Source organism: Peromyscus eremicus, chromosome 6, assembly GCF_949786415.1.
Source record: "Peromyscus eremicus chromosome 6, PerEre_H2_v1, whole genome shotgun sequence".
NCBI classification, from domain to species: Eukaryota; Metazoa; Chordata; class Mammalia; order Rodentia; family Cricetidae; genus Peromyscus; species Peromyscus eremicus.
In genome coordinates this window covers 61173754-61301004 of record NC_081421.1, presented here as the reverse complement: position 1 = coordinate 61301004, position 127251 = coordinate 61173754, and the positions used below count along the sequence as shown (strand labels likewise).

General features: G+C 41.8%; 1 protein-coding gene and 1 pseudogene across 1 annotated transcript; one reads left to right on the top strand and one right to left on the bottom strand.

Annotated features, from left to right (window-relative positions):
* Positions 1–16510: 16510 nt before the first annotated feature.
* LOC131913737 (C-terminal-binding protein 2-like) lies at positions 16511–102310 on the bottom strand (annotated as a pseudogene).
* Positions 102197–105479, top strand: Cd1d (CD1d molecule). The gene is made up of 6 exons (XM_059264768.1): positions 102197–102369; positions 102660–102929; positions 103214–103492; positions 103904–104182; positions 104822–104933; positions 105022–105479. Exons 1-6 carry the CDS (start codon positions 102309–102311, stop codon positions 105041–105043), a joined length of 1023 nt encoding a protein of 340 aa, XP_059120751.1. The 5' UTR covers positions 102197–102308; the 3' UTR covers positions 105044–105479.
* The last annotated feature ends 21772 nt before the right edge of the window (positions 105480–127251 follow it).

The following is a 127251-nucleotide window of genomic DNA, read 5'->3' as shown; positions in this document are numbered from 1 at the left end:
TGCCAATACACCAGTTAAAGACATGGGTAATGATAAAGAAGAGAGAAGAGATCTATTCAATTAGGAAGGACAAATAGAGGGGTCCAGGGACTCCCAAGTTTACAAAGTAGTAACATGCGGTTTAGGTTACATAGAGGAAGAATTGGGGTAGATGGGCAAGTGTGGCTAATTAAGCAATCCTGGTCGAAGTATGGTCTGGTTGATAATTTTCTCAGTTCTGGTTCTGCAGGGTGGTCTGAAGAAGTTCTGGTCATTGCCACCACTTGAAAGGATCAGATATATTCCCCGAAGATGACCACTTCCGCTCCAGTGTGCTTCTTTGCCATTTGTGGACAGTTACCCTCATCTGATGGGGGCTAGGGAATCTCTGGCCTGCGAATTTCTGCTGTGAATTCAGGGTGACTGGAGGTTTAAGACAATGATTTGTCTCTGTGCCTTCAACCTTAAAGGGGATAAGATAGATTTGATAGACAGACACTCTTTGGATGATTAACGTGCCTGTGTGTAAACAGGTGATCCAAAGTAGAGGGGAACAGCAGACAAATGAAGGCCGAAATGCCAGCTCTTGTCCTGTGCTTAATGATCTTGTGGGCCTAAATCAGGAATTGATGTCTGTTAAGAAAAAGAGCGTCCAAGTACCTAGTTTCAGTTCCAGGCTGTGAGCTTCGCAGTGGTTTCTGCCTGGGCTCCTGAGTGATTGTGTAAAACAGAGTAGTCCCTTTGTCAATTCATGATAAAACATGGGAGTTGAGGGAGACATTCATCTTCATTTTGCTAAGATATTGAATTGGGGGTTGTCTGGAGATCAAACCAAAGGCGTTGTGTGTGCCGAACAGAGCTCTACCCCCGAATAGTCCTAGCTTCCAAGACGCTGATGTTTTGTGGTTATTCCTCCCTGTGAGCCCAGCATAGCCTGTCCTCACTAACATGGCGTTAAAATCCTGCTTTCCGCCCTTTGTTTCTGAGGAAAATTACATCTCTGCATCTCCCTCCTCCTCTGGGAAATAGATTGCTTATGGTCTCCATTCTCCTGAAACTGCTTAGTTTTAGACTTTGAAGCCCTAGTTCATGCTAAATCTTTTCAGAGTATAGGGAGGTGTAACAGGCACCTGCCCGCCACCCTTTGCTCTTATCTCAGAGACATCGGGAAAAGCATCAGCCATTACCCAAGGGTTCAAAGAGAGGCATGAACTCCAGGATGAGGGCTAGGGCAAAAGCTAAGCAGGGCTGTGAGTAACTAGGTGATACATGACAGGTCACAGCTTCCTGAGCTACCTTGCCTTTATCCAGAAAATGCTGTGAGCAGTCAGTGGGATGAGAGCTACAAAAGCCTTTTGTAAATTGCAGGATGCTATCCAAATGTGAGTTGTCTGGGGCCGGTAATGCCAGGGCATTAGAGCATTCCATCCTGGTAGCATCATCCTCTACCACACACCCCACTGCCTGGTGCAAACGCTCTTCTAGCCATGACCTGATAGTAGAATGTGCTTGTTCAGCTGGCCTTAATCGGTTCTATCTTGCCAGGCCCCAGGGTTCTAAATTCAAAGGATCAGTTCTCTGCAAAGAAAGCACCTGGGGGAAGGGGGGAAAAATCAGTTCATTAGCACTCAGTTTCCCATTTCCTTTACTGACTGTAATTAGCTACAGAGGCAGCCTCCTGGGGAGAACAGAACTTGCAGAAGCCAGAACCAGGCTGGGAGCTTTGTCTTGTCCTCCTCTTTCCTGGTGTTCTCTGTGCAGGCTCAGCCTGGGGCACAGTTCATATTTTGAGACTCGGATTAATGTCCCCTTTTCCCAAAAGGCACACTAGTTAAGGCTCCTTTTCAAACAGCATCCTGTCACTGTTCCTAGCAGAGGCTGGCTTCTCAGAATTATGCTAGAGGAGAGGCTGAGGGGTTCCCCAAATCTGGCGTTTCTCAGAGCCCCCATGATCCCCTCATCAAAATAGATACTTAGCAATGTAACATAGAACCTCAAAACTAGAGGCACCTCTGGGGCCATCTGACCCAATTAAGCAAAAGCCCCTGAGCCTCAGAGAAGACACACGGGCTCAGCATCAGGACCGTCAGGGGACATGGCGTGGCTTTGTATAAAGTATGGATTCTTCTCATTTTCCCCAGTCCCTGTGCCTTTGGGGAAATCCTTTGGCCTTTCTAAGTCTTGGTTTCCTATTTAATAAAACCATTCATTCATGCTGCAAATATTTATTGCCTGTTTGCCATATGCTAGTCCCAATTTCAGACCCTTGGGATAATACCAGGAAGAAAGCACAAACCCTGCTCTCGTAGAACGGTACTGAAACAGCAGAGGAATAGACAAGGGATAAACGGCTGCTAGAGAAGGAAGTGCTAAGGACAGATAAAATGTTGCAAGCACAGAGAGTCGATGGGACAGTGGGCTGGCTGCTTTATGGTGCTTGGTCAGGAAAGGCCTGCACGGTCTTTTACAAGCAAAAGAAGCTGGGCGTTTGTCTAGAGGACAGATGAGTCTAGATAAAGGGACCAGCAGTGGCAAAGAGCCTGAGGATCGAGTATAGAAGACTCAGAGAGAAGCCGTAAGAAAGGGGAAAGTGGTAAGACAGCCTGGTAGACCAGTGAGGCAGAGAAGATCGAGTGGGGATTTTGAAAATTATTCTGAGATAGAAAGATATAATAAGCCGGGCGGTGGTGGCGCACGCCTTTAATCCCAGCACTCGGGAGGCAGAGCCAGGCGGATCTCTGTGAGTTCGAGGCCAGCCTGGACTACCAAGTGAGTCCCAGGAAAGGCGCAAAGCTACACAGAGAAACCCTGTCTCGAAAAACCAAAAAAAAAAAAAAAAAAAAAAAAAGAAAGATATAATAAATTGTTACAGTGATCAAAGTCTAGGTTGGACGTTTCCAGACTCTCAGTATCTTACTAAAAATGAAATAAAGGTACACATAGATCGCAAAATAATAGGAAACTCTCTTCAAAATGAAGCAATAGTAACGGTTAGAAAAGAATGAACTGTCAAGACTAACAGGGCCATTGGATGGCTATGTAGGCGTAATGCCGAGATCTGAATATCACTAATGCTGAAACATTCTCAGTTCAGGGGAACATCACTGTGTCTGGAGTCTGTAATCCTGGTGTCTTTTAGGAATGTCTGAATGGTGGCAAACAAACCAGATTTTCAGAAGACTACAAGTTCAAATGTTATGAACCATTTATTTTTATTTAGGACACATGACTTTGGGGTGATGGTGCTGCAGGATTGAACTCAGAGCCTCACATATGCGAAGCACATGCTCTTCCACTGAGCTACATCCAGCACTGACCACACGGCTGCTGTAGCTACAATATCCGCTGCAAATCAGTTCAAGAGCAAGCATGCAGGTCTTCGACTGGAAGGCCTTCCCTCCTCTACTGTGAGATGTGACACCAGGCACACACTCTGCTTCTTAGTCTTCAGGATCGTCACAGAAAAGGGGGACACAGGCAGATGGCTCTCATGTAAAGATGAGTCTCAATGCTTGGGAAGCAGGGGCAAGTGGAACTCTGTGAGTTCCAGGCCGGCCTGATCTATATAGTGAGTCCCATGCCAGCCAGGGCTACATAGTAAGATCCTGTCTCAAAAGAAAGCAAAACAAAACAAAACAAAACTCAAATTTAGGAGCAATTAGGAGCTCTTTGTTCACAGAAGGCCGCCATACCAAAAGAAGTACTCCGCCTCTACCTCCTCAGCAGCCGCCTCCCTCCCTCCGTGAGTGCCGCTATCATGGTTTCAGTACAAAAACACGGCTCTCATCATAAAGAGAACAAGAGGTAATTGATTGTAGAGCCAAATCTGAGTGATCACATCCTGGGAAACTCCAGGGTCCGTGATGCCGCGCGGAAGCAGTTTTTACGGGGTTTTGCAGTAACAGAGGAAAAAAAAAAAAAAAACAAAAAAACCATAAATCAAGGTAAGAGATGTAGTTACAGCAAAAAGATCATCTTTCATGCTATCTGATGACAGTCTTAGCTCTGAGGTTGGTGGAAGCTAATGGCCTGCTAAATCAATAGATCCCAAAAGGTTCTTATCCATTAGTCACGGGATATTAGATTCTACACGGAGGTGGGCAAGGAACGGATATTCAGAGGGCTAAAACTAGTCCAAGACAAAGTAACTAGGCTCTGGATCTGCACCATTCCAACCTTTCCACATCACTGCAGTTCTATCAGCCAATCAGTCCTTGTAGACACGGATTCTTTCTAGGAATTCTTCACAAGGTTTTTTTTATACCCTGTGTAGTTTATTGAAGTACTGACAGTTTGAGGGACTGTAATGTACAAAATAGAAACATTCCCCTAAAAGAAAAAAAAATCCTTCCTTCCTCCCACAACTTGATGCCATCTAGAAAATACTTCCTCTCTACCCTTCTCAGCCCAGTTTTTTAAAGCCATTGTTTTTATTTACTCATTCACCTGACACTGTACTCTGTCTTCTGTTCCTGTGAGCCTACCAAAGAGATTCTGTGGTAGTTATAGAACTTGATAGTGACTTTTCAGTTATTTTCCTCTGTTGTGGGCAAATTTTTCTAATTTAAGTAACTTTTATATAAACATAAAATGAATTCATGTCAAATTATATTTAATCACCAACAACTGAGGGCTATTTACAGTAAGGTATTTCAACTGATTCAAAGGAAAATTCAAAGTGCCACATTTATATAGGAATTCTGAAGTTAATAAATTTACAAATATAAAAAAATGAGTTTATTAGTAGGGCATGATAACACACACCTTTAAACCCAATACTCGGAAAGCAGAGGCAGGCAGACCTCTGAGTTTGAGGCCAACCAGGTCTACAAAGTAAATTCCAGGACAACCTGAGCTACTCAGAGAAACCTTTTCTCGAAAATCAAACAAACAAACAAACAAACAATAAATAAATAAATAAATAAATAAATAAATAAACACCTAGTTTATCCACCAGCTACTTCCCATTGCATCCTGTTAGATATGATTAATGATTAATTCACATTCCAGTGAGCAAGAATCACCACACCAGTTTTTTTGTTTTATGATTTCCAGAGTTGTGTATCAGTGTAAGACAACTCTGAAGGCAAGGTAGGACACTCAATGTTATTCCTGTCGCTCTTTAAAATCTTTTCTGACCATTTTTCTTGCCTTGTCTGCAGCTTCCAACACTTGAGACCGCCCTTCTTTGGCTCTGTTGACCACTCAGAGTGTTGCCCACCTCTCCGACCAGTTCTTCTTGGCAGGAATGGACTTTTTTGCCCTTATCTGTCCTTTAATGTAGATGCTCTGCAGTTTGATGCTGGGCTCTCTCTCCCTGTCCCCACACTTTTGAGGGTTGTCTCATCTATTATTTTATTGTCATGCCTGTGGAGTCCACAGAGGTTTCCTAGTGAGATCTGAGCTTGCTTTACCCAGCAGGGCTGCATAAAGGATGGACTGACCACACGCATGGTTACCAGGTGACTGAAAGTGTCTACACTTGGCTGTGCTGGGGAAGGCCTTTTGCTCCACCCTTTGGCATTCCTATAAAAGGCCCTTTAGAAGAGACAGAGGGGCTGGTGGATATTGATCCAGGCCCTCCCGAGGCTATCCTGTGTTTCTGTCTCTCTCCCTCTATATTTCTATCTAAATCTCTTATTCCTCACTCCTGGAGAGTATCCTGGGGGAAAAGGTGGGGGCGGGTCCCACACACATGCCCTCAAGTTTGCAAGAATGATTCCAAAACCTCTAGCATGGCTTCTTTATAGGCCAAATATCCAAATTTACTTCCTTTGTATAGAACCTCAGAAACGACAGGCTCTAATCAAAAACCCTTTAACTCTGGTCTTTACTGTAAACCCCTGGCAGCCAGGCCCCCCTTGTTCCTTCCTTTGCCCTTGCATACCCTACATGCCTCCTTCCTCAGCTCCACCTGGCTCTTCCTCTCTTTGCCTTCTTTCTGCCTGACCCAGGCTTTCTTTTTTTCTCCTCTACATTAATGACAGAACATCTTATCTAATTTTCTCTGCCTCCAGCTTGTCACTGTCCATTCCATACCCGACAGTGCTGCTGGAAGAATCCTCCAAAATCAAGTGTGTGACGTCACTCCTGGACTCCCTGTGCTTCCTGTTGGGTTAAATTAACCACAGAAATGAGCTGATTGAGTGCCTCCGTGAATGAAATTCCTTTTCTGCCGCCTCATCCTTGGTTGAGCCTCTTCCTAGGTCTTAGAACAACTCGGATCTTCTTGCCATGTGAAGCGTGCTAACTTTCACTTTTCCGAGGAGCTATATGGAATGCATGGGTGTTGTCTCCTTGAAATCTACACCTGCCCAGGATGGCTCAGCCCTGTGTACCTCTTGCTTTCTATTTAAACCTATATGTCATGTCAGGCCCCTTCATGGACTTAGGGGGAATTGTTGCCTAAGATCCCTTGCTCTTCCTTCTGTTTCTAACTTGGGGGTTAGGTGCCAAGTTAGGTCCAGCCACCCGTCTTCAATAAGCCAACTAAAAGAGCCAAGTGAGAAGTGAAAAAGGGGGGGATGCTTAATGTGGCCTTTCAGGGGGTAGGATGAAGAGATCCAGGGAACCCCAAACTCCATCTTCAGGGTCCTGAAGTGAGATATAAGCTTAATTAGAGGGTCAGCATGCACATCTAAAGAGTCCCTCCCACCCTTGACCCCTCATTGTCTGGGCTTCTGTCTATTCCATCCTCTAAGATGGTCTGGCAGGTTGTTAGCACTGTGTGAAATCTCTTTCTAGTTCTCCCTCTGGCTGGTGTTTTTTTCCTTCTCCCAGTGTGAGATGCCTGGAAAAATTACCATTTCTCTGAGGTTCGTTGTTTCAAGTCTGCTAGTCAGCTGTTTACATTTCCATGTGGTCACCTTGCCCAGTGTTTCTCAGGGCATGGTGGCACACTCTGTAGAGATAGAGGCAGGAGGGTCAAAGTTCAAGGTCGTCTTTGGCTACATAGAAACTTAGAAGCCAGCCTGGCTCAAAAACAATAGCAACACACACCTTTAATCCCAGCACTCGGGAGGCAGAGCCAGGCGGATCTCTGTGAGTTTGAGGCCAGCCTGGCCTACAGAGTGAGAGTCAGGACAGGTACCAAAACTACACAGAGAAACCTTGTCTCAAAAACAAAAAACAAAAACCAAAAAACCAACCAACCAACCAACCAACCAAACAAACAAACAAAAAACAGCAACAAAACAAATAGATGGAAACATCAGACAGGTGAGTTACAGCAAGGCAGGAAACTCTCTGCTATAGGCCTCAGACACCGCCTGATAACGTTCTCAGCCTTTGGATTGGTGAAAGCCGATGGTCTGTTAAGTTCAGAAAGGATTTACCTCATAGTCACCAGACAGTAAGTCAAACACAGAGATGGGCAATAAGTAGCTGAAGGGGGCTAAAAATAGCCCAAGATAATTCAGCTCTTGACCTATAACATTCCAGCTCTCCACAATCACAGACATTCTAATCATTAAGTCACCCTTGGAGAATCTTTAAAAATTTTTTAAATTAGATTTATTCATTTTATTTTATGTGTAAGTGTTTTGTCTGCCATGCATCTGAGCATCACATACATGTTTGGTACCCATAGAAGTCAGATGAAGGCTTCAGATACCCCCTAGAACTGGAGTTAGGGATGGTTGTGAACAACTGTGTGGCTACTGGGAATCAAACCCGGGGCCTCTGCCAGAGCAACCAGTGTTCTTACCTGCTGAGCCATCTCTCCAGCCCTGGAGAGGCCTCCCCACTTCTCAGAACTTCAGTTCGTGTAGCACACTGCAGATGACAGCACACTTGTGGGTTTCCCCATCTATGCAGACAGAGGCTGGGTCTCCATATGCACACCTCTTTGTGTTATGAGCTGCAGGATTGTGGTAAGAATTCAGCTGAATATGGTAAAAGCTATACCTGGAAAAATCAAGGCATTCTTCCAGAGGAATCCAAATCTCAAGGAGTATTTGGTGTTATTTGGCTTTTAATTTATCAGCTGTTCCCCGCTATGAATTTCATGTGCACTCATAACTTGTCCAAGAACTTTAAATAGTGTATTTTACCTGAAATTCTTCTCAAGTATCCTAAGCCTAGGAGACAGGTAAACTTAGGTGCATAGCTTTGCTTCTTGTGCAAATGAAGCTCAGACTCTCTCTCCTTTCTCTCACAGCCCAAATGGCATTCCAGAGCGATTGACTCAGAACAAAAGGGTTTTTTGCAAACCAGGTGTAATGTAGCTGTGAGGCAGGTTTCCTAGCTCCTAGCAGAGTTACCCTGCCCTGCCAGTATGTAGTGGCATAGGAAAATAGAGGCAGTTTTATTTTAGTGACTTATAGACTCTTTTAGCTAACCACCTGTAAGACTGGAGTTTGAGCACATTTATGATAGACTCATAACGTTTCACCTAACCATTTATAAGAATATATTTTGAGCACATAAATTTCCTTTCTGACTTACTCCAGGCCTTATCTGACCCCACCTCCTCTATTCACTCCCCTTTTGGGTTGCAAACGAAGCTGGCTATCAAGGCTCTTGTAGGGACCTTGGAAGTTTTGCATTACGTTGTAAGAGTCAGGCTGTGGGTAAGGGAGAGACCAGTTCTGGGAGAGGAAGGGGAAGGAACCAAGATGGAGAAGAACAAGGATGAAGATGAGGATGGAGACGGAAAAGAGTTAGAGTTATGAGCGGACAGGAGGAGAGAGAACTGACTCAGAAGAATAGAGTGTATAGACTAAAGAGTCTCATGTAGGGCTGGAGAGATGGCTCAGAGGTTAAGAACACTGGCTGTTCTTCCAGAGGTCATGAGTTCAATTCCCAGCATCCACATGGTGGCTCACAACCATCTATAATGAGATCTGGTGCCCTCTTCTGGCCTGCAGGGATACATGCAGACAGAACACTGTATACATAATAAATAAATCTTAAAAAAAAATAAAAAAAAATAATTAAAAAAATTTAAAAAAAAAAAAAAAGAGTCTCATGTATATAGATTTATTAGTGAACCCCTCAGATTAATCCACCGACGGTAGCATCTCTTATGGAACTCTGGGTGAAGGCTATGGAGGGGCAGGACCCCAATAGCCTGCAATACCTTTGCCCTCTCCAATGTCCTCTTTGTACAAAGGTGCTTAATTTCTTCTTCTCACTCCTATAAAATAACCCAGGAAAGAATGGGAATTTCAAGGAGGGAGTATTGTTAGACACTGTGCTGGAGTTTAAGGGATATGGATAGCAGAAAACTGTGGTTTCTCTTCTTGAGGAATGTGTGGCTCAAAAACTAGAGCACTATTCCTGCATGAAGATAACAATATAAGATGTAAGCACTGAGTACGAGGAGTCAGAATGGAGTGTGGGCTTGGCTGGAAGCAAGAGCTGTAACTGCTACTAAGATTGGGGGTAGGAGATTCGAAGGGAGGAGATTGCCTCCTTCTGGACAGAGACCCAGAAAGTGAAGAGGGTAGCAGCTTTTTCACATGGAAAAGGACAGGGGCAGGGAGACCGTGTAGAGGCAGCCAAGGCAACATGTGCCCTGTGTGGTTTTCCTGGGACAGAAAGAAGCTCACACATTTGGAATGGACTGGGTGCAGAGACTAGAGACAGCAGAAATTAAAGTGCTACTCAAGTCCCCTGGGCATGATGCAATGCTCTGCTTTGGTTGGGTGGAAGAGCACAGAGCTCCATGCATGCCTGGTGTGTTACGCAAGAAGCAGGCAATTTGCCCTCTGCCTAGAGAACCCATCTTGGAAACAGCCAAGTAGTTTACTTTCTGTGGTGACTTCCGCTGGGGTGCAGCATGGTAGGCTGGAGCCCAGCTAGTGGTAGGACCTGGAGGAATGCTGTCTGCCTCTTGCTTGGCCTCACGCCTGTGTGTGAACCCCTCACCCTCTGCTTCTCAGTATTCCTAGCCTCGCCCCTACCTCTCTGCCATCTCCATGTCCCCACCCCCGTCCTACCCTCTCATAAGTTCTGTTTCCCAACTTTGCTTCTTGTGTTTTTATGTTTTCGTTGCCCCCATCCCATTCTGCCTCTGAACTGTTGAATCTTTGTCTTTTCTTCTCGCTCATCCACACACCTTTCCTTCCCTTCACACATCTTTGTTCTGGGGCGTTAGTGTTCAAGGAGGAGTCAGGAGACACACGAGGATGACCAAAATGAACCAGAATACCGGGAAACGTGGCTGACTCCTGCCCAGAATGGATCCTCTCTCTTTCCCCCTTTGTCCCCTCATTGTTTCCTAGCTGATCTATTTGTCCCCATGCTCACAGAAGAATACCTCTAGCACATATTCCATAGTTTTTAGGTGATGAGAATTCTCTTAAACAGATCCCAAGCATAAGTAATCTTCTCTTGAGGGTGCTCTCTCTGTACTGTCTCATCCACCAGAGGTCTATTCTTTACTAAAGCCCAAAGGTCTTCTGGGAGGGAGATGGAATGAGGGAGAGAGGAACCCAGACTGACATGCCAGGCTGATACCTCCTATGACGGTCTCTTCTGTGTGAGAGATGACAGAATTGCCCACTTCCACTTTTGCAAAGTATCCAGGATAGCTCTTGAAGAAACTGTGGGAGGCTGAGGCCATCAGGTCCAGCAGCCTCATACTGAATCATTCCTAGCTCTCGTCTTCCCGGCCCCCACGCCTCTCACCAGGCAGCGGAGGGAAACATGTATCCGTCTCCATGCAAAGGCCTGTATAACTGGCAATGCCTGCCTGCTATTTATGTGTCCGTTGCTGGAGTTGTTAATGTCACCCTGGAAGTCTTCACAAGTCAAGCTCAGCTATCTGCCCTCGATAGGCCAAATAAACAACAGTGAGAAGTAGTAAAAGATTTGCTCAAGTGATCGTGTTAGGAAGAGGAACAAAGGAAACCTGTGATGCCCTAAAGTCCATGTTCTGGGTCCTGACCTGAGGTTTAGTTTTAAGTAAATGGCAAGAGTATGCATAACTAAACTGTCCTGGCCAAGGCGTAGCTCCACCCATCATTGTCTCAGCCCTGATCTCCCCTGCAACGTGTCTGATAGGTTGTTAGAACTAAGTGGAATCTCTCTCTAGCAAACAAGTCCCCCTCTGGCTACAGCTGGCCCCAGCATTTTCCTTCTTCTGGTGTAAGACTCTGCTGGAAACTCCAGTTTCTTAGTATCCAGTGTTTCATTACTCTGACGGATAAAGGGAGGGGCATAGATTTCTGTTCAGAATATCTTTATTCTTGACCAGGATGGTTAACATACAGATGCCTGTGATGTGTGCCCTGATGAGTAACCTAAGTGTTCACTGTTGTCAAAACAAAGGCAAAAAGACCAAACCACAACCCCTACTTCAAGAGGCTGAGAAATGTTCATTCCGGAGCCACATATGAGTGACTGGTAGCCTTAGAACCATGAAGGAGTGCTCTTGGAAAGAATATGTATGTGTCTGCAAAGAATGATTGGCTGATTAGAACAGCAATGATGTGGAGAGGCTGGAATATTGCTGGTCCAGAGGCTAATTACCTTGGCTTGGAATACTGCTAGCTCCTGGAATAGCCATAGCTTGCCTACCTCTGTGTCAGAATTAACATCCTGTGACTAATAGATAAAAACCTTTGATGTCTATTAACTTAGCAGATCACTAGCCTCCAGCCATCCAAAAGCTAAGAATGTCCTCAGAGAGCATCTGAGGCGTACCAGCAAGCTCCCCGCATCTCGCTGTAACCCTCTTTGATCTACCCACCAATGTATTTTAAACTTGCCTTTGTGACTTTCTTTGTTCTGCGAGCCATAAAACTTCAAGAAACCACTTCCATATTGGAACGTGGAATCTGGGTAACCCCAAGCTGTATTCCTGGGCCATGGTCACTCCAAATGGCTCCAGAATAAACTACCTCTTATTCCCTTTAAGCCTGAAAGCTGTGGTTTTTTTGTATCCACAGAACACAGATTTAGATTACCCCCAAATTCCATGTTCCAACAGTTTAATGGAGTTTCTTTTTTATAATAACAGAACAAAGCAAATCATAACTCGAGGCACTTAAAGCTATATTGATGGAAACACTAAGAGGGTGGGTTACAGCAAAGTGGAGAAGCCTCTCTTACAGGCCTCAGATGACAAAAGCTAGGGTTTATTGTTAATACATTCCAAAAAAGCTTTTTAAAACAATTGCTAGATGTTAGGTCCAGCATAGAGGTAGGCCAAAAAAAAAAAAAAAAAAAAAAAAAAGACTATTTAGAGAGCTAAAAATAGCCAAAGATAAGTTGTAATTACACTCTGGACCTGTAACTTTTTAATGTCTCCACAGTCATTGAGGTTCTAACCACTTAATTGCCTGGTAGAAAGTTCAGCTGAAGAAGCAAATTTTTTTCTGGAACTTTCTTTTACTCCGTCAGTTCTCTTATGAGGAAAGCAAGGAACTGGATGTTCTATAAAGTGTTAAGCTATGACTCTGTGTTAGGAGAATTTCCCAGAGAACTGAGATTATCTCATGTGTTCAAGAATGCTCTCTGAGGTGGGGATACCATGAACAGTCTGAGGGGAGCCACTGAGGAGATGGGACTGGGTAGACTAGTAAGAAGGAAAACAGGCAGGGCTTTGGGGCAGGAATACGTCTGAAAGAAGGTGGGTGCCTAGTGCTGTGGCCCACACCCCCTCTTCTTCGATATTCCCTGAGCTTTAGATGGAAGAGTTGCAGTGTAGATTTATCAATCAGGTCTGGGCACTCCATGCTCGCCGAGTCTCTGCATCTTTCCAGTTGTTGACCTCTGTAATAATCTCCATCTGCTGTCAAGAGAAGCTCCTTTGATGAGGAGTGAGAGCCACACTTATCAGTGGGTAGAAGGACACACATTTAGAATGCAGTTAGAAATGAATTGGTTTAGGATGATGACATCGGTAGGTTTTCCTCGGGGATCAATGACCTCTCCAGCCACAGGTAGTGGACTAGGTTTGCAGTACCATACTTGAATTCCCTCCTATTGAGTGGGCCTTAAGTCCAGTTGGAAAGCTGTTAGTTACTCCAGTACCTCTATGGCACCATTGTCGATAACTTGCCAGGCTGGTCATTGATGTGGTTCATAGCTTTCACAGCTAGTTAGAGCGGTTGGTTGCTTTTTTTGTTCCCTCTTGGCAGCTTGTATACACCTTCTGATACTACAAGAGCCGGTCGGTCTTCGGGGAGAAGGATTGCAGGTCAATTCCAACTTAATTCCTTCAATCCCTGAGTCTGAAATATGAGTCTTCAGGAATAGGGGCTTTTTAGTATGTTTTGAAATCAGTTAAGGTGATGTCTCCAGCATTATTCTTGTTTCTATCAGGATAACTTTGGCTATCTGAGAGGTCTTTTGTGCTTTCATATGAATTTTAAGTTTTTTCTACTCATGGAAAGAATAGTTTTGGAATACTAATGGGGATTGCATTGGATTTGTAGGTTGCTTTTTGAAAAATAGCCATTTTCACAACATTGTTTTTTTTTTTTACAGGTTGTGAGTATATGAACACGTCTTTCCATCTTCTAATGCCTTCTTCAGTTTCTTTTAAAGTTCTCATTGTAGTGGTCTTTTATTTCCTTGGTTAGGATATTTCCGAAGATTTTTAAAAATTATGAATGGAATCATTTCCCTGGTTTCTTTTTTAGTGTACCTCTTATTGGTAGACATGAAAATTTTGATTTTTGTATGTTGGTTTTGTGTCCTGCCACTTTGCTGAATGTGTTTATCAAATCTAAGAGTTGTCTGGTGAGGTCTTTAAGGTTTCTTTTCTTTTCTTTTTTAATTTTAAAAGTCAGATATGGCTTAAAAAGATCATGCCTACAAGAAGTAAATTATGTAGTGAAGAAACATCAAAATGAAGTTGATGAATAAAAAGGTACATTTGAAAAGTTTAAGGGTAGAAAGAGTCCCTTGTTTGTCCTACTAACATAGGAGGAAAGGGAAATCAGTTTGAAAGTTCTTCAAAACACTGAAAATAGATCTACCACAAGATCCAGCCATAATATTCACAAGGACTCTATATCTTACTATAGAGATGCTTGCTTATCCTTGTTCATTGCTGCCCTAGTCACAGTAGTCAAGGAGTGGAAACAGCCGAGATAAACTGATAAACAGAGAGTGAAAATGCCATAAATTCATACAACGGAATATTCAGCTATCAAAGAAACTGAAATTATGAAGTTTGCAGATCACCTCCACCTTCATCAGAGACTCTTCTTCCAGTGCATGGCAATTAATACAGCAACCCGCAACTGGTCAACATGCAGAGAAAAAGAGAATTCAGAGTTCTCAACCCTGAATGGGGTGTCTATATCATATCCCTCCACTCAAGGCTCAAAGATATTTGAGGAAGAGGGGTGGAAAAATTATAAGAGCCAGAGGTGGTAGATGACTTCAAGGAAACAGTGTTTTCTAGTCCCAACAAGGCAGATGTACATATAAACTCCTAAGAGACTGTGACAGCGTGCACAACGCCTGAATCAGAAGGGGTGGTGGGCTTAAAGTTCCACCCCCATCGGAGGCGCTATTGGCATTTGATGGCTTCTGAGGGAGGGAGTCAGTTTTCTTCACTGGTGTGAAAATCAGCGTATTGACCACACTCCAGGGCAAGTCCCATGCCCAGGAGTAGTTGACTAACACGAACTGGACCCAGTGATTTGCAGAGAGGGAGCGAGAGAGAGAACATGAATTTGGTTGGGTAGGGAGTAAGGAGGTGGGGAAGGATCTAGGAAGAGTTGGAAGGATGAATATACTCCAAATGCAGGGCAAAAAATTATCAAAAGAATTAGTAAAAACGTTATTTAAAAAAGAAAAGAAGGAAGAAAGAAAGAAAGAAAGAAAGAAAGAAAGAAAGAAAGAAAGAAAGAAAGAAAGAAAGCTGAACAAGCCGTGCAGGACAAGCAGGAAGTAGTATTCTCCGTGGTCTGTACTTCAGTTCCTGCCTCCAGTTTCCTGTCTTGGCTTCCCTCAATGGTGGACTATCACCAAATAACCCTTTCCTCTCCAAGGTGCCCATTGGTTATGGTGCTTATCACAGTCTCTTTACTGATGAGACTGCATTTTTGAAGTCACCCACTGTTGTTCTGTTGGATTAATCTACGGTTTTACATCTGGTATTTGTTTCATGAAACAGTGCTCCCATGTTAGTATATAGACGTTTAAAGTATTTATTTAGTTTTATTTATTTGTCAGTGTGTGCCTCAGCCTGTGTGGAGATCAGGAGACAGCTCTTAGGAGTTTGATTTTTTCCTGTCATTCTATGGGATCAAATGATGGAACTCAGGTCATGAGACCTGCAGTCATGCTTTTCTACCCCTGAGCCATCTAACAGGTTCTATGTGTTTAAAACTGTGATATTTTCTTGATGTATTTTTTCCTTAATCAGTTTGAAGTGACTTTACCTTTTCTGATTAGTCTTGGTTTGAAGTCTGTTTTGTCAAGTACTGGAACAATGAGAACTTCTTGCTCCCTGGCTCCACTTACTTGGAATATCTTTCTGTCTTCCCGCTAAAGTGGTGTCTGCCTTAGATGGTGAGATGCATTTCTGAGAGACAACTAATAGACATGTCTTGTTTTTTTATTCCACTCAACCAGCCTGTGGATTCTTTTTTTTTAAACAGTAATGTCAGTTACTCTTTATTTAAAACTGCATTGAATGTGAAATGTCCACCTTTACAGTAAACAAATGCAGTGATGATGATAACTCACACTAAAACAAAACATACTTCTGATAGCCATCGCCTTTCTGTTTGGGACAATTTGAAGTTTTTCTTCTGTCACAGAAACAAGAATGTACCTTTACAAAGGCTCAAAGTAGGCCATCTTTTGATCGAAAAGAAACTATTCTTTTTTAAAAATATTTTTAAAATTTATTTTATGTCTGAGTGCTGTAGCTACATGTACACCTGCTGCCAGAAGAGGGCATCAGATCCCACTACAGACTATTGTGAGCCACCGTGTGGTTGCTGGGAATTGAACTCAGGACCTCTGGAGGTGCAGAGACTCTCTTAACTGCTGAGCCATCTCTCCAGCCCCCAAAATAGGCCATCTTTTTAAACAAAGGCAATGACTCACAAAAGACTGTGAATAGAGCACGTAACTAGCTGATAATAATCCAATAAGATTTATTAAAATCAGTCACATCAATAATACCTCTGAAATGCTCTTGTATGAAATACCAAATGAAGAAAAGAATTCATCAACGTCTAAAAAAGTGAGTTTGTTCGTAGACAATCTGGCAAGTTACCATAAAAAGAGTTTTCCGTGACATAAGGAAAAATGTAACATTATTCTTCTTGAACTCTTCTTGTTCAAGCCTGACCACTCAATAAAATAACCAAGGATCTGAAACTAAATATATATATTTGAGTACAGTGTATGAAACTTCATACTTTTTTTCTATTTCCTTCTTCCCCTCCCCATCATCAGGAGGTTTTCCTGAACTCACAGCCAGCTACCTCCTTAGTGTGCTGCTCAGATGTGAGAGACACCTCTCTGTGTAGGAGCTCTTAGTTCATCTGTTTTCCACTGTCTCTTGATCCCAAGCTTATATGAATTCTTGCATACATTCTTCCGGAATTCTCTGCTATTGTTCATTGGGGTGTTCTCAGTTGTGTTTTGTGGGCTGTTTGGGAGAGGGAGCTTGGGAAGGGTATGTTACTGAGTCACTGGAACCCATGGCTGCGGGAAGTGAGGTGTGTGTGGCACTGGATGAGCTGGGTATGAACTGCTTGCTGGTCTATGACTGGCCAAGGAGCTGAAGTAACCAAGAGTTCTTTGTCAACACAGTTTGGTAAGCTTTCTGGGATGTGACCTGTAATTGCTCCGTGGATCTCAGTGGCAGCTGCCTCTTTCATCCCTAGAGACGCTTGTTCACTGTACCAGGACATTTGTGGCATCAGATGAGGTTTGGTGCATCTTTCAACTGACCCTGAGTGAAGCTATTCATGCACATGGAGAGCTGCCCCTGGTAATTTTCCCTCTTTGAAGGCCTGAGCTAAGGCCACCTGTTCACGAGGAATACTTTACCTTGTCTGCTTGATAGTGAAGTCACTGCTGTGGTTATGCTTCTTCAGAGTGCAGTGCAAGGAGATCCAGTCACTCTGACACATACAGCAGGTCCTGTGAGTTGTAGACCTTGCACACACTCAGGGACCACCCTATCCTATCCTGCAAGTAGGAGTCAAAAATATGGCTCAGAATCCAAAGGCCTTGGCTCGAACAGCAAGTTCCAGCCTGGTGTGACCAGAGCTAGTGAGGTCCAGTGTCTCACCATGGATGGAGCCACTACTGGGGCCACCTCACTTCCTTTTCCTCCAGCCTATGTCTTTTGATTGGGAACCGATGATTGAGAATATTAGTGTTTAGAAGTTATTGAAAAGTGTAATTCCTGACTTTTAAAACATTTCGTAGTGTTTGTGTTTTTGTATTCCTCATTTGTTCACTATTATTTTGTTTTTTAAATGTTTCATGACTGCATATTAATTATACATATTGATGGGTTTCATTATGACATTTTCACACTTGTGCAGAGTGTATTTAGTTCCTTTGCAGACCTTGTTAATGCTCTTTTCCCATTACACGTCTGCTCCTGCACTAGTCCCTATTCTACTTTCATGTCTTTTATTTTTATTTTCATTTGTATAAAATACAAATCAGTGAATTGCATTGGGGTCACATAAAGGAGGATGAGGTGGGGTTTGTTTTTAGAAGCAAGTGCCTTACCACCATTAATTAAAAGATGTCTCTCTTCTTATCAACCCTTGATGGCATCTAGATCCTCTGGAGGGCTAAGACCCAGTTGGCACTCACACTCCATGACAGGTTGTTGACTGCTATGAGTTCTAGAGTTCAATAGCCATATCGTACCTGAAAGTCAGCATTCCAGAGTATTCTTCCTCTTCTTATGAGCTTAAATTCTTTCTGATCCTTAAGATCTTCCTGATTGTTAGTGATAGTCCTGAGCCTTGGAGGTGGTGACACAGATGTCCCATTTCTTTCTGAGCTTGCAACAATCCCTTATTCTGAGTACTTTGACCAGTTCTGAGTCTCTGAAATTGCCACTGCATAATGAAGCTTCTCTGATGAAAGTTAACATTAGCAGGAATCCGTGGGCACAAATACAGTTACTGAGAAGGTAACTTGATAGCACCTCATGTCCACTTAGCAAAACAACCACAGTAGCTTCCCCTCAAAGTCTGATGACCTCTGCAGCCATTGGATTCACATAAAACATTGGTTACCTCCATTAACAGACTTGCCACTATGGCTCCAGAGGGAATACCTTGTCTAGCTGGTCCGTATTATAGCACACAGGGTCCACAGCTGACTTGATGATGATTCTTCCCCCGCAGCCTGCGTGGAACCAGCTGGCACTGTGAAGGGCTGGCAAGCAGAGTGGAGGTTTCCAGCTCAGTTCCAGCTTGAGCTCTCCGTGTCTTACAACCAAGGCATGTGACGCCATCAGCAGTAGGATGCCATCACCAGAATTATCTAGTTCTGGTGGGCCACCCACAGTGGTGGCAATTTGCCTGTATTATTTGGGGGAAGGTTTAGGAGCCTCCTGACCTATAACTCATTGAAGAATAACCCACCTCTGGCACTGGAATTTTTGTTTACAGTTTTTGGCTATTGAGAGCAGCTTTATTCACTTATGTGAAGTACCTCTGTTTGAACTTAATTTTTTTATTACTTATTATGTATCATTTCTTTACAGCTTTTTCATACAACACTAGTTTTGATTGCCATTCCCCCCAATCTCCCCACCCCAATAATCACATGCATTCTTCTACTTTCTCCAACTGAAGACACTGTTTTCCTTCTCACGGTCCCCTTTCTACTTCCCAGGATGTACACTCACTCTTATTTTTTAAAAAATGCACACATATGAAAGCTAGAAGCTAAAATCTACACATGCAAGCGAACATGTGGTCTTTTTCTAAGTCTGAGTTACCTTACCCGATGTACTATACACTTCTAGTCCTTTTTCTGAAAATTTCATGTTTTCATTTTTTCTGTTTGGCTGAATAAAATGTCACTGTATTTTTTGCTACATTTTCATTATTCATTCATCGGTTGATGGACTTCTAAGCTAATTTAATTTTCTTGATATTGTGAATAGGGCAACATTCATTATGAATGTGCCAGTATCTCTGGGATAAGGTAAGAAATCCTTTGAGCGAGTACCCAGGAGTGATAAAACTGGGTGATAAATTAGTTCAGCTCTTAGATTTCTGAGAAAGCTCCATACTAATTTCCTTAATGTCTCTACTGGATTACTTTCCCACCAACAGAGTATAATAGCTCTCCTTGCTGGGTGTGGTGGTGCACACATTTAATCTTAGCACTCAGGAGGCAGAGGCAGGTGGATCTCCAAGTTCTAGGACAGCCAGGGCCACACACACACACACACACACACACACACACACACACACACAACCCACTGTCTCCAAAAAAAACCAAAACAAACAAACAAAAAAATGAGTTCTCTTCTCTTCACATACTTGTTTGCTTGATGACTCCAGCCATTCTGACTGGGGTAAGATGGAGGCAGTGTCATTTCAAATAGCATTTTAATGATGGCTAAAGATTATAGTAGAATATTATTTTAAGATGTGCTACTTTTTATTTATGTTGCATTTGTTTAACTGTGTGAAGCTGCATTACTGTGCCTGTCTAAAACACTTAATGGTCTAATAAAGAACTGAATGAACAATAGCAAGGCAGGAGAAAGGATAGGCAGGGATGGCAGGTAGAGAGAATATATAGGAGGAGAAATCTGGGAGGAAAAGGAAGAGGCAGCCAAGGAAGGAGAAGGACATCAGGGGCCAGCCACCCAGCTACACAACTAGCAAGCCGCGGAGTAAGAAACCAAGAAAGGTATACAGGAATAGAAAAGGAAAAGCCCAGAGGCAAAAGATGGACAGGGTAATTTAAAGTTAAGTAAAGCTGGCAAGAAATAAGCCAAGCTAAGGCTGGGCACTCATAATTAAGAATAAGCCTCCGTGTGTTATTTATTTGGGAGCTGGGTGGTGGACCCCCCAAAAGAGTAAAATATCAACAACAACAAAAGATGTTTACATTTTAAAACACCTTTATAAGTCATTTGTGTTCTTCCTTTGAGCACTCTTGGGAACTGTCTCTCTAGCTCCATGTCCCGGTTTTAGTTGGTTGGTTGCTTTCTCGATGTTAGGGTTTGTTATTGCTATTTTTGTTTTTTGTATGTTCTAGATACTTACCATGTTACATTTGTTTCCATTCTGTAAGATTCCTCTCCAACCAAATGATGGTGTCCTTTGTTGTACAGAAATCCTTTATTTCATTCAGTGTCATTTATTCTTGGGACTGAATTTTAAAATCACTTTTAAAGGTTTATTTATTTTTATTTTCTGTGTATCAGCCATGTGTATACCTTGGGCCCACCAGCAGAGAATATCAGATCCCCTGGAACTGGAATTGCCATGTTCTGAGAGCACCACGTGGGTGCTGGGAATCAAATACAGGTCCTCCGGAAAAGCAGCCAGAGCTCTTAGGTGCTGATTCATTACTCCAGCCTCCTAAGTTGTTAGTCTTACTACTGTGCTATCAAGTTCCCATCCAGAGAGTCATTTCTTGAGCTAATGAATTCAAGTGTATTCCCCCCTTTCTCCTCCATTAGACTCAGGGTATAGAACTTGTATTGGGGTCCTTGATCCATTAAAGTTGAGTTTTGTGTAGGGTGAGAGATAAGAACTGAGTTTCATTCTAATTGTAGATATCCAGTTTGACCAGGACCACTTGTTGAAGATGCTGTCTTTTCTCCAATGTGTATTGCTGGCTACTTTTTAAAAAATCAGGTGGCAATAGGAATGTGGGCTTACACGTGAGTTCTCAATCATATTCCATCAATCAATGAGTCTGTTTTCATACCAATGCTACGCTATTTATTGCTATAACTCTGCAGCATAACTTGATATCTGAGATTGTAATGACTACAAATTTGTTGTTGTTCAGAATTGTTTTGGCTATCCTGGGGATGTCATGTTTCCATATGGAATTTAGGATAATTCTTTTTCAATTTCTATGAAGAATTGCATTGGAATATTGGTGAGGATTGTGTTGACTCAGTAGCTTGTCTTTAGTGGGCTGGTCATTTTTACAATTCATGATCATACCAATCCATGAATGGGGGAGGTCTTTCCATATTCTTATATCTTCCTCTGTTTCTTTCTTCAATGTCCTAAAGTTTTTATTTCACAAGTCTTTTACTTCCTTGGTTAGATTTAGAGAAGATTTTTTGAGACTATTATGAATGGTATTGTTTCTCTGATTTCTTTCTCAGTATGTTTTTCTTTTGTATATGAGAAGGCTACTAATTCTTATGTTAGTTTTGAATCTTGCTACCTTGCTAAATGTGTTTATTAGCTGTAGGAGTTTTCTAGTTGACGTCTTTAAGATCTTTTAAGGATAGAATGGAATCACCTTCAAATAAGGATATTTTAATTCTTCCTTTCCTATTTGTATCTTCTTTGCTAAACTTCTCTTATTGTTGTAGATAAAATGTCAGCACTCCAGGCCCAGAAAACACTGTAGAAAAGGGGACAGGAAGAGTGTAAAAGCCAGAGGATAAGAAGTCTACAGTGATGCCATGTCTCCCAGAAATGACAGGGAACCTAAATTTTAACAATATGGCTGCCAAAACAATACCTAAAGAGTAATAACATCAGTAGAAATGCTGTGTGGAAAGGGGAAATCATATGGAACCCAGCCCTACAAGAGCTGCTGGCAATTAACAACCACTGAGAGAGGGAGAACTACCAAGTGGTCAACCTTGAAAACAAGCATAAACATCAAGCAACACTAAGCAGACTTGGCTTGTTTTTGTTTCGGGGTGGGGGTTTGGGGGGGTGGGGTTGTTTTTTGTTTGGTGTGTGTGTGTGTGTGTGTGTGTGTGTGTGTGTGTGTGTGTGTGTAAAATACTGAAAGCACAAGAACAAACCACACCCAAAAAGTATAGACAGAGAAAGTTTATCAAAATGTGGGCTATGTGAAGTCTCAAACCCTGGGACAAGTGGCTGAAATGCCTACTGAACACATCAAAGCAGACCTGGCTACCAGGTTTCCCCAGCAACCTCAGTCCCTACCTGTTACCTCTACCCTGAACTCTCCAGTCCAGGGGCTGGGCTGCCCTTCCCTATATAATCTAGCTATTTTGCCCCCTCCCCCCTTTTTTTTAACCTTTGGCCCCCTTGGCTACCTCACCTGGTTCCCCTCTCTCCTCTCCCCACTCTCCTCCCCTCCTCTCCTCACATGACTGAGGCAAGTCACAGGGCTGCTGTTTAAAACAAGGTTTTCCTAGTAGATCTAGGTTTTATATTTTTGGTTGTGAGCCTAGCTTTTAACGGCTGAGCCATCTCCCCAGCCCGAGATCTAGATTTTAAACAAAAGTTGAATCCAAGTTACATACACAAAATATTCTAAACAAGTGTTGAATCCAAGTTGCATATACAATATATTCTCAACAAGAGTTGAATCCAAGTTGAATATACAATGTATTCTAAACAAGAGTTGAATCCAAGTTACATACACAATATATTCTAAACAAGTGTTGAATCCAAGTTGCATATACAATATATTCTCAATAAGAGTTGAACTGCATATATAGTATGTTGTAGCAGGCTAAAACTAATGCAATAGAAATGAAGAAACAATACTTGTTTGTTTTCCTTCTGATTTTTTTTTTCACATAGGCTATAAATGTCCCTCATAGAATTGCTTTTAATGTGTCTCAGAGGTTCTGTGTGTTGTGTTTTCATTTTCATTTAGTTTCAGAAACTTATTTATATCTTGATTTCTTTTTCATTCATTCATTAGCTAATTCTTTAATCTCAATGAGTTTGTAAAAAGAGATTTATTTGGTGTTGATTTTGAGTTTTAATGCATTATGATCAGATAGGATCTATAGAGTTATTTCAGTTTTTCTAAATTGGTTAAGATTTGTTTTGTGTCATATAATGTGGTCTGTTTTAGAAATGCTTCCATGAGCTGCTGAGTAGAATGTCTATTCTTTGGTATTTAGATGGAAATCCATTTGATGTGTGATGTATTTAGTTCTGATGTTTCTATCAATATTCTTTGTCCAGATGACCTATCTTTTGGAGACAGTGGGATGTTGAAATAGCCTAGTATTAATGGGTTGAATGTTAATCTGAATATTTAATTCTAGTGGTCTGCTTCTAGGTACACCAGTGTTTGGCCCATATGTGTTTAGGTTTGCAATGTCCCCTTGGTCAATTATTTCCTTAATTAGAATGAATTGTCTTTTTTTTTAAAAATCTCTCTTGATTTATTTTAGTTTGAATTCTATTTTGTCAGAAATCACAATAGCAGTGTCTGTTTGCTCGCTTGTCTCCTTTGTTTGGAACTTTTTTTTCCATTCCTTTATTTAAGATTATGCCTCTCTTTAAAGCCAAGATAAGGTTTTTTATTATACAACAGAAAGATGGATTCTGTGTCTTAAACCATTCAGCTAGCCTATGTCTTTTGATTGAAGAGGTGAGGCTATTAACATTTAATGTTTTTGTTGAAAGATGTGTTGATTGCAGTCCTTTTCTTTTTTTCTGTTTGTGTTCTGAGTCATATTCTGTGTACAGTTCCGTTTGTTTTCTGCAGTCTCGTGAGTATGTTTTCGCCCTCATTCAGTTAGAAGTATTTCTTCCAGTATTATCTGTAGGGCTGATTTGGTGGACTTGAATTCTCTTAGAATTAAAAAAAAAAAAGATTTATTTATTTTTATTTTATGTGTGTAGGTATTTTGCCTGCATATGTCTCTGTACCACATGCATGCAGTACTCAGAGACAAGAAGAGGGAGGGCCTCAGATTGCCCTGGAAGTAGAGTTACAGATGGTTGTGAGCAGCCATGCAGGTGCTGAGAATTGAAACTTCTCTCCAGTCCTTCTTTTAGGATTTTTATATCACGGAACATTTTCCTTTCTCCTTCAACTTTGGCACATAGTTTTGTTGAGTATAGTAGTCTAGGTTGGCATCCCTGGTCTTGCAGAACTTGGAGTACATTGCCCCTGGCTCTTCTGTCTTTCAAAGTTTTCACTGAGCAATCTGCTGTTATTTGATGAGTTTCCCTTTACATGTGACTTATGTTTTTTCTCTTATTCTGTATATTTATTGTTTTAACTTATAGACTGTGGTGATCTTGTCTGTTTGATATTCTGTATGCTTCTTATATCTGTAAGAGTGTGTCTTTCCTTAGTTTGGGGGACTTTTCTTCTATAATCTTGCTGAAGATCTGGTCTGTGCCATTGGCCTAGGTTTCTTCTTCATCTGTTCATATAATTCAAAGATTTGGTTATTTCATGGTGTCCTACAGTTCCTGCATGTTTCTTTCTGTTTTTTATTAAAGTTTTTTTTTCATTCTTTGCTTGTGAGGCCTAGCTCCTCTTCTTTATCTTTGAGTCTTGATAGTATATCTTCTACTTAATTCATTCTGCATTCAAGACTTCCTTCTGAGTTTTCTAAGCAAGTTATTGAGTTTTTCAATTCCAACTTCATTTCAGTTTGAGTTCTCATTAATATTTCTATATCATTATTAAGCTTGGTTTCCAGATCCTAGATTATCTTCATCATTTCATTCTGCCTACATTTACATTTCTGTTTTCTCATAGATATCTGCCTGCCTCTGCCTGCTGAGTACTAGGATTAAAGACATATCTACCATGCTTGACCTTAACAGAATTAAAAAATAAACTAAATTTACTAAATTTGTTCTTTGAAACTTTCATACCTGTTGTGGAATAATCCTTTTGTACACTGTGAAGATTTGTCACTCGGATTTGTTTAATAAAGAGCTGAATGGCCAATAGCTAGGCAGGTAGAGGTTAGAGGGGACTTGCAAACAAAAAGAGAGCACAGGGAAGAAGCAAGGCAGAGTCACTAGCCAGACTCAGAGGAAGCAAGAGATGAACTTGCCATGCTGAAAAAAGATACTGCCGTGTGATAGAGTATACATAAGAAATATAGGTTAATTCAAGTTGTAAGAGCTAGTTAGTAACAAGCCAAAGCTATTGGCCGAGCATTTATAATTAATAATTAGTCTTTGTGAGGTTATTTGAGAGCTGACTGGTGGGACAGAAACTCCTGCCTACATATACCTGCGTATAATGCACACTGACTTCTCTTACTTGTCCTCTTTTATCTCTATCCCACTCCCAGCCAACTTTCCTCCTCCCTACAAAGTCCCTTTCCTGCGTTCATATCAGAAATTTATGATCTCAAAATTTTTTGAGCTCTCTTTTGTGTCTTCTTTACTCCTTGAGTTCTTTGACAGAGTTTGATTGTTCTTTTAAGTTCTATGTTCTGGGTTCATCTGGGTAATTCTCATTGGAGGACAGTTCTAGAGGACTGGCAGATTTGGGGAGGGGGGTCATGTTTTCTTGATCCTTTATACTGTTTTTATTTTTGTGATGAGATTTGAGCATGTGGACTTCTTGTTTTGGTTGTGTGTCTGGTGTGGACACAGCATGTTGGGTTGGAGCATAGGGTGTGAGTCTTGGCTCAAGATGTACAGGCAGCTGGGCTTGGAGTTTGGCTATGTAAGGATGTGTTGGGTCTATTTGATGTATGGTGTCTTTTAACGGAGTGTGCAGTAATTTTTCTGGATTACCTGCCAATTGTTGAGGGTGTGACATTAAAATCACTCACTTTAACTGTGTTGGGGTCACTCTGTTGTTTTAGATCTAATAATGTTTCTTTTACAAATTTGGGTGTCCCTGTGCTTGGTGCATATATGCTTAGGATTGTAATATCTTATAGGTGGATTTTTCCTTTAATGAGTATGAAATTTCCCTACTTATCTCTTCTGAGTAGTTTTATTTTGACTTTTATTTTGTTGGAAATTAAAATACCTACTCCTGCTTCTTAGTTCCTTTTGCTTAGAATTCCACTTTCCATCTTTTTACCCTAATGCAATGCTTGCCATTGATTCTTGGAGCCAACAACAACAATAACACATCTTTTTTGGGGGGATTGAGACCACTAATACTCGGTTATTATTGAAAGACATGTATGAGTTCTATCATTTTGCTGATTTTATAGTGTTTCATCAGACATCTTTTGAATACTTTGAACTCAGCTATTTTTATTTCATTTTATAACTGGGGAGGTGTGTGTCACCTTTTTTCTTTTAACTACCCAGAGGAACCTGGTGGACTCATCAGTGGATGTACCACTGATGACAATGACTACTGTGTTCCCCTGAATCTATTAGTCGCTAATAGTTCACAAAATGGGTTCCCCTTGAGATACTCCTCCAATAGATGGTTGACCACTGACAGCTCCGATCTTGTGCAGGTTGCCCCAGATGCTGTGAGATCATGATCTCAGTGAGGTATATCATGTCCTTCTCCCTGTCTCCCAGCTCTTCCATCTTTCCACTCCTTCCTCTGAGATGTTTGCTGAGGCTTACAGGAGTGGTATAATGTCCTGTTTAGGACTGAGTATTCGATTGTTATTTATTCTTAGCACTTTGAGCAACAGTGAGTCTCCGCACTCACTGCCATTCATTTCAAAGAGAAGCTTCTCAGACTAGGACTGAGAGTAGCATCTGTCTGTGATTAAAAACGTAAACAGTTGGGTGCCATTTCAGTTTAGTGAAACAACAGTAGCAAGTTACCCTCTAGAATCCAAGCCCTCCTTGTCTTTATTAGTCAGGGCTCTCTAAAGGAACAGAACTGATAGTATATATGTAGCAATAGATAGATAGATAGATAGATAGATAGATAGATAGATAGATAGATAGAAAGAAAGATAGATAGATAGATAGATAGATAGATAGATAGATAGATAGATAGATAGATGATATATTAGTAGACTGGCTTATAGGATGCAATCTAGGTAGCCCAATAATGTTCCTCTCACATTGAAAGACCCAGAATCCAGTGGTAGCTCAGTCCACAAGGCTGGGTGTCTCGGCAGTCCCAGTCTAGCACCGGTGTCCTGGAGCATTGCTCAAGCCTCAGCCTATGCTGTAACTCCAAAGAAGCTGGCTCTAATGCTGGTGAAAGAATGTCTCAGGACTAGGATGGCTGACTGTGCCAGTGAGAGTGTTGTCTCCTTCTGTGTCCTCCTGTGGACTGACACCAGCTAGTTGGCAGAGAGGATGCTTCCAGCCCAGTCCAGCTTGATTTCTATCTTCCTACCCAAGTGTGTGGTGTTTTCTCAGCTAGAACTCCACTCTTCCTTCCTTCCTTCCTTCCTTCCTTCCTTCCTTCCTTCCTCCCTCCCTCTTTCTCTCTCTCTCTCTCTCTCTCTCTCTCTCTCTCTCTCTCTCTCTCTCTCTTTTTGAGACAGGGTTTCTCTGTGTAGCTTTGGTGCCTTTCCTGGAACTCGCTCTGTACAGACCAGGCTGGCTTTGAACTCACAGAGATCTGCCTGACTCTGCCTCCCAAGTGCTAGCACTAAAGGAGTTTGCCACCACCACCTGGCTATTTTTTTTCCTATTTTATTAAGTTCTGCTCTGTTGTTAGTTACTTATTGTGAGTTCTGCTTTTGGGCTTCCTTTGGGTGTTCAAGACTGTAAGATACATCACTGAGTCATTATTTCGGGTGTTCAAGACTGTAAGATACATCACTGAGTCATTATTTAGGGTCTTTCTAATTTTTAAACTTCCCTCTCAGGGCTGTTTGATTGAATCCCATAAGTTTTGGCATGCTGTACCTTCATTTTAATCCAATTTTAAGAGTTTTAAAGATTTCTTTCTTAATTTCTTTTGTGGCCCATCCAGTAGCATATTGTTTAACTTCCACTAATTTGTGAATTTTCTGTAGGTTTTCCTGATGATTTCTAGCTTTATGCCATTATATTATGACAAAATAAAAGAAATTATTTCAATTTTTCTATTTTTTTTAAACTAGCCTTGTGTCATCGTGTATGACCTATCTTTGATGAAATTCCATGGGCCGCTGGGGGGAAAAAGGTGTTCTGCAGTAGTTAGAAGAAACTTTCTGTAGATATTTGTTATGTCTATTTGATATATGATGTCATTTAACTCAGATAGGTTTAATCAGTGACTTGACATTCAGGAGTATTTGTTTTATAAAATTGGTTTCATTTGTGTTTCGTATGTATATGTTTAAAATTGGATTGTCTTCTTGAAGGGTTGTTCCTTTAATCAGAATGCAGTGACATCATTTATCTCTTCTGATTAGTTTTGATTTGAAGTCCATCTTGTCAGCCATTGAGACGATGAGGCCTCATTTTTTTCTCTAGTCCCTTTGTCTGGAACATCTTTCACTTTCTCAGTCTTCACCACAGCGATGCCTGGCTTGGACGATGAGCTGTGTTTCTAGAGGGCAGCAAATAAATGAATCCCAGGCTTTGATCCAGTGTACTAGTCTATGTCTTTAAGGAATTCTGTTAAAATTTATTTATTATTATTAGTGTGTGTGTGTGTGTGTGTGTGTGTGTGTGTGTGTGTGCATGCTTGTGTGTACATCAAGGCTTTATGTGTGGCGGCTGGAGGATAATTTTGTAGAATTGGTTCTCCTTTCCCACATTTATATGGATTCCAGGGATCAAACTCAGATCAGGCTTATGTAGTAAGCATTTTACTTACTGATCCATGTCATTGGATCCCTGTATCTTTTTATTGGGGTATTGGGGTTATTAATGGTCAGAATTATTGACAAAAGGTAAGTGTTAATTTCTGTCATTTGCTGATTCTGTATACTTATTTTACTATTCCTCAGTTAGCTACTTTTCTAGCATTATTTATGTTTTTCCCTGTAGCCTCTTGAATGTAGCCTCTTCATTATTCTTTTTAAGCTAAAAAAATTATTTTCTTAGGCAAAGGCAAGTAGATCTCTATGAGTTCAAGGCCAGCCTGGTCTGCATAGTGAGTTCAAAGCCAGCCAGAGCTACATAGTCAGACTTTGTCTCAAAAACGCACAAACAACAACAGCAAAAGCGAATTCCTCCCTGTAGCCTCTGTAGCGCTCCACTGATGATGATCTTGAATGACTTTAGCCAATTTGTATCATGGAATTAATTGTTGCAGATAATTTTTCTGGGCTGGAAGATGCGTTTTTTCAGAACTTGAAATACTTCCATCTGAGCTTTTTTCACTTTTAGAGTTTCTATTTATAGCTTAGCTATTATTCTTACAGCCTGCCTCTCTTTGTGACTTGGCATGTATCTCTTGCAGCTCTCAATGCATTCCTTTTGTTCTGTATATTTCGTATTTTGACCATAATATGATGCAGAGAGTTTCTTTTCTGCTTCTGTTTGCCTCTAGTATTTGAATGAACTTTTCTTTTCCTGGATGTGGGAAAATTTCTGCTTTGATTGTACTAAAGTCTTTCCTATGCCTGTATCAGTTACTTTTCTGTAGATGTGATAAAACGCCACGACCAAAAGCAACCGAGGGGAGAAGAAAGTATTTAGCTTGGCTTATGGTTCCAGAGTGAGAACCCATAATGGCAGGAAGACATGGTAGCAGGTGGCATCTAAGACCTCGGAAATCAGGGAAGGAGGAAGTGGAGTGAAGAGCCCATCCCCAGTGATCTGCTTTCTCCAGCGAAGCTTCACCTTCTAAAAGCCCCCTAAGTTCCCAAATAGCATCACTGACTGGGGACTAGTAGTTTAAAAACATAAGCCTGTGGGCGACATTCTCCATCCACACTGCACAGTGCCTTTGCAGAGCATTGTTCTTCTTCTATGCATGTGACTCCTAAATTTGGCTTTTACCTGGTGTCTCGAGTAACTTCCATATTCCATTCATACTTTAAAATTTTTATTTTCCTTGGCTGAATGTACCAATTCTTCTATTTTTGTCTTCCATTCCTAATACTCTGTCTTCTTTGGGATGTACTCCTCTGTTGATCATTTCCACTCAGGAGTTTTTCATCTCTAAATTTTCAGTTTGGATCTGTTTGTGTTCTTTAAAAATTCATTTATGAGCTGCTGGTGGTGGTACATGCCTTTAATCTCAGCACTTGGGAGGCAGAGGCAGATGAGTCTCTGAGTTCGAGGCCAGCCTGATCTACAAAACAAGTTCCAGGACAGCCAGGAAGAACTGTTACACAGAGAAACTCTGTCTCAAAAAACCAAAAAAAAAAAATTATTTATGAGTTTGTGTCTGTCTTCAGCAATATTCTGTTGCTGTGAAGAGACACCATGATCACAAAACTCTTATAAAAGAAGGTATTTAATTGGGGCTTGCTTACAGTTTCAAAGGTTTAGTCCATTTTCATCATGGTTGGGAACATGGTGGCATGCAGGCAGACATGGTGCTGAAGAAGTAATTGAGAGTTCTATGTTTGAACCCACAGGCAACAGGAAGAGAGCAAAAAAGCCATTGGTCCTGGCTTGAGTTTCTGAAATCTCAAAGCCTACCCCCAGTGACATACTTCCGCCAACAAGGCCATACCTCCGAATCTTTCTAAGTAGTGACACTCCTTGATAACTAAGCATTCAAATATATGAGCCTCTGGGACCACTCTTATTCACCACAGTGTCCTCTTTGTTTGAAACTTTTTATAAATGTTCTTTTCATTTTTTTGTTTGTAATTTGTCTCTGTCATTCTCATTGTTAAACATTACATGGGGATTAGTAGTTTTGGGGAGTGACATGCTGTCTTGATTTCTCATGTTTCTTATATTTTTTGCATTGGTACTTGTACATTAGAAGTTAGATCATTGGTTAATTTATTATTATTATTATTTGGATCATCTTTCTTCTTTCCATGAAAGTAGACTAAGTTATAAAGGGGCCTGTCCTGCCGATCCAAAGATGCAGGATATCCATGACACAGGGCAACAACAGGATATTCAAGAGGAGTCCCAGTGAGGGCCCAGCATTGATAGTGTAGCAGAAACCAGAGGCCTCAAATCAGACCAATAATTCATTGGAATGAACACTAGTGAGTAAAGATGTATGGACTAAACGGTATACTGTGTGACTCACTGTGACAACTACAGCTTCCACAATGATATCCCCCCCCTTTTTAAATTTTATTTTATTTTGGGGGGGTTGCAAGGGCAGCAGAGTGGATATGAAAGAATAGGGAGATAAATGGGTTTGGGGTGCATGATGTGAAATCCACAAAGAAAAGCAATCACTATTAGAGATTAGGCCCATTATAAAATACAATAATAGTTAAGAAACCAAACACCTCTTAAGTACCAAGCACTTTAGAAAACAAATGGGCACTGATGATAATGTGTACTAATATATTAACTACTGTGTGTATGTGTGAAAAGGGAAAATTCCGAGTAAGACCAGTAATTAATATTGGGTTGGTGGAAAAAGAAGAGGAGGGATATGAATAGATGCGGTAATGATAGATATGGGGGTGAGAGGTGGCAGTTTGGGCCAAAAATAAGATGAAAAGAGAGGGGTGAAGAAATGCAATTAGGCCATTCAAAACAGTTCTGGTTCTTAGGGAGCCGAGACACGGAGACCTCACAAACTAGACCAGCCTACGCTGTTCGAGGAAGTTTATGAAAAGGAAGATTAAAAACAAAACAGCAAAAATGGGGGAGGATAGGGGAAAAAAAAGGGAAGAAATGGAGTAATAGACCAAAATAGAACTAGCCTGCTCAACTGATCATGTGTACTAAATGATGGAGGGGTAGAAAGGTGAGGGAAAGGTAGGTATACAGGTGGGAGTGTGGTCTGCCCCTCCGGCTCTCGCCTACACTGAGCCTCTCAGCATTCCTTTCTGGGACCTAGACCCCATCTCTTCCTTCCTAGTTCCCTCAGCAGTCTTTATAAGGGTGGGTCTCTATTGCTGAGCACACCTCTGAGAAGTCATTCCAGGTTTAATTTCAAATGCTGCTCACTGTCTTTGGGGAGATCTTGTATGAGATGATGCTCTCGGTATTGGGTAGCCTTTCACAGCTGCAGTCACAGAAGCTGGCCGTACTTCTGGTGGGTCCTCCAGGAGTCTGGCTGTGACTCTGGCCCTGCCTCTGGGCAGCCCTTTGTGAAGCTGGGTCAGGTTGCTCCACCTCTGTGCCATTGGTCTTGATGTTCTGACTGCTGCTTAGACTCTGAGTCTCTGTCCTCTGTAGATCTGATTTTGAGCATGTTTTCACACCACCAAATACTGTGTTCTTCTGACTCAGTTTCTTCTCCACGGTCTAGAGGTATTCAACTGGTCAAGTTTCAGTATATAGTTCCATGACACTCACTCTGCATTTCAAACATGTTGTAAGATTTATTTTACTTAAGTGTATGCATATAGCTTTGTGTGAGTGTATGTAGATACTCACAGAGGCCAGAAGATGGCATTCAGTCCCCCAGAGTCAGAGTTCAGATGGCTGTTCAGCAGGGGTGCTGAGAACTGGACTCGGGTTCTTTAAAAGAGCAGGAAGCTCTTTCTCTCAATGGCTGAGCCATCTCTGCAGTCCCTACGCTGACTTTCCTGAAGTGGGGTTCAGGGAGAGTCTCAGCCCACCAAACTGCTGACTCAGCAGCTGTCTTTTAAAAATGACGTTCTGCAGCCGCTTTGGTCAAGGGCTGAGAACACAGGGGTTTCCTGACGTCTCTTCTCCCTGTGCCAGTATCAGTGCCACAAACCTGTTGTCCGCTTTTTGCTACCCTTTTGCAAGTCCCTTCCTGAAAGGGTAACGCAGGTTTGCTGACCCTCTCAGTCTTAAGCCATGGCTCCCCACTCTGTGGCTGATGCTTCCTGTGAGACAGGGATCAATGGGGGCGACACGGAAATAAAAAAGAAACATCCCCGGAAGCAGACTTTTTCTTTAATCTCAACAACCGAAGGGCCACAGTCTCTCCGTGGAAGTGAGACTGCACACATGTGGTCTTGGGACTTTATAGGGTGGGAAGGGAGAGTTGGGGGATGGGGGAGTCCATCTGCAGCTCAGCTCCCCTGCAGTCTGGAAGCGACAGATAGCAGCAGGTTTGGTGCGTGGATCACCTTATCAGAAGCTTCCACAAGTGTCATCAGTCAAGTTAACTTCCCTTGGGAGCTTCTCAGTCTCCCTGAGGCTTTGGGTCCTTAACCCTTCACTTCCTCTGCTGGGAGTGAGAAGCTCGCCAGATGGCTGGATGAAGCCCTTCAGGACCGACTCTAGACTTCCTCTCTTGCGTTTTGTAAAGTTTCTTGTTTTGCCTTGATCTTTTTGCAAGGTAGCGACATTTGATATTTGTTGGAGGTTCAACAAATACCAAGGGAGCCTCCTCTGAGGTCACTTGATATAAAGAGAAGATTAATGCTGGGGACTTGGTTAGAAGAACATTCTAGATCAGAAGTCCTGGGCTGTTTTGTGTCTAGGCTCTGGTTAGTAGTGTGTTGAATCCCATAGTTTGTTTTCCCCAATATTCTCAAACACATGGCCTGAAACACAGGCTTACATAGGAACCAGTTTTACCAAAATGCCATTCTTGAAAGAATCAGAATACAAGTCTGTGTTATAGTTGATAAGTTTTTTTGCACCCTGATAAACCTCTCCGCCAACACAGCAATCCAAATCAGACCAAATCAGACCGAATTAGAAAAAGCCCCAGTTTAATGGGTAAAGCATTCCCAGATGATTCTCCGGCAGGACAAGCGACTGGAAAATCATGTGTCTGTTTTCTGGGATGCAGCTTAAATACCCTGTGGGAGTGGTCTTGAGCCTCTCCTGGGGAGGAGCTGTATTGGCCGGCTTTGAAGGGGCGTGTTTGGGGAAAGAGATGGGGAGGGGAGTCGAAGTGGATGATCCACCAGAACAACAGTCATCCACCACATCCTTTAATCATGCATCACAGCAAGCAAGCAGATCTAGTAACCACCATGGTTTCCAAGTTGTCTCGAGTGTGAAGTTTTCAGGAGACCTATGCTGACAGATGAAAACAGCTTGGTTCTATTAGTAGCAAAGGTACTGCTCATACTGTTGAGTCTCGTGACAAAGAAATGCTAAATTTGCTTAGAAGCTAGTGATGAGTATGTAGTCACTCCCCATCCAAGTTCTCAGACCCACAAACCGTAACTATGGATCCCAGGCCAACAGCAGAAGCTGTTGGCTGAAATACGCTTTCATTTGAATTTACAAAGTGCGATTTAGGGGTGGACAGTTGGAGAGACCAAACAAACCTTTCCTCAGACACAAGGGTTGACAGTACACATGTGCCTGATTTTCTTGAGTCTGCCTCGGAGTTCTTCTGACATGGACAAGAAGACGCTTGACAGAACTGGGATAGGGGTTTTGAACCAGAAGCAGCTGCAGCCTGGCAAGGGCTCTGCTCGGCTGAGAAGCCATGTCTTGTCTGAGCAGGTACCCCAGTCTGTCTTTCTCCAGCACTTCCTGGGCAGTCCCCGGTTCCTCTACAGCCACCCAAACACAGTCTGCCGAAACTTAGGAGGGTTTCCCTGTGGGCAGGAGGGAGGCTGAGGTCAGTAGTGGCCACGTTTGTAATTGGAAGGGACAGGCTGGTTACCCTCCAGTAAGGACAGGATAAACCTGTTGGTATTTACTGGGAGTGAGGGAGTACGACCCTTCTTCAGCAGGCTTGACGAATTGGAATGCACAGAGCTGTTGTCAGAGTGCGTCTGGACTCTGAGACTTGACGAGGGGTCTTCTGGATCTCCCTGGAGAAAGAATTCAGGTCTCAGACACAGACCTGGCTGTACCTATGAGGCCTTGCAAAGGTTCTCTGAGCCCATTGGTAGAAAAGAGTCAGCTAGATTTCCGTTCTCCGGGGGAGTCAGGGTGATGCAGATGAAGTCGCTTTGCAATCTCCATGTGTTATATGACTTTAATTAATACGGACAAGAAAGCACAGTTTTCTCAGGTGATATTTGCACATTTGTCTTTCAGAGCCACCTTGTTTAGACTAGGCATTTACTAAATCAGAGACCCTTATCACTCCAGAGAGCTTGCTCCTGCTCTAACAATGTCCTGTTTGTAGTACAGGCCAGACATTGATTTTTTTTTTTCTTACATTAACCAGAATTTTCCTATTAGGTATTAAGAACAAGAATTAAAAGAGGGCTCTATCACAGGAAAAATGTATAACTCTCAATACTGTGAGGTGGGCATATATTTTTCTCCTCCACTTTACACACGAGGAAGCCACAGCTCAGTAATTCAGGGAACTAATGGCCAACAAGTGAATCTTCAGCCCTCCCAGTGCCTTAGAGTTAAAATGGATTCATTCAGGGAAGGCAGCAGCCGTGACCAAGGATAGGGGGAGTCCAGGCCATCCTGAAGTCCTTCCTGTTTAAAGTGATTGTGGGGCATCTTCAGGGAGATTTCCCCTCTTGAACAGGGAGTCACCACTTTGTTGTCAAGTCAGCTACCCTTTCTCATGGTTGGGAAACGTGATGGCTTAGGGGTGGAATTTCCTCAAGAGATTTTTCCAGCTCTAGAAGCATCAAGAGGTATTGTCCCACTACTGCGCTACTATTGGGATATTTCTGCCCTCTGGTGGTTGGAGAAGTGAACTACAGCAGTGCGGACATTCCTTGGATCTCGGCTGTTAATAGACACCTTACTATGACAGGGCTAGGAGTCTCACTCACAGTCCAGGGTCCTTAGCACATGGGCGGCGTCATCCCTGAGCACAGGCAGTTCTACAGTGTAGCTAGCGCGTGTCCTCCAGCAGGAAGGCTTCTCTGTACTCTTAACCCTTGGCTCCCTAGGCCCCAGACACTGTTCTCTGTACCCTAGGAAAAGCTGTCAGCTGTTGATGTTTCAAGAAACAGGAATCCTGTTTTGGGTATTTGGTCTTTGGGAGGCAGAGGTAGGAGAATCACCCCAAGTTTGAGACCAGCTTGATTTACACAGTGTGTTCCAGGCCAGCCAAGCCAGTCAACACTACATTGTAATACCCTACCTAAAAACAAAACAGAACAGAAATTCCAAATACCTAAAGTCAGAGGCCAGAAACAAGATGCCCAGTTCTAGCCTGGCACTGGCTTGCTGTGAAACCTTGAGCAAACATTTAATGTGAGGTATCTTCTTTAACCATACACTGTCCTCTGAAAAAGCGTGGGCTTATTTACTGCTGAGGGAACGAGGCTTGAGGAGTCTGAATCAGGGCTTCACAAAGTTTTCACTTTCAGGATCCCTTTGCAATCTTAAAATGGAAGAAGATCTTACGAAGCTTGTATTAATGTGTGTTGTTTTTTATCCATAGTTAACAAATGAAAAAAAAACCCACTAAACTTTTAAAAGTGCTCATTAATTTATGTAAAAGTAACAATGAGAACTTGTATGTTAAAAATGACACATTTAGAGAGAATGTCACTATTTATGTCTCTTTAAGACACATTATATAGTAGCTTATAAACTCCCCAGTACCCATGAAAGCATGAGCATGTAAATAGGAAATAGAATCTTAATATTTTTATGGACACATTTTCAAGCTTGTGGATGGATCCCATGTAAGGGTCCTGGAGGATGCCTGAGAACCAGCAGCTGATGTAATATTCTTATGGGCACAGCTTGGGGCAGAATAGCCAGGATGCTGCTTCAGGCTTGTCTGGCCTTGGTACCACTGAGCCACCCCATTGCCAGTCCTGCTCTCACTGTGCTCTCTTGTATTTATTATGGGAGTCCTCCAGTAAAATGAGAATGGAATTAGGGGGGCCTTAAACCTTCTGGCTCCAACACACCTTGAGTTGTCTGTATGATGTAAACTGTAGACAGTGATGCTTCTTGGACTCCTGCTCACCATAGAAACTCGTGTGTGTGTGTGTGTGTGTGTGTGTGTGTGTGTGTGTGTGTGTACACATGTTTACAGTTACATGTTATGAGTGTATTAACACTGTTCTCTTCAATCTTTCCACTTTAATTTTGAGACAAAGCCTCTTAGTGAACATGGAGCTCTTTGATTTAGCTAGGCTAGTTGGCCAGTGAACATCAGGGATTTGCTTATTTTCTTCCTTCCCAGTGCTGGGATTATAGGGAGTTACCTGGCTTTTGACATGAGTGCTGAGATCCTATTTCAAGTCCTTGTGCTTAAGTGGCAAGCATTTTACTACTGGCCCATCTTTCTAGCCTGAGATCCACAGCTTTTGAGCATCAGTGTTTTGGAACATTGAGAAAACATGCCCCTCCTCCCCAAATGGAGAAAGGCCAAAGCACACTCTCTGCTCTCCATCCTTTTGAGAAGACAACTCTGCCAATCCCACCTTGCTCCCAGTTTGTGTCATTGTTTAGCATCGATTCCTTCTCCCCAGGGAAGCCAGCCAGTGGCAGCTGGAAGTGAACCAAGGCCCTTTTCCCGTTACATGCTCTCTGACTGAGTTCCAAGGATGGACCTCTATAAAGTTCACATCCCTTAAACTCTTACCTCCTGCACACACATGTACGGCACTACTGAGCAGAAAGAAAAACTTACAAAAATGCACTTCGAGTGGCCAGCCTGGAATGGGAATGGGAAGAATTGGAAATTTTGGAAAGCGTTAAATTAAAAGAAAAAATTGCTTGCCTAGCAGTGGTGGTGCACACCTTTAATTCCAGCACTCAGGAGGCAGAGGTAGGTGGGTCTCTGTTCCAGGACAGCCTGGTCTACACAGAGAAACCCTGTCTCTAAAAATTTTTTTTTTAATTTTAGATTTATTTAATTTTATGTGTATGAGTGTGTGTGTGTGTGTGTGTGTGTGTGTGTATGTGTGCATGTGTGCATATGTGTGTATAGAGCAGAGGAAAGGTTGGGTGTCATCTTAGGAATTCCTCCCACCTTCTTAGACACAGTGTCTCTCATCTATTTGGAGCTCACTAACTAGGCTCTACCGGCTGTCCAGTACCCCAGGAATTCTGCTGTCCCACCTTCCCAGCCCTGGGGTCACAATCACATGTCACCATATCCAGCAGTTTTATACACACACACACACACACACACACACGCACACGCACACGCACACGCACACGCACACGCACACGCACACGCACACGCACACGCACATGCACACACATTTTGACAATACCAGGTTTGTGTACAATGCACTGTGATAACACCCACCCTCCATTACCCCCTTTTATGCCCCTCCCACTCCTTCTGACCCCTTTATTCCCAGCTGGCCCTTCCCTCCTCCTTCCCCAGCTCTGTCTCCATATTCTCAGGCTCCAAGCAGGCGGTCACAGAAGACAGTACCCCACCACACTTCTCCATCCTTTGGCTCTTCAGTCCTTCCACTCTCCTCTTCTATAATGATCTCTGGCCTCGGAGATGGTGACGTAGGTGCTCTGCCGGAGCCAAACAATCAATAGAATCAATGGTCATTATTCAGTATTTTGACCAGCTGTGAGTTCCTGCTGTGAGCACTGCACGCTGACAAATGGGCTTCTCTGACGAAGGCTGGGAGCTGCACTAGTATATGGGCATATACATCTATTTAAAAGACAATTTAATTTGTATCTATTTGGGAAACTATTACTAGTAGATCCCCACATAGGGCAGGCATATGACTTCTCTAGCCATAGATTTTTGTTTGGCTTTGTTTTGTTTTGGTTTTTTTTGGCAGGGTATGTAGACCTGATATGTAGACCTGACTTTGAAGTCACAGAAATCCCGACTGCCTGTGTCTCCTCTGTGGGGATTAAAGGCATGTGCCACCATGCCCAGCTAAGCCATAGCTTTTTGACCACTGACAGGTATGTGTTCCTTCCCATGTAGTGGGACTCAGATCCAATCAGGAAACAACTGATTACCCTCACAACGCTCATGCCTCTGTCATACCAGTGGGAGTGTCTTTCCAGACACGTCACCGTTGTAGCATGGGAGCTGGTGTGATCGCTGATGACTTCAAATCTTTATTCCTCTAGTGTTCCCCTCTTGTTCTTCTTAAAATTTTTAAATTATATTTATTATTATTAGTATGTGTGTGTGTGTGTGTTCATATGCACCTCCCACACGGCATGTGCCAGAGGACAACTGTCAAGACTTGGTTCTGTCCTCCTGTCCTGTGGGTCCTGGGGATTGAACTCAGGTCGTCAGGCTTCATGGCCAGTTCCTTCATCAAGTAGCCATCTTGCCGGCCTCCTGCTTTCACATTCCCTGAGTTTTACTAGCCCTCTCTTTAGGACCCACAGTCTCACGGACCTTTTCTCCTACCTGGCGTCTACCGACACTTATTCCAACTTAACTTACTTATCTAAGAATTCCAGTCTAAATCTTTCTGAGCCTGGCTTCCCATCTTTTGGGTATTGTCCCGTGGGTCATATGACAGATCTACTTTTTAGATTTTTGAGACATTACGCTGTGTCCACAGTGACTACACCAGTTTCTACTCCCACCAGTGTGTGGAGACCCCTGTCTCATGTTCTCCACCATTGCGGCCATTTGTTTTCCTGAGAAACGCCATGCTTGCTGCAGCGAGACAAATCTTTTTCTTTCCCTTGGTTTTTCAAGACAGGGTTTCTCTGTGTAGCCCTGGCTGCCCTGGAATCATACTGTAGATCAGGTTGGCCTCAAACTCCAGAGATCCTCCTGTCTCTGCCTCCTGAGTGCTAGGATTAAAGGCGTGCACCACCACTGCCCAGCTTAAGACAAAATCTTAAATTAGCTTTGCTCTACATTTCTTTCATGGCTTAAAGATGTAGAACTTGTAAAAAAAAATGTTTATTAGCCATTTATATTTCTCCTTTTGAGAGGTCTCTGTTCAATTCCATAACTCATTTTTTGATTGGGTTGCTTGTTTGTTTTTTTTTAAAGATTTATTTATTATGTATACAGCCATTTATATTTCTCCTTTTGAGAAGTCTCTGTTCAATTCCATAACTCATTTTTTGATTGGGTTGCTTGTTTTTTTTTTTTTTAAAGATTTATTTATTATGTATACAGTGTTCTGTCTGCATGTATCCCTGCAGGCCAGAAGAGGGCGCCAGATCTCATTACAGATGGTTGTGAGCCACCATGTGGTTGCTGGGAATTGAACTCAGGTCCTCTGGAAGAGCAGCCAGTGCTCTTAACCTCTGAGCCATCTCTCCAGCCCCAGGTTTTTTTTTTTGTTTTTTTTTAATATATTCTAGATATTAATACTCTCTCAGACATACAGCCAGCAACATTTTTCTCCCATCCTGTAGTCTGCCTCTTCACTCATCTCACCATTTTCTTTGTTGTAAAAAACCTTTTTAATTTTATAAGGACCACTTTTTAATTGTGGGCTTTATTTCCCGAGCAACCATCACCAAGCACTTTGTGTGGGTTTGGGGGATCTCATGCTTACAAGGCAAACATTTTTACCAACCGAGTCATCTCTCTGGTCCCCTGGAAAGTACTTTTAGCTAACATTTTAACTTCTTGTCTCAGTTTGACCTCTAGATATTTCCTGAAATATGTTTAGCACTCATTAGTATTCTCTTCTAAATCCAACGTCCCCTGTGTAGGACGCTGTCACCCCTTGTCACACCTCTGGTGCTCTTCCACTCCTCAGTGTAGCCCTCAGTTTTCAGAACATTGCATCTGCTTTGAGAAGCCTCGACCACTCTAGCCACAGAGCCTCTTTAGTTTCAGATCCTACGGGGTTCTCTGAGGTCATCGTCTTTGGCTTTTTGGAGAAACCCAAGGGAGTTTCTTATCCACATCTGTCCTGAAGCTCCTGGAAGGAAGCAACAACATCACAATTTTCTTCTTCTTTTTAACTTTCTTTTTATTTATTCTTTGTGTCTTTCACATCATGCATCTCAATCCCATTCATTTTTTGTCCCTGTATATCTGCCCTCTGTCCTTGCATCCCCTCACCCAGATAAAATTTAAGAGAAGAAAGAAAAGAAAAATAAAAGGGGGAGGGGGAATCTCGTCATGGAAGCTGTACTGTGACACAGTGAGTCACGCAGTAAAGCCTTTTGTCCGTGTATCTTTACTGCAAGTGTTCATTGCAAGGAGTTATTGGTCTGGTTTGAGGCCTCTGGCTTCTGCTACCCTATTGATGCTGGGCGCTCACTGGGACTCCCCTTGGTTATCCTGCTGTTGCCCTGTGTTGTGGAGATCCTGCAGCTTTGGGTCTGCAGGACCGGTACCTTCACATGCTCCAGCAGATCACAGATGGGGTAGATATCGGGATGGGCCAACCCATAACCCTGGTTCTGGGCCTGGGTAGTCCCAGGGTTGGTCAGTCAGCCTACCCTGTCCTCACCACCGGCGTGAGCTCTCCTGCATTGCCTTGGCGAGTTCAGTTCACCCTTTGCAGGGATGAGCAAGAGGCGTTCATGTCCTCAAGTCAGATCTCCCACATCTACACCTTCGGGGCCAGCCCTGCAATGTTGCCCAGGCGTTCCAGAGTGCTGCAGCAGATGAGAGGCAGGGGTAGCTCTCCTGCTCCTATGACCTCAGGGCCAGCTCTCCCACCTGCCTCAGGCATTTATGCATGGAGAGGGGGCGCATCTCTCTCCTGCCCATGCTGCCACATGACTGGTAAGTAACGGAAACAGCTCTTCCATGCTAACAACTTCTGGGCTGGCTCACCCATACCTCCACCAACAGGATTGGCTCTATTGTGCTGCCCAGGTGAGGTACAGGGCCTGCTCTCCTGAGTGTTGCAGCTGGTGGCAGGCAGGGGCAGCTCTCCCACCTGCCTATGGAGTTGATGAGTAGTGGAGGTAGGGGTGGGACTGGGGGTATAGGACATCTCTCTTCCACCTATGCCACCACAAGACAGATGAATAATGGGAACAGCTCTCCCATGCTCACAACTTTGGGGCTGGCTCACTTATACCTCCACCAATGGGGTTAACTTTATTGTGCTGCCCATGTGAGGTGCAGGGCCTGCTTTCCCAAGTGTTTCGTGTGGGGGTGGGTGGGAAGCAGCTCTCCTGCCCTTTTGACATCAGGACCAGCTTTCCCATCTGCCTCAGGCATTGATGGCAGGGAGCACATTCTTGTTCTTATGCCCACAATCCACTGGATGGAGCTGTTACCTGGTGGCTCATCCTTATAGGTACTGGAGCTAGGACTGCACTTAGAGCTGAGGATGGTGTCTTAGTTAGGGTTTCTATTGCTGTGATGAAACACCATGATCAAAAGAGAAGTAGGGGAGGAAAGGCTTTATTAGGCTTACACTTCAACATCGTTGTTCATCACTGAAGTCAGGTCAGGCACTCAAACAGGGCAGGATTCTGGAGGCAGGAGCTGATGCAGAGGCCATGGAGGGTGTTGCTTACTGGCTTGCTTCTCATGGCTTGCTCAGCCCACCTTCTTATAGAACTCAGGACCAACAGCCCAGGTACAGTACCACCCACCATGGGCTGGGCCCTCCCTCATTGATCACTAAATGAGAAAACACCTTACAGCTGGATCTCAAGGAGGCATTTCTTGAGGGCTGGAGAGAGGGCTCAGCGGTTAAGAGCAGTAGCTGTTCTTCCAGAGGTCCTGAGTTCAATTCCCAGCAACCACATGGTGGCTCACAGCCATCTGTAATGAGATCTGGCGCCCTCTTCTGGCATGCAGGCAGAACACTGTATACATAATAAATAAATAAAACAGAAGCTCTTTCTTTAAAAAAAAAAAAAAAAAAAAGGAGGCATTTCCTCAGCTGAAACTCCTTCCTCTGATGACACTAGCTTGTGTCAAGTTGACACACAAAACCAGCCAGTTTAGATGGCAAGGAGAGGCCAGAAGAGAAAGCAACAGGGACAGATGCAGGACACTGAGTCAGGAAGTCCCTGCTCATTTCGTAAAAGAGAACACTGCATATGATTTTTAGAGTAAAAAGAACTTGATAAAGTGCTCCCTTCAAGCCAGGGGTATCTTATTCTATGAAGAATGCAGACGGCATCATGGGAGAGAGGAGCATGCTAGGCTGTGCTATGTTTGGGCCTGTGACTGGCCTCTCTGGCGCTCTCAGCCTCAGTTTTATCTCTATGGTGGCAATAATGCTTTGTTGTTAGACGGGAAAGACCACACCCCAGAGCCAGCATAGAATTCAGGCTTTACGTTTCAAAAATCCCAAATTTTATCTGCCGGATGGGTATAGGAAACCGTCTTTGCTATGGATATCTTGATGGTAGTCCTTCATGGAGTCAGAAGTTATTAGTGTTGGAAGGCAGCATTTGGGTACTGGCTGCTTCAAGGACCAGACTAATTGACCTTTTGCTGCCCTCTGGTGTCCATAAGTTTACAGTGCAGCCTGGCCGGCTTGCCGTTAAGCTCCAAGTGATGGAAGCTGAGGGGAATGTGGTGTGCAAAAGGAATTGGGGTGGGGGTGGGGCTGTGAAAGCCCTGGAGGATAGGAGTAAGTGGCTGAATTATATTGGGGGATGGTGACTTGTTGACCCTAGGAATTACGGAACAGCTGGGTCTGGAGCCTTCATAGATTCGCATAGTTAATAAATGAAGGGAAGTACATCCTGAAGCACTCAGGAGATCCGCCTTTCCCCACCGCCGCTCTCCCTCTGACTGTTCGTGCCCATGGGGTTCGCGATGTCCGCTCCCACCTCTGTTCCCAGCCCTTGCCGCTGCCGTGCTCACTCTCTGAGCTTCTCCTTCCGTCTACGATGCTTTCTGCTTCCTCTCCCACACCTCATCTGCTTCACACTCACTTACCCTGCGCCTATCAGCACAAGCATTACTTCCTCCTGTGGTCCTTCTACATCGTGGGCGGAGTCCTTTTATACACACTCTTATATACAGTGCACAAAGGAGAGTATGTGTAGGTCAGAAAGAAAGATTGAGAGAGTGGGATGTGTCAGGGCCTGCACAGACTGATGGGGAGCTCCTTCCTCCCCACACAGAGATGTATGGAAACCACACCCATGAGCGTACATGGTTCTTATCCCCACTCCTTCAGAGAGGTAGGAAAGCTAGATTGAGAAGTGATGAGGGAGCCTACTCTAGAAGAATGCTAACTGGATCCTAATGAGAGAGCTCAAGTTGCCAGCGGTGAGAAGAGTATCTTCCCCCTGGGCCGCAAGACTTTTCAATCCCATCTGTTCGTCCACCTACAAAACCACCACTGCCACCAGGACTGGAGGAAGTTGGCAGGAGCCCTGACTGAAGTGATCTGCCCTTGGAGGAGCAACATCGGCCTCCCGGCATCAAGGGGCCAAGGCTTAAGTCTCTGTAGGTTAAGATGGAAGTGAAAGAAAGACTTCCCATCTGAGATGCAGAGTGCATGAGCTGGAACCCACAAAGCACCTAGATTCCCAGTGGGCTGAATCCAGAGTGTAAGCAAACGTAGAAAGCTTTTGAGGGAAGAACTCTTGGTTTGAAATGTCTGGGACAACGTGCATGTGAATGTGGAGGTAAAGAGACATGCTATGCGTCTAGAAGGATGGGTTGGTGTGCTGGTTAGATTGTCAGTTTGACTCAAACCTAGGCATCCCTAAGAGGAGAGAATCTCAGTCAGGGGTTGCCTTCCTCAGACTGGCCTGGGGGCACATCTACAGGATTTTCTTGGTTGTTAATTGTTGTAGGTGAGTCTAGACAACTGAGGGCTACGCCATGGACATTAGCAAGTGGAGCTGGGCCTTAAGAAAGGGAGCAGAGTGAACCAGTGAGTGGCATTTCTCTGTAGTTTCTCTTTCAAGGACCTGCCTTGACTTCCCGCCTTAGCTTCTAGAAATGGTGAACTCTAAGTCATTAGCCAATAAATCCCTCCTTCCTTCCTTCCCAAGTTGCTTTTGGACACAGTGTTTATCACAGCAACAGAAAACAAACTGGGACCATTAACAGTGAGGCTGTGATGGAGTTGAACTACAGTGAGGCTGTGATGGGGTTGATCTACAGTGAGGCTGTAATGGGGTTGATCTACAGCGAGGCTGTGATGGGGTTGATCTACAGTAAGGATGGGGTTGATCTACAGTGAGGCTGTGATGGGGTTGATCTACAGTGAGGCTGGGGTTGAACTACAGTGAGGCTGTGATGGAGTTGATCTACAGTGAGGCTGTGATGGGGTTGATCTACAGTGAGGCTGTGATGGGGTTGAACTACAGTGAGGCTGTGATGGAGTTGAACTACAGTGAGGCTGTGATGGAGTTGATCTACAGTGAGGCTGTGATGGGGTTGAACTACAGTGAGGCTGTGATGGGGTTGAACTACAGTGAGGCTGTGATGGAGTTGAACTACAGTGAGGCTGTGATGGGGATGAACTACAGTGAGGCTGTGATGGGGTTGAACTACAATGAGGCTGTGATGGGGTTGATCTACAGTGAGGTTGTGATGGGGTTGATCTACAGTGAGGCTGTGATGGGGTTGATCTACAGTGAGGCTGTGATGGGGTTGAACTACAGTGAGGCTGTGATGGGGTTGAACTACAGTGAGGCTGTTGGAGTTGATCTACAGTGAGGCTGTGATGGGGTTGAACTACAGTGAGGCTGTGATGGAGTTGAACTACAGTGAGGCTGTGATGGGGATGAACTACAGTGAGGCTGTGATGGGGTTGAACTACAGTGAGGCTGGGGTTGATCTACAGTGAGGCTGTGATGGGGTTGAACTACAGTGAGGCTGTGATGGAGTTGAACTACAGTGAGGCTGTGATGGGGTTGATCTACAGTGAGGCTGTGATGGAGTTGAACTACAGTGAGGCTGTGATGGGGTTGATCTACAGTGAGGCTGTGATGGGGTTGATCTACAGTGAGGATGAGATGGGGTTGAACTACAGTGAGGCTGTTGGAGTTGATCTACAGTGAGGCTGGGGTTGAACTACAATGAGGCTGTGATGGGGTTGATCTACAGTGAGGCTGTGATGGAGTTGAACTACAGTGAGGCTGTGATGGGGTTGATCTACAGTGAGGCTGTGATGGGGTTGATCTACAGTGAGGCTGGGGTTGATCTACAGTGAGGCTGTGATGGGGTTGATCTACAGTGAGGCTGTGATGGGGTTGATCTACAGTAAGGATGGGGTTGAACTACAGTGACGTTGTGATGGGGTTGATCTACAGTGAGGCTGTGATGGGGTTGAATTACAGTGAGGCTGTGATGGGGTTGAATTACAGTGAGGCTGTGATGGGGTTGAATTACAGTGAGGCTGTGATGGGGTTGATCTACAGTGAGGCTGTGATGGAGTTGAACTACAGTGAGGCTGTGATGGGGTTGATCTACAGTGAGGCTGTGATGGGGTTGATCTACAGTGAGGATGAGATGGGGTTGAACTACAGTGAGGCTGTTGGAGTTGATCTACAGTGAGGCTGGGGTTGAACTACAGTGAGGCTGTGATGGGGTTGATCTACAGTGAGGCTGTGATGGAGTTGAACTACAGTGAGGCTGTGATGGGGTTGATCTACAGTGAGGCTGTGATGGGGTTGAACTACAGTGAGGCTGTGATGGGGTTGATCTACAGTGAGGCTGTGATGGGGTTGAATTACAGTGAGGCTGTGATGGGGTTGAACTACAGTGAGGCTGTGATGGGGTTGATCTACAGTGAGGCTGTGATGGAGTTGAACTACAGTGAGGCTGTGATGGGGTTGATCTACAGTGAGGCTGTGATGGGGTTGAACTACAGTGAGGCTGTGATGGGGTTGATCTACAGTGAGGCTGTGATGGGGTTGAATTACAGTGAGGCTGTGATGGGGTTGAACTACAGTGAGGCTGTGATGGGGTTGATCTACAGTGAGGCTGTGATGGAGTTGAACTACAGTGAGGCTGTGATGGGGTTGATCTACAGTGAGGCTGTGATGGGGTTGAACTACAGTGAGGCTGTGATGGGGTTGATCTACAGTGAGGCTGTTGGAGTTGATCTACAGTGAGGCTGGGGTTGAACTACAGTGAGGCTGTGATGGGGTTGATCTACAGTGAGGCTGTGATGGGGTTGATCTACAGTGAGGCTGTGATGGGGTTGAACTACAGTGAGGCTGTGATGGGGTTGATCTACAGTGAGGCTGTGATGGGGTTGAATTACAGTGAGGCTGTGATGGGGTTGAACTACAGTGAGGCTGTGATGGGGTTGATCTACAGTGAGGCTGTGATGGAGTTGAACTACAGTGAGGCTGTGATGGGGTTGATCTACAATGAGGCTGTGATGGGGTTGATCTACAGTGAGGATGAGATGGGGTTGAACTACAGTGAGGCTGTTGGAGTTGATCTACAGTGAGGCTGGGGTTGAACTACAGTGAGGCTGTGATGGGGTTGATCTACAGTGAGGCTGTGATGGAGTTGAACTACAGTGAGGCTGTGATGGGGTTGATCTACAGTGAGGCTGTGATGGGGTTGATCTACAGTGAGGCTGTGATGGGGTTGATCTACAGTGAGGCTGTGATGGAGTTGAACTACAGTGAGGCTGTGATGGGGTTGATCTACAGTGAGGTTGTGATGGGGTTGATGTACAGTGAGGCTGTGATGGGGTTGATCTACAGTAAGGATGGGGTTGAACTACAGTGAGGCTACATCAAGCTTGAACTTAGAAGTTTTCCTCCCAGAGAAGTACTCACTTTTTAAAAAAGGGAAATGGCCACTTTTTTTCTTAAGGCAAAGAAAATAGTATCAATTTAAAACTTCCTCTTTAATTTGGATTTCATTTGAAAAGAGAATTAACTTATGCCAAGTTCAGAAAAGATAAAATAAATTACCAGCTTAAATGTATTTTTTTTATTTTGTCAAACTATTAAGTCAGAAAGTGAGATGGAAAGGTAGTACTTACTGCTTTAATAAAAAATTTTACTTATTTAGTATTTGATAATTTCAGATATGACTACTGTATTTAAATCATCCCCTTCTCCAACTACTCCCACATCCCCTCTACTCCTTCTCAAATTCATGGCCTCTTACTCTTTAATTATTATTTATTTATTATTTTGTACTCTTTGTGAAGAATTTCATAAAATGCACACACTTCCTCCAACTTTGCTACCCTTCCAACCCTAACCACCTACTTTGAGATGCTTTCATTTTCTTTTCCTACTGAGCTGTTTGTTTTGCCAAGCTAGGCTTGAGATCAAGGCCTGCCCTGCTGTGTACTCGACCTACCAGGGGTCGTATGACTGAAAAATTCTGACTCTCCCAGTAGCCAACAAATTCTCCTCGTCTCTCAGCTAGGGGTGGGATGCCATATCCAGAGTCCCACCCTCTGTGGGGGATTTTGTCTGGCTGGAGTTTGCAACAGGTCTATGCATGCTGTCCCAACAGCTGCGAGTTTATATGTGCCTCTGCCTCGTTGTCTGGGAAACTCCGTTTCCTTGAAGTTATCCACCACTGCTGGCTCTTATCGTCTTTCTGCTCCCTTTTCTCCCCAAGCCTTGGGGTGAGATATGAATGTCTAATTTGGGGCTGAGAATTCTACAGTCTTTTGTTCTCCACATGTTGATCAATTAGCAGTGGTAATAGCCATCTGCTGCAAGGAGGAACTTCTCTGAGGGTTGTGAAATGCTCTGATCTAGGGGTATATTAGCAAGTCTTTTTTTTTTTTTTTTTTTTTTTTCCGAAATAGGGTTTCTCTGTGTAGTTTTGGAGCCTGTCCTGGAACTCACTCTGTAGACCAGGCTGGCTTCAAACTCACAGAGCGCCTGGTTCTGCCTCCTGAGTGCTGGGATTAAAGGCATGTGCCACCATCGCCTGGCACCAGCAAATCTTTAGGAGTCATTTTAATACTGTGACTAGCAGAGTAATGGTATTGGGTTCTTTGTGTCTTGTTACATTGCTGAAACTGTTGGTCATTCCTAGAAGTTTTCTGGTGGAGTTTGGGGAACTTCTTATGCATAATATTGTGCAAATATTATAATTTGACCTCTTTTGCTCTTTATATCTCTTTACTATCCTTCCTTGTCTTATTGCTCTAGCTAGCACTTTAGGTACCATGTTGAAAAAGGAGTGAGGATAGTGGACATGTCTGTTTTTCTTAGTATTGATGGGATTGCTTAGGATGATGTTGGCTGTGGGTTTATCATATAAACACTTTATTATGTTGACATACATTCTCTTCAGTCCTACTTTCTCTAGGACTTTTATCATGAAGGCATGGTGAATTTTGTCAAGGGCTTTTTTTTTTTTGTTTTTCAACTACTGAGATGATCACATGACTTTTATCTCTGAATACATTTATAGGATTTATTATATTTATTGACTTAGATATATTGAAACATCCCTGGGTCTCCAGGACAGAGTTCAGTTGATTGTGCTGGATGATAGGGTTGAAATGTGCCTGTGTTCAGCTTGCAAGTATTTTGGTGGAGATTTTTAATTAAAAAATGATTTATTTCTTTACTATTTTATATGCAGAATGTTTTGCTTGCGTGTATGTGGACATTCCACATACATTCCTAGTGCCTGTGGAGGTCAGAAGAGGTCACCAAATTCCCCAGGAATGGAATTTCTGCTCATGTGGTTCCTTCTTGCACCTTTTTTTTTTTCCTTTTACATTTTTTCGTATTCTTGCTTGAGTGGTCTATCTCTTCTACTTCTTCAAGTCCTGATATTAGATCTTTGACTTGACCATTATAATTAAAAGGTGTCCCCTGTGTTTTCTAACTGGGGTACTGGGCTTTTCAATTCCATCTTAGTTTCGGCTTGAGTTCTCTTCAACATTTCTATCTGTTTTATGAATTCAGTTTTCATATTCTGACTTGTCTCTGTCCTTTCAGTCACCCAGATGTTTGTGTTTTCTGGGACACCACTCAAGCAGTTATTTCTATCTTTTTTAAGTTCATTGAGCTATTTGTTCATGTCTTCTTTAAACCCCTTGAATTTAAAGTGAGTTCTTTCGTGAAGTTATAATTGTTCTTTTAAATTCTGTGTTGTGGAGTTCATCTGGGTTATTCTCATTGGAGAAAACTTTCTACCTGGGACACACAGTGGCCCCACTGAGATAGGACACAGGTAGGTGATGATAACGTCCTTCTTGTCTGCCATGACTATCTCTCCGGTCCTACCCCCAGCCCTGTAGGTGTTGCTCCCCCCACCTCAACTCCATTCACTGGAGATACCAACTCTTGGTACAAAACCAGGGTCCCCCTAGTCTTTTTATTCCCATCCTTCCAGATTATTCTTTGTCTTGCTGCAGCCTGTTACAGGACCCCCCTTCTCCAACACACCTCTAACTCCCCAGGGACCCTCGCTCTTGGTGCGGATAGAATCCTCTTAGCTCTTTCTCACAGCTCCTCTTAGCCTTTTCTGCTGGCCCATCCCTCTTCTTCACTGCCACCCACCAACATGCAGAAGCACACTCTACCAGGCAACCCACAGCCACCACACTTGCCTAAGATCCAGAGAGGGCAAAGGAAGCCAAGGAACTGAACACCTACCCAGCAAAGACAAGACCAGATGTGAACATCTAGAATCACCTCTATTATCCATATGCCTAGTAACTGGCACAAAAAATGCAATCATTAACAGCCAAGACAATGTCTCTACCAGAACCCAGTAACCCTACTACAGTAGAATCTGAGAAATGCAATAGAACTGGAGGAGAAGACAAGGACGTCAAGAGAGCAATTACGAAAATGTTCAAGGACCTTAGTGAAGTCTGTGGAAACAGTGGGATGCCTCAGGTGTTGAAGACAAGTTATAAGAAATGGATGCCTCAGTCAAAGAAAATGTTAAATCTGAAAAAGTCCAGGCACAAAACATCCAGGAAGTCTGGGACACCATGAAAAGGCCAAATATAAGAATAATAGAAACAGAGGAAGGAGAAAAGTACTCATGTCAAAAGTACAGAAAATATTTTTAGCAAAATCATGGAAGAAAATTTCCCCCAAACTGAAGAAGGAGGTTCTTATTAATGTACAAGAAGCATACTGAACACCAAATAGACAGGACCAGAAGAGAAATTTCATATAACACATAATAATCAAAATACTAAATATTCAGAACAATGAAAAATATTAAAAGCTGCAAGGGAAAAAAACCAAGTAACATTTAAAGGCAGACCCATTAGAATGACACCTGACTTCTCAAAGGAGACTCTAAAAGACAGAACAGCCTAGATGGATGTTCCAGCACTCTAAGAGACCACAGATACCAGCCCAGACAACTATACTCAGCAAAACTATCTTTTACAATAGACAAAAAAGAAAAACATTCCGCAATAAAACCAAATTTGAGCAGTATCTACCTATAAATCTACCTCTGTAGAAGGTTCTAGAAGGAAAATTTCAATCAGAAGAGCTCAACCACACCCAGGAAAACACAAGAAATAAATATTCCCACTCTAGTAAATCAAGATAAGAGTAAAAACTACCAACAAAGCAACATAACAATAGAAGTCAATAAACATTGCTCGTTGATTAAAATCAATGGTACCAATTCCCAAGTATAAAGACACAGACTAACTGGTTGGATCAGAAAATAGGATCCATCTTTTTGCTACTTCCAAGAAACACACATTACCATCAAAGGTGGTATTATCCATCACCTCTGGATAAAAGAATGCAATAAGGCAGGGTGGTGGTGGCGCAGGCCTTTAACCCCAGCACTTGGGAAGCAGAGGCAGGAGGATCTCTGTGAGTTTGAGGCCAGCCTGGTCTACAGAATGAGATCCAGGACAGGCACCAAAACTACATAGAGAAACCCTGTCTCAAAAAAACAAAACAAAACAAAAACAAACAAACAAAACAAAAAAGAATGCAAGAACATATTCCAAGCAAATGAACCCAAGAAGCAAACAGGTGTAACCATTTTTTTTTTTTTTTTTTTTTTTTTTTTTTTTTGTTTTGTTTTTCGAGACAGGGTTTCTCTGTGTAGCTTTGCGCCTTTCCTGGAACTCACTTGGTAGTCCAGGCTGGCCTCGAACTCACAGAGATCCGCCTGGCTCTGCCTCCCGAGTGCTGGGATTAAAGGCGTGCGCCACCACCGCCCGGCTAGGTGTAACCATTTTAATAACTGACAAAGTAGACTTCAAACCAAAACTAATCAGAAAAGATAGAGAAATACACCACATACTCATCAAAGGAAAAAAAATCCACCAAGAGTACATTGCAATCCTAACCACTTATGCAACAAGCACAGGGACACTCAAGTTCATAGATAAAATGATCCTACAGCTAAAATCACATGTTGATCCTCACACAGTGATAGTGGGTGACTGCAATACCCTACTCTACCAATAGACAGGTCATTCAGACAAAAGCCCAACAGAAATGCTGGAGTTCGGGGTTGGGGATTTAGCTCAGGGGGTTGAGGATTTAGCTCAGTGGTAGAGCACTTGCCTAGCAAGCGCAAGGCCCTGGGTTTGGTCCTCAGCTCCGGAAAAAAAAAAAAAGAAATGCTGGCGTTCAATGATGTCATAAATCAAATGGATCTAGTAGATATTCAGAGAACATTACATTCAAACACTAAAGAACATACCCTCTTCTCACTAGCTCATGGAACATACTTGGACACAAAGCAAGTCTCAACAGATATAAAAAATCTGAAGTAATATGCTGCATCCTAAATGACCACCATAGATTAAAGCTGGATATTAACAACACAAACATCAGAAAGTTTAAAAACTCATGAAAACTTAACAACTCACTATTTTATAAAAAATGGGTTGTGGGAGCCTGTTCTTGGGTTCCTCGTGGCTTTACCCAGCAGGTCCACATAGAGGATGATTAGGACCACAGGCCTGAGTGCAGGTGTCTGAGATGGTCTGCACTTGGCTGTGCTGGGGGAGGAGGTCTTTTGCTCTACCCCTTAGTGTCTCTATAAAAACCCTGGGGCAGAGACAGTCGGGGCCTGTTGAAAAGGTTCCAGGCCCTCTCAGGAGGCTATCCTTTATTTTCTATCTGTTTATCTCCGCAAGATTCTCTGCAATAAACCCTTCTATCTAATATTTCCTGCTGCTCGCACTCAAGAAAACTCTGGGGAACTGTTGGGGGTGGTGAGTAAATGCCCCACAGAATGGCGCCATGAACAGGGACTAAAGAAAAAAGAAAAAGGGACTAAACAAAAAAAAGGGGGGGGGACTAAAATAGGGGGGACTAAAGATAAATGAACAGGGACTAAAGACAAATGAACAGGGACTAAAGATAAAGGAAAATAATAGTTTTATTACAGAGTTTTTGGCAAAAGTGCTGAGTCAGCCCTGCCAGTGGATAAGGCATGCCAGTGTCATGGAAAATATATATTTTATATATATATTGAGAGGCAGGGGTTTTATTCTCGAGAGAAAAGGAAAGCAGACTGGAAGGATGTCCGATGCTGCAGCGAAATTCTCTTCTGTCAAAATTTTCTATCTTCTATCCCTTTCTCAATTTCTGTGAAAAATAAGTATAAGGTATAGCGTAGTAATATAGTGTAGGAAAAACTTAGAAGTATAAGATCGTGTAGAAAAAAAATAAGGCAACTAGACAGAAAAACTCTACAATTTTCTAACTTTGGGGGCTATGAATGCAAACTGGGAAAAAAATCTTTCTTTTGGGTAGTAAAAAAATCTTTCTTTTGGCTTTTTGGGTAGTAAAAAAGCTCTTCTTTGAGCTTATGGGGAAGAAAAAGTTTCCTATGGAAGCTTTTGGCCTGGGGACAGCTGAAATGCTAAGTCCAAGCGGCAGGAGAAAGTGTTTTCTCCCTGAGGCAAAAATGGGGGTGTAAGAAGTCAAAGTTTAAAGTTCAGAAGTTTTGGGAAAAGTTGGTCTTTCTCCTGGGGGAAAAAATCTTTCTCTTAAACTAAAAAGCTTTTCTTGAAAAATTTGGGGGAAAAAAAACTCTCTAAAAAGCCTTAATCTTTCTCAAACTAAAAGCTCTCTTAAACTTAAAAACTAAAGCCTTTAACTTTCTTTAGAAGGACAAACATTAGAATCACCTGAAGATATTAGTATGGGGACCATCTATGATTAGTTCTAAGGAAAAACAGCAAACCTCTTAAGACAGCAAAACCTCTAAGTTCTCTTTCAAGCTTTAAAAATCCTCCCTGCAATGCAGGAGGCAGGGACAAGTTCCTAAAAACCTTCTAAGTTCTGTCTCTTCAAGCCAGTAAAAGACAGTGGGTCAGAGTACCCTGAGGGAAATGCTTGGGAGAGTATGGGTAAAGAGCTACAGAGAGCCCAAAAGGGTAGGAAACTTTACCTGAGAAAAGCAAAAAAGCCAAGCTTTTCAGTTACAGCTGAGCTGAGGCATCAAGGGTTTTGTTTCTGAGTGAGCATCTTTGAAAAGGTGCTCCTAATCGTCCTAAAATCAAAGATCCCCTGAAGCAATGCAAACTGTTAGCATTGCATCCTCGCTTCTGAGCAAAAACCCAGAGGCGACTAGCCACTGTCTCTGAATTGAAATGCATTTCGGGGATACTAGGGTTCCTGCAGTTGCAAACTTCCTGGAGCACAGAGCTGAGGCAGGAAGGTGCAGAACCCAGGGGAAGATTGCTAATGAACAAACAAAACTAAAGCCAGTGGGAACAGCACAGTTGTCCACTTTCCTACAAGTCCCAGGTTGATAGGTCCACAGCTGCAAAAAGACATCTGAGAAAAGCTTTCCTATCAGAGTAAGGACCTTTCTGGGAAAACAGTAAAGCTGAACTGTGTCTGAAGCAGTTGTGCTGCTGAGTCAGAACACTGTCTGGGGAAAGAGCCCAGCCAGGGCAGAACACAACTATCCAGGAGTAAAGCTTTCTTCATCTGAGAAAGCATCTCTTTGAGAAAAGCTTTGTTTCAACTAACTCCCGGTGAGATGAGGGAGTGTGGCCCTAAGGGGTGATTGCCTCTGGCATAAGCTCTGTCCTTGAGCACCCAGACAAACAAATGCAACCCACTGGGGGACTGGGCCAGGTGAAAGGCCTGAGGGAAAAACACCTGTCCTAATGGGAGTTTAGAGATTTTTTTTTTTTGGTTTTTCGAGACAGGGTTTCTCTGTGTAGCTTTGCGCCTTTCCTGGGACTCACTTGGTAGCCCAGGCTGGCCTCGAACTCACAGAGATCCGCCTGGCTCTGCCTCCCAAGTGCTGGGATTAAAGGTGTGCACCACCACCGCCTGGCCCCCTGTTAGATTTTCAGTCTGTACGCAAACCACACAGATCCCGAAAACAGAAACGGACAAAAAAAAAAAAACAACCCTACCTTCAGTAGCAGGGTAAGCCGCCACTGTAGTGTCGGAAACTGTTTCTGGGGTAGAGGGGATAAACTGAGGCCAAACTGGGAACTGTCTGGGAGAAAGACTCTGAAGAAACAGAAGGGACATAATCCTCCCCAGAAAATGCATGACCTGAAAAAGCTGCTAGAATTTGAGGCAGATTCGGGGGGAGAAAAAAAGCCCCTACTTCCAAAAGCAGCTAGCAGAGGAACAGAGCCGCATACAGATACCTGAAGCTCTGCATCTGGGGAAGGAAGGAACAAGCAAAATGAGATAGATCAGTGGGAGAAAATCTCTCCAAAAGAGCCATGGAAAAGCTCTGTTGTAAAAAGTTTTTGTTTTTCACTGACTGGCTAAGACAAACACAAGCCCCAAGGAAAGTTGCTATCAGAAATGCCAGCCTCAATGCCGGCTAAGGAGGCAGGTGCAGTTCTGATTTGGGAGCCAGTGTCTGATGAAGGAGAAACACCTGTTAAAGCCAGTTGAGAAGAGAATAGGAATCTCCCAACGTGCCGTAGCTGAAAACGTAAAATGCTTGTTCAAATCTCCCGTTGCAAAAGCAAAAAACTTTGTTCAAACCTCCCGGGCAAGAATTTGTAAGCAAGTCTGGTAAAAGAACCAGTTGACTCTCAGATCCAAAAAGAACAATGGGAAATGACTGATATAAGGGACTGATATGGGACTGATCTTATTATGGACTGATATAAGGGAAATACATTCTGGGAAAGGTAGTTTTTCTGCTAAAGATGGCAACATTGCCCTGAAACAATTTTGTCAGCTCAAAAATACGTTCATGAGCGGGCGGTGGTGGCGCACGCCTTTAATCCCAGCACTCGGGAGGCAGAGCCAGGCGGATCTCTGTGAGTTCGAGGCCAGCCTGGGCTACCAAGTGAGTTCCAGGAATGGCGCAAAGCTACACGGAGAAACCCTGTCTTGAAAAACAAAACAAAACAAAAAAATACGTTCATGATAAACTTAAAATACAGCTTTTAAAAGAATAATGAGGAAAATCATCTAAGAGTTTGTTAAATGTCAGTTCCAATGAAATGGAAAGGATACGGAACTAGGAGCTTTGTGATTTGGGGCTCCGTTGGTAAAATGCCTTATTTACCCTAATAGCTGTGCAAATTTTTACGGCAGTTGGATGACAAAAAGCTACCTATAAGAGCAGACAAGCCACTGCACAGTTTATACACTGAACTTTGTCTTAGATATAAAGAAACATGTTGAAATTTAAGAAGTTCTTTGCCTTGAATGAACAGCCTGCAATGAGTGATTCCTTTGTAAATCTAATAAGGAGACAAGGAAACAGGCATTCAAAGAAATGACTGCTTTATAGATGGGAACAAACTTCAGAAAATCTAGCTGTCTTACAAAAGAGTTGCTTCACCTGAAAGTTCCTTATAAGAAATCAATGCTAAATATCACAGCTGCTAATACCATCAGGAGTTAAAGCTAATGAGGCGAAAATACTAAATCCTGAAAATACTTTTTTTTCTCAGAGTAAGCTAATGAAGGATATGTTTCATGAAAGAACATCTATGTTCTTGACTCCTTTGAATAGTAACAGTTTTGGTGAAAATATTGGAACTAACAACAACCAAGTCAAAATGTTTCAATAAATTCAAGATGCTGGTCACAAAAGAAAGCTGCCATGCTTTGTGGGCCATATTAGAGCTCACTCCAATCTTACTGGTCCTTTAGCTGAGGGTAATGCGAAATGGAAAGATCCCTGCTCGGGATTATGAAAGGGTCCCGATCCTGTGTTAATATGGGGTTGAGGACATGTTTGTGTTTTTTCACAAGAGGAGAATGAAGCTCGGTGGTTACCGGAGGGTCTGGTAAGGAGCGTGGAACTAAGAAAGGTCAGCTCCAATGACGTTCCTACAAAGGAACCAGAATAAAAGTGGCTCGATTAGTGTTTCTGAGGTCTTGTCACTGGTTAATGCAAACAGTGAGGAAATAGAGTTCGGAGCTGTGCCGCTTTTGGCTTTACTAGCTCCTTTAGAAAAATACTTTATATCACCTAATAGCTGTGCAGTATTTGCCGAAGAGCTTTACAGCAGCTAAATATGGTAATTTCACCCTCAGCATGAAGTGAAGTTTTTCGGTAGAGCAAACCAAGAGTACTGCTGTAATAAAAATGTTTGTCTGAATTGAAGCACTTAGGGGAGCTATTATGAATTTGGGTGAAGGGACAGCCTCTAGTTAAAAACTGTCTACCGCTGACCGTGCATCTCTGCCAGTCCGGAATGGCTGAGAGAACTGGCAACTTTGGAGTGTGGTGTCATCCCAGGAAGGTTACAGTCCCCTAGCAACAACTATCACAATTCTATAACAACACTCACTAAATCCCAGTGCTTTATAACAAAGCTGACTATAAACTCTAAACTTTAGAAATGTACATACTTCCTGTCTAGTTAAGAGAATCTTTCTAATAGAGATAGTGATAATAATTAAGAGTAAGAAATAGAAAAAGATGAAAATAAGAGATGTGAGTTTGTAAAAATTCTGTCTTGTTAGATCTGTGTTAAGAAATCTTTAGGTGTTTGCTAAGTTAAATATATGCTAATGGTAGCCCTGTATAAGTTTGTAAAACTTATAAATCTATAGAGTTCCTTTAAGAAAATAAGCTTGCAAGAAGTATCTAATGTAGTCTTAAGACATGTAGTAATAAGCTTGTAAGAAGTAAAGATACTAATTGTAAATGTAAGTTTAAATAAGAAATATGATAAGTATATAAGAAGTAATAAGAAATATATTTGCTAAAGTAGTTCTATAGTTTCTTTAAGGAGTATAAATAAGTAGATGTTAATACGTTATATGTGAGTTTGTAAAATGTAGATGTTGAATGTGAGTCTAAATGCTTTGCAAGGCAAAAGGTTATATGTGAGTTTGTAAAGTGTAAATGTTAAGTGTGAGTCTATTCTTAATGTATATGGTGAAAGAACCTGAGACATACAGAAGTTAGTGTCCTAGCAGACTGCAAAGCAGGCAGTCTGAGCGGGTTTTCAAAAGTTCCAGAAGCCACTAAAAAGCTAAGAATGGCGGACGCCAGAACCAGCACAAGGCATCCGCAGCTGAGATCCGTGGGAAATTGATGCAACACAGAAAAACCTGAGCTAACATCAAAAACGGTGTGGTTTAGAATACTACTGTACCTAAAAAGGTCTCTGGCTTGAGAATAAGTTCAGAGACGCTTGTTTAAACAAAAATTGTTAACTGCAAAAAGTTTTGGTTGTAAAACATCTCCTCATATTTGGAAGTGAAAGCCTGATACCAGAATTTATTTCTGTTTTGAACTTTTTGAACTTAAAATAATGAGATAAAACTACAAAAAGATTTTTGTTATGGATTTCTCATATTTGGAAGGCTAGTACCAGAATTTATCATTTGAATTTTAAGATTTAAGAAATGAAATAAACAATAGAGATTTCATTGCAATGGGACAATTTTGAGTTTATTCATACTAATGACCCAGGAACTGTTTTCTGGAATTGGGTTAAAAATGGAACTGTTTAAATGAAGAAATTTATTTCTACCTAGAATCAAGATGCAGTTTTGTGTATGCATATATGCTTTATTAATTGGTGATTCATGAATTGTTTTGTGGAACTGTTTATGTAAAAATGAAATTACTTACAGAACTGGTTTTGTGTTACAAATGGAACTGTTTAAATGGAAAAGTTTGGGTTTTCTAACTAGGCTTGAGATTTTGCTTAAATTATAAAGAAAAGGAGGAGTTTTGAGTGAATTAAGGTTTAACGTATGTTTGCAGAAATTATGTTTAATCTATTGGTATTAATGCACCCTGGTTTTGTGGAGTTAAGGAAATATTTAAGTTTGATGTGAATACATCGAAGTTTTTCTTATGTTCTGTTAGCAAGAAAATTCAAATGATTAAGAGTTAAAGTTGTAAGACAGAGAAAATTGTTAACTATATATAGCACCGTATATGCTAATTCAAATGGTTCTGTTAAGAGTTTGCTTTGTGTTGTAAGATTGAGAGAATTGTGACTATGTATAGCAATATTTATGTTAACCTGTTAATGGTAATGATGAAGCTAAGGGATTCTTTAAGTTTGTAGTCGCCTTAAGAAGTTTTGGTTTAGAAAGGGCTTGAGGCAGCTAAGACTGCTGTAGTCACCTTGGACCTAATTCAAAAGAGAAATGCCATCTATATCATCCTCTACTCCCATACTGGGAGGTGTAACAGCTATGGAGATTGCTGTAAGCCATTAGTAGTTATTTTTTATATATTAAGAAAAGGGGACCTGTGGGAGCCCGTTCTCAGGTTCCTTGTGGCTTTACCCAGCAGGTCCACATAGAGGATGATTAGGACCACAGGCCTGAGTGCAGGTGTCTGAGATGGTCTGCACTTGGCTGTGCTGGGGGAGGAGGTCTTTTGCTCCACCCCTTAGTGTCTCTATAAAAACCCTGGGGCAGAGACAGTCGGGGCCTGTTGGAAAAGGTTCCAGGCCCTCTCGGGAGGCTGTCCTTTATTTTCTATCTTTTTATCTCCGAGATATTCTCCGCAATATAAATCCTTCTATCTAATATTTCCTGCTGCTCGCACTCAACAAAACTCTGGGGAACTGTGGGGGTGGTGGGTAAATGCCCCACAATGGGTCAAGACAAAAATTAAAAAGAAAATTTTAAACTTTTTAGAGTTGAGCCGGGCGGTGGTGGCGCACGCCTTTAATCCCAGCACTCGGGAGGCAGAGCCAGGCAGATCTCTGTGAGTTCGAGGCCAGCCTGGGCTACCAAGTGAGTTCCAGGAAAGGCGCAAAGCTACACAGAGAAACCCTGTCTCGAAAAACCAAAAAAAAAAAAAAAAACTTTTTAGAGTTGAATGAAAATGAAAACACAACATATCCAAACCTATGGGACAAAATGAAGGTGGTTCAAAAAGGTTCATAGCACAAAGTACCTACATGAAAACATTGGAGAGATTCCATATTAGTAGTTTAACGGCACACCTGAAAGCCCTAGGACAAAAAGGAAAAATAACACTTAAAAAGAATAGATAGCAAATATATATATATTCAAACTCAGTGCTGAAATCAAGAAAATACCCCCTTAAATACAAAGAATCAATGAAGTAAAGATTTGGTTCTTTGAGAAAATCAATAAGATTGACAAGCCCTTAGCAAAATTTACTAAAAGATGGAGAGAAAAGATCTAAATTGGATAATAGAAGGGCAATATCACAACAGACACCAAGAAAATCCAGAGAATCATAGTTCAAAAGTCTTTCCTCAAAATAAATGACCCCCCCCAAAAAGGATAAATTTATTGATATTGATTTAACTTTGGTAGGCCATATATATATCAGATAAGCAATTAAACAGACCCATGACCCCTAGTGGAATAGAGGCAATGATTAAAACTCTCCCAAACAAAAGAAGCCCAGATGGATTCAGCACAGAATTCTGCCAGACTTTCACAGAAGATTTAACACCAATATTCATCAAATTATTCCACAAAATAGAAACTGAAGAAGCATTAGCTGATTCTTTTTAGAAGCCCACAGTTACCCTGACACCAAGCTATTGAGAGCCACTGGTACCGAAAGTCCATGAGAGTATACAGCAGTGACAACCAGTGTTCAGAAGGTCAACCTATCAGAACTAAGGGTTCTGTTGGAGGAAACCATCACACAAGGCATTATGGAATTACTGCCTTTTGAATGAACTGGCTGTCTCTTGTTGTAAACTTCTTGTGCAATAACAGCTATGATTCTCCCCATTTACCATGCATCTCCATGTTATGTGTACATGTAATCTCACGACTGCATCTCAATCTTGGACACAACTTTCCCTATACATTTGGGGTAATTGGACAACTGTCCTCAGCTGCGTTTATCTTTCATTAACATAAATGTGGCCAGGGCCATTCTCCAGACAAAAGTATTTCAGCAAAGATACCTTTTTCCAAGGACAAAACTCCACATAGACAAACGTTAGCTCACCTCACTCACAGACAGAGAAAAGAACCACTAACAATTAAATTCTCAACTCCTTACCTTCACCCTGGGTTATTTACACAAGACCCTAATTTAAGAGATTTACTGCTCACATTCCTGGGATGATGTTTTACCCATTTGCTAGATACTGAGTTAAGGCAGTTACTTCCCACTGACCCAAGGAGATTGCCTATAAGGCCAGACAGGTGATAGGTGTCAAGCTTCTTTCTTGTGCAAATTAAGGTTTTATTCCTCCTCAGCCAGGTGCTATTCCTAGATTTTCTCCTCAGCAATTACTCTGAGTGAAAGTGCTTTTACTAACCGAATACTACATGCTCTGACATAGGTTGCTTAGCCACCTAGCATATGTCCCCCTCCCTATCAGAAAGCAGCTGCAGCCGGGACGAGCGGGAAGGCGCCAAAGACAGTTTACTTTCTTGTGACTTATTGACTCCTAATATTTTACCTAGCCATTTCTAGATTATAGTTTGAGCACGTAAAATCCCTAATTGGTCTTAGCCTTTAGTTGACCCTACCAGAGAACTCCCCTTTAGTCACTCCCCTTTTGGGTTGTAATTGGAAGCTGACAATTAATTGCTTTATGAGTGGGTCCTTATCGCCTCTCTCTGAGAGACTTCAAGCCTCACATTGCTTTACCAAAGAATTACTGTGTGGGTATATATACTGCTTCTCTGAGAGCACTAGGATAGGATTGATGGAAAAGAACAAAGATGAGGACGGAGATGGAAAGAACTAGGTAGAATGATGAGAGAACAGCAGAAGGGACTGAGGGCAGGAAGGGGACTGAGGGCAGGAGGGACTGAGGGCAGGAGGGACTGAGGGCAGGAAGGACTGACAGCAGGAAGGACCGAGAGGAGCGAAGTAAGAGAGCAGAAAAGAAACTGTGCAGATAGAATCGCCATAGAAGAATAAAGTGAATGGACTAAGAACTCAGTGTGCTTAGATTCATTGAATATCCCTCAGATTAGAATCCTCAGCTGGTTGGTAGACTCTTCCGCAGACCCTGGGAACAAACAATATAGGCTGGACCTATTATTGTTTTGCATTACCAAGCCACCCAAGGGTCCAACAAAGAAAGTTACAGACCAATTTCCCTTATGAACCTAGATTCAAAAAGCTCAATAAAATACTTGCAAACTGAATCCAAGAACACATCAAAAAGATTACCCATCATGATCAAGTAGGCCTTATCCAGAGATGAAGGGATGGTTCAACATACATAAAACAATAAAAATAATCCACCACATAAACAGACTGAAAGAAAAAAAAATCAGTGTCATTTCATCAGATGCAGAAAAAATCTTTGACGAAATCCAACATCCTTTCATGATAAAAGTCCTGGAGAGGCTAGGGATACAAGGGACATACCTAAACATAATAAAAGCAATATACAGAAAGTCCACAAATATCGACCTACACAAAGAGGAACTCAAAAGTATTATTTATTTATTTGTTTGTTTGTTTGTTTTGGTTTTTTCAAGACAGGGTCTTTCTATGTAAACCTTGCTGTCCTGGAACTCACTATGTAAACCAGGCTGGTCTTAAACTTAGAGATTCGCCTGCCTCAGCCTCCTGAGTGCTGAGATTAAAAGCATGTACCACCATGCCAGCATCAAATTACTTTCAATAAATCAGGAATAAGACAAGGATGTCCATCCTCTCCATACTTGCAGTTTTACCTAGAGAAATCAGACAACTAAAGGTGATCAAGGGGATACAATTAGGAAAGGAAGAAGTCATATAGCTTTATTTGCAGATGATATGATTTTATACATAAAAGATCCTAAATACTCCACCAGGGAACTTCCACAGCTGATAAACACTTTCAGCAAAATAGCACGATGTGAAATTAACGTTAAAAAAGTAGCCTTCCCATATACAAATGACAAACAGAGGGTAAAGAAATTAGGGAAATGACTTTCACAATAGCCTCAGAAAAATGAGCGAGGGATAACTATGACCAGGCAAGTGAAAGACTTGTATAATAAAAACTTAAAGACACCAATGAAAGAAATTGAAGAAACTGGAAGATGGAAAGATCTCCCGTGCCTATGGATGGTAGGATTAATATGGTGAAAATGGCCATCTTACCCAAAGCAACCTACAGATTCAACAAAATCCCAACACAATTCTTCACACAAATTGACAGGACAATTTTTAGCTTCAGTTAGAAACACAAAAAACCCACATGATAGCTAAAACAATTCTAAACAAATAATAGAACCACTGGTGCTATAACCATCACTAATTTTAAGATGTACTACTGAGCTATAATAATAAAAACACCATGGTATTGGCATAAAAACAGACATGTTGATTAATGGCATCAAACTGTCACCCAGACATAAGTCCACACACCTATGAAATCTGATTTTCTGACAAAGAAGCCAGAAATACACACTGGGAAAGAAGACATCATCTTCAACAGACGGTGCTGGTCAAAGTGGATGGCTGCATGAAGAGGAACACAAATAGATCCACATCTATCATGGTGTACAAAACCCAACTCCAAATGGATCAAGAACCTCAACAGGAGGCTAGACACCCAGAATCTGACAGAAGAGAAAGTGGAAAATAGTCTTGAACTCATTGACACAGGAAAAGACTCTCCGAACAGGATTCTGATAGCACAGGCACTAAGACCAACAATTTATAAATGGGACCTCAGGAAGCTGAAAAGCTTCTGTATGGCAAAGGACACAGTCATTCATACAAAGCACTGGAAAACAGAAGGGAAAAGGGGTTAATATCGAAAATATATAAAGAACTAAAAAAAAACTTAGATGTCAAGAAGACAAATAACCCAATTTAAAAATAAGGTACAGAACTAAACAGAGAGTTCTCAAAAGGTGAAACACAAAGGGATGAAAAACACTTAAGAAAAGTTCAACATTCTTAGTCATCAGGAAAATGCAAATCAAAACTACTTTGAGATTTCATCTTAAACCAGTCAGAATGGCCAAGAGCAGTAAAACAAATGATAGCTCTGCTGGTGAGGATGTGGAGAAAGGGAAACACTTACCCAGTGCTAGTGGGAGTGTAAATTGTACAAACACTATGGAAATCAGTGTGACAGACCCTCAGGAGGCTGAGAATACATGAACCTCCATATCCAGCTGTGACACTCTTCAGAATATAAACAAAGGACTCTACATCCTACTACAGAGATACTTGCTCATCCATGTCCATTGTTTCTCTCCTGATAATAGCCAGAAATTGGAAATAGCTTAGATGTATGTTATCTGATGAGTGAATAATGAAAATGTAGTATATTTACAGAATGGAATATTATTCAGCTGTTAAGGAAAATGAAAGGAAATTCACAGGTAAATGGATGAAGCTAGAAAAAAAAATTCATCCTGAGTGAGGTAATCTAGACCTCAGAAGACAAATATTGGATGCTTTCACTTTTGTGTTGGAGGCAGCTTGTACTCCTTCAGTATGTGTGCTACAATCCGAATAACCACAGCCGTTAGTTACCTAATAAGCAACTCAGGAGTGATAAAAGAGTCTCCCTAGAGGGAGAGAACATAAAGTAGGGTTGGTAAGGAGGTCAGGAAGATCTAGGAGGAATTGGGGGAGGGAAAAACATGACCAAAATATATTGCATTAAAATTTTTTGGTAAAAATATTTATAACAACATTATTATAGTAGCCATGCTTAAAAAAAAAGACTTGCATAGCACGACTGAGTCATTTACTATTTGTGATCAACTCTAGCTCTAGCTCCTCTCCCAGGATGAGAGAGCTAAAAATTCCCAAGCTTCTAATCAGGGGTTCATCTTTAGAGTGACTCACTCCTACTCTAAGTCTATCTATGTGTCCACTAAGGGTCATTCATGAAAGTTTTTTACATCATTTTACATCATCTTGTCAGTCAGAAAATCCCAGGTACTTTGTAAACTCTGACAGGACAGGGACAAAGACTTTCTAAGGCCACACTTCATCAGACAAAACCACTTAACATTTATTGGTCTTAGTTTGTACCCAACACCACACTAAGCACTTTATATACATCGTCTCTTAAATCATTTACTGACTCCCTATAAAATAGATACTAATACTTCCAGTTTACAAATGAGGAAATGGACACACGATAAAATTAAACTTTCTGTTTTGTAGTTCATTGTGGTTTTGTCAAAAAATAGTTAATGATCAAATTGAGAATATTGACCTGTTTATATCAAATTTGAAAAAATGTACCCTCATTGAACCTTACACAAAATATACCAAACTGAAAATGATTGCAATAATTCATCTTGGCATTTTTCATGCTGACTAATACCTAGGCCACACTTAGCAGATTCATTATGTTATCAAACATTAACTCTGCCTTGGCACAGCATTGCTATGAACAGATATAATATAGTATGTCATACACATATCATTTAAGTAGCTACATAGTTTCTTAAGGTGAAAAAATTATTTTAAATATTTAATCTCTTTATACTTCTTTAAGAATTAAAACCTCAGATTTTGTCCAATAAATGAATCTGAATGCTAATTACTGATTTCCCAGGAGCTGCTTTGGGATAGTCTAGATGTTGGATGGACATCAGTAACTGCAACAACATCCTTAATCTCAGCCATGATTGTTCCCCATGGGGAATGACAGAGAACAATGGGCATATAATATTAAGTATAATTGGAGGCTATTTCAAATACTATGAAGAAAAGGAGTTTGGGGCATAGTATGAACAAGCAAGAGGTGGTCCAAACAAGGTGGTGTGGGAAAGCTTGCAGAGATGATGCTCAACAAGGGTTCTGAAGGAGATGGGAACATACACAATACTGATAACAGAGACCGCTACTCCAGGTGTAAACAATGGCAATACTAAGATCCTGAGGTGGTAGTCTAGTTGGCAGTTTGAGTAATAGAAAAGGCCCTACGTGGTGGTTACCAGATGAGTGAAGAAGAATGTGTCAGCATACTGGGTTAGGGGGGCATGACCGACCCCACAGCCTCAATAAGAATTGAGTGAGCTATGATAATCGGAAGGTTTTGACCAGGTGAACAATGTGACTTAATGAAATATACACAGCTTTTTTTGGATTTAAAGATTAATTACTGTAGGATGAAAAAATAAGGCAGAGAGACCAGAGAGGCTATTGTGATTTTCTAGATGGGAAAAAAATGGTATGAGCCAAAGTAACAGTGGTGTGTATGTGTGTATATGTCTGTGTGTGTGTGTGTGTGTGTGTGTGTGTGTGTGTGTGTGTGTGTGTGTATAATGTGGGGTGTTGCTTAGAGTCAAAGCAGCTGTGGTGTGTGTGTTGGGGAGTGGATAATGTGGGGTGTTGCTTAGAGTTTAAAGAGAGAGTTGATGAATTTCCTGAGGGCTTGGGGTAGAATGGAGAAAGTAGTAAAGACTAGTACTCTGTGTGTGTGTGTGTGTGTGTGTGTGTGTGTGTGTGTGTGCGCACGCGTGTGCCGTAGTTAAGATGAGAAAACTTACTTAGGGTAGACTAGAGAGTATGTGAGGATTTCAGCTCCTGAGTGGACCTGTTGAGTATATTTATCCATTACATGAAATGGTATCAAATATACATACTACCACAATCAATCCAAACACCAAAATGGTACAAAGAGAAGTTAATTATTTCCACTTTCCTGATGAGAAATTACTGAGGAAACTTCAGAGTCTTGTCCTAGACACATCCAGTCTAAGTTTGCTTTGACGTTGAGACAAGCAATTTCTGGGTGTTCTGCTGAGCTCTACCAGGCCTTTCTCCATTGGCTATCTACAGTTTGGAACATAGTAATAACAAAATGACAGACAAATGGGGACAGACTTCTACTGTGCTTACAACGATCAGAACCTGAATCATTTTCTGTTGACCCCTTCACAACTGTTCCCAGGTTGTTCAAATTCTTATGTTGTTTGTTTTGTTTAAGAATCCAGAAACCTTATTTCCATCATGAAAAAGAAAATTCTGGCATTCTTGTTTACATGAATGTATGAGCTTATTTGAATATTTCCAACCATTCCTAATTCAGAGGAAGATGGGAAAGAGAAGGAACTGAGGTCCCCACTTGCTCTCTCTGAATCTAGTAGTTAAGAACCCAGTCATGTTTCTGGTACCCTCAAATTGTGTAATCTTGTGGACTTTACTTTGTACTTCTAAGACTTGGTTTTCTTATCTGGAAAATGTGGTTAGTAATAGTACTTATTAAATTTTTGAAGAAAAATTAATGCAAAGCACTTAATATAATATGGCTACATAGAAACTCTTCATGAAATATTAGTAATCAAAGAATTGTACTAAGTAGGGGCAAGTTCACTTCCTTAAACTCAAGTTTCACTTCTTTCTCTGAACTTCTCATTTCCTCTGAAATCTACATTATAATTATCATTTCTGTATGAAACAGGAACTAACCAAAGGGCATCAGGATAGGGTTCCTTAAGAGAAGCCGGGTAAAACTGGATTTCTGCACTACTGTACAGTGATCTGGGCTCCTATAACAACACAGGCATCTTTCCATTTGGGATATGGATGATACCATAGTCAGCAGCTAGAAATGAATGAATGAAGGGTAAAAATGAAATGAAGGGTAAAAAAAAACAGGTAAGGAAAAGGAGGAAAGGGGAATGTGGGAAGGGAAAGAACAGTGGAGTGACTTTGTTGGAGGTGGATATAGATATAGGGCAGTTTAAAAGGGAGAAGTAAGTGGTGTGGAGTAGAGTGGGTGGAATGAGGAAGGAGAAGAAAACATGATGGGGATAATGAAACAAGACCAAGAGATAAGATGACCTGTGGGTTAAGAGTCCAGCATATGCAGCTCGTTGACTGTTGTAGAGTGTTTATGTTTTAAAGACATTTGCATTATAAATTGCAGCTGGAAGAGAACGTAACAAACTTGAAGTTGGAGATTCTGATAAAGCAGCCACCTAGACTTCTGGACTCCTTAAACTGTAAAATGTGAAAGGGGAGCCCATGGGGTTAGAATTTTATTACACAATCAAAGTATCTAAGAATTGGAAGCTTCCACTGTGCTTGCTAGTTTTATATCAAGGCATTTGGGAAGGGGGAACCTCAACTGAGAAAATGCCTTTATAAGATTGGGCTTTATGGATCCTGTGAGGCATTTTCTTAATCAGTGATTGATGTGGGAAGGCCTAGTGCATTGCGGGGTGGTTCCACCCCTGGGCTGGCGTTTTTAGGTTCTACAAGAACACAAGATGAGCAAGACATGAGGGGCAAGCCATCAGGCACTCCTCCATTGCTTTCATGGCCCTTGAATTAGCTTCTGCCACCAGATTCCTGTTCAGTTTGTGTTCCTACCATGACTGCCTCCAGTGATGAACTATGATATGAAAATGTAAGCAAAATACACCTTTTTGTCCCCAAGGTGCTTTTGCTCCTGGTATTTCATCACAGCAATAATAACCCCAAGAAAGTAGCTCTATGTGATCATTTCTTCAGCAACACATTTGACATACAGTCATGCAGGCCCAATACAGACATGCAGGCCTGTCTTAGAGAGGGTTTTTAATTGCTGTGAAATGACACCATGACCATGGCAACTCTTATAAGGAAAACATTTAATTGAGGAGACTCACAGTTTTAGAAGTTCAGTTCATTTATCATCATGGTGGGGAGCATGGCACTGTGCAGGCAGAGGTGGTGCTGGAGGAATAGCTGAGAGTCCTACATCTTGCAGGCAACAGGAAGTCAACTGACTGTCACACTGAGGGAAGCTTGAGCAAAAGATACCTCAAAGCCCACCCCCGCAGTGATACACTTCCTCCAACAAGGCCACACCTCCTAATAGTGCCATTTCCTTTGGGGGGCCATTGTAGATGAACAGTCTTATTAAATAAGAAACACAGAGCCAAATTCAGAGTTAAAAGCCCAAGAGATCAGAGCAGTAGTTAAGAGCTAAAAACCCTTTCTTACTCTTCACCATTGCTGCTGTCTTTCCCCTCAGCAAGAGACCTACTTCCTGTGTATCTGTCTTTTTATTGACTTTCTGTTCTGCCTTCTCATTGGTTGTAAACCCAACCACATGACTTTCTCGTCACTGTCTGTCAATACAGACCTCCAGGTCTTCTAAGGTTGGTATTGAGATTAAAGGCGTGTGTCTCCATGCTGGCTGTATCCTTGAACACACAGAGACCTGCCTAGCTCTGCCTCCCAAGTGCTGGGATTAAAGGCATGTGCCACCACCGCCCAGCTTCTGCTATGGCTTCCTATTAGCTCTGACCCCCAGGCAACTTTATTTATTAACATACAAATAAAATCACATTTCAGCAGGCAGTTTGGGATAATTAGGGACAGGGAGGATCATGCTGTGCAGTTCAGACTGGCCTTACCTTCTGAGTTTTGTGACTCATATAGGTGGGCTTTCAGTCACACAACTGTCTTTGAGTCACTTATGCCTCTGCAAGTCAACCCAATAAACTCTCTGGTTCACCAAAAAAAAATAAAATAAAATAAAAATAAATCTCATTGTAATTTATGTGTTTCTCTTATCCATATTTTCTCGAAGCCAGGTAAATATTGAGAGATGTAAAGGAGAATCTTCTCCTTGATCCACTTTTATTACTGATTTACTTAAGGGTCATTTACTCAAAAAATAGCATACCTCATTTTCTGTGATATATTTCAAACATGAAGGCAGGCACGCTTGGGAAGCTCATGAAGCGTAGTAAATAGGCTGACACAAATTGTGCAAATAATAAATAAATGAACAAACCAATAAAAAAATCACATTTCAGAACAAATAAAATATCACCATAGGCCATTTTCTTTCAAACCACCACAAGGCCCAATATAGACATTCCTATTAGCAGGAGTTCATAAAAATCAACTCATCCTTAACTGGACAACTCCAACAGAGATACAAATGTCTTCTGATAACTTTTACACTAATCCTAATGCCATTAGTCAATGCAATGATTTCCTATTCCTTTGTTACAGATCTTCAAACACTGGCTAGACATCTGAAATCCCACAATACTGCAAAGTTTACCTCACTTTGATGACTTGAGACTTTTCTCTATGCTGAATTACAAATATTCCGTGTCAATCAAGCATTACAATACATAATTTTTAATTAAATATTTTCATATGATATATAATATATGATAGAATATAATATCTTGATCATGTTTTTCCCCATCTACCAACTCCTCACAGATGATCCTATTTCCCTACCACCCAAATTTATGTTTTCTCTCTCTCAGAAGAAGACCCCCCCCAAAAAAAGAAACAAATTAAACGAAGAAACGACACCTCCCACAAAACAAAAACAAACAAACAAAAAAAACCAGAAAAGTCAAAACAGGCAAAAGATCAATAAGACAAAAAAAAAATGCCCAAAGAAAAAACAAGTAAAAAAAAATCCACAAAGATACCACTAAGATTGTTTCATGTTGGCCATCTACTCTTGGACATGAGGCCAGCCTTGGACTATGGTTCATATACCCACTGAGACTCCACTGGAGAAAACCAATTTTCCCATTGCCAGTGGGTATCAATTGCAGATGTCTTCTTGGATAGATTGAGAGCCTGTGTCCACTTCCTCTTCCCCATGTTGGGACTCTGTCTGTATTGCACCCGTGTAGAGCTTTTGTGTGCTGCCACAGTCTCTGTGAATTCATATGTGCATCAGTCCTGTTTTGTCTGAAAAAGAACATTACCTTGCAGTCATTCACCACCTCTGGCTCTTACAATCTTTACTCCTCCTCTTCTGCATAGGTTCCTGAGGCCTGAGGGGAAGGGGTTGATGATGACATCACATTTAGGCCTGAATGCTCCAGTATCTCACACTCTCTTCACATTTGTCCACTTGTGAGTTACTGTGGTAATTCTCTTTCTTCTACTGCAAGAAGCTTCTGTGATGACGGCTGAGCAAGACACTGATATATGTCATCAGGAGTCATTTTATTGCTATGTTCTTTTAGCACAATAATAGTAATAGGTTTTTGTAGCTGGAGAATTTTTCTCCAGCTCCCACCACCAAGTCCCGCCAGTCTCGGAGCCCACTTATAAAATAAACACACAGACTCTTACATTATTTAAACTGCTTGGCCATTAGCTCAGGTCTATTATTGTCTAGCTCTCACTCTTATATTCAGCCCATTTCTATTAATCTTTACTTTGCCACGTGGCTTGTGGCTTACCGGTACTTTACATCTTCCTTGTCTTGGCAGTGGCTCCAGCCGGTCTCTCTTTCCTTCCTCCTTCCTCAATTCTCCTCTCTCCTTGTCCCGCCTATACTTCCTGCCTGGTCACTGGCCAATCAGTGCTTTATTTATATAGAGTGATATCCACAGCACTTCCCCCTTTTTTTTTTAAAGGAAGGTTTTTAACTTTAACATAGTAATATTACATATAACAAAATAATTATCGAGTAAGAATTATAGTTACAATATAAAAGAAGATATCTATCTTATATTTGTGAGTTTAAGGTTTTATATCTAACTTATCTTTTATCATAACTAAGGAAAATTGTAAGTATCTAGTCTTTAACCACATCAAAGACCTCAGAAGGATATAATACTACCTGAGAAATGAAAGAAGGATGCAAGCAACTTTCGGGAGTCACGAATGTATAGGTCCAGAAGGACAGAGAGGAAAATTAAAACCATATGTGGCTAACATAGCTATGAACTTGTGGGGGCAGGGTTGAGACTTGTTGCAACAATGGAATACTCAGATTAACATCCCTCCAATCTCAGAAACAAATCATAAACTAGCACATGTTTCTGAGAGAAATATTAAAAGGCATTATTTTGAGTGGTCACCAGCCATCCATATTATACAAGAACAGGGCACAACAACTGATGATCTTCCAAAGACACCAACAGCTCTACCTTTAAAATGGTTAACAGACAAGCCTGTATGGGTCCAGCAATGGCCTTTAACAACAGAGAAACTACAGGCTTTAGAAGAGCTGGTAGAAGAACAGTTAAATGCTCAGCATATTGAGGAATCAACCAGCCCTTGGAATTCTCCTGTATTTGTTATTAAAAATAAATCTGGTAAATGGAGAATGGTAACAGACCTTAGAGCAATTAACAAAGTAATTCAGCCAATGGGCTTTCTACAATCTGGAATTCCTTTGCCTACTCTGTTACCAAAAGGATGGCCTCTCATAGTTATTGATTTAAAAGACTGTTTCTTTTCAATACCCTTACAAGAAAAAGACAGAGAAAGATTTGCTTTCACAGTGCCTACTGTGAAATAGTATATAATAATATATTATAATAATTCTCAACCAGTTAAAAGATTTCAATGGAGGGTCCTCCCACAGGGAACATTGAATAGCCCAACTCTGTGCCAATATTTTGTACAACAGCCATTGAAAGTGATACGTAAAAAATTTCCTAAATCTATAATTTATCATTATATGGATGATATTTTACTAGCCGACTCAAATGCAGATACCTTAGAAAGAATGTTTAAAAAGTAAAGAAAATTTTGCCTTGCTGGGGATTACAAATTGCTCCTGAAAAGATACAAAGAGGAGATTCTATTAATTATTTAGGATATAAAATAGAGCTACAAAAAATTAGACCCCAAAAGGTGCAAATTAGGAGAGATAGGCTACAGACTCTTAATGACTTTCAAAGATTATTTGGAGATATTTCTCATCTAAGAACTATTGTTGGGGTAAAAAATGATGAACTGCATAATTTGTTCAAAACCTTAGAAGGTGACAAGGACTTAAATAGTCCAAGAGAATTATCACCTGAAGCTGAGAAAGAATTGGCCTTGGTAGAAAAGAAAGTACATGAAGGGCACGTGGATCGTATTGATCCAAAGCTGGATTGCATTTTGGTTATTTTACCTTCTAGGCATTCTCCTACAGGAATATTAATACAGAGGGAAGATATTATATTGAATGGATATTTTTACCAAATAAACCAAATAAAAAATTAAAAACTTATGTGGAAAAAAATCTCTGACTTGATTTGGAAAGGAAAATTGAGACTTCGTCAATTATCAGGAATAGACCCAGCAGAAATTGTCATACCTTTAACTAAGGAGGAGAGAGACACTGCCAGCCGCCATGATGAAAAACAGCATGTAAAGATGCCGGTAAGCCATGAGCCACGTGGCAAGGTATAGATTTATAGAAATGGATTAATTTAAGATATAAGAACAGTTAGCAAGAAGCCTGCCACGGCCATACAGTTTGTAAGCAATATAAGTCTCTGTGTTTACTTGTTTGGGTCTGAGCGGCTGTGGGACTGGCAGGTTAGAGAGATTTGTCCTGACTGTGGGCCAGGCAGGAAAACTCTAGCTACAGGTTTCCCCCCAGGTCCATGGCCTATCTAGTTTCAAGTTCTTGGCCATTATAGTAGTGTCAAGTATAAGTTCTAGTTTGTGAAGTGAGCCTTAAATCCAGTCAGAAAATGGTGGTTACTCCCACAACATTTGTGAGACTATTACGCCAATATATCTTACAGGTAGGTAACCATTGTAGCTAGCAGGGTTTGTAGCTGGGTAATATTGATTACCTTCCAGGATCATGAATTCCAGTCAGTAAGGGTGAAGCCTCTAGTTATCCACCAGCTCAACTTCTCCATGTTACATGACATAAGGAAGTTATTATTATCTTCAGCAACAGGGACTTACCACCATCATGGAGAAACCAATACCCTTGGCAATAACCTGCTTGGGAGATTCCATGGGATCCCTTTGGCCAGTGACTCAACAAAATGTACCCCACTAATGGCACTGGAAGTTTTACTTGGTGGCATAAAAAATTTCAGTGTTAAAAATCTTGTCCCATTTTGCAGGCTGCCACTTTGTCCAAATGATGGTGTCCCTTGCCATACAGAAGATTTTCAGTGTTGTGAGGTCCCCTTTATTAATTGTTGTTGTTGGTACCTGTGCTATTGGTGTGCTGTACATAAAGTCTTTCCTGTGCCAATGAGTTCAAGACTATTCCCCACTTTTTCTTCAATCAGTTTCAAGATATCTGGGCTTGTGTTGAGATCCTTGATTCATTTGGAGTTGGGTTTTATGTAGCATGATAAATATGGATATGTTTTCATTCTTCTACATGCAGCTATCCAGTTTGACAAGTACTATTTGTTGAAGATGTCTTTCCCAGTGTGTATTTTCAACTTGTCAAAATCCAGTTGTCCATGAGTGTGTGGACTTATGTCTAGGTCTTCAGTTCAATTTCATCGATCAATTTGTCTGTTTTTATGTCAACACCATGCTATGTTTATTACTACAGCTCTGTAGTACAACTTGAAATCAGGGATGGTGATACCTTCAGCAGTTCTCTTATTATACAGAAATGTTTTGGCTATCCTGATTGTTTCGTGTTTGCATATGAAGCTGAAAACTGTTTTGTTTTGTTTTTCAATTCCTGTAAAGAATTGTACTGTGCTCTTGATAGTTATTGCATTGAATCTCAAGATTGTTTTTGCTAGTATGACCATTTTTACAATATTAATTCTACCAATCCATGAGTATGGGAGATCTTCCCATCTTCTGATGTCTTCTTCAATTTGTTCTTTTTTTTTTTAAACATAATTCTTTATTGATTCTTTGGGAATTTCAAATCATACACCCTAATCCCACTCACCTCCCAGCTCCTCCATATCTGCCTCTGACCCCTGTAGCACCACCCCCCAAATTAATTAAAAAAGAAAACAAACAACAACAACAACAAAACAACCCACCTCACTCCTCCTTCCAGCACCTCTTCATTCATCCTAGTGTATCGGGAGCTGTGGTATCTCATGCAGTATACCATTTTGTCCAATAAGTCCCACCCACAAAATGTTCATTGCAATGAGTCATTGTTCTGGCTCAAGGCCTCTGGCACACCATCATCACTGGACCCTCACTGAAATTCCTCTCGGATATCCTGCTATTGTCCTGAGTCATGGAGATCCTGCAATTATTGTTCTGTGGGACCAGTCCCTTTAAGTACTTTAGCAGATCATAGAAGATGTGGTAGATGTTAGGATGGGACAACCCAAGGCCCAGGATGTGGGTCTTGGTGGTAACTGAGCTGGTAGGTCAGAGCCACTGGGACAGCTCCCTCAGGTGAGAGGCACAGCCAGCTCTCCTAGGCCCATGCCACTGGGGCCAGCTCACCCGAGTGCAGGGCCCAGCCTCTCATGGGGGGTGGGGTGGGACAAGGTCAGTTCTCCTGCTTCAGTGTTCAGCAAGCGGCAGGAGCAGCTAACCTAGGGTCAATGAGGGGCAGAGCCAGCTCAGCACAGCCATTGGATTTCAACACCCATGGTTCCTATTACTCGTGTGGTAACACTCACTGTGGACATCATCACAGACTCCAGCTGCAGCAGGAACACAGGTTCATATGTTCCCTTTGTAGCAGCTTGGGTCTGGATGTCACCATGGCCCTGGCAATAGCACAGGCCACCCAGATCAGTATGGCCTTGGTGGCAGTAAGGCACTTGGGCACCAATATGGTATCAGGTGGCTGTCTAGTCCCTGGGCATCTGCTCAATCCCCAATGGCAACAGGAGCCATGGACTGTAGATGTAATTCTAAACAGTCTTATTAAATAAGAAACACAGAGCCAAATAAAAAGTTAAAAGCCCAGAGATTGAGCAGTAGCCAAGAGCTAAGACCACCTTATCTTACCACTTGCTGCTGTCCTTCCCCTGAGAGAGAGACCTTCTTCCTGTGTCCTGTCTTTTTATTGCCTTTCTGTTCTGCCTTCTCATTGGTTCTAAACCCAACCACATGACTTCCTCATCACTGCCTGTCTATATAGACCTCCAGGTCTCTATGGTTCATACTGAGATTAAAGGTTCGGGTCACCACTTGGCTGTGTCCTTGAACACACAGAGACTCTGCTGGCCATGTGATCAGATTAAGGGCGTATGCCACCACTGCCAGACTTCTGCTAAATGGCTTGCTCTTAGCTCTGATCTCCAGGCAACTTTATTAACATACAAATAAATCACATTTCAGCACAAATAAAATATCACCATATTTCCCCCTTCTAATCTAATAAAAAGAAAAAAGGAAAAAGTTATAACTAATATAAGAAAAACTATATACAATAAGTACAATAACTATATACAGTATATGCAAGCAATAAATACCTAAACAATGTCTAGTCCACTTGCATTTGACAAATTCAGAGAAAATAATTCCATTATCTATCCTATTTTGGTAAGTCCAAAATGTACCTGATTCACTTTCTGTCCTAACTTATATTTCTAACAGAGAACTATCTTATAATGTCTTTCAAATTTATACACTTAAACGTCCTTAGTGAGTTTCTTTTCTGAAATTCTTAACAAGGAAAACTATAACTATAACTATCTAATCTTTAACCATAACTATCTAATCTTCAACTCTCTCAGAGACCTAAGAAGGAAATAATATTACCTAAAAAAACAAAAAGAAGTGCACGCAAGTGGCTTCCAAAAAAGTTGTAAGTTGACAGAAACAGCCAGCTGCCTGGACAGTCACCCAAGGTTTCTCTGCAGCGTTGGGGCATCATCTTCAGCCTATAGGCTTAGAGTATCTGACAGACTCATTTGTGAAGTAGGATGTACACAAGGTTAACAGTTCGACCTCACACTTGGTGAGAGTAGTCCATGTACCAGAAACACCTGAATTCCTCTAGTGTCCTGTAATGATTCAGGATTTTAAATTCTGGAAATTGTTGATTTTTTTAAATTCAGCTGTCCATTCTTCTTGGCTTGTGTGTGTGGCTTCATCTCGGCATCCTGTTTTTTTCCTCATGCCTCTATTAAATGCCAGTCTACCATTGAGAGGTTAGACTCTGTCAGCTTAGTTACTCTTTCAAGAATAACTGTTTCAGCTGCTGTTCCACTACACATCAGAAGCCATCGGTCCACTGCCAGTTCAGCTGCCTTCGAAGAAAGGGGCTCTGTACCTTTTCCAGATTGCAAAGGCCATTTTAGGGATGGTGCCATATTGTCCTGGCCTCAGAAGATGCCTTTTGATAAAGCCATAACCACACTTGTCTTGGCAAGAATCAGTAGTCCTTTGTTTCGTGTCCTGTCTGTCCATTTTGTCCTGTTTGTCAGCAGTCAATTCGAGGATACTTTGTTGTCCAGTGGCTAACTTTTGCCACAATGAAAGTTAACTTCATGTGTAGTTTCTTCAAAGCCCATATTTTCTCCTAAGTAGATTGGTACTGCCAGGAGCTAACATGTCTCATAGTCATAAAAAAAGAAAAAAATTTCTAAGTTATTAAAACATTTTAAATGCCATAATCTGTAAATCTCTGAAGGGTTTGAAGATGACCTGTCTACCTAAAATATATCTGCTCGATCTTGAAAACATGCCTAATATGACTACCAGTTCGAGTGTAATGTCTAACTACTAACTTTCATTTCCTTATATCCTAATAGTTGGTAATAATAACATTCAAGGATCAGCAAATTGCATTACATTGTTAAATGAACAGTATAAGTACAATATCTTGAACAAGATTAGAAATATACATATAGCATTTTCTAACAATATCAATCTCAATATATATAATGTATATACAAAAATCCAATCCAATGTAAAGTATTTAAAACTAGTAATTGTCTTTTAAAAGTAGATTCAATGATCTATCTCTTATCTATATCATATCTATATCTTCTCTTTATTTTTCTGAGTAGATTCAATAATCTATTCTCTATTCTATCATTTCTATATATTTTTTTTTTTTTAACAAGAACCTTAAATCTAATCTCCTTTGCTTAGCCCTTTTCCTAACCCTTAAAAACAACTTGTAACCAATCCTCCTAAACAATGAAAATTATCCCAGGCCCAAAACCCATTAAAAGACCAAAAAAACCACCTGCCCCACACCACCTCTTTGGGAATGTGGACGTCGTATTCTGAAAATTGCTTCCTGCTGGATATGGGCGAAGCCATCTTTATTCTGAAAAGAAAAAAATTGAGTTAATTGTCAAATTCTAGGAAAAGTAGCTATATCCTTTGTTGCCCAGTCTGTGCATAATACCAAAGTTCAGGGTTTATCTCAAGTCCTTATTCAAGTAGTCTTTGAGACTGGATCATCTCAGCTAGCTCTCTCAAAATTGCTCTGAGCAGTTTGTAGTCCAAAGCTGATCTGTAGATGTTTGTCAGCTTAGTGGTATTACTATTGTCCACATGGAATTGTTGTTGTGGGGCCCCATCTTCCTCCTGGAGACTTCAGTTGATGTTAGGCCTGGCCGTGATTTCCTGCAGAAAACTGATAGTGACTTGAACACAAAGACATGTATAGGCAGCTAATTGAAGCCTTTTTTCTAGAATTAGTTAGTACTCTTTATCTTTACATTAATATCTTAACAAAGTTTAATATATATTAATCTTATAAATTTTGATATAAAATTCATACTTTAAGAAAAGATTAAAGAATCAGAGTAGAATCAAAGAATTAAGATTGGTAGCAATAGAATAGTCCCTTAAATTTTTTTGTTTGTTTGTTTGTTGCTGGGTCATGGACCCAGACATGGCTTATGGCAGCAACATGGCCCCATGTGGCAGTGCAGGCCATTCAGATTGGCATGAGCCCAGTGGCAACATGCTATTGGACACCAACATGGCCACAGGATATGGCCTAGACCCCAGTCATCTGTGTAGCCTTTGGTGGCACCATGGGCCACAGACATCACAGACCCTGACTGTGGTAGGTTCATGGACCCAGACATGGTTCTAGGCAGCAGCCCAGGCTCAGATGTCACCATGGCCCCAGGTGGGAACACAAGCCACTCAGATTGATATGGCTCCCCACAACAGAGTGGCTCTTAGACACCAACATGGCCTCAGGTGGTTGCCCACACCCCTGGCATCAGCGTGGCCTTCAATGGTATCAGAAGCCACAGACATCAACACAGATCCTGGGTATGGTAGGACTATGGACCCAGACATGCCCCCTAGCCGCAGCTCAGGCCTGGACATCACCATGGCAGCTTGTGGCAGCACAGGCCACTCAGGTCTATATGGCCCTGGCTGCAGTATGACCCTCAGTTCCCCACCTGGCCTCAGGTAACAGCCAAGATCCTAAGTATTTGCATGGCATTCATGGTATCGGGGTCATAGATATCAACCCAGACCCTGGCTGCAATAGGGCCATGGACCCAGACATGGCTCTATGCTGCAGTCCAGACTCAGATGTATTGGTGAAATTGTTAAGGTTATTCCACGTAGTTAAAAGGGAGGTTTATTTTGTGGGTTAACTCACAAGTGAAGGGATTGGTTACAGGGTATGGGAAAGGTGTAGTGCAGTCTGGCGGTATTCTCTGGAGAACTCTGCTTGGTCTACCTCCAGCGTCCAGGGTCCAGGAACCAAAAGAGCTGGCGCATCCGGATCTCAGGTCTTCAGGGTCCTCTCTTGGTCCTGCCTTGTAGGTGTGACAGTTTCCGAAGCTTCAATGGGGGTTGGAACCTCCAGATCAAAGCTGTAATGGCTACCCACTACACAGATGTCACCATGACCCCGAGTGGCAGCACAGGCCATCCAGATTAGCATGGCCATGGTGGCAGCATGGCCCTTGGACACCAACATGGACTCAGGTGTCTGACCAGAACCTGGTCATCTACACTGCCTTCTGTAATTACTGAAGCCATGGACATGAACACAGACCCTGGCTGCTGCAGGGCCATGCACATAGACATGGTCCTAGGCAGCAGGCCAGGCCCAGATGACCCTGGTCCTAGGTGGCAAGCAGGCCGCCAATATCAGCCCATTCCTCACCACACTAGCATCTTCAGAACTGCCTCATACCACAGCACACGAACCATTCTGCTTCTCTCTCTTTCCCATTTCTCCACCATATACTTGCTCATCATGATGGCACCCACCCAAACAGCGCTACAAGCAACCAGGTGGGCCTGTGGATGCTTTAGTCAGGCCGGACCCACTAGGACTCAGGCTGCCCCATGGGTGTCTTTGACCCATCTGAATCTCATCCTTCTTCAGTTTCTACATTCAATGTCTTAAAGTTTTTATTATTCAAGTCTATCACTTGATTGGCTAGAGTTATCCAAAGGTATTTTTGAGGCTGTTGTGAAAGGTATTATTTCCATGATTTCCTTCTTACCCTGCTTGTCATTTTTACATAATAAGAAGGCTATGAAATTTTGTGTGTGTGTTAATTTTGTATCCTGCTACTTTGCTGAAAGTGTTTATCAGTTGGAGAGGATTCCTAGTGGAGTTCTTATAGCCTTTATGCATAAAATCATATCATCTGCATATAAAGATACTTTGACTTCTTGTATCCCCATGACATCCTTCTGTTGTCTTATTGCTCTAGCTAAGAACTTCAAGTACTATATTGAATAGGCATGGAGCAAGCAGACATCCTTGTCTTGCTCATTAGAGGAAATGCTTTGATTTTTCTCTCTGTTTAGATCGATGTTGGCTATTGGTCTCCTGTAAACTGTCTTTATTATATTAGGGTATGTTCCTTGTATCTCTAGTCTTTTCAGGACTTTTATCATAAAGAGATGTTGGATTTTTGTCAAAGGCCTTTTCTGCATCCAATGAGATGATCATGTGGTTTTTGTTTTTCATTCCTTTTATGTGGTGGATTACATTTATTGATTTGTGTATGTTGAACCATCCCTGCGTCTTTGTCATGAAGCCAACCTGATCATGGTAGATAGTCTTTTTTTTTTTTAAGTTTTTTTTGTTGTTGTTTTTAAGATTTATTTATTTATTATGTACACAGAAGAGGGTGCCAGATCTCATCATAGATAGATGGTTGTGAGCCACCATGTGGTTGCTGGGAATTGAACTCAGGACCTCTGGAAGAGCAGTTGGTGCTCTTAACCTCTGAGCCATCTCTCCAATCCCGAATAATCTTTTTGATGTATTCTGGAATTCAGTTTGTAAATATTTTACTGAGAATGTTTGCATCCATAATAGATAATGATCTATAATTTTCTTTTTGTTGGTTCTTCTTATGGTTTTTGATAGCAGGGTAATAGTGGCTTGATAAAAAGAATTAGGAAATGTTTCTTCATGTTCTACTTTATGGAATAATTTGAGGAATATTGAAGTTAAATCTTTTTCTAAGGTCTGATAAAATTCCAAGCTGAATCTATCTGATGTCCTTATGATTTTCTGGATTTCCTCATGTCTATTGTAAGGTCCCCTTTTTCATCTCTATTGTATTAATTGAGACATCTCTCTGTATCTTTCAGTTAATTTTGCTAAGGATTTCTCAATCTTATTGATCTTCTCAAAGAACCAACTCTTTGTCTCAGTGATTCTTTGAATTGGTCTTAGTTTTGTCTTGTTTCTTTCTTTTCTTTTTTTCATTGACTTCAGTTCTGAGTTGGATTATTTCTTGCCGTCTACTCTTTTGGGGTGCTCTTTCTTATTTCTTCTTGTTGTTGTTGAGCCTTCAGGAGTGTCACTAAGTTTCTCGTGTAAGACCTCCAGTTGCTGTTGTGTTTAATGCAGGCACTTGGTGCTGTAAACGTGCATCGTGGAACCATCTTCACCGCAGCCTGTGGGGCTGGGTGGGTCGTGCTTTCATTTTCATTCAATTCTAAAAAGGTTTTACGTTCCTTCTGGAGTTCGTTCTTGGCCCATTTTTCATTCAGAAGTAAGCTGTTCATTTTCCACAAGTTTGTGTACTTTCTGTTGTTATTGGTATCCAACTTTAATCCTTGGTGGTCAGGTAGATGTAAGGTTTTATTCCAATTTTCTTTATTGATGGAAACCTGCTCTGTCTCCAAATATGTGGTCAACTTTGGACAAAGTTCCATGAGCTGCTAAGAAGAAGGTATATTCTTTTGTGCTTGGGTGAAATGTCTGTAGATGTCGGCTAGTTCCATTTGACTTGACTCTAGGATTTCTCTGCTTAGTTTTTGTCTGGATAGCCTGTCTATCTTTGTGCTATTAAAGTCTCCCACTATCACTATGTGAGGGTCAATATGTTATTTTAGCTGTAGTAGTGTTTCTTTTATGCACTTAGGTGTCTTGTGTTTGCGTTATAGATGTTTATAATTGCAATATCCTCTTGGTGGATTTTTCTTTGAGTACGTAGTGTCTGTCCTATGCTAGCTCTTCTGATTCATTTTGGTTTGGAGTCTGTTTTGTCAGCTATTAAAATAGCTATACCTGTTTGCATCTAGGATCCATTTGCTTGGAATATCTTTTTCCATACTTTAACCCATCCTTGATGTTGATGTGTGTTTCTTGAATGCAGCAGAAAAACGGATCATTTTTTTTTTAATCCAGTCCATTATTCTGCATCTTTTTATTGGGGAATTAAGAAAGATAACATTGATATTTCTTAATTAGCAGTATTTATTTGCTCTCTTTTTTTGATGCTGTGTTGTAAATGTTTAGTTATCCTCTTCAGATTCAATTTTTCCTTCTAGTCTGTTCTATAGAGCGGAATTGGTAGAGAGAAACTGCTTAAATTTGGTTTTATCGTGGGATGTTTTTCTTTCCCCATCAATTGTAATTGATAGTTTTGCTAGATCTAATGGTCTCAGCTGGCACCTGTGGTCTCTAAGAGTTTTTAGAACATCCATCCAGGCCCTTCTGGCTGTAAGAGTCTCATTGAGAAGTCAGGTGTTATTCTAATGTACCTGCCTTTATATTTGATGTCCCCCACCCCATGTAGCTTTTGATGTCCTTTTTTGTTCAGTATATTTATTATTTTACTTATTATATGTTGGGAGTAATTTCTTTTCTGGTCCTATTTGGTGTTCTATATGCTTTTTTGTATCTTGCTATGCAATTCTTTCTTTAGATTGGAACATTTTCTTCTTTGATTTTGTTAAAAATATTTTCTATTCAAAATATATTTAATTTTTAAAATTGTATTAAATAAGAAAAAATATAACAATGATTTTTTTCTGTGCCTTTGACCTGAGTTTCTCTTTCCCCCATACCTATCATTTGTAGGTTTGGGTCTTTTCATAGTATCTCAGATTTCCTGGGTGTTTTGTGCCTGGACTTTTTAGATTTAATAGTTTCTTTGGCTGAACTATTTCTTGTACCTTCACTTCAACATCTCAGATTCTTCCATCCATGTCTTTTCATCATTTATTTCTTCTTTATCACGTATTTATTTTTGGAATAATCCTTCTGTCTACTGTGAATATGTATTACTTTCATTGGTTAATAAAGAAGTTGATTGGCCTATAACCAGGATAAAGTTAGGTGGGACAATCAAACTGAGGGCACTGAGATGAGGTAAAGTAGAGTCAGAGGAAATGCCAGCCAGCCACCAAGGAAGCAGAATGTATATCAGGGTAACAAGCCACAAACCACATGGTGAAGCATAGATAAGAAATATGGGTTAGTCTAAGTGTAAGAATTAGCTAGTAACAAGCCTGAGCTATTGGCTGAGCATTTATAAGTAATATTAAGCCTCTGAGTGGCTATTTGGTAACTGGTGGGCCTGAGAGAAACATCTGACTACACTTTAATACAATGTATTCTGATTACATTGTATTACTGATTACAGTTTACCCTCCACCAACCTCTCCCAGGTCCTCTCCAATTTTCCTTCCACCCAATTCCACACCTTCTTTCTCTACTTCTTTAGAAAACAAAAAGCAAACAAACCAGAATTTAAAAAATCAACAACAACAAAAGATAAGGCATAAGAAACACACATACACAGGCACACACACAAACAATACCCACAAAACAAAAAATCAGAAACTATAATATACAAACAAAAGGCCAAATAAGAAAAAAAAATGCCCAAAGTAATTTGAGAAAAAACATCTACGAAATATCATAGAGCTTATTTTCTGTTGGCTATCAACTCCTAGGAATGAAGCCTACCCTTTAAGTGAGACTCCATTGGCAAAAATAAGTAAATAAGTAAGTAAATAAAAACAAGACAAAACAAAACCTATTTCTCCTTTGCAAGTGGGCATCAATTACGGATAGCTTCATGGTTATGGATGAGACATTGTCTACTTTCCTCTCTCAGCACTGGACCCCATCTGGCTTGAATCTGTGCAGGCCCATGCATGCTGCCACAGTTTCTGTGGGTTAATTTGTGCATCGGTCCTGTTGTGTCTAGAAGATACTGTTTTTTTGGCAGCATACATCCATCTCCTTTCACAATCTTTTTCCTCTTCCACATATCTCACTGAGCCCTGGGGAGAGGATTTTGGTGAAGACATCCCATTTAGGACTGAGTGCTCCAAAGTCTTTCACTCTCTTCACATTGTCCAGTTGTGGGTCTCTGTGTTAGTTCCCATCTACTGAATAGGAAGCTCTTCTGATGATGGCTGAGTGCAGCACTGATCTATGGGTATAGCGGGATTTAATTACGAGTCATTTCATTGCTATGTTCCTTTAGCAAAACAATAGTATTTCATTTTCCCCTAGACCTATGGTGTATCTAATCTCAGGCCACCACCCAAGGAGTATCAGTCATGAGTTCTATCCAGTAGAGTGGGCTTTAACTCCAAGCAGATATTTGTTGGTTACTTCCACAATTTTTGTGCCACTACTGTACTAAGATATCATGCAGGCAGGTCACTGTTGTATATCGCAGGATTTGTATCTGGGTTGGTTACCTTTCTCCTCTGGTAATATGCAGAGTACCTTTCAGTGCCATTAACACTAGCCACTAGGAGTGAAGGCTTTAGGCAGGCACTAGCTCTACTTCTCTGTGTTCAATGAGGTATGCAAATGCTGTTATCAGCAATAGGGCATTACCATCAGTTTGTAAAGGGTAAGCAAAATCCTTGGCAATAACCTTGAGTTGTTTGGGTTGTTCCTATTGGGCCATGTCTTAGTTAGGGTTTCTGTTGCTGTGAAGAGACACCCATGACCATGGCAACTCTAAAAAAGGAAAACATTTAATGGGTTAGCTCACTTACAGTTTAGAGGTTCAACCCATTAACATCATGGTGGGACATGGTGCTGGAAAAGTAGCTGAGATAGCTGAGAGTCCTACGTCTTGAAGGCAACAGGAAATGGTCTGAGACACTGGGTGGCATCTTGAGCATATGAGACCTCAAAGCCCACCTCCACAGTGACACACTCCCTCCAACAAGACCACATCTACTTCAACAAGGCCACACCTTCTAACAGTGCCACTCCTTTTGGGGGTCATTTTCTTTCAAACCATCACAGGCTCCTTTGGCCCATAACTCAATTAGATGAAATCCATTTCTGGCAATGGATGTTTCACTTGGTGGTGAAAGATGTGTAGTTGGGGCATTTTTTCCCCTGCTAGTTGGTGACTCCAATTAGATTTCTTTCATATATGCATATATATTTAAGAAGCTTTTACAGTAGCAGGTTTCTATATGACGCCCTCCCCCGCAATGACCCTTGGTGTTTGTTGTTCCTCTTGTATTCCCTCCTTACTTCCCTCCTCCCCCATTAAATCCTCCCGTTCCAGTCTTCTCCCTGTCTCTCCATAACTGTATATGCTATTTCCCCTTCCTTGAGATCCTCCCTTCCTCCCAGTCCCTTTCTCTGTATCTAACTTCTGTGACTTATGGATTATAGCATGCCTACCAACAATTTACAAGGTAACATCCACATGAGTACATACCATATTTGTCATTTGGAGTCTGGGTTACCTCACTCAGGATGATTTTTTTTCTAGCTCTATCCATTTACCACGGGTGGTGGTGGCACATGCCTTTAATCCCAGCACTCCAGAAGCAGAGGCAGGCAATCTCTGTGAGTTCGAGGCCAGCCTGGTCTACAAAGCAAGTTCCAGGACAGCTCCAAAAGCTACACAGAGAAACCCTGTCTTGGAAAACAAACAAACAAACAAACAAGCAAACAAAAAACCCAAAACCAAAACCAAAAAAAAAAAAAAATTCTCCTGACTGGGTAGTTTTGGTCTATCTATTTACCTGCCAATTTCATGGTTTTGTTTTTTATGAGCAAAATACTATTCCTTTATGTAAATGTAGCACATTTTCATTATTCATTTTTCTGTTGGTGGACATCTGGGCTGTTTCTACGTTCTGGCTACTGTGAGTAGAACAGCAAAGAACATAGATGAACAAATGTCTCTGTAGTAGAGTGTAAAGTGAAAGGGCGCTGGTTACCGTGTGGAAAGGTCACAGTCATGACAGAACCCAGTGGTACCTTTTAAAGCTTTATTAGGAGAAGGAGAGAGAGAGAGCCAGACCTGGCGGAAGAGAAACATAGATAGAGGGGCTTAGAGAGAGACGCAGAGAGAGAGAGTGAGTGTGGGGGTGCATGACCGCCTTTTAGGCTGGGATGCAGTCGCCTGCTGATGATGTAATAAGGTGCCAGACAAGACCCCCAGCTGCGCATATACAGAATCCTTACATAAAGTCCTTTGGATATATGCCCAGGAGTGGTACAGGGAGATCTTGAGGTTATTCCCAGCTTCCTAAGGAACCACCACACTGATTTCCATAGTGGCTGTATAAGTTTATACTCCTACCAGCAATGAAAAAGTGTTCCCCTTTACCCATATCCTTGACAGCATGTCCTCTCTCTCTCTCTCTCTCTCTCTCTCTCTCTCTCTCTCTCTCTCTCTCTCTCTTTCTCTCTCTCTCTCTTAAATAGATCTTGGCCATTCTGACTTTTGTAAGTTGGAATCTCAAGGTCATTTTGATTTGCATTTCCCCTGAGGACTAAGGATGTTGAACATTTCTTTAAGTGTTTTCCAGCCATTTGTGGTTCATCCTTTGAGAAGCCACTGTTTAGTTCTATGTGTGTAAAGCTTTCATCAAAGGCAGCCTGTGATTCAGCTAACCCTCCCCTTGGCTTGCACATGTCTCTTCGGAATACTGTGGAGCAATCTGATAGCCAGAAGGAAACGCCTTTAGATGAGCTTTTTCTGGAAGTATGTTCAGGGGACAGCTCCCAGCCCTTAGGACCTCTAAAGTTCCAGGCAAGGCCTGGCACTCCCAGTTACACAACTCTGTCCTTTAAATATACCAAACTGTAAAATAAAGTTGTTCACTTCTTTCTATAAAAGAAACTCTGACAGTCTGTGACTCTCTGCCTGCGTGGTCATTGATCTTTGTCAGGAAATTCCATCTCTCCAAATTCTGGTGGTTAGACAAAAGCCAACATTCCTCAGGAACTTGTGATGCCAGTTCCTCTCTACAAAAGGAGCCATTTCCCTGATCACTGGCAATAGCATACCAAAGCACATGCTGGGCTCCAGGCTCCCTCAGTATCATAAGCACCCAGCTCTCCTCACCACCCCCTACCCTAAACTTCTCCAGTTCATGGGCTTCCCTTCCCTCAGCCACTCACTTCTTACAACCCTACTATTTCAGCCATGTCTTTGTCTTCATCGCTCAATCCCCCCACCCCCTTACCCCTCACCCCGCTTTAACCATACCTATAGTAGTCACGCCTTCACTCTGTAGACTCCTCTCTTCCAGGAACTCCAAGTGTTAAGTTTTTGCTATGCTGCATGTGCCTATTTTCAATTGGGTTATTGGTCTTCTTGATGTCCAGTTTTTTTTAAGTTCTTTATATATTATTTTAGATATTAACCTTTTATCACATGTGTAATTGTTAAAGATCTTTTTCCATTTTGCAGGCTTCCACTTTCCCTGAATGATGGTGTCCCTTGCCATACAGAAGATTTTCAGTCTCATGAGGTCCCATTTATTATTAATTGTTATTCTTAGCACCTGTACTGTTCATAAAGTCTACTCCTGTGCCAATGAGTTCAAGACTATTCCCCACTTTCTCTTCTATGAAATTCAGGATATCCGTCATTGAGGTCCTTGATACACAGAGAGTTGAGTTTTGGACCGGGTGATGAATATAGATCTATTTACCTTTTTCTACATGCAGCTATCCAGGCTGACAAGCACCATTTGTTGAGGATGCTGTCTTTTTTTTCAGTGTGTATTTTCAGCTTTTTTTGTTTTTCTTTTTTTGTCAAAATTCAGGTGTTCATAGGTAAGTGGACTTCTTAAGTCTGTGTCTTAAATCCCATTCCATTAATGTGTCTGTTTTTATGCCAATACTTGCCATTTTTTTTTTATTATTATTACTTTAGCTCTGTAGCACAACTTGAAATCCGGGATGTGATATCTCCAGCATTTCTCTTATTATTCAGAATTGATTTAGCTATCCTGGTGTGTGTGTGTGTGTGTGTGTGTGTGTGTGTGTGTGTGTGTGTGTGTTTGCGTGTTTGCATAGGAAGCTGAGAATTGTCTTTTTAATTTCTGTGAAGAATTACGTTTGGAATTTTGATGGGGATTGCGTTGAATCTGAAGACTGCTTTTGGTAGGACGTCTCTCTTCACTTTATTAGTCCTTCTGATCCATGAGCATGGGAAATCTTTCAGCTTCTTGTGTTTTCTTCAGTTTCTTTATTCATTGTCTTAAAGTTTTTACTACACTGTCTTTCATTTGCTAGGTTAGAGTTATCACAAGATAGTTTATTTTTCCTGAGGCTGTTGTGAAAGATGTTTCCCAATTTCTTTCTCCATCTGTTTGTCATTAGGGTATGGGAAGGCTACTGATTTTTTAATTTTGTATTGTGCTACTTTGCTGCAAGTGTTTATTAGCTGTAGAAGTTTCCTGTAGGAGGTTTTAGGGCCTTTTATATATAAATGTATATCTGAAGATAAAGGTACTCTGACTTCTTCCTGTTTGTATCCCCTTGGTCTCCTTCGGTGTCTTATTGCTGCTGCTGAGACTGTAAGTACTGCATTCAATAGGTATGGAGAAAGTGGGCTTGTTCCTTCCTGGTTCTAGTGGAAATGCTTTGAGTTTCTGTTTAGGTTGATGTTGGCTGTGGGCTTGCTGTAAACTGCCTTTATTGTGTTAAGGTATGCCCTTTGTATCTCTAGTCTTTCCAGGACTTTTATCAAAAAGGGATGTCTAGATGACCTGTCTATTGGCAAGAGTGGGGTATTAAAGTCACCCACTATTACTGTGTGAGGGTCAACATATGATTGAAGCCATGGTAGTGTTTTTGGTTTTGTTTTTTGTTTTATAAGCCCTGGGTCTCTTGTGGTTGGTGCATGAATGTTTATATCCTGTCCACCCCGAGTGGGGTCCCCAGGGATTTGGAAGTGTTGGGGGGAAGAGGAGTTCCTGCAAGTAGGTTGCAATAAGACAAGGAATAATCTGGAGAGACAGGATAAAAGGGCTATGGGGACCCAGACTCTGTAACAAGAGTTGGAGTCTGCTGTGAACTGAGTTGAGGTGGGAGGAGGGGCCTGCAAGCATGTGGTTGCTGGTTTCTGGAAGAGGCATACTGTCTTGGCTGTTCATGTTTGTGGTTTTTGTCCTGGCATCTAGGCATCTGGAGTCATTATGTTTGGCGTCTTTCTTTGCATAAGTATTTGGTATTGTCTCTTTTTGGTGTGGATTCTCTCCTTTGGTTGCTGTTGCCCACTCTGTATCCTAGGCACAAGGGATCCTTGGTAGAGAATGTTTCTGCGCATCAGCCAGCAACATAAATAATGGATATGGGCTAGAAGAGAAGGCTGGGAGGACCACAGTAAAGAGTTATGGGGATCCCGGATCTGCACCAAGAAATGGAGTCTCCAGGGAATGAAAGTGGGGCTGAGAGCAGGACTCCTGCAGACAGAGGGCTACAGGACTAAGAGTGAGTCTTCAGCGACAGAGTGGAGGACAGAAATGATGGTGAAAATCTACTGTGTCTCAGGCCCTGTGAGTTCACATGTGCATCGGTCGGTCCTGCTGCATTTAAGCCTTGGTGTTCTCCATCTCCTCTGGCTTTTAGACTCTTTCTGCTTCCTCTTCCACGGGCTTCCCTGAGCCCTGTGTGGAGGGATTTGATGGAGACATCTCACTTAAGACTGAGTGTTCCAATGTCTCTCACTCCCTGCACATTGTCCATTTGTGGGTCTCTGTGTTTGTTCCCATCTACTCTGATGATGGCTGAGCAAGGCACTGACCTATGAGTAGAGCAGAATGTCATTATGTGTCATCTTATTGCTATGTGACTTAAGCAGAACAGTAGAATTTTGTTTTCCCCTAGGTCCCTGAGCTATGTAGTCTTGGGTTCTTACACAGATTTTTTTTTCAACTTAGGTCAGGTAGGGCATTTACATGGGGAAGACTTTAACAAGCTTTTTGTGAAGATGAAGCCATGATAGAAAGGACAAGTTACACTGGAAAAAGTAGGAAGATATGATATGAAAATTCACATTCCAAGAATTAAAGGTGGCCCAACTCCAGTCTGCCCTTGGCTGCTTGCCAGGAATCATGACATTCTCTTGGACCCTTGCTCTCCCTTTGGAATTCACCAGACCCTGTATGCCATCCTTCTGGCAATCCTCTAGCTAGCCCATGTAGTGCAGAGATGTAGATGAACTACCTGCACATCCTGTCAGAGCTCTACCAAACTCCAGGCACCCTTCGGCTGCTTGTGCCAGGTCCACACTCCAGGCTCAGCCAGGTCCACACCTCTTGTGCTTTGGCCCAGCCTAACGAGTCTGTTGAGATGCTGCTGAATCCTCCCCAACTCCCAGACCTGTACCAGGTTTGACAAACAGTGCCTGGCCAAGCCTGATCAGTCCTGTCTGTCTGCATCTTTCCTGATCTTCAGGTTCAGGCCAGATAGCACATCCTGTGCACCAGCTCAGCCTGCTGTGTCCACCTCAGACACACAACCAACACAAGAAGCAGATATGCCTAAGTCTCAGCATAAAACAATATGATAGGTCAAGGCGGTATGTCCCCCTCAATATCCACCAGTCCTACAGAAATGTTCTCCAGTGAGAATTGTCCAAATGAACTCCAGAACACAGAATTTAAAAAAAAAATCATAAGTATCATCAAAGATTTCAAGGGTATAAAGACACAAACAGATCAATGAACATAAAGAATAAATTCAAAGACAATAAATGCCCGAGTGATGTTCAAGAAAACACAAACACAAGGCTGGGTGTAACAACAAAGATAAATTTAGGATTTGAGAACCAAACTCAATAAAGAGATAGAAACAGGGAAGAGAACTCAAGCTAACTTGAAGGTTAAATCGAAGAACCCAATCACCCAACTAGAAAACTCGCAGGAAAGCCTTACAAGTATAATGGCTCAAATAGAAGACAGAATATTAGGACTTGAAGATAAAGTAGAGGAGTTAGGCCACACAAAGAAAGAAACTGAAAACAATTTAAAAGACACAGGAAAGGAAGAAACAGAAAATGGGGACACTAGGAAAAGACTAACTCTTCAAATTAGAGTCATAGATAAGGGGGAAGGCAATGCACAGACCAGACCTTTAACACAATCATAGAAGAAAACTTTTCCAAACTAAGGAAAGACACAGCCATACAGATGCAAGATGCACACAGAGCCCCAACTAGACAAGACCAGAGAGAAAAATACAAGTCACATATACAGGAAAACTCATCAGAATGACACTTGATTTCTCAATGGGAACTTAAAAGCCAGAAGAACCTGGAGCAATGAATTCCAAGTTCTAAAAGACCATGACTGCCAACCTAGATTACTGTACTCAAGAAACGATCTGCCATAGTAGAAGGGGAAAAAAAAAAAACCTTTCCATGACCTAAACATGCTAAAACAATTACATCTAGCAGACCAACCCTAAGTAGAACTCAAGAAGCAGTACTTTGGACTGGAAATAGGAATAAGTTCAGTGAAGGACCTTTAGAAAGAAAGAAAGAAAGAAAAAAACCCAAAGCTATGACTATTGAAATACAAATCATAATTCAGAACACAAATAGAAGAAAAGAAAACCTACAAAAACAAAAATGAAACCAAACAAACAAACATCAAAATGACTGTAACCAATACACACCTTTCAATAATAACTTTACATGCTAATGCTCTTCAATCAAAAGACACAGCCTGGCTGAATGGATAAGAAATCCATTTTCAGGTGCTGAGAGATGGCTCAGAGGTTGAGAGCACTGGCTGCTCTTCCAGAGGACCTGGGTTCAATTCCCAGTATTCACATGGCAGCTCACAACTGTCTGTAACTCCAGTTCCAGGGGATCTGACACCTTCACACCAATGCACGTAAAATAAGTTTAAAAAATAATCCATTTTCTGCTGATTACAAGAAACTCATCTTAGAATTAAAGATAGATACCACTTGGAAGCCTGGGAAAAATCATTCCAATCAATCAAATGGTATCAGGAAACAAGTAGATGTCTCTTTCCTAATATTGGGCAAAATAGACTTCAAACTAAAACTAATCGGAAGAGACAAAGAAGGCTATTTCATTCTAATTAAGGGAACAATTAACCAAGAAGGCATTATGTACAGCCCTAAGTACATATGCATCAAACTCTGGAGCACCCAGTTTCATAAAGAGCCTTCTACTGGATTAAAGACATAGGCTAATAGGCCACCCATTAATAATAAATGATTTCAATACCCCCACTTTCTATAGGGCACACAAAGGTAATCTGAACAAAAAACAACAAAGAAATGGCATCATACATCAAACAGATTTAACAGATATCTAGAGAACATCCTACACCAACACCAAGAGTATACATTCTTCTCAGAAGCCTGTGAAAGCTTCTCCAAAATAGGCCACATCCTGCAACACAAAACAAATCCCAGGAAAACTGAAATAGTTCTATGTATTCTATTTGGCCATAGTGCAATAAAACTTAAAATGGACAGCAAACAAATCTCTATTAAGTACACAAACTAATGGAGAGCCAATAACGCATCACTGAATAATGAATGGGCCAAAGAAGAAATAAGAAAAGAAAAAATATTCTGGAACTAAATAAAAATAAAAATACAACACAACAGAAACTCTGTCCTGTTTTAAAAATACATCAGAAAGAGCACAGAAAAGACTTACTGAGGCAACCCAGGAAGATGGAAAAACAAGAATAAACCAATCCCAAATTCATGAATAGCAAGAAATAAATACCAAAGCAGAAATCAATGAGATAGAAACAAAACAATACAAGAATCAGTGGATCTAAGAGCTGACTCTTTGAGAAGATAAACAAGAAAATCAACAGAACCTTGGCCCAACTAGTCCAAAGAAAGAGAGGACCCAAATTAACAGGATCATAAATAAACCAAGAGACAAGGACACAAAAGAAATTCAGAATATACATGGGAATACTTTAATAACATGCACTCCATTAATTTGAAAAATCTAAAAGAAATGGATATATTTCTACATTCATCCAAAGCACCAAAGTTAAACCAAGAAAAGATCAACAACCTAAACAGACCCATAACACACGAGGAGATAGAAACAGTGATAAAAAGCCTTCCTGTTGTCCTTTTACTAAATTGTTGCTGCCACTGCTGTCTAAATCAGCAACTGCAAGTCCACTGCTACCAGCAACTGCTTCAGCTGCAAAGGCCACAGCCTGAGGAGATTCTGTTCCTCAGGCACCAACTCTTTCGAAGCTACCAAGGGAACTTAGCTAAATCTCTGTCCCTCTAAAGAACTCAAGATTCAAAGGTTAAGGTGGAATTCTGCTCCTCAGAGAGTCTGAATAGCAAGCCGCTTACAAGTCCTCCAAAAAGCCCTCGTGCTTCTCCTCACCTCTCCTTAAAAACCCTTCTCCACCTGGCGCCTCCCTACCACTTCCTGTCAGATAGTTGCTGACTCAACTGTAGCTAGAGTTTTCCTGCCTGGCCCATGGTCAGGGCAAATCTCTCTCACCCGCCAGTCCCACAGACACTCAGACCCGATCAAGTAAACACAGAGACTTATATTAGTTACAAACTGTATGGCCGTGGCAGGCTTCTTGCTAACTGTTCTTATATCTTAAATTAATCCATTTCCATTAATCTATACCTTGCCACATGGCTCGTGGCTTACCGGCATCTTCACAAGCTGTTTCTCATCGTGGCGGCTGGCAGTGTCTCTCTGACTCAGCCTTCCACTTCCCAGCGTTATTCTCCTCCTTGCCCCGCCTATACTTCCTGCCTAGCCAACGGCCAATCAGTGTTTTATTGATTAATTAGCAACACATTTGCCATACATCCCACAGCACTTCCCCTTTTTTTTTTTTTTCAAAAAGGAATGTTTTAACCTTAACAAAGTAAAATTACATATAATTTGGGAATTTGGGCGTAGCTTCTCTTACTACTTCCTGCTGGAAGGGGGTGCTGTATCTTATGGGGAAACAAAGAAAATTTTAGAATTATGGAATAGTCCATGAGGCTGTATCGTCTGAGCCAGATGCCTTCAAACCATTCTGGATGTTGGATCATCTGGGCCATGGTGTCATTGGAGACCTTCAGGGGGTCTTGGCTGGTCAAACCTGATGTGTCTTAATCTGGAACAATTCCATAGCCTTTGGCTTTCTGTGGGAACACAAGCAGAGACTCCTTTCCAAAGTAACATATCCTTATATCCAAATTTTGAAGTCAAGGTACCTTTAAAATATACATTTTGGCATAACTCAACAGCTTTTACAATCAAATGTTTTTTTGCAGTTACGAATATCAAAGAGAACATAATCCAGATTCTTTGTGTGGTAGCCATCTTTACGTGGCTTATTTTTTATACTACCTTTACTGTCTCTTTAATGACTTTATTTTTTAAAACTATATATTTGTTTCTATAACTCTATATATCACCTTTTTTGTCTCTTTCAAGCCTACGTATCTTTTACACACATTGTAAACTATTACATCTGAATCTGTCTTATTGTGAATCTCTTGCCTTAAACTGCAGCAGCTGGGCTGCTGGCTCCGCCCACCTCAGCTTCCCAACATGGCTACCTTTTACCACCAGCTCTGGGAGCTACCATGGGTCTCTATGCTTTTATCCAAGCAGCATGTAGCCCAAAAACCTCTTTTTTTGTTTTGTACCTGCAAAGGCTAAATCCACCACGCAGCTTAATGTGCCACTTGCAGAGGCCTGATTCCCGCCATACTGCAGGTTGAGCATGCATGCCAGGAACCCACCAGTAGCTGAAACCAGCAGCTGCCGCTCATTTGAGAGAGACAATTAGGAACTGTTTTTAGCTCCGTTTTAGAATCTTTTTTTCTCAGTTTTTAGGTGGAAACTCTTGCCACCACATTGGACGCCATTTGTAGCTTGAGTTTTCCTGCCTGGCCCACGGTCAGGGCAAATCTCTCTCACCCGCCAGTCCCACAGACACTCAGACCCGATCAAGTAAACACAGAGACTTATATTAGTTACAAACTGTATGGCCGTGGCAGGCTTCTTGCTAACTGTTCTTATATCTTAAATTAATCCATTTCCATTAATCTATACCTTGCCACATGGCTCGTGGCTTACCGGCATCTTCACAAGCTGTTTCTCATCGTGGCGGCTGGCAGTGTCTCTCTGACTCAGCCTTCCACTTCCCAGCGTTATTCTCCTCCTTGCCCCGCCTATACTTCCTGCCTAGCCAACGGCCAATCAGTGTTTTATTGATTAATTAGCAACACATTTGCCATATATCCCACAGCACTCAACCTCCTGACCACAGGTGAATTTTATTTAATCAAACCCTGCGGGGCATTTACCCACCAACCCCACAGTTCCCCAGAGTTTTCTTGAGTGCCAGCAGCAGGAAATATTAGATAGAAGGATTTAGATTGTGGAGAGAAACAGATAGAAAATAAAGGATAGCCTCCCGAGAGGGCCTGGAACCTATTCCAAGGAGTCCTGACTGTCTCTGCCCCATGGTATTTATAGAGATGCCAAGGGGTGGAGCAAAAGACCTCCCCCCAGCACAGCCAAGTGCAGACCATCTCAGACACCTGCACTCAGGCCCATGGTCCTAATCATCCTCTCTATGAGGACCTGCTGGGTAAAGCCACGAGGAACCCGAAAACGGGCTCCCACAAAACCCATCTTTGCATCATTAAGCAAATGTTCCAGAGCATAAACAAAAGTAACACACTTTAAAATAATATTCTACAACACCTTCCAACTAAAAAAAAAAAAAATCCCATGCCAAGGTAGAGTCTTAGCAGAACTCTAACAGACTTGCATAGAAGATCTATATCCAATGCTTCTTAAATTATTATTATTATTACTATTATTATTATTTTGGGTTTTTGGGACAGGATTTCTCAGTGTAACAGCCTTGACTGTCCTCAAATTCACTTTATAGATCAGGCTGGCCTCAAACTCACAGAGATCTGCCTGCATCTGCCTCCCTAATGCTGGGATTAAAGGCCCACCATGCCCAGCTAAAAATATTTTAAAGAATAGAAGGAGTAGGAACACATCCAAACACTTTCTATGAAGCTAGTATCACTCTAATATCCAAACAAGGTAAAGATATTCCCCCTCCACACACACAAAAAACAACAACCCAAAAACAAAAATAAAACAACAACAAAAATACAGACCAATAAGACAATGAACATAAAATCAAATATCCTCAATGAAATCATTGCAAACTGAATAAAGGCAAATATAAGAAATATTATCTATCAAGACCAAGTTGGATTTATCACAGACATTCAGGGACGGTCAACATATGAAAATCACTATAGATATAATAGGTCACACAAATAAGCTTAATGACAAAAATCACATGATCATTTCAATAGCTGCAGAAAAAAATCTTTGACAAAATTCAACATGCCTTCATGATAAAGTGCTAAAGGTAGTGGAAAGGAATGACCTTAATACCATAAAGGCTGTATATGACAAACCCACAGTCAACATCCTAAATGGGGAAAACCACAAAGCAATACCATTCAAATCAGGAATGAGATAAAGCTGTCCACGATCCCCACTCCTCTTCAGTATAGTATCTGAAGCACAAGCTGGAGCAATCAGGCAAGAGAAGGAAATTAAAGGGGTATAAATAGGAAAGAAGTAAAACTATCCTCATTTGCAGATGATATGATATTCTAAAAATCCCACCAAAAGATTTTCTAGAAATGATCAACAATTTCTGCAAGGTGGCAAAATACAAAATAAACATAAAAATCAATAGCTTTTTTATATGCCAACAATTAACATGCTGAGAAAGGTATCATAGACATACTCCCATTCACAACAGTGTCAAAGAAAATGAAATATCTAGGAATAAACCTAAATAAGGAGATAAAAGTTGTCTACAATGGAAACTCTGAAGAAAGAGATTAAGAAAGACATTGGCCTAGACATTGGAGCAGGACATCTCATGCTCATGGATCCATAGAACTAACGCTGTGAAAACGATCATTCTACCAAAAGCTTTTAAAAGTTCATCGCCATCTGCATAAATATTTCCATCTCATTCCTCCAAAGAAATTGAAATTCATATGGAACCACAAAAAAATCCTGATAGCTAAAGTAATCCTGGCAAAACAAAACAAAACAACAACAACAAAAAAGACTGGAGCAATTACCATTCTAGAGTTCAAGACTTATTATAGAGCCATAGTAATAAAAACAGTGTGGTACTGGCACAAAAATAGACATATAGATCAATGAAACAAAAGAGAAGACCCAGACGTGAGTACACACAAACTACAGCCATCTGATATTTGACAAAGATGCCTGAAACACACACTGGAGGAGAGATAGCTTCTTCAACAAACGATTCTGGAAAAACTGAACGTCTGCGTGTAGAGGAATAAGACTCATCTATCATCTTGCACAAAAGCCAGCTCCAAATGCATTCAAGACCTCAGTGTGAAACCCAAACACTGAAACTACTGGAGGAATACACAGGCAGTACACCACAGGATAGAGGCATAGGATGGGCTTTCTAACTAGAGCTCCAATGCCCAGGAATTGAGGCCAACATTGACAAGTGGGACCCTCACAAAACCAAAAAACTCTGCCCAACTAGGGAAACAATTGTGTGAAAAGGAGGCCAGCAGAGTCAGGGAGAATCTTTTCCAGCTACACATTTGACAGTGGATTAACAGTCTGAGAATACAAAGAACTCAAAAGTTCAAAGACTCGAGAGAAGAGTTCTCAGACAAAGAAATAAAAATGGCTAAGAAATATTTTGGAAAATGTTCGTCATCCTTAGCAATTAGAGAAATGCAAACAGAAACAACTTTGAGATTTGATCCTACCCCAGTCAAAATGGCAAAGATCAGCAAAACAGCTGGCCACAAAGCTGGAGAAAATGTGGTGAAAGGGAACCCTCATTCACTCCTGGTGGGATGGTAAACTGGTGCATCCACTCTAGAAAACAGTTTGGAGAATTCTCAAAAAGCTAAAAATAAATCCAGCCTATGACTCAGCTATGCCACTGCTTGGCACAGGCTCCAAGGCCCTGACATCCTACTCCACTGACACTTCCCTCGGCCATGTTTGTTGCTATTCATAATAGTACGAAATGGAAACAACCGAAATGGTTTTCGTCTGACAAACGGATAATGGAGATGTGGTGCATAAACACCGTGGAATGCTAGTCAACTATTAAAAAAAGAAATCATGGAATTGGCAGGTAAATGGATGGACCTAGAAAATATTTTATTGGGTGAGGTAAACCAGACCCCAAAAGACAAGCATTGCATGTTCTCAATCCTGTTTCACAGCTCCCAAACTTCAGATACGAGCATATAACACAGAGTAACCACAGAAACTAGGACAGTGAAAAGGGACCGTGAGAGGGTGTCTTGGAGTTTCCAACTACTGTAATTAAAGCACTGTGGCCAAAAGCAACTTGGAGAGGAAAGAGTTTGTTTAAATTCACATCACTGAGGAAGTAGGAGCTGCAGCAGAGGATAAAAGGATTCTGCTTTCTGGCTTGCTCCTCATAGGTCGCCCAGCCTGTTTTCTTACAGAACCCAGGACCACCAACCCAGGGGTGGCACTGCTCCTAGAGAGCTGGGCCCTCCCACATCAATCACCAATCAAGAAAACACACCACAGGGTTGCCCACAAGCCATTCTGGTGGGGGTATTTTCTCACCAGAAGCTCGCTCTTCCAAAACAAATCTATCTTGTGTCAAGTTGACAAGACACTGTCCAGCATAGAAGTGGATGCTAGAAAGAGGAATGCTGAATACATGTGATATGAAAAGAGAAATGGGAAGAACAGGGAAGGGGGCTCTCCTGGAGAAGGGGCAGGTCAATACCGAAGGAGAGAGGGAGGTTGGACAAATAACACTAAGGATGCTTGAAAAAGCCTTAAGGAATTGCGTTATTTTTGTATTTACCTAAAATTATATACAACACACATAAGTGTACAGGCATGAGGAATCTCCATAGGAGTTGTTGATAAGGGGAGTGCAAGAGACTCCCCAGACAATATAAGCTCTTACTGCTGTTCTTGGTTGCCTGCCAGAGGTGGAAGGTAAGTCCTTATTGCTGAAGACACCATGCACTTCAGACACAGGACTCAAAAGATTCAAGCTGGATCTGATCTGAAAGCCTCCTCCCTGGGGACTAGCATTCATAGTTTCAGAAGGTGCTACTCAAGCTGCCAAGGGAGGGATGTAAGCAAAATGGTCATTCCTAGATGTGAAGTCTATGAACCACAACACTGACCAGCAAGACATGATATCTCTAATGACACAGTAGTGTTATTTATGTCTTGGTGGTAACCAACAGCTTTCTAATTGGACATAAGGCCCACTCAACAAAAGGGAAATCATGCCTGGTACTGGAAACCTAGCAGATTACACAGGGCTAGTGAGGTCACGAATCTCAGAGGAGAACCTATCCCTATCCCTGCCCCCTGCCCTGCTACTTTACTGAACCAGCATAATCCCTAACTGCAAAACTAAATATTTATCCCTACACCCATCATCGAAGAACAGAGACTATTTCAGAACCACACAGGTCAAAGTGCAGACAACTGATCAGTCCCAGTGGACACACTACAGTACACCTCCTGCACTCCAGGCTCAGGGAACATCATGGAAGAGGAGACAGAAAGATTGTATGAGCCAGAGGGCAAAAAAATGCTGTGAGATTATGTCTCCTAAGAATGACAGGGAAGCTTCATCCATGATACCTCAACAACATGGCTGCTTAACAAATTCTGAACAAGTACAACATCAATAGACATCCTAATATTGAAGGTGGGGAGAATTTCACAGGGCCCTGCCTTGAGATAAAGAATCAAGAGACATTGAGAAAAGAAGTATTCTTCCCCCAGGGAGGAGACTCCCTAAGTGGTTATACAATACCAACTAGTAAGCTCGGAAAACATGTACTTGGTAACAGCACTGAATGGACTGCATATGTAGTAGTAATTGTGTGTGTGTGTGTGTGTGTGTATGTGTGTGTGTGTGTGTGTGTGTGTAACAATAATAAAAAAAAAAAAAGAAGAGGCCAGTAAATTGATAGTGAGTGTGGGGAGAGAAGTGACATGGGAAGAACTGGAGGAAGGAAAGGTATGGAGGGAAATGATGTAATTATGTTGTAATAAAAATAATAAAATATTTTGAACTAAATAAAAATAATTATTTAACCATATATATTATATTTAGCCATATATATGTATATACATATATATTCTTTTCTTTTTTATTTTTCAAGACAGGGTTTCTCTGTGTAGCCCTGGTTGTCCTAGAACTCACTCTGTGGACCAAGCTGTCCTCAAACTCAGAGATCTGTCTGCCTCTACCTCCTAAGTGCTGGGATTAAAGGCAAGCACCACCACGCCTTGATAACATTTTATTTTATTTTTTTAACAAAACTTTTCAGAGTCATTTTAAACTGTTTTTGGAGCAACATCCAGTCAAATAAGCTCTGGTTGATTAGAGCTACCTCCAAGACCCCAGCCTAGAGGGAAAAGCCTGTCTTCTAGGACTCTTCTAACAGTGAGAAGGCAGAATGGGAGGAATCGCAGTCAGGAGAGGTGACCCTTGTGTCCTGACATCCCTTCAGCTGATGATAGAGAGAACAAAGAAGCAGACAAACTACCATTTCCATAATCACAAGGACTATGTGTTAGGAAGAAAAGCCTACAATGCTAGCTGCTGCTGCACAGGGTGTGGAGATGAGGCTGGCCAGCTCTCCTGCCTTCACTCACACTGCCTGGGAAGCTTCCGAAGGCTCTCCTGAGAAAATGGCATTGCAGTTTGAAGTCCGAGTGGAAACCACTAGGATGGGCTTGGAGGCAAGAGTTCCCCAAGGTCCCTGTTTGTGCAGAGATCTTAGGCAGGAGGAAGCTGTAAGGAACTGAAGCCTGTGAGCCTGAGAATAGGGTCTCATTTGGTGCTCAAAGGCAAACCAGAGCAGGGCCAGGATGATCCTATAGGCCATACTGATGATGTTTTTTTCTTCTTCTCAAGAAAGCTGTTTCGTATAGGTGAAGCAGAAGGTTAGGGTGATGGGGAAGGTGGAGATGTAGAGAAGAGGACCCACTTAAGAGACAAGACAGAAAGATAGAGAAAAGTCGACAATGGAGTGAATAAAAGGAACGGGAAAGATGGTATTGGGAGTCTGCTTTACCAGTGATGACTTCTTTCAGGGTTACTCAAAGTTCTGAGTAACTGTTTCGGGGATGCCTGTTTTCAGTGTGAGAAATAGGACACAACCACTCAAACTCACAGGCACACACCGTAATCCTACCTCTGTTCACAAAACCATGAGGTTCGTTTTTGAGAGTGAGTGGAAAGGCAGAGGAAGAAGCTAGAAGGCAAGGCCAAGCTAGAGGGAAGGGTGCGGGGATAAAGGAAAGATTCCTGTATGCAGGAATACAGCACGTGTCCCCCCTGTGCTATAGCCCTTTGAGTGTGCACAGCTTGTTACTTTTAGCTTTTCTTCACATCAGATTGCCCCAAGTCTTCAATTTGCACAAATCCTGATATACTGCAAAAATAAATTAATTAATTAAAAAAAAAAAAAACCCACGCTTGTAGTCTCCAAACTGGAGCTAGGGAAGACACAGGAGAGACAAGTCAGGGAAAAGAGACCCCAGGTTAAGGGGAGAGTCTGGGGAACACGGACGCAGGAGACTGCAGGGATACGGATGTATCGTAGACCACCCTACGCTCTCAGTGTACCACTGCGAGAACCACGCCCATCCTTTTTTTTTTTTTTTTTTAAATAAACATGTGGAGATCTGGGAGGAGTCGAAAGTGTAAAACAAAGTCGCGCCTGCAAACTGCCACTGCTTAGCTTGGCCGAAACTTTTCTCCTTTCCTCTCCTTGCGTTTTTAATACCATCGGAATTGTAACACAAGTACGATCTTATGTCTTGCTTTTAACATTGAGATGGCAAAAAAAAAAAAAAAAAAAAAAAAAAAAAAAAAAAAAAAAAAAAAAAAAAAAAAAGCCGATCTCAACCTATTGGTTTAAATATTAAGGCAACTCCACGTAGTTAAAAGGGAGGTTTATTTTGTGAGGTAACTTACAAGTGGGGTAACAATAGGTTACAGGGTCGGGGAAAGGTGAAGCGCAGTCCGGCGGTGTTCTCTGGAGAACTCTGCTCAGTCTACCTCCAGCGTCTAGGATCCAGAAACTAAGAGAGCCGGCCGGACCCTCTCTTGGCTCCGCCTTATAGGCGAGACAAGCAGAGACACGAAACCTCAATGGGGGTAATACTTCTAGGTCAAAGCTGGAACAGCTATCCATTACATAAACCTTTGTCTTTAGTGTAAGGGAAAGACAGTTGAGAAAAGTTGGTTGTGTAGCGGCACTGATTAAACCACGAGGTGGGGGGGGGGGGGAGTTTGTAAAAGAGTAATGAATTTGCCAGTCCGGTGCTTCCGGATTTGGCGAGCACTGCGCCAAAAGCCCCAGAGCCTTTGTGCTCAGGGTGAAGAGAAAGACGCTGAAGTCGGAGCCGAGGGCTGTGCAGACCTCTCGCGCCATGCGGTACCTACCGTGCCTGTTGCTTTGGGTGTTCGCGAGGGTCTGGGGACAATCTGAAGGTGAGTAGACGTGCACACAGAAGGGACTGGAAAAGGAGGAAGAGAGTGCCTGACTAGTAGCAGCGCTGGGAGGTTGTGGGCGGGGGGAGGGGGGGGGGGACTCTGGCGGGCTTGGAGCACACAAGTGGGCTGAACCGCTTTGCGGCTCAGGCTCAGAGCCCAACGCAGTTCAGAACCCTACCCTGCGCCTCTCTTTCCCAAGCCCAGCTAAGGCTGTTCTTTTCCCTAAGAGTCCGTCTGCCGACTTGTTCACTCACTCGCTACGCTCATTTGGTTTTCATTGTTTGCAGGACAGCAAGAGAATTTCCCCTTCCGCTGCCTGCAGATCTCTTCCTTCGCCAACAGTAGCTGCTCACGCACGGATGGCTTGGCCTGGCTGGGGGATCTGCAAACGCACCGTTGGAGTAATGACTCAGACACCATCAGCTTCGTGAAGCCGTGGTCCCAGGGCAAATTCAGTCACCAACAGTGGGAGAAGCTGCAGCGTTTATTTCAAGTGTATCGAACCAGCTTTACCAGGGACATACAGGAATTAGTCAAAATGGTGTCTATCGTACACTGTGAGTGGAGGGATGGAACCCTGAACAGGTACCCAATGGGTGAGAGAGGCCTCCCAACCCCAACTGGATAACTGTGGGGTTATCTGATGAGAGCCTCTGCTTTCTCTGCCCTTATGATTTTCACTTCTGTCTAGAGGGATCCTTGTCTCTTCTGAAAATTAGTCCCAGGACACCGGTGATCATTTCCCTCAACTGAGACCTAACTACTATCTTCATACCAATTTCTTCTCCTTTCTTCCCAACTTCTTAATCATTCTTTGATCTCTACCCGTTCCTCTTTACAGATCCCATTGAGGTCCAGGTGTCTGCTGGGTGTGAAGTGTACTCTGGGAACGCTTCGGAGAGCTTTCTCCATGCAGCATTTCAAGGAGAACATGTGCTGAGTTTTCAGGGAACTTCCTTTCAGAAGGCCCCAGAGGCCCCACCTTGGATGGAGTTGGTCATTAGAGTGCTCAACGGTGATCAAGGGACAAGGGAAACGATTCAGCAGCTTCTGAACGACACCTGCCCCCAGCTTGTCCGTGGTCTCCTAGAGGCAGGGAAGCCAGAACTGGAGAAGCAAGGTCAGCCTGCTATCCTTACCCCATGTGGATTGTTTCTGTGTTTTCCCGTCACTGTAAGCTTTAGAGAAAGGGCAAGGCCTAGGAGGAGGTGAATAAGGCGTGTGGGGTTTGTTCTTTTCACTGACAGTCATTCTTGGATTCTATGAATTGATTTAAACACTGAGTATCAGAACTGAGCCAGGTGGTATTTGAGACATGCTATCTCAGCTGAACTCAGGGTGTTCCAGAGTACAGAGAAGGGTTGTTCACAGGATGCTTGGATCAGGGGAGGGGTAGAAGTATCAAGGATGGTTTGTTTCCCTAGTCACAGTGATACAAATGAATTTAAGCATGAACTTGATAGGAGGCCTGGAGCCTCGAATATAAGTGTTCTTGCCTTAAGATTTTTTTTTCTCCTCTTGCTGGATGCAGAGACACCTGGGGCCTGGTTGTCCAAGGGCCTCAGTCCTAGACCTGGCCATGAGCAGCTGCTGTGTCATGTCTCTGGATTCCACCCAAAGCCTGTGTGGGTGATGTGGATGAAGGGCAAGCAAGAGCAAAAGAGTACTCGGAGAGGTGACATCCTGCCCAATGCTGATGGGACATGGTATCTCCGAGCAACCCTGGATGTGGAGGCTGGAGAGGTGGCTGGCCTGGCCTGCTGGGTGAAACACAGCAGTCTAAAAGGGCAGGTCATGATCCTCAACTGGGGTAAGAAAAAAAACTGTATACTGTGTTGAGAGTGAGTAGAGGTACCCTTCAAGCATAGAATGAGAGCTGAACAAACCTGGTCACAGAAACTCCTAACTATTATAGAAAAGATAGGAGGGAATTCTAGCTACAGAAAGAAATCCCAAAAAATTGGAGGTAAGATGTTCTATATATATATGAAGAAAGGAGACCCAGAAACTCAGAAGATCCGGAGGCAAATGGCAAAGCAGTGCGGGAAGACCCACTCCCCAGGATAGAGGACCCAGGGCCCAAAGCATAGCTGTAGTGTATTGAGAGCCTCCTCCTGTGTGAGCACGGGACCACTCTGTGGCTGGTGTGTCCTTTCATCTCATCACTGAGCTTTGAAGTTAAGTACTGCTATTCAGACTATAGATGAAGAAGTCGATGCTCAGACAGGGTAACCACCCAGAGTCACACAGGAAGTTGAAGAGCTGGAGGTAGACAGATTCACATCTGTCCGGATCGCATGCAGCCATCCTGTCAGAAGAGGGCCAGTCTAAACTCAGGAGGAATAAAAGGACAGAGTTTAAATGAAAGAAGAAATAATGTGCTTAGAGTAGGGAACTTGAAATGGGATGGGTTCTTTGTTTAGAGACACCTTGTATTCCTCCAAAGCAGATGGCGGGCAATGGTCTGTGGGTGCCATCTTCGGGATCGTGGCAGGGGTACTGTTTCTTCTGTCCTGTCCTGTGCTCTACTGCGTCTGGAAGCACCGCCGCCGCCTCTGCCAGTAAGTCTCCCCTTCTGTGTGCGCCTTTCCTCCACATCCCTCCTTTGTTCCTTCGTTTCCTTTCCTAATGGCCTCTCTTTTGTCACAGCTTCTATCAAGACATCCTGTAGCTCTTCCTGACACCTGTCTCTCCTGAGACTCAGACCTTCCAGCTTCTAAGACGTTGGTCCTCGTCCGCTCAGGAACTGAAGATGAAAGGGGAAAAACTTGAAAAAGTGAAGAGCAACCAGCACACCCTTTCAACATTTATTTCAAAGAAATTAATTTATTTTTCATTGTCTCACAAGTTTATAAGCCCAGGTGGTTTGGAACAAACACGACTGCAAATGCACCTACCTGCTGAGAGCAAGCTGTGGGCAGTGTTTTATGGGATTTGAACTGAACCAAAAAGCACATATCCTGCCCAAATGGATACTTCGGGGTTTGTTGGCAAATGTCCAACACTGACATGGCTGAACTCTGCAGTTTTCAAGAAAACTAGAAATATGGATTTGAGGGCAGGGGGTGACATACAGACCTTAAAAAATAAACTCAAATATTTGCAAATATTGGCACTGTTTGATATCTTAGATCCATGCCTGCTGAATGTGGATCTAATGATAACCCAAGGGCTCCCACTTTGTGGCTCTTTTTAAAAAAAAAGTTTGTCCTAAATGCCATAGTGACAATTTTAGGACATAGTCTCTATTGTAAATATACATTTATGACTGAAGGGTGTATTCTCTTTCAAATAAAATTAGGAGGTCTCTTGAGGTTCTACTTGGAGCAACTGTATTTAAAAAGAAGTCACAGTATACCTATTTTGTTAAGAAAAAAAAAAACACCTCACTCCCCTTAAGATATTTCCCTAAAACATTGCTATAATTTGCATCCAGCAAGACCCCATGTATTGACAGTTTTGTTCTCAGCCCATGGGGCTATCAGGAAGTAGTAGTTACATTAGCAGGTGAGGCCCAAGAGAAGGAAGTGGGTATAGTGGGTTCATACTGTCATAGTGGGACACAGCATCCCTTTCGCAGTACCATAATTCATTGACTTAGAAGGGAACTCAAGGACTTTTTTTTTTTGGTAGTCTGAGAGAGAAAACAGTAGAGCAGGCAAGCTGGAGATCTGGGCAGCTGCCAGGAGGTGGGAAATGGAAAGAGGGGTTATGTCTTCAAGAGCATCAGGAAAAGCAAACACCTTGAAAGCCAGAGTAGACACACCAGTTCTCTGATGTGTGCATTTGTGCCTTGTAATTTTTACTGAAGGAGCATAAAATCACTGACCTCTCTGCGGGACAAGGGCCTTGAAAACAAGAGCAAACTGTTACTCTTTTGGACTATCAGGGAAGAAATATTTACCGTTATTTGGTTTATCTTGTATTATACTAAGGGCTTCTCAGGGTGTTCTAGAACTCAGGCTGTGTATGAGACAAGAAGAAAGGAAAGGAAGCTTTAATAATTGTTGTCTATCTCCCATCTAGTTTCATTGTCTTTGAAGCTATTTAAAACCCCTAACATGGGTGTGTCTATAATCTGGAAATAAGTTACAAGTGGCTTGTGGAGATGTATCACTTCCTGAAAGGTTTATCGCTGCTTTACATTCAGTTTAGCTATGGAAGCCCAGCACTTGGAAATAAACCGGAACAACTTGGCAATTTGTCATTATTCTGTTTTAAATCTTATTTTAAAAATCTGTAACATCCTGTTTACCACAGGACTTCTAATCACTGACAATGCCGTCTGTTTCAGAGGCAGTTGAAATGCCGATGTTTCTGCTCTCAAACCTGATCCCTGGGGAACAGATGGATAGAGAGGGGACGTTCACCATTTCTTCCAGGGTAGCACCCTCAATTGGAGTTTGTAGGGAGACGACGGAACCCTTGCTGTCTGCTCACTCTGCTTCCTGGTTGCCATGAGGTTAGCAGCTTTGCCCACTGCACGCCCCTCGCCTCTCAACAGCAAACACGATAGGGCCAAAGTCACCCCCAAACCCTGGGAAACCATGAATCAAACCTCCCATCTCTAAGCTACTTTTTCCAGAGATTTTTGTTACCGTGATGAAAATATGACTGACATGATTTGTCTCATTTTCAGTTTGGAAGACGATAGTCTTAAAGGTGTTATCTGCCAAAAAGTCAAACAAACCACTGTATCTCTTTAAAGAGTCTAAAACAGTGCAGTGTACAGAAAAGGCAGCATGTGCCTTAAACATGTATCAATAAAACATTAACTAGGTGGGTTACTTTCTATGAAGCAGGGAAGTCTGCCTTTCAGACCTCAGATGTTGTAGGATTTTTAGCTTAGGTTTGGTGGAAACTAGGGATATATTTATATATGCCAAACCAGTTTACCCAATTGTCTAAATGATGTTAGTTCACACACAGAGGTCGGTAATAACTTGTTACTAATGGAGCTAAAGAGAACTTGGCTCCCAGCTTGTGGCAGTCCATCTCTCCACAATCACAGAAGGTTTTAATTAGTCAACCAGCCTTATAGAATTTTTAACATAGGTACAGGGTTGTTGTTGTTTTTTCTGTGAACTTCAGCATATGAATTCAGTTTATGAGTAGTGTGTCCAGAGTTGAGAACTCTCCTAGCAAAAGGAACTCCTTTAAAGTCATCCCAGTGTTAGGTGTTTTTCACTGTGTCGCCCTGAAGAGGTGCAGCAGGAGGAAAGCGCCTTTTCACAGTTTGATCCTGCAAGGGGGAGCAGAGGCGCCAGAGGCCGCCCTGCAGAGTGCCGCCCTCCAGAGTGCCGCTTCACATGACTCCAGACGCTCTGCATACTTTAGTTTTCTTGAGGACTCTTGACATTTTCTTTGTTAACTCTTCCCAGGTCCCCGTTGTCCTGAATGGTAAAGTCCAATACGGTATAATACCTAAGACCACCTCGGCAACTGGCATTTCATGGCCACTCTTAAGGTGAAAACCAGCACCGGAAGCGTTAGATCTTGGCACTGCTGTATATACCCTGTGCTACTGTCTGCAGGTTTCTACTGAAGTCCCCCTGATGCCGCTGCCTGAGGCCTGCAGAGTTGCTTTCAGGTCATCTGTGGGCTGCATCCAGCTCTGACCATGACAAATCGGTAAACTTCTCCACAACTGCAGGAACCTACCAGTAGCTTTTCCGATGAAGCCTTCAGCCCAGGCTTAGGGGAGAGTTCATCCTTCCAAGTTGTTCTTCATTGAATTTTCTCCTTTAGCAGTGGGGATTCATGTGGAGTTTCCTATTACCAATATGTATTTACTTATTATTGTTTAACTCATGGGATTTATTTTCTACTGGGCTCTATCAATACAGACACCTACTTGGTTGCCTGCATGAATCTATGAATCTCCAAAGCTCAGCAGCAATGGGGTTGAGATTAAAAAGAAATGAGGAGAGGGGGAATGCAATCATAATACACTGTATGCGAGTTCAAAACAGTCAGAAGGTTAAAACAGAATTAAAGTATGAGCTGGTTTGTGTTTCTCTTAAATGAAATTGTAAAGGTGTTTTTTGAGGTGCATTATTAAGACTTAAGGATGAGAGAGGAATGTTACAGAAAAACTCAAGCTTACAAGCATTAATGGCCCCAAGTAAGTACAAGTTTGTTTTGAATACTGTTGCTTGAGATATCTTTAGAGAAATAGGCACAATCTCTGTCGGCGATTTTGGCTTTATCAGTTACTCTGTATGCTGATATTTTATTTGTACTGAAACGTGATTTTATTTGTATGTTAATAAATAAAGTTGCCTGGGGGTCAGAGCTAATAGCAAGACATAGCAGAAGCTGGGCTATGGTGGCACACGCCTTTAATCCCAGCTCTGGGGAGTCAGAGCTAGGTGGATCTCTGTGTGTTCAAGGATACAGCCAGCATGGAGACACACACCTTTAATCTCAATACCAACCATAGAAGACCTGGAGGTCTGTACAGACAGGCAGTGACGAGGCGGTCATGTGGTTGGGTTTACAACCAATGAGAAGGCAGAACAGAAAGTCTATATAAAGACAAACACACAGGAAGTAGGTCTCTTCGCTGAAGAGGATAGCTGCAGTAGTGAAGGGTAAGGCTCTTAGCTCTGACCTCTTGGGCTTTCATCTCTGCATTGGCTCTGTGTTTCTTATTTAATAAGACAGTTACTTCTACAACTCTGTTTCTTGACTGTCAACTAGCAAGAAGTGCAAACTAGATCCCAAAGTAAAGGACTGCTTTCTCTTTCCATATTCCCTAAGGTTTCCTTCTATTCTGCCTTAGGAAAACATGTGGACCGAGTAGAAGGTTCAGGCCACAGAAGGGTTTAAAAGCCGAGGTTGACGCACTGTAGAGAAAAGTAGGAAAAGCTGAACTAACAGAGAGTTGGTCTGATCCATTGTGTTTCTCATCTGTTGTCCTGGCTTGAGTACTGAAGGTGACTGCTGCCCTCGTTCTCCCTGGTACTCGACTCCTGCCTCCATGTCTGTGTAGGTGGCCATGGCAGCTCTGTGTTCTTCACTGCCACAGCCATGGGGTGCTCAAAGAACAGCACTATATGGTGTGCTTCCCCAGTCTCTCAGTCTCTCAGCCTGTCTGTCCCTCTATTGCCATGTCCCCCGAGCCTCACAGTGGATGGTATAGATGCCTTATTTAGGGCCGAGCACTCTGCAGTCCATTATTCTCAGTACTTGGTCGTTATGACTCTCTGCTTTGACCATCACTCACTGCCGTGAGGTTTTTTGTTTTTTTTTTTTTGGTTTTTCGAGACAGGGTTTCTCTGTGTAGCTTTGCGCCTTTCCTGGAACTCACTTGGTAGCCCAGGCTGGCCTCGAACTCACAGAGATCCGCCTGCCTCTGCCTCCCAAGTGCTGGGATTAAAGGCGTGCGCCACCACCGCCCGGCTGCCGTGAGGTTTTTCTGGCTAAGGCTGAGAGCTGCATTAGTCTATATGTATAACATAAGAATTCTGAAGGCTGGGTAGCCACATGTTCCTTTAGCAAACGTCAGTAGCAAATTCTTTCATATGGTTTATGACCTCGCTAGCCACCAGTTCTTAACAGGTTTACAGTAATAGAACCTACATTCTCTGTCATGGATTGACAGAGATCAAACCAGGATGCAATTTGTTATTCCTAGAACAGTGATGGCATTATTCTACCTGTGTGCGCATTTTGTTTAGCATGTCAGTATTGAGGTGTACAGGGTCCACCGCTGGATTAGACACTCACTCCCCCAGCAGTTGTCATGGCACCTTCTAGACTACGCCTACTCAGGGCAGAAGACTCCAGTGCAGTTCCACCTGGCTTTCTGCGTCCTGTATCCAAAGTGTGTGTTGTCTTCAGCAATAGAGTTACTGCTTACTTCTGGTAGGAAGCAAGGAGAAGTGGCAATGTCCTGTGTTGTTCTGGGGCCGGGGCTCCATAGCTAACAACTCATTGGGAGATATCCTACAATGGGTGCTGAGACTTTAGATTAATAACCTATGACCCCTGGAAGCCACATTACCTACCCATTTAGGGAAGGGCTATTCAAGCTCCTCTTCTGTTAGGTTATAAAATATGTTCCCAGGGGCTGTCCTGGTTAGCGTTAATCGTCAGCTTGACCTAGCCCAGAGTCACTGTATTAGTCAGGGTTCTTTAAAGGAATAGAACTGATAGAATGAATATTAAAGGGGGCTTTATTAGAGTTGTTTACAAGCTGTGGTCTGGGTAGGCCAACAATGGCTGTCACCTGATAGAAAGCTCAAGAATCTGGTAGTCGTTCAGTCCTTGAGAGTGGATATCTCAGCAGTTCCAATCTGGTTCTGGAGTCCTGGAGGATTCCTAGAGAGCTGCTGACCTTTAATCCCCCAAAAGTAGGTTCTAATATGAGCAAAAGTATGTCTCAGAAACAGGATGGATGAATTTGCCAGTGAGAGTGAGGGCAAGCAGATACGGCCCATGTTTAGAGTGGGGTCTTCCTACCTCAAACGACCCAATCAAGAAATCTCAAGCCGGGCGGTGGTGGCGCACGCCTTTAATCCCAGCACTCGGGAGGCAGAGCCAGGCGGATCTCTGTGAGTTCGAGGCCAGCCTGGGCTACCAAGTGAGTCCCAGGAAAGGCGCAAAGCTACACAGAGAAACCCTGTCTCGAAAAACCAAAAAAAAAAAAAAAAGAAATCTCAGCTGTGCCCAGCTGCTTGATGTAGTCAAGTTGACAGGCAGTATTAGCCATCACATCATCTCAGAAGGGTTTCTCCACTCGGGGAACGGCCTGTGGGAATATCTATGGGGGATGGCCTTGATTGTTCATCGATGTAGGGGAGTCAGCCGACATTAGGAGGTACAGATTTCTAAGTCGGTGCTCCTGGGCTGCATAAGAAAGCTAGCTAAGTCTAGGACTGGGCAAGCCAGTGGTTTGCCTCCTCCATGGTTTCTGCTTCAAGACGCTGCTTGCGGTCCTCACTCAATGATGAACTGTCACATTAGTGACGAAATAAACCCTTTCCTTCCCTAAATTGCGTTTGGTCAGAGCAGTTTCTTACAGCAACAGAAAGAAGATTAGAATAAGTTCTTTTTTGGTATGTTTGGTTTTAGCCGATCTCCCTCCCACCTTCTCTTCACCTACCTCAGACCCCTTCAAACATTTCCCTTAGCATTCCTGACTTCAGTTCGTGCAGTCCATGTGTCTTGCCATCCCCGCCCCCACCCCCACCCCAGAACTGTTTCCCTGTCATTTCTCATGGTCTCTACTGACACTCACTCCAACTCAAAACATTGCAATGTGAATATTTGAGTCTTAGATTTGCATAACACATGTTCTTTACCAGGGAAGTGATTCACAAATGCTTTCTACAAGTTTTTAGCTTGTCTTTTTTGTTGGGTCCTGGGATTTGCAAATAATGGAGGACAGACCACCAAAGTCTATCAACCAGAAGCAAACTTTGTTCCAGACACAGTGGGGCAAAAAAGAAGCTTTCAGCTCTCCGGGGCCACAGTCCGAGTTCTGGCTCCTGACCCTGTGACAAGGGGAGCAGGTTTCAAGTCTCTTCTTACAGTGACAGCCAAGCACCAGGGGTGGCCAAAGAGCTTTTACAGTCTGGAGGTCAGGCTTTGGAGAACTAAAGGAACTTTTACAATCTCAAGTTTAGGCCTAGGGTCACATTACATTTTAAGATTTACTTTTTTTTTTTTTTTTTTTTTTTTGAGAAAGGGTTTCACTGTGTGGCTCTGGCTGTCCTGGATCTCACTCTGTAGACCAAGCTGGCCTCAAACTCACAGAGATCCACCTGCCTCTGCCTCCCGAGTGCAGAGATTAAAGGCGTGCGCCACCACCTCCCAGCAAGATTTACAATTTTTGATTACAAGATGTTTGATGGAGATATTTGTGAAAGACTATGGCTATCTCGACACAACCACTTTCTTCATATCCAGAAAGAATGCAAGACAACAGCCCCAACCTACACTAATTAGAGGAAGAGGTGAGTGTCCTAGGGTCCCCCTGCGCAGGGGCACATCACATGCTCCTCCCCCACCCATCACAGCCCCAGCAACCGGTCAGCAGCATCCCACCTCACCATTCTCTGCAACATCAGCGACCCCTCCCCCCAAGCACAGGCCCCACCTGCACCAATTGGAGGAAGAGATGGGTAGACAGCAGGGTAAGAATACATTCAACAACATAAAGAGCAATCTGGCACCACCAGAACTTAGTGGTTCTACAACAGCAAGACCTGAACATCCCAATGCAGATGAAGCAGAAGAAAATGATCTTAAAATAACTTTATGGGGCTGGAGAGATGGCTCAGAGGTCCTGGACAGATGTTTTGCAGACACTAAGAGATCACAGATGCCAGCCCAGACTACTATACCCAGCAAAGCTTTCAATCACCATACATGGAGAAAACAAGAAATTCCATGACAAAACCAGATTTAAACAATACCTATTCACAAATGCAGCCCTATAGAAAGTACTAGAAGGAAAACTCCAACCTGAGGAAGTTAACTGCACCCACGAAAACACAGGTAATAGATAACCTTACACCAGGAAATCCCAAAGAAGGGAAATACACACACACTACCACCACCACCACCAAAACCAAAATTAATAGGAATTAACAATCACTGGTCATTAATATCTCTTAAATGGACTCAATTCGCCTATAAAAAGACACAGGCTAAAAGAATGGATACAAAAACAGGATTCATCCTTCTGCTGCATACAAAAAACACCCCTCAACCTCAAAGACAGACATTACCTTAGAATAAAAGGCTGCAAAAAGACTTTTTAATCAAATGGACTTAAGAAGCAAGGTGGTATAGCTATCCTAATATCTAACAAAATAGATTTCAAAATACAATTAATCAAAGAGATGGAGAAGGATATTTCATATTCATGGCAGGAAAAAAATCCATCCATAAAGATGAAGTCTCAATTCTGAACATCTATTCCTCAAATACAAGGGCACCCACATTTGTAAAAGAAACATTACTAAATCTTAAATGACACATCAAACCCCACACACTAATAGTGGGAGACTTCAACACCCCACTCTCACCGCTGGACTGGTCTGCCAGACCAAAACTTAACAGAGAAATAAGGGAACTATCAGATGTTATGACTCAAATGAACTTAACAGACATCTGTAGAACATTTCACCTGAACACAAAAGAATATACCTTCTTCTCAGCACCCTGTGGAACCTTCTCTAAAATTGACCACATACTTGGTAACAAAGCAAACCTCAACAGATACAAAAAAATGAAATAACCCCCTGTATCTTATTGAATCACATGGCTTAAAGTTAGAATTCAACAACAACACAAATTACAGAAAGCCTACAAACTCATGAAAACTGAACAGTGCTCAACTGAATCACCACTGGGTCAAGGAAGAAATAAAGAAATTAAACACTTCCTAGAATTCAATGTAAATGAATGCACAGCATACCCAAACTTATGGAACACTATGAAAGCAGTGCTAAGAGGAAAGTTCATAGCATTAAGTGCCTACATAAAGAAAGTGGAGAAATCTCACACTAGCGACTTAACAGCACACATGAAAGCTCTAGAACAAAAAGAAGCAAACTCACCCAGGAGAAGTAGAAGACAGGAAATAATCAAACAGAGGGCTGAAATCAACAAAATAGAAACCAAGAGAACAATACAAAGAATCAATGGAACAAAGAGTTTTGGTTTTTTTTGTTTGTTTGTTTGTTTGTTTTAGAAAATCAACAGGATAGACAAACTCTTATCCAAACTAACCAAAAGGCAGAGAGAGAATATCCAAATTAAAATCAGAAATGAAAAGGGAGACATAACAACTGACACTGAGGAAATCCAGAGAATCATTAGGTCATAAGTCAAAAACCTATACTCCACAATATTGGAAAATTGAGAAGAAATGGACAATTTCCTGGATAGCTAACCATACCAAAATTAAATCAAGACCAGATAAACAATTTAAATAGACCTATAACCCCTAAGGAAATAGAAGTAGTCATTAAAAGTCTCCCAAACAAAAAAAGCCCAGAGCCAGATGGTTTCAGTACAGAATTCTACCAGAATTTCAAAGAAGAGCTAATACCGGTACTCTCAAATTGTTCCAAACAATAGAAACAGAAGGAACATTGTCAAACTCTTTTTATTAAGCTACAGTTACCCTGATACTCAAACCACACAAAGACGCAATTAAGAAAACTATAGACCAATCTCCTCATAAGCATCTATGCAAAAATACTCAATAAAATACTGGCAAACTGAATCTATGAACACATCAAAAAAATCATCCATCATGATCAAGTAGGATTTATCCCAAAGTTATAGGGATGGTTCAACATACCTAAATCTGTCAATGTAATCCACCATATAAACAAACTGAAAGAAAAAAAATCATATGATCATCTCATTAGATGCTGAAAAAGCCTTTGACAAATTCCAACAATCCTTCATGATAAAGGTCTTGGAGAGATCAGGGATACAAGGAACATACCTAAACACAATAAAGGCAATATACAGCAAGCCAACAGCCAACATCAAACTAAATGGAGAGAAACTCAAAGTGATTCCACTAAAGTCAGGAACAAGACAAGGCTGTCCACTCTTTCCATATATATTCAATATAGTACTTGAAATTCTAACTAGAGCAATAAGACAACAAAATGAGATCATGGGGATACAAATTGGAAAGGAAGAAGTCAAACTTTTGCTATTTTGCAGATGATATGATAGTATACATAAGTGACCCCAAAAATTCTACCAGGGAACTCCGACAGCTGATAAACACCTGCAGTAATGTGGCAAGATATCAGATTAACTTAAAAAAAAATCAGTAGCCCTCCTAAATACAAATGATAAACTGGCCACAAGAAAGAAATCAGAGAAACATCACCCTTTACAATAGCAACATATAACATAAAATATCTTGGGGTAACTCTAACCAAACAAGTGAAAGACCTGTATGACAAGAACTTTAAATCTTTGAAGAAAGAAATTGGAGAAGATATCAGTGAATGGAAAGATCTCTCATGCTTTTGAATGGGTAGGATCAACATAGTCAAAATGGCAATCTTACTAAAAGCAATCTACAGATTCAATGCAATCCCCATGAAATACCAAAACAATTCTTCACAGACCTCAAAAGAACAATGCTCAACTTCATATGAAAAAAAAACAAAAAACACTTGAGGATAGCCAAAACAATCCTGTATAATAAGGGAACGTCCAGAAGTATTACCATCCCTGACTTCAAGCTCTACTATAGAGCTATAGTAATAAATAATAAATATAGTAATAAGAACAGCTTAGCATTGGCATAAAAACAGACATGTGGATCAACAGAATCTAACTGAAGACCTGGACATTAATCTGCACACCTATGAACACCTGATTTTTGACAAAGAAGCCAAAACTGTACAATGTAAAAAAGGAATTATCTTCAGCAAGTGGTGCTGGCATAACTGGATGTCAACACGTAGAAGAACGCAAATAGATCTATGTCTACCACCATGCACAAAACTCAAGTCCAAATGGATCAAAGACCTCAACAAAAATCCAGTTACACTGAACTTGATAGAAGAGAAAGTGGGAAGTAGCCTTGAATGCATTGGTACAGGAGACTACTTCCTAAATATAACACCAGAAGCACAGACACTGAGAGCAACAATTAATAAATGGGACCTCCTGAAACTAAAAAGCTTCTGTAAGGCAAAGGACACAGTCAATAAGACAAAATGACAGTCTATAGAATGGGAAAATATCTTCACCAACCCCACATCTGACAGAGGGCTGATCTCCAAAATATATAAAGAACTCAAGAAACTAGACATCAAAATACCAGCTAACCCAATTAAAAAATGGGGTACAGATCTAAACAGAATTCTCAACAGAAGAGTATCAAATGGCCAAAAGAGACATTTAAGGAATTGCTCAACATTCTTAGCCATCAGGGAAATGCAAATCAAAGGAACTCTGAGATACCATCTTACACCTGTCAGAATGGCTAAGATCAAAAACACTGATGACAGCCTATGTTGGAGAGGATGTGGAGTAAGGGGAATACTCTTCAACTGCTGGTGGAAGTGCAAACTTGTACAGCCACTTTGGAAATCAGTATGGCAGCTTCTGAGAAAATTGAAAATCAATCTACCTCCAGACCCAGCAATACCACTCTTGGGCATATACCCAAAGGATGCTCAATCATACCACAAAGACACTTGCTCACCTATGTTCATAGCAGCATTATTCATAACAGCCAGAACCTGGAAACAACCTAGATGCCCCTCAACCAAAGAATGGATAAAGAAAATGTGATACATTTACACAATGGAGTATTATTACAATGACATCATGAAATTTGCAGGCAAATGAATGGATCTAGAAAAAATCATCCTGAGTGATGTAACACAGATCTAGAAAGACAAACACAGTATGTATTCACTCGTAAGTGGATATTAGCAAAGCAGGCTACAGTCTACAACCCCAGAGAAGCTAGGTAACAAGGAGGACCCTAAGAGGGACACACATGGATCACTCTAGGAAGGGGAAATAGATAAGATCTCCTGGGTAAAATCGGTAGAGGGGGTAGAGGGGGTAGAGGGGAAGGGATCTGGGATGGGAATATGAAGGTCTGGAAGGCTGAGTTGAGGTGGGACAGAGAGGGAGAGCAATGAAAGAGATGTCTTGATAGAGGGGGCCATTATGGGGTTAGGGAGAAACCTGGAGCTAGGGAAATCCCCAGGAATCCACAAGGATGACCCCAGCTAAGACTCCTAGTAATAGCAGAGAGGATGTCTGAACTGACCTTCCCCTGTAATCAGATTGGTAACTACCCTAATTGTCATCATAGAACCTTCATCCAGTAACTGATGGAAGCAGATGCAGAGATCCACAGCTAAGCACTGGGCCAAGCTCCTGGAATCCAGTTAAAGAGAGAGAGGAAGGATTATAAGAGCAAGGGGGGTCAAGATCATGATGGGAAAACCACAGAGACAGCTAATCCAAGCTAGTGGGAGCTCACAGACTCTGGACTGACAGCTGGGGAACGTGTATGGGATCTAACTAGGCCCTCTGAATGTGGATGACAGGTGGGTGACTTGATCTGTTTGTGGGGCCCCCTGACAGTGGGACCAAGATTTTCCCTGGTGCATGAACTGGTTTTTTGGAGCCCTTTCCCTGTGGTGGAATATCTTGCTCAGCCTCGGTGCAGGGGGGAGGACCTTGGTCCTGCCTCAACTTGGTACACCAGAGTTTCCTGACTCCCCAAGGGAGGCCTTACCCTCTCTGAGGAGTGAATGGGGGGTGAGGTTGGGGGAGGTGGGAGGGAGTGGGAAAAGAAGAGGGAGGGGGAACTCTGGTTGGTATTTAAAATGAAAAAAAATTAAATAAAAAAAGAATACAAGACAATGCAAGGCAGAGGGTCACACAGAGGCAGCAGTAAAGGTCAACCTTTGTCCACAGTCGCTGTCCGCTGTAAGCAGGGAGCTATTGTTAAAAGTTAACCTTTGTCTGTCATAGCTGCTGGCTGTAAGGCAGGGAGCTATTGTTAAAAGTTAACCTTTGTCCATAGTGGCTGTCAGCTCCAATTTCCCTAGAATATGTATTTTTCATTCTTTGAACAGTGGCTTTGGAAGAGCAAAATATTTTAATTTTTATTAAAGTCATGCTTTTGATGTCACGCCTATCAGGTTTATGAACATATTTCCTAAAGATTTTTAAGGGTTAGCTCTTACATGTAGTTCTGTACGCAACTATTACGTCAATTTGGTATAGGCATATAAGTTAAGTCGTTTTTTTTAAACAATGAGAGTCTGTCTTAGTCAGGGTTTTATTGCTGTGAAGAGACACCATGACCACAGCAACTCTTACAGAGGAAAACATTTCAATTGGGTGGCTTACAATTCAGAGGTTCAGTCCATCAGCATCATGGTGGGACATGGGGGCATGCACACAGACACGGTGCTGGAGAAGGAGCTGAGAGTTCCACATCTTGATCCGAAGGCAACAGGAAGTCAACTGTCTCACTGCATGTGGCTCCAGCAAAGGAGACCTCAAAACTCACCCCAGTAGTGACACACTTACTCCAACAAGGCCACGTCTAATAATGCCCACTCCCTAGGGGAGGGGGCGGCATTTTCTTTCATACCACACAGTGGCCTTCCCGGTTTGTTGTTTTGAACTTCTTGAATTAAATTTACATGTGTATTGCCCTACAGAACCCTTGCAGAGGTCAAAAGATAACCTGCAGGAGTAGGTTCACTCCTTCTACCACTTGGGTCCCAACTCTAATTAAGCATAGTGGGAAGTTCCTGTACCTAATGAATTCTTTTGCTGGTCCAAGTTAACCGGATTTTATGGTGAGCATCATTTGCTTCGGCATCATTTATTGGTGACAACAAAATGAAGGGGGAAAGAGAGGGACCAGGGCTAGAGCTAGCCTCAGACTGGCCCCAGGGCTAGGGTTTGTCTCAAATTGGCCATGCTGTAACTGAAACTGAAAGTCAAGGATGGAAAAAAAAGGTAGCAACAAAGAAAACTGATCTTTTCTTGTGATAAGTCACACAAACTCTTTGCTTGAGTTAGTATCTGTGAAGCAGTTGTTTTCAGTGGATTTTTAGAGGCAGTTGTGAGTGTGCTGTTGGTCTGACATGATTGGTGAATAAATAGGACATTTCTTTAATATGTAGATGATTATTTATTTCAATGCTTTATTAAATATTTATTAAAAACTTAACAGCTGCCAGGCGGTGGTGGCGCACGCCTTTAATCCCAGCACTTGGGAGGCAGAGCCAGGCGGATCTCTGTGAGTTCGAGGCCAGCCTGGACTACCAAGTGAGTTCCAGGAAAGGCGCAAAGCTACACAGAGAAACCCTGTCTCAAAAAACAAAACAAAACAAAACAAAAAAACTTAACAGCTAAACTTTAGTTTGTTTTTGTTTATTTATTTGTTTTTACTTGTAATAGAGTAGTCTGTTGGGTCCAGGGGAACACGCAAAATGATGGGGTGCAAACCACAGTCTAAAACCAGAAGCAAAACTTTATTCTAAAAAAATCACCACGGGGCACAAAAAGCTTATCAGCTAGCTGAGACCACAGCCAGACTTTGGGATTCTGAGACTGTGGCAATTGGAGGGAGGTTCTGAGTCCCTTTTTATAGTAAGAGGAAAGCATTAGGTATCGACAAAAGAATTTTTACAGTTTCGGAGTTAAACTTTTAGAGACAAATTGCTTTTTAGGATTTACAATTTTCCATTAACAAGGCTTTAGAGGGTCCCAGCTAACTGATACTTGTACATCCCTGCAGTCTTTCCTGACACAGCTAACTGATGTTTGCCCCAAACCTGCAACTTTTCCTGACATGGCTGGGTTCCCATAGCAGGAAGACTCTGAAACAATGCAAAGCAGGTTGTCACGTAGATCTCATGAGAAGTTAACTTTGGTTTCGGTTGTGAGTGGTGGAGGGTTATCAAGAGTAGCTAACCCCAGGGCTGCAGAGAGCAATGGGGAAAAGTTAACCTTTGGGTTGCAGACAGAGCTGCCCATCCTAAAACAAAGAAAAGCCTAGTTAAAGGTTAATCCCTATTTGCTGGCGAAGCTGAGAGTTGTCAGCTTCCATCTCTTAAGCTTATAACTTTTTATTCCTATATTCTTATCTTATTCCTATCTTACTTCTCTATTTCTATCATCCTGTATTCCTGGACCCTTCAGGTCAACGAAATGTTGATTTGTATTTGGCATCATATCACAGAAAGGAAGGTAAATCTTAAGGAAATGTTAAATATCAACTTAAGTAGCTATTTTTCTCTCCTGTGTTTAGATCTGATTGTCACTGAACTGTCACTGGAAAAACAATTCTCAAGGGTTTTATTAGAAGAGTTAAAAGGAAAATAATTTAAAATCTGAAATGTGTAAGAGTCAGTTTTTCTGTTTGATTTTTCATGTGTTTTGTTCAAAAGCACTTTGAAAAAAATCCTACAGAACTCCATAAACAGTGCCTGTCTTTGGGGAGGTTATGTTGCAACATCTCTGTTTTCTGTGCTTCGGCTAACGGCTTTGCTGATGTTTAACTGGTAACACAGAGAGGGTGCCCTTTGCGCCACTCACCCTCCAGACACACGTACATACCCTTCCAGACAGAAAGTTTCTAGGTCGCTTTCCTCTTTTCTTTGTTCATTTTACAGCCTGTGATAGACGAACTGTTGAACTTTCTCATAAACACCTGTTTTCCCTTGAACAACTTCGTGGTGTTACCAGGACACCTTGTTAGAAGCTCGGTCTTAATGACTGCCTGTGGTGATATATTTGTAATCTAAGAAATAAAACTTGCCGGGCGGTGGTGGAGAAACCCTGTCTCAAAAAACCAAAAAAAAAAAAAAAAAAAAAAAAAAAAAAAAAAAACTTGCCTGAAGATCAGAGGACAGAGCCAGCCACAAGAGTTAGCCACAGAGGTCAGGCAGTGGTGGCACACACCTTTAATCCTAGCCCTTGGGAGGTAGAGGCAGAGCCAGGCAGTGGTGGCACACACCTTTAATTCCAGCACTTGGGATCACATACCTTTAATCCCAGCACTAGGAAGGTTGAGGCAGGAAGTGATATGGCTGGGCAGAGAAAGGAATATAAGGCAGGAGGAGACAGGAACTCACTCTCTTACAGAGGCTCTGTCAGGCTGAGAAGTCGGTGAGGTAAGAGGTGGTGGTTGTGGCTTGCTCTGCTTCTCTGATCTTTCAATTTTCACCCTGATATCTGGCTCCGGGTTTTTATTGTAAGACCATTTGGATTTGTGCAACCAGTTCCAGTTAGCACATATGAAAATAGAGGGAAAGAGCAGTGGCTTGCAGTAATAGAAATCCAAGAGCAACTGCAAATGTAACTGTTAAATACTAACGCACTGCACTCAAAACCATGTATATGACAGTTTTATAAAAATATAATGTGTTAAGAATTTCCACTAGTGGCAATCTTCTAAAAGCTTGTGAGGAAAATTTGTTCCTGTGATACTAAATCTTCCGTTCTTCAAAATGAAGCCCTTTCTATATTAAGTCTTCTGTTCTTCAAAATGAAGCCGTTTCTAGATATCTTAGGTTTCTCCTCATATGGAAAAACAAACAAGCGAAAACCCCCACAAAGAAGAGAAGAGAAGGAACACGGGAAAGAAACATCCATATGTTATATATGACCTTTTAAATTCATATATATGAATGGCAATGCCAGACTAAAATTTGTTGAAATATTAGGGATATTAAGGCCCAGATCTGATACTTTCTTTATTAAAAGATTTTTTGAGATTATCGTATAACAAAGGTTCTGGGTTCCTTAAAAAAAAAAATTACAAGTTATTGATGGACTAGCCTGACTCCATCTTAAGATTAGAAGCCATCTTATTACAAGATCAAAATAAGTTCATTCCTGTTTTCTGTAAAACGTGGGTTTGACCAGGTCTTGACTCATTTTCTAGAATTTGACATGTTCCACACCCTGTACCCTGACCTCCACCCTGATGAAATAAGATATCCTGCCAAATAATTTTGAGATGTTCAGCCAAGTTTGTACATAGCCAAAATTCTGGAAATCCCCCAGCCCTTGGAAACCCCATAGTCTTGCAGTTTTTTTTTAGACTATATAAACCCCACTGTCTCCTGTGTTCAACGCTATTTTCTTAAACTCTGCATATAGGAGATAGCCCTGTCTGACAGAAAATAAAACTTGAATAATTTGACCAAAGAATTTGAGTAATAGTCTTTACTCTCATTCAGTGGGATTAACAATTATTTGTGATATAAAAGAAATTATATGATATTAATGTAATATGCAGTATATATTTATTTATTTATTTATTTATTTATTTATTTATTTAGTTTTCCGAGACAGGGTTTCTTTGTGTAGTTTTGGTTCCTGTCCTGGATCTCCCTCTGTAGACCAGGCTGGCCTTGAACTCACAGAGATCCGCCTGGCTCTGCCTCCTGAGTGCTGGGATCAAAGGCGTGGCTCACCACCGCCCAGTTGAGCTTACATTTTATTTTAAAATATTTCAAAAATTGACAGTTCATTTGATTTAGCAATTAAGTTTTTGGAACACACTTTTCTAACTTGTTTAGTTCAGGTAAATATTACAAAAATTACAAAAGTTCCATGTTAAATCTGGGCATGGTGGCACATGCCTGTAATCCCAGCACTTGGGAGTTTGAAGGAGCATTAAATCAATACGTGGACATTATTGATGTGAGGGAGCAGACAGCTACAGACTTGCTGAGGAACAGAGGGGAGCTAACTTATAGTTTGATATATTGCTTCCTAATATTCTATGATAGCTCAAATTTAAGCTTTAGTCCATTGACTACAGTTATTTTTTTCTTACAAGTTTTTATAATGCTCATGGAAATATACATTTGATATTTAATCTCTCCTAATCATGTAACAATGTGGTATCTTTTAAGTAAAGCAAAGTGCACCTTTGCCTTCTGATGTGGAATAATCCTCTTGTACACTGTAAAGATTTGTCACTTGAATTGGTTTAATAAAATGCTGATTGACCAGTAGCCAGGCAGGAAGTATAGGTGGGGAAACCAAACTAAGGATTCTGGGAAGAGGAAAGGTGGAGTCAGGAGTTGACAACCAGCTGCAGGAGAAGTAAGATGAGAATGCCGTACTGAGGAAAGGTAGCAAGCCACGTGACTAAACATAGATAAGAATTATGGGTTAATTTAAGTGTAAGAGCTAGTTAGTAATAAGCCTGAGCTACAGGCTGATCATTTGTAATTAATATAAGCCTCTGAGTGATTATTTGGAAACAGCTGTGGGATGGGGTGGGACAGAAAAGCTTCTGTCTACAGTCTTAGAATTCAGAGTAGCCATAATTTATTTGTGAATCAACATTTTAAAATTATAATGTTGCCAGGCAGTGATACTACACTCCTTTAATCCCAGTAATTGGAAGGCAGAGGCAGGAAGAGCTCTATGAGTTTTAGGCCAGCCTGGTCTACAAAGTGAGTTCCAGGACATCCAGAGAAACCCTGTCTCAAAACACAAAAACAAACAAACAAATTATATCCTCAAATTGCTGTTTATTGATATTTTTCAAAATTATCTTAAAACTATATGTAAATTTTCTATAGCTTTAGCTCTAAATGGATATAAGTTAATTAAGCTATTGATCTTCATTTCATTTATGGACAAACCATCTTCTTTTAAAATCTCAGTGTAGTGCCAGCACCTCCCTACTAACATGTTGAAATATAGTGGTCTTTTCTTTTCTTTTCTCTTCTTTAATAAAAAGCAAATAGAGGACCTCATGGAATTTTTTGAACTGCCCATTTGGAAAATTATGGGAGGCAAAGTGGTTTTTTTTTTTTTTTTTTTTTTTTTTTTTTTGCAATTTCATCCTATCACTTAATATGGCACCAATTTATTGTGTTAAGTTTTCTGTTTTTAATGTTCCCAGGGAAAAATTAAAAAAAAAATAAAATAGCCCCTTGCTTTAGCAGGGTAATGGTGGTGCACATCTTTAATCCCTGCATTCAGGAGGCAGAGGCAAGTGGATTTCTGTGAGTTCGAGGTCATCCTGGTTTACAGAACAGGTTCTAGGACAGCTAGAGCTACACAGAGATACTCTGCCTCGAAAAAAACTAAAATGAATAAATAAGATTTAAAAAATAATGATAATATTCCCAGGAAACACGCTCACATGATTTATTCCTAGGGACAAGTGACTAGAAAGTAGAAGAGTTACTGTTTTAGGAACTCTGTCCAAACTAGTTACTTATTTCAGTCTCAGGACCCTAGATTTAATAAACAATTATAAAAATCCTTACTTTATAACTTTTATTTTTCTTACTGTAATAAATATTTTTCTTCAAAAGATGATGACGGTAGATTTAGAGGGTTGGAGAGAAGGCTCAGCGGTTTAGAGCGCAAACTGGTGATGCAGAAGAGTGGAGTTCAGTTCCTCTCTCCCATGTCAGGATGCTCACACCGTAGCTCCAGCTCCAGGGGATCCCAGGCTCTCCTGCTTCCAGATCATTAGTACGCAAGCGCGCAGACACCACCACCACCCGACTCCACATATACACATAATTTGAAATAAAATAAATATTAATTAAGAGTCAATGTTTCGGGGTTGGGGATTTAACTCAGTGGTAGAGCGCTTGCCTAGCAAGTGCAAGGCCCTGGGTTCGGTCCTCAGCTCTGAAAAAAAAAAAAAAAAAAAGAGTCAATGTTTCTAAATTTTTACAAATCTTATGTATTTACTGATTACCCTTGGAGCACACTGGAGGAAGTGTGTATTTTGTTTTGCTTTTAAATGATGGTACAATAAACCACTGTATTTTTTCCACTTGTCCACATGGACCAGATGTTATCAGCCTTAATATGCATGTTTTCACTTGGACAGATGAGCCTGCCAACGAGAACTGTTTGGATCAAACTGTAAGGTGTGAAACTGTGGCTTCTATCATGGTGAACAAACGTATCTGGCCAAAACAAGATTCTTTTATGTGCATATTTACTCATGAGGAGGAAATACATGAATTTTCTCTTAAATAACTTTTGCATTTATTGGTCTCAATGGTCCTAACTTACTGAAAATCTGATCAGAGGAACAGGAGAGAAATAACATACCTCTTTTATTAAAGTTAAATATATGCACAAGTGATAATTAATGGGAATATATATGCCACAATGCCTCCAAAAACAGCTCCTTGAAAGGGCTGATCACCTGTAGTTCACTCAGTATTTAGCATTAGAGATATTAAAATTCATACTAATGAAACACTGTTGCTCTTTTTACCGCCTTAATTCCGGGGTCCCAGAAAGCAAATGTGAAAAGAACAAAGTGATGTGAGCAAATAACCTTCATCTTGACCACCTTGTTCAGTTTTTCAGAGACAAAAATGTCAAATTCTAGGCCAGGAGTTTCTGTAGTAACAGCTACATGGGGGGCGGGGCACTGAGGCAGGAGGATTGCTTGACACCAAGAGTTGTGGACAGCACAGGCAACAAAGCAAGACTCTACTGGGGAGCAAAAAAAGCTAAATTCTAAAACTAAAACTAAGCTACACGTTTCGTTAAAAAGAAACAGATGGAGCAAACGTTGTCCCTGATTCAGGAACAATATGAAATTGACATTAAAAAAGCTTATAAACTGCTAATTATCACTAGACACTACTTTAAGCACTTCACAAATACAAACTCTCTTAATAAGTTTACCAAACTCTCGAAAGAGCTTACCAAAATATGTTGACATGTTATCTTGACAAATACCTAGAAGGCTTGCTATAACTGCAGACTGAGCCAGTTACTCACGGAGAGGTAACAGCTTTTGTCGATGTTTGATATTAATTTCATATTTAAACTGGTGCTGCTCTGGTGAAAAGTGGTATGATCTCAAAAAGACTTAAGTAGTATAAGAAGCCTTATTAGGTAAACCTATTAGTTCAAATGTCATTCTTTTTCTCGGGGCTTTCAATAGACTTTTTTTTTTTTTTTATTTTTTTTTTTATTTTCAAGACAGGGTTTCTCTGTGTAGCTTTGCGCCTTTCCTGGAACTAGCTTTGGAGACCAGGCTGGCCTTGAACTCACAGAGATCCGCCTGGCTCTGCTTCCTGAGTGCTGGGATTAAAGGCATGCGCCACCACCGCCCGGCATGATACTCGACTTTTATTGCTAGAGTAATACCGGAAACACTTATCAGCGTGTGTTCATGGTATAGCATGTGTGGGCAAAATGCTATTTTATTAGTACATTTTCCAGTTATATAAAGGATAAATATAAACATCATCTCCTGTTTTTACTCCTTTTTGGCCTTTGAGCTTCAAGAAAAAAAAAAAAAAGAGCTTCAAGAAACTACACGATGGTATGTTTAAAATTTTTCCCCCTTTAGCTTGCCTACACATTTGATGGTTTATAAAGTATGTGCTGTAGATCTCCCATGCTCATTTTGAAAATTCCACTTAAGAAACAGTCTCAGTGTCTTTGTTGAACTGCTCATTTGGTACTCCCTCTGAGTTAGAGGTAACATTGCGCTTAGTCTCAGTTACAGTGCAGGATATCCTTGGCTTGAAGGTCCAGGTTTAGTCCATGACATCAGAGAAGCCACAGCAACGGTAACTTGGAGCTGGCCATACCACATCCTTAAGCGGAAGCGGAGAGCAATGCTTTCACTTTCGTTAGGAAACGATATCACACATGTTATCACAGCCATAGAAAGGAAGCCATGGCAGCTGTTCCAGTAGAATTTTTACTCTATGTCTTTTTTTTTTAACATAACAACCACAGTTTCCCCTCCCTCCTCTCCTCCTGTTCCCTCTCCCCATCTCCTTTCTACCCTCACCATCCACTCCTCAGAAAGGGTAAGGCCTCCCATGGGAGTCAAAAAAGCACGGTATATCAAGTTAAGGCAGAACCAAGCTCCCCTCCCCCGCCCCTCCCCCCACATCAAGGCTGAGCAAGGTATCCCACCATAGAAAATAGATTCCAAAAAGCCAGATTATGCGCCAGGGACAGATCCTGGTCTCACTGCTAGGGGCCCCACAAATACACCAAGCTACACAACTGTCATCCACATTCAGAGGGCCTAGGTCAGACTCATGCAGGCTCCTTAGCTGTTGGTCTAGAGTCCGTGAGCTCCCATGAGCTAGGGTCAGCTGTCTCTGTGGGTTTCCCCATCATGATCTTGACACCCCCCCCCTTGCTTATATAATCCCTCCTCCCTCTTCAACTGGACTCCTGGAGCTTGGCCCTGTGCTTGGCTGTGGATCTCTGCATCTGCTCCCATCAGTTACTGGATGAAGGTTCTATGATGACAATTAGGATAGTCACCAATCTGATTATAGGAGAGGGCCATTTCAGGCACTCTCTCCACTATTGCTAGGAATCTTAGCTAGGGTCATCTTTGTGGATTCCTGGAAG

Coding starts and splice junctions, on each gene's coding strand:
- Cd1d (XM_059264768.1), top strand. CDS start 102,309: ATGCGGTACCTACCGTGCCTGTTGCTTTGGGTGTTCGCGAGGGTCTGG. Junction 103,493..103,903: donor GCCAGAACTGGAGAAGCAAG/GTCAGCCTGCTA, acceptor TGCTGGATGCAG/AGACACCTGGGGCCTGGTTG. Junction 104,183..104,821: donor GGTCATGATCCTCAACTGGG/GTAAGAAAAAAA, acceptor CCTCCAAAGCAG/ATGGCGGGCAATGGTCTGTG.